Source organism: Akebia trifoliata, chromosome 8 (assembly GCF_017979445.1).
Source record: "Akebia trifoliata isolate Shusen 1 chromosome 8, ASM1797944v1, whole genome shotgun sequence".
Lineage (NCBI taxonomy): Eukaryota > Viridiplantae > Streptophyta > Magnoliopsida > Ranunculales > Lardizabalaceae > Akebia > Akebia trifoliata.
The window spans coordinates 6,113,165-6,257,343 of NC_141382.1; the positions used below are offsets into that span (position 1 = coordinate 6,113,165).

General features: G+C 34.7%; 5 protein-coding genes, 1 long non-coding RNA gene, 1 other non-coding gene and 1 pseudogene across 21 annotated transcripts; 3 read left to right on the forward strand and 5 right to left on the reverse strand.

The window, feature by feature from the left end:
- Positions 1-4,817: 4,817 nt before the first annotated feature.
- On the reverse strand, positions 4,818-15,466 carry LOC147395734 (uncharacterized). Of its 3 annotated transcripts, none has more exons than XM_086450401.1 (7): positions 15,321-15,466; positions 14,990-15,094; positions 14,822-14,865; positions 9,709-10,114; positions 6,827-7,386; positions 6,645-6,711; positions 4,818-5,498 (listed from the first exon to the last, which is right to left on the reverse strand). In XM_086450401.1, exons 4-7 carry the CDS (start codon positions 10,097-10,099, stop codon positions 5,005-5,007), a joined length of 1,512 nt encoding a protein of 503 aa, XP_086306527.1. In that variant the 5' UTR covers positions 10,100-10,114; positions 14,822-14,865; positions 14,990-15,094; positions 15,321-15,466; the 3' UTR covers positions 4,818-5,004. The 3 variants fall into 3 exon arrangements, with proteins under 3 accessions (XP_086306527.1, XP_086306525.1, XP_086306526.1); XM_086450399.1 differs by having other exon boundaries at positions 14,822-14,868; XM_086450400.1 differs by lacking the exon at positions 14,822-14,865.
- Positions 15,467-19,396: 3,930 nt separating this feature from the next.
- On the forward strand, positions 19,397-28,027 carry LOC147395735 (E3 ubiquitin ligase PQT3-like). The gene is made up of 15 exons (XM_086449923.1): positions 19,397-20,578; positions 21,473-21,572; positions 21,975-22,059; positions 22,143-22,318; positions 22,781-22,860; positions 23,130-23,195; positions 23,291-23,447; positions 23,557-23,705; positions 24,217-24,381; positions 24,467-24,766; positions 25,244-25,285; positions 25,563-25,812; positions 26,350-26,469; positions 26,725-26,800; positions 27,211-28,027. The coding sequence occupies exons 1-15, from the start codon at positions 20,413-20,415 to the stop codon at positions 27,778-27,780; spliced, it is 2,502 nt and encodes an 833-aa protein (XP_086306049.1). The 5' UTR covers positions 19,397-20,412; the 3' UTR covers positions 27,781-28,027.
- A 1,711-nt stretch (positions 28,028-29,738) lies between these two features.
- Positions 29,739-33,064, reverse strand: LOC147395736 (late embryogenesis abundant protein 47-like; annotated as a pseudogene).
- Positions 33,065-36,788: 3,724 nt separating this feature from the next.
- LOC147395737 (ARM repeat superfamily protein) lies at positions 36,789-77,555 on the reverse strand. Its single transcript, XM_086450703.1, has 43 exons — positions 77,292-77,555; positions 75,647-75,832; positions 72,626-72,715; positions 71,171-71,244; positions 70,911-71,066; positions 70,348-70,468; positions 70,068-70,123; positions 69,137-69,191; positions 68,484-68,540; positions 68,262-68,363; positions 62,252-62,332; positions 62,111-62,163; positions 60,166-60,235; positions 58,994-59,057; positions 57,083-57,231; positions 56,847-56,974; positions 56,704-56,761; positions 56,393-56,490; positions 53,200-53,287; positions 52,100-52,165; positions 51,956-52,015; positions 50,850-50,936; positions 50,578-50,764; positions 48,580-48,623; positions 48,364-48,495; positions 48,140-48,271; positions 47,989-48,041; positions 47,814-47,862; positions 46,044-46,102; positions 45,106-45,245; positions 44,826-45,004; positions 43,300-43,428; positions 43,137-43,222; positions 42,938-43,053; positions 42,460-42,572; positions 42,248-42,371; positions 40,901-41,022; positions 39,750-40,255; positions 39,337-39,661; positions 38,249-38,388; positions 37,689-37,813; positions 37,383-37,587; positions 36,789-37,145 (listed from the first exon to the last, which is right to left on the reverse strand). Exons 1-43 carry the CDS (start codon positions 77,394-77,396, stop codon positions 37,058-37,060), a joined length of 5,058 nt encoding a protein of 1,685 aa, XP_086306829.1. The 5' UTR covers positions 77,397-77,555; the 3' UTR covers positions 36,789-37,057.
- A 20,060-nt stretch (positions 77,556-97,615) lies between these two features.
- LOC147395738 (transcription repressor OFP16-like) lies at positions 97,616-98,851 on the forward strand. Of its 3 annotated transcripts, none has more exons than XM_086450914.1 (2): positions 97,616-98,296; positions 98,405-98,851. In XM_086450914.1, exons 1-2 carry the CDS (start codon positions 97,657-97,659, stop codon positions 98,419-98,421), a joined length of 657 nt encoding a protein of 218 aa, XP_086307040.1. In that variant the 5' UTR covers positions 97,616-97,656; the 3' UTR covers positions 98,422-98,851. The 3 variants fall into 3 exon arrangements, with proteins under 3 accessions (XP_086307040.1, XP_086307039.1, XP_086307041.1); XM_086450913.1 differs by having other exon boundaries at positions 97,616-98,283; positions 98,355-98,849; XM_086450915.1 differs by having other exon boundaries at positions 97,616-98,283; positions 98,405-98,841.
- Positions 98,852-111,056: 12,205 nt separating this feature from the next.
- LOC147395739 (small nucleolar RNA U3) lies at positions 111,057-111,282 on the reverse strand. The gene has a single exon (XR_015181243.1). It is a non-coding gene; the product is annotated as a small nucleolar RNA U3 (small nucleolar RNA).
- Positions 111,283-115,882: 4,600 nt separating this feature from the next.
- On the reverse strand, positions 115,883-127,332 carry LOC147395740 (myosin-2-like). Of its 11 annotated transcripts, none has more exons than XR_015180532.1 (9): positions 126,670-127,324; positions 126,243-126,544; positions 122,859-123,049; positions 119,867-120,321; positions 118,692-118,793; positions 118,217-118,586; positions 117,855-118,085; positions 117,177-117,325; positions 115,883-116,148 (listed from the first exon to the last, which is right to left on the reverse strand). XR_015180532.1 is itself a non-coding variant. In XM_086450612.1 (8 exons), exons 3-5 carry the CDS (start codon positions 122,928-122,930, stop codon positions 118,440-118,442), a joined length of 321 nt encoding a protein of 106 aa, XP_086306738.1. In that variant the 5' UTR covers positions 122,931-123,049; positions 126,491-126,544; positions 126,670-127,332; the 3' UTR covers positions 115,883-116,148; positions 117,177-117,325; positions 117,855-118,085; positions 118,217-118,439. The 11 variants fall into 11 exon arrangements, 6 of the variants coding, with proteins under 6 accessions (XP_086306738.1, XP_086306737.1, XP_086306739.1 ...); XR_015180531.1 differs by having other exon boundaries at positions 119,867-120,331; XR_015180534.1 differs by lacking the exon at positions 118,692-118,793 and having other exon boundaries at positions 119,867-120,331; positions 126,670-127,326.
- A 1,228-nt stretch (positions 127,333-128,560) lies between these two features.
- On the forward strand, positions 128,561-130,949 carry LOC147395741 (uncharacterized). Its single transcript, XR_015180699.1, has 2 exons — positions 128,561-128,775; positions 130,672-130,949. It is a non-coding gene; the product is annotated as an uncharacterized LOC147395741 (long non-coding RNA).
- The last annotated feature ends 13,230 nt before the right edge of the window (positions 130,950-144,179 follow it).

The following is a 144,179-nucleotide window of genomic DNA, read 5'->3' on the forward strand; positions in this document are numbered from 1 at the left end:
ATCATTTGGGAAATTATTAGATGGTAATTTTTTTTTTCTAGCCTTAGAAAATGAAAGTGGGGTCATGATCTTCTCTATAGAAAATTACTAAAGAAGAGATGCAACATAACTTTTGCATTGTTGGTGATAAAACAATATTCAAGTTTTTAAAGGTATTATAGAAAAGTTTTATGTTACTATAATTAATAATTTTTTATTTAGTTAAATTTTTTTAATATTTGTAAAGGTATAGACAATGATATTAGTATAGATATATGCAAGCATGTAGAGTAGATCCATGGAAATATGGTGAGGTGACTATCAAATGATGATATTTTCCAAGATCAATTAAATTGCAAATTGATAACATGTCTCCTTACCTTACCTTAGTCCAAAGCCCAAAAAATCCCTTATTTTGTTGGGTGAAAAAAAAAAAATCGTTTTTTTTTTACTGTTAGACAAGCAGAATTAGTAACCAGTAATTAGTGGACGAAGGTGGATTTTGAACACCTTAAAAACTTTTTTACAAACAAGGTTGATCATAAGTTTGAATCTGATGGATTGAAGATGAGGATGAATGGATTTAAAAAGTTTACCTAAAAGTTTGAAACACTGCAAAAAGAAAGATTTTTGGGAGAAATTTAGGAGCTTTTGGTTATTGGTTGAAATAGAGGCCATTTAGGTATTTTTGTTAGTATTCCAAAGAAAGCCGAAGTCAAGGGGAGCATAGATGGCAACGAGACAGGTTTGGGCCGAGTTTAGCTAAACCCATCCTCGATCCCGATCATCATCGATTACCCCGAACCCGTCCTGACTCTGACTTAAATCTGATTTTTTTTACCCACCCCTGTTCTTAATGGTCTTTCCAAGCCTCGCCCTGCCCTGCGACCCACTCCTTTATAATGTTAATATGGGTGAAGATTTGAACTTAGAACATGAGAAAACGTTTTTAAATATCTTATATAATATAATATAATATATATATATATATATATATATATATATATATATATATATAGGGCGAGGGATATGAAAACCCTCTCCATCTCGAAACTGGCTCGATTTTTCATTTTTAATATTGAAACCATTTAAAATAGTGAAAACCCGACCATAGCGGAGTGGGGTCGGTAAAATTGTCATCCTTAGGAGAGCGTATCATCAGTTTGAAAAATTAAGGTTTACAAGTAAATGTGGGTCTAAATTTTCTCTCGCAGATTTCAAACCAAAGTATTATTTACACGCTCTTCCCTAGAGTTGAAGCAACTCCATCCCAACCTTCCTCCACGGTCTGGTTGACTTGACTGGTTGACTTGACTCAAAGGGATTTGCCTAGTTGCAAGCCGAGTCTTTGTAAACTCCTCATGTCGGTCAAGTGTCAAGTGATTGAAAACCCAAGAAGCAATGAATTATTTGGGGCCACCTTCTACGGTCCGGTTGACTTGACCCTTGACTCAAATCAATTACATGTGGGACTTTTCGGGATGGGGATACCCACGATAGGAAAAAAAGGGAAGAAAAAACAATTACCATTAAGAAGGAAATTAAATACCTAAATAAACAAATGAAACACTCATTTATCCACTCATCTTCTGCATTATAAATAAACTTCTTGGCTACACTTTTTATTTTATTATTATGTAATTTTTCATGTTCACAAGCTGTCCCACAAAAACTCTTCATCGTTGAGGTTGGCATTGAAAGGATACAAATATAGGACTGTCAATGGATGCTTAACGATTCGAATAAAGTAATATCTGAATCCAAATCTAAATTTTTTATCTAATATCCAAATTCGAATTCGAATTCAAATTTAAATCTGACGGATGTTTTAAAATTTTATTCGAATTCGAAGCCGATTATCCTATCTGATGTCAGATAATATTCGATTAGAATTCAAATATTTGTATATTAAAAGAAAAAAAAATACAATTTTTTCTTATCCAACTAATTTTTCATTATTAAAAAAAAATCTATTATATATTATATTATGTATATAATAAATAAATAAAATAAAATAATATATATTATATTATTTATATAAAAAATAAATCAAATAATATAATATATATTATATATTATTTCGATTCGCATATTATCGGATTCGAATATATTAAACTATCCAAGTTTGAATCCAATATCTGAAATTTTCGAATAATATCCGATTTTTCAATTTCGAATTTTCAACTGGATATTGACACCCCTATACAAATATAGCCAAAAAGGAATTAAAGCTTAAAATAAGGTACTCATCAAAAGAAAATGATTTTTTTTTTTCTAAGGGCATAACACTGTATTCACTTTTCTTTTTTCCTTTTTTAATGGGGGTGCAAATAGATGTTCTCAAAAAAATTGGGGGTGAGTTTGATCAATATTAGAGATTTGCCCCTGCAAATTCAAATTGATGGTATGCCCCTTGACCTTGGTCTTGTTTGAGACTAATGTAAATGACTTAAATATCCTCATCTTCATCCTCTAGTAAAAAATCCCTTAGTTTTCTCTCCAAACTAATCATCTTCAAGTTGTTAACTTCTAGGGTAAACTGCATCTAGTCTATTCAATTTTGTGTTGAATACATTATAATCGATGCCTTGCAGAAAATCTTTGATTTTTCTACTCAAAACCCCATCTAACCCCTATCTCGCTCTTGAGATTTGGAGGAGATAGAATGTTTAGCTTGAAGGCGAGTTCGACCTAAAAGTACATCATCTTCAACTTGTTTAACTCTTGGTAAACTATTTTAGTTGAAGAAGGTGGAACCGTAAGGTAGAAAGAAAAAAAAAAAAAAGAGGGGGGGGGGGGGGTGAAAGTAGGTTGAAGAGGAAGAAGATAAGGGCATTTATGTCATTTACATTAATCTTAAAGAAGAAGACTTAGGTCAAGTGGGCATGCTTCTGGTAAAAAGATCCGGGTTTAATACTTTCCCATTTGTTGAGATTGTCCCCCCCCCCCCCCCCCCCAACACACACACACACACACACACACACACAAAAGTTGATAAATTATAAAAAGATGATTATAAAGAGTTACTATTACCACTACAACTTTTACTAATGCCACACCAAATCCTATAAAGGACTTGCTCAATTGGCGTGGCATTGGTTAAAATTGATGTGGGAATAAAAATTCTCTAATTATATTATCAAGAGCCGTGCTGGAGTGACCTCGAGATTGTACCTCCTGACATGAAAGTGTGTAGGCACCACATATGCTTTTTGACACGAATCTTGATGAAGCATCTATGGTTCTTACACACATTCACGTCAGGATGTGCAATATGAGATACAATCTTAAGGTCACTTTAGCATTATTCTATTATTATTGGACACAAAATATCCACCACTAATAAAATTAATTATTTTTAAAACATGAAATTAAACACTTTTTATTTGCGTTGGAGAAATACGACCTCGTTGTATTTAGAATGTACATGGTAATACACACCCAAAAAAAAATAAAAAATTATCAAAGATATGCCACCAATATATAAAAAATCTAAAACCATGATAGGTTCTCTTTTTTATTTTCTTCAAATAGCAAACAAAAATACAAAAAAGTATCATACCATGTTAAGTATTATACTTCAAAAAAAAAAAAAAAAAAAATTTAAATAACCTTGTTGGTCTCTTTTATATTGTTTTCGAGTGTCCATGGTGAAAAAGAAGTCTGAGAAAGCCTAAATACTATTTTAATGATATTAAACATATTATATTATGTCCAACAACATTGGATGGTACAATTATGCTTTGTAATTGTTTTGTAATTTATATACAATTGTTGCAAAAGGAAGTCTTCTTCTCATCATTAAAAAATGAAGGACTTTCAAGAACTTCTAAGGAATTTGAGAAAGTAAGATAGGCTATGCATAAAAAAAAGGCTTGGAGGGAGTTAGTTTGAAAAGGTAGAATATGTAAATAGTACTTGGACTTTTGGGGTCTACCCACTAAAAGCCTATTTTATTTGTAATAATGTACATTTTAAAAGGGTGTGCTCATGAATCCTGGAGACCCATTCCTCCCACACTTTGAGGCCATTCACGAGCTCTGCTCTACACCACATTCAAAAAAATTATTGATCCAAACCAATCATTTATGGTTAAAAAGGAGCTAAAATAGAAAAAAACAGAAATTATATAATGAAAAAGACCTAATTAGTGATAATTATGATGGTAAATCTTCATCTTCTTTTTTCATAAAGTGTTTAAATCATCACTTTTGAGACAAATCCTCTGATATGGTTCAAATATATATATATATGGGGGCGGTTCAACAGTCCTAAAGTTTGTCAAACATTGTGCCATACATTTTTCAAAACATGGGTTAGAAGCTTTGTAATGAGCTGATTTTTTGTGAGGATGATCTCTATGATGAGGAGATCATCCTCACCAAAAATCAGCCTATTTCAAAACTTCTAACCCCATCAAAAGTGATTTTCAAAAATTGGACGGTCCACGATTCTTCACTTGTAAACTAGGGTTAGAAGTTTCAAAATGAGCTGATTTTTGGTGAGGAGGATCTCTTCACCGTAGAGATCATCCTCACAAAAAATCAGCCTATTCCAAAACTTCTAACCCCATCAAAAGTAATTTACAAAAAATGTTTGGCAAACTTTAGGGCTGCCGAACCACTATATATATATATATATATATATATATATATATATATATATATATATATATATATATATTAAAAAAGCTTGTTTTTCAAAATAATTAGCAAATATTTCAAAGGAACATCACAACCATTCCAAAAAGCCATCGACTTCAAAAAAAAAAAAAAAATTGTCAACAGGTACAAGCAAGTAAAATTTATAGGTCAAGATGTTGGGCCATCTGAATCTCATAAACAATCACCCGAGTTTCTTTATTAACGCCAAGATGGGCTATGCATGTCATGAAATGAAGTTTCTTTATTAATGCCAAGGTGGGGGTGTGCATGTTGTGAAATGCAGAAGAAACTTGAAAACAACAATTAAACATAAGTTGAAGACAAATAAAAATACATTCAATTGGCATGATTCTCAATTTCATTAATCTTCAAATAGCAAACCAAAGTGCTCTTTCAGAATACCTTTAGGAACCCTTCCGAATCCTTTGGCGACTTCCTCCATATCCTTGAGTTTTGAGACTTCCCGCTTTATCTGATTCACTCTGCTCAAGACGTCATTGAGGAGGGCATCAACGTCACAATTTGCATTTGACAATGTACGTCTTGCCAGTTCAGACCTCTCTGTGTCGAGCTGTTGATACAAATCCAGAAGAATTTTCTTTTGAGCGTGAAGGCTTTCCTCTGCAATTCTATATTCGTACTCCTGTGAGTTTCTCAAGTCTTGGAGAACCTCACTGACCTCTTCCTCAAGTTTTACAGATTCCACCCGGTGGTCTGAAGTAATGTATACAGGCTGTTGAGATCTTCGATGTATGTTGAGCTCGTTAGTTGTAGCCAACTCCATATGATCTTGAGTGTGTATAATTTCCCGAGTCCCAGACAAGGTTCCATTATTTCCAAGATGCGAAACATGTTCTGTGTGACAGTGATTCATTCCATATTAAGCGAGGATATGCAAATTGATTTTCTCGGAAAGGGATTACAGTGCTAGTATTATAATCTATTTATTTAAGGGGATGAGTTATGCAACAAAAACATGGATAAAGATGCAAATAAGACTGATACAAAGTGACAAACTAACTTAACCTCACAAGGGCAAATCATGTCAATATGGTCTCTTCCATAACAGATACATTTTTTTTTTTTTTTTGATGAGTATAAGATATCATTTAAAGAGGAAAATGAATACAAAGGAGGCTGAGGAGGCCCCCAAACAAGAAAGAGAACAAACTAGAAAACACAAAAATAGAAAGTTAAAAATCGCATAAATAAACAAAAACCCAAGAACTTGAGCTTCGCCCAAATAAACAAAAACCCAAGAACTTCCAGAAACAGTCTGCTCGTTGCTTTCCTTACCATGGAATATCCTGTTATTCCACTCTTTCCAAAGCCCCCAAGCAATGGCCAAAGGAAGAATGGTCCATAGAAGTCTTTTTCTATGGGAGAAAATATTATACGACCACCCCTCATATAATAGATACATTTTCAGAACACTTTGGTAGTTTGGTAAATGTAATGTACTCAATATTAAGTTGAGAACCATATCGCATACGTTGACTTAAAAAAGGGGCCACCGAAGGAAAAAATGGGATTAATGTTGCCGACCCCACCATCACCATCCAATCTCTACATAATGGTAGGTATTGGCTTCTCGAGAAGATATATGGAGACTTCCTTAGATCTCCACCCAATTCTAGCAATTTCTACATAATTCTAGATTTTCCCATACATTCTAGTTTTCTCTAAAAAATTTAACTCTTCCAGGCCTTTCTAGCTACCCACCCAAGTAATGTAATAACACTTTATCTTTAAAAGCAGAGGTGGGCAACATCACAAGTAGGTGACAGAAATGTGTGTCATAGATACCTCTTTTTTATTTACTTTGTGTGCTAGCTAACGTATCTTCACCTGGAATTATTATTTCCGAGTTTATGCATAAAACTCATTTATTCAATAATGCTAAATAGCTTATGAAATTATCTGTGCTCAACACGCAAAAAATGACCATGCCTCGTAAAACTAGACAAGTGTACAAGTGCATGGGCTCAAAAGCAAACCAACCTGCAGAAACTGCTGAGATGTTGTCTTTGGCACTCCTTCCTTCTCCGAAATAGTGTCCACTTTTAAGCTGATGTAAGTGTCAAATAGTTACTATGCTGGCTGAGATGCCTAAAATGACAACAACAATAATGCATATTTGTTGTGCAATGAAACAATAACTATCATAGAAAGAAAAAAAAAACCTTCGTCAAGGCCAACTCGAGACGACTCCGCAACCTCTTTGCGCTTTCTTGTTGAGAGCCACCCAAAATGAACACCCCCATGTTTAGAATTTTCTGAGCGTCATCCTGAGATTCGAGAGATTCACATGTCTGTAGAAGCTTTGTCACATGTGAAATAAGATTTGTTCTCTTATCACAACGTCTGCAATAATACTCCACATCTAAACCGATGTTTCCTCCAACTGTCCCAGCCATGTACGAACGCAGAGCGCATTCCATGTGAGCAACATGTCCACAAATATAATTCTCGTTCACCCTTGCTTCACATCTAATAAAACTATAGCCCCCATAAGCCCAATCAATAGTCTTGCAACAGAGAATACAACAACAATCACGACAGAAACCAGTTTCACTGCAGCAGATATTGCAATCCATGGCTGGTAGAGAGTAGTTCCTTGCTTGTTGTCGAATATTACACATCTTATTTGCAGCCTTACAACCCAAGTTCCCAAACTTTAACTCACTTCCAGAATGTTCAGCCATCTCTTCCCCTGGATATATGCTAGAGATAGGAGTCACATCTAAATGTCCAATGGTGAAACAAAATTAGTGGGGCAGAAATGAAACCCATTTGATCATCAAACCATAAGAAACCATGTTTAGTGTTCTCATCTCAAATGACACTCGAGAAGCAACCAGAAAATGAAAAATTATAATAAGTAAATGACAAAAGTTCTTATAAAGAGGGAATATAGCTTCTTCAAAAGATAACATTAGGGTTTATTAGCTCAAGAGCAAAGGTGTAGCAGAATAATGTTTTGTTCTTTTCCTTTTTTTTTTTAAAAAAAAAAATAATTAAAAGAGATACATCAACATTACAAAATGTTATGGCACCAAAACTAAGCTCTAGAGTGCTGCAAATATGAAGCGCTGATTGCAAAGAGTCATGAACTTGCCAAAGGAAATATTCATCACTTGAACTTCATACTTAACAGTTATTAAAGAGAACTTCTATTGGCACCTCAAATTTTACTTCCAACATACCAAGCCTATAAATCAAATAATCTGCCTGGGATGCATATAGTTGTTCTTAGCTTTTGAGGACTCCACCCCCATTTCTTCTCTCAACAACAACGACCGTTGAATCTTCACTCTTGGTGGGGTTAATGCTTTGGGTCTCTGGCTAAGCATGGTTTGATTTGTATATTTTATAGAGTTTGAGATCCATTTGATCTCCTGTGTTGGGTCCTTGGGTGTTTTTTTGGAGGTAGGGAGAGGGGGGCGGGGTTGAAGTTGAGCGAGAGGGTTGTTTTTCCAATTGAGGTTTTTCAATTTCATTTCCTTCCTAGTAGAGAAAATAGGGAGATTCAAGGAACACAAGATCCAGTCTCAACTGCTTTATTTGATTCATAAAGACAGAATGAATTGTGGGAAGAGATCAAGCTTTGGTCTTGTAGAAGAGAAAAAGCTTTAGTTGAGGCAGGTTCACAAGAAGACTGGTTTATCAATGAAAATAGTAACAAAATAAATCAGCGAAAAAGAAAGACAAGAGTTGTTTATCTCTTGGATGTTTCATCCATGCTTTACAAGTATAAAAAATTTCAAAACCACCCTTCCAAGGCTTTTTTATTTTTCTGAAAATCAATGATATTACCCTGAGAAGATTGAGAGGGAGATCTAGATATCCAATCTCAAGAAACATTGAACAAAGAGAAAGCTGAGATCCAAAGCTTCATCATTTGATTTGTATATTTTATAGAGTTTGAGTTCCATTTGATCTCCTGTGTTGGGTCCTTGGTATTTTTTTTTTGAGGTGGGGAGAGGGGGGGCGGGGTTGAAGTTGAGCGAGAGGTTGTTTTTCCACTCGAGGTTTTTCAATTTCTTTTCCTTCCTAGTAGAGAAAATAGGGAGATTCAAGGAACACAAGATCCATTCTCAACTGCTTCATTTGATTCATAAAGACAGAATGGATTGTGGGAGGAGATCAAGCTTTGGTCTTTTAAAAGAGAAATAGCTTGAGTTGAGGCTGGTTCCACAAAAAGATTGGTTTATCAATGAAAATAGTAACAAAATAAATCGGCGACAGAGAAAGACAAGAGTTGTTTATGTCTTGGATGCTTTCATCCATGCTTTACAAGAATAAAAAAATTCAAATCCACCCTTCCAAGGCTTTTTTATTCTTTTGAAATCAATGATATTACCCTAAGAAGATTTAGAGGGAGATCTAGATATCCAATCTTAAGAAACATCAAACAAAAGAGAAAGCTGAGATCCAAAACCATCATGGAGATCTTTGACATTGGGAACTCAATCAGGATACCTGACTTAGTTTCCTCAGTGCTTTGAGGATCTAGGTTGACAGAACCAGTACATTTTGCTAATACTCAAGAGTCATCTTGGATCCAAATCTCTTACCTTGTGCTTCTTTCCCACAGCGTCTCCTTCTCTCTTGTCCCCTATGCTCTCACCATGGCCTACCCACCCTTCTCTCTTTATAAGAAACCCTAGAAGAAGATTCTTAGGAAAAAACTCTTAATTGGTGTCTCCTTATTCTTAGTTGGGGTGTAAGACATAATTTCCTTAATTGGTCTGTTATCAGTAAAAGTTGGGGTGACAATAGAACCTCTCTTAATAAATTATTCGATATCAGAGTACTTGTTTTGATGAGCTCAATGCAAGTTATTACACATGATTTTGATTCTTGACTTGCCAAATGCCAAACTACAACACATCCAACACACACCTTGAACCCATGTGCATATATTTGCAAAGCACATACGTGATTTCTAGATGCTCATTGGTGCATGTATCAGTATCCAAAAGAAAGAGCAAATAAGTGTAATTCAAGCTCAAAACAACAAAAGCATAAACCTGATTTAAAAAAAATTGAACCAAAAACGGACCTTTCGCCAATGGTTGATCTTTTGAAGGGATTCTCCAACGGAAAGAAGCAAAGAAGGCATCAATGTCAGCATTAGGGAATTCCTTCCGGATATATTCTTGAACTGCATGCTTGCTTGCCAAACTCTGTTTCCCACTCGAGGACTTCTGAAGCCGACTTGGAAGATACAAGTATCTATCAGCCATGAACCCTGAATGGGTTATCCTCTTTCCTACTTTCCATCCCCAGATATCACCAGGATTAGGCCAATCTTGAGGAGCATATGGCCAACCTTCACCTGATTCACCAGCTGATACCGGCCTGAGGAACGAACTGTTGGTTTTCAAATCATCCATGGATCCACTACTTTCATCAGGGATGTCAGGATCCACAGATTGGCATCTGTTGTCCATTATTGAGCTGGTAACCTGTACCAAATGCAGTTATTTCTATTGGCAATTGAGATAAGTCTGAACTTTCAAAAGAACATGTACATAATCATTCAGAGTTCCATCAGGTATTTCTTATCTGTAAAAACTAAATTTTAGAGCTACAAATAATATTTAATGTTTTTAACTAAATTCTTTACAAAGTCTTTTATTTCCATATAAATTTTCTACAAAGTCTTTTATTCTAAAGGGATTTCCGGCTACTATTGTTTGAGGGGTTAAAGTGCCCTCTAAGTCTTGGTTTTCATTTGGGTGGTTGCTTTGGTTAGATTGCCTACATTGGATCAAATTATCAAGAGGGGATTCTAAGCTCCAAACTTTTGTTTCATTTTCTGGTGGCTCAGCTGGTTTGGGCTCATTTTGTCGGTCTTTTTGGTTTGAGGGGGTTGTTTTCCAACATCAGTGAGGTCTCTTTTTGACTCTAGGTTGGCGCGGGGGTCCTCATTTTTGGCTTCTAAATGCATTCTTTGGAGTTTAATGTCTTTTGCCATATGTTCGGGTGTTTGAGGACAAGGAACTCTCTATTTATCTTTTTTATTTTTTCATTATTTTTTGGTGTAAAAGTCTTAGAGAATTTAGGGGGTTCTTCTTTGAGGAGTTTCTTGTAAGATGGGATAAGATTTGTAACTTGGCAGAGGTGATCTGTCTCTTTTTGTTCTTCTCAGGTTGGCCATCTCAACCTCCCTTCTTAATAAAATTTCCATAAACATACATCTATATAATAAAATATAATGGTGGGTCCAACTCTCTTTGTTTCAAGACTTATACCCCATAAACAAGGTATCTAGAGGACAAGCTTTACCCTTTTTACCTTTTTCTTATCTTCCTATTTCCAAAAATACCCTTAATTTATTCTCTTTCTTCTTCTACCCATTTCCAATATTACCCCTTCAAGTCATTGTCTTTCCTCTTCTCACCCCTTTCTTAATAATACCTCTCAAACTTTATCACTTTTCCTCTTTTACCCCCTTAACCCCAAAGAGGATGCTCGTGCGGTGCAAACCCGTGTGTGTGTGTGTGTGTGTGTGTGTGAATATATATAGGGTCCCGCTCGCCATCAGGCAATTTGCCCCAAGTTTCACCCTAGGCAGCATAATCACCAGATTGAGTGCAATCCAATGAGTAATATCGCGTCCTAGCTCAAAACACGTAATTACTTAAAATGTTATCAAAATTATGTTGAACTCCCTACATATTTGACAAAAACTTGATTGGGTTCTCTCTCAAATCTCTTCTCTAATCCGTCTTTTTCTCTCGGACTCTCTATACAACTCTCTCTTGCATTCTCCCTCTCATTTCTCTCTCTGTTTTGCAACATCTCTCACAACCTCACGTCTTTGCGACCGTAACCACCACGTTGGCCGATGAAGTCCGTCATTAATGGATAGCTTCGAATGCATCAATTATGATGGAGTTGCAACCATATCTCCATTGACATCCACCATTAATGATTTCATCAATCATGATGGAGATGCACTCATTCCTCCGTTAATGGAGAGCTTTGAACTTGCAAACACACACACACACATATGGAGAGAGAGAGAGAGAGAGAGAGAGAGAGAGAGAGAGGGGCTAGAGTCTCATTGAAGAAGAAGAGGGATTAGAGAGAAATGTGGTAGTAGAATCCAATTGGATTTTTTATTTTGGGCAGGGAGGTCTTTGTAATTTTTAAAATTTTTACTCTCACAATCTCACGTGATTTTAATCTGGGATGCGGTATCAATCGTTGGATTGCGCTCAATCCGACGGCTTGGCTTCCTAGGGTGAGACGTTAGACAAATTGCCTGATGTTAAACAAAACCCATATATATAGAGTGAAACGTAGGACAAATTGCCTGATGCTGAACGAAACCCATATATATAAAGAGAGAGAGAGAGTGGGTTGCATGGACCAAAGGATCACCTATCTCTGTGGACTGCACATTCATCCATGTAAAAAAACCCCAAAGCAACATAGGTGCCATATGAATGTAGAACGAAAAAAGATATTTTTCATTCTTGGATTTTAAATTTGGGAGTTCAGTAACCGTCCATTTTCAAAGTCTTTGATCAAGCAAAAGAAAAAAGTTCATTTAAAAGAAAAAAAGTAATTTAGATCATAAACTCTTGAGGAATGTGGTGTCAGTTGGGCCATCATGGACCAAATGAGGACCTCAGTCCAAGTTCTACATGATAGGGGAATGCTAACGTCCACTATTTCATGTGGATGATGGCATCTTCCTCAACTTTAATTTTCAAAAATGCCCTTAAAAGCATTTATTATTTTATCTTTTAACGCAAAAAAAATAGATAATTTGGTTATTATACAATAAATACTTTTTACAAAAATATCATTGTACGTGACAGTAACATTTTTTCGTTTTGTGCTAAAAGGAAAAAAAATAATAAATATTTTTAAAGAGAATTTGTGAAAATCAAATATTGTGAAGCTCATTAATGTCCCCATAAAGTCTTGCATATTCCGAAAATAGAGGACAACCCTACATGCAAGCTACATTAGCAGCAACACCGACTCTACGAGGTCAAAATCGAATCTTTTTGTTGCCGTTCTCAACTTATTCATGAATAATCATCCAAAGACATGAATAGAGAGATTCTAAGTTTTAACTACTTCGCCTACTTATCATTGAGGTTATGTTGGCGTGGTGGAAATGAACGAAAAGCAAAGTGAAAATGCAATTTTTAAATCAATCCTTGTTCTTATTGATTCTGTTGTTCCTTTTCCATTTCATATCATGATGTGTAGATAGTGGCATAGACTTCGACTAAAGGGCATCTTCTTCATTAGAGGAAGATCGAATTCTCTTGTCCAGTAAAGATTTGTTGAAATTGTCAAACCACGTGCCCCTTCTTAATTAATGGGACTAGTTGAGCCCAATGATTGCCTTTTTCAAACGGCAAACCTGACTTTCCTTCCCCTTAACTACAAAATCATAAATGCAAATATCCAACACTTCGTGAGGACATTAGCTAGCTCCACAACCTTTTATTTTTCACAAATTTCCTTTAAAGCATTTATTATTGTCTTTTATCACAAAAAATTATTGTCATGTGTAATGACATTTTTGTAAATATAAAAAAAACTCAAAGACATTTTTACAAAAGTACTTATAGCATAATAATTAAATTACCCTTACTTTTTTGCACTAAATGACAAAATAATAAATGTATTTTAAAGAAATTTTTCAAAAATCAAAGTTGCGGAAGATGCTATCGTTCATATGAAGTAGAGAATATTAACATTCCCCTGCCATAAAGAATCTAAATTAAGATCCTCATTTGAGCCAAATGAGACTGCCATGCTGGCCAAAATGGCACATCACTTCTCAAGAGTTCATGGCATTGATTAGATTTTAAATAATAATAATAATAATAATAAAACCTTTTTTTTACTTGATCAAAGCCTTTAAAAATAGACGAGCACTAAACTCCTAAATTTAAAATCCAAATCCAATGATGAAAAATGTCTTTTTTTATAAGTACTCTGATCTTCAAGGCTATAAAATGCACCTCTTCCTCTTTACTATCAAAATACATCTATTTTTGTTTTTCAACAATCCCCAGCAAACTGCAATAAATATTCCCCCATTTAGAAAGTCACCATTATCATCAAATCCTTGTTCCAACTATTTGGAGTTTGCTATAGTAACACCATTCAATTATTTCCATATGCACATTATGTGTGCTCTTTCAAAACATTTTTTTTCACTACCTCAATGTACATCCCTTTCAACCTTCCCTTCCTCTTTTAGATCCAAAAACTTGCACGCGTGTACTCCTTGTGCGTGGTGGTGTCATTGCTTCTCAATTACTCCAAGATTCCCTTGAGTACTCAATATCTAACTAATATTTTTTTTTGACCTTGCTACTCATCCCTCTTAACATCCTCATCTGAGCAACACAAGTTTTCCGTAAATGCTTATTTAATGCCCAACAATATGCTTATTTAGTGCCCGACAAAATGCCCCGTAATATTTCACGGAAATTATTGCTTTCTTAACAATAGCTTAATTACTAACCACTAATCCCGCTTGTTTATCAAAACCTCTAAAATTCTTTTCTTCTAGACAACAGAAGGGGGTACTTAGGATATTTCCAAGACATCAATACAAACTAACGTTTACCTGCATGTATTCCCTATTAATGCCTCAGTTTACAAAATTTGTATTTGGTCCTATTTATTTTTAAAAAAAAAAAATTGAATTACAATGCATCTCTTTATACTTCCATCTTGCGTTACCCCATTTCTAATATCATTAACTAACAATGCACACAAATCAACTGAAAATGGAGAGAACATGGAGGCTTCTTCAGATGTGCAGATCATAAAACTTTTCTTGTAAATGCACACTGAGCGTCACATCACAACTACCACTGCCACATAGGTGATTCTACACTAAAAAACTAACATGATCGGATCATAATGATCCATTCTACCCTGTTTTTGGATCACTCACTAATTTTTCACCATGCCAAAACAATAAATAAATAATTCAATTAAAATGGTTAAGGTCATCCTCATCTTCCTTCCTCAAACAAACAATACTGCATGCACCTGTTCTATTTCTCTAGCAAACAAGACCCCAAAACTTATTATATTTTTCAAAGATTTAAAAAAAAAAAATCCAGGTAAATTAACAGATCGACCCAATGTAGATAAAACAAAAAAGGGTTACTATCTTAAACCTGGAGTGATCCAACAAACACTGATCCTGATCGAGAATAAGAACCTACTGCGCACGATAGCAAAACCAATGAGCCAAAAATTCTGGTTAAGATGTTGATTTTCTTAAACATATAATCTGGATATTTTTACTTCCAAAATAAAAAAGAAAGTGATCTTCAAAGCTTCACCTGAAACAAAAAAGCTTTTTTGAATCTCGACTTGAGATCACACACAAAGAGAGAGAAAGGTGTCGACTTGCTGAGTTGGTAAAGTTTCCGCCTTTAACTTCTTACCTATAAATTAAAAATAAATAAATAAGAGAGATGATTTAGGGTTTCCTGTGAATCTCTTCAAATAAAAAAGAAAATCCCTACAAATACTTTAAAAATCTCAGTTAGATCATTTTAACTGTGATTGCAAAACGAAAAAAAAAAACATACAAAAGAGGGATTAACTGATCAAAATGAGAATTAAAATATGAGATTTCAGAGGAAAAATTAGAGAGAGAAAACCAAATACCTAAGAGCGAGAAACACAGACACACACTCAGAGTCAGACAGAGACGAAGTTAAAGGCAAAGAGAAGAGAATCAAAGGCCTACAGGCCACAGCACAGCACATATTTAACAGTAGAAAGACAAGTGGGCGTGTGCTCTGTGTTTAGGTTACAAATGGAAAATTAGTATGAGTAATGCTAGAGTGACTAACATGGCCACTGCGTTCGACACTGAGCTGACGTCGTGTTACGTAACTAAGGATAGAGCACTAACACTTTGCACTCGTGTCTCGATAAATAGCATCTATGGTTCTGTGCACACGTTCACGTCAGCGCATTGTCGTAGTGAGTCATTTTAGTCTTTTTCATATAATATACGTTTATCTTGAAGAGAGTCTTTATAGTAGTGCCGGTACTAATGTAATTATTTGATATACTATATTATAAACAAGAACCATGATAATATGACGCCCCCTCTAACAAATGCCCCCATCAAAGAACCGATGATCATTCACCTTGAGATACATAATGAAAATATTTTATAATTATACGTATCCCAATGCAAATGATCTACAATTTTGTGATGGGGTGCAGGTGCGTCTATCAGAAGGGAGTGTTACATTATCACAACTCAACAAACAAACATACCTTCGTCTTGAGTAATCTTGAGTAATGAAATTATTTGATTTCCTATTTTGTATAGTTCTAGGAGTGATTTACATATATGGATTATACAAGAGATGGTCCTCCTAAACAGAAAGTTAAGCTTACTAAGATAATGACACGAGAGGGAGGGGATTGATTTTATTTTAAATGAGGGACATGTGTTACCTCAAGATACGTATCATGCTATCCTAGTTCGATTTATTTCTGTGGCCAATGGCCACGGATATACAAAATTAACTATTTACCTTATACAATAAATAAATTTGTAATTGATCAATGAAGATTAATTATTTTCTACTAAAAAATATTTAACCCTAATTATCTCACAAACCGCCCTCATACCACATATCATTACTTTTCTTTAATCAACTCACCAAAACCCATCATTCTTTTTAAAAGATATCCATTTTCAACAAATCTTACTACATGTCGTCACCTCTCCCATCTTCCCAAAATCAAATTACTTAATCCCATTATTTTATCTATTCTCTCAAAACCACCACCTTATCTCCTTTTAACTTACTTTCACTCAATTAAAGGTATAGGTTACAAGACCTAACTCACATGGGTTCTACCAAATGACAATGACTAAAAGACCCATTCGCCTATTTCCCTCTTTTACCCTCCTAAAATCCAAAAATCGTAAAAACTCATTCCTAACAATACATGGCATTTTGCCTACTTTTTCAAGTTTGACAATTTTGATCATAGAAATCTTACACCAGTTTTATAAAAATCTTTTTATCTCATAAGAAATCACATGCTCTCATGCACCCCTCTCAATCTTAAACTCTACAAAATTTTCTACTTAAAACCCTTAACTCTCTCAGAATTCTTTCATCCTTAGGTTATTTTCAAAAATCCTCAACATTCAATCCATTTCACTCAACACTCAAATTCAATTAATCTTTTGAAGAGCCCAAGAAAGAACAAAAAGAAAATAACTTCAAGGGATGAGGTGGGATAAGAGAGAGTTTAATTTCAAGTATTACATTACCCCTTCCCTTTATATTTCTATCCCTCACTTTAATTTTTCTACTTTATTTTTAAGTACACTTCATTGCAATCATGTAGTGTAAGTATTCTTGAATGACAATAGTGTTAGAGAGTAATCCCTCTATGTGAGGTAATCTTTCCCTCTGAATCTATAATAAATTCTCTCGGGAACATTTACATTTACACACCCACTCACGCGTCCATCCTTAATGAAATGTTATAAAAAGGGTATTCTCTTCATAGAATAATCCTCATGGCTTATTTTCAATATTAAAATCCCTTTTCAAAATGGTACAATATCCACAATGCACACACTCACCTCTCATGCACTTTATTTTTACATTATTCTTATTTTAATTTAAAAATACTAGAAAAATGTTCAAGTTAAAAAACAACCCACTAGGATAAAATAATGAGATACCTAACACATTCCTTACTCTCTAACTGAATTCCCTTACTTAGACTCTAGGTAAACCTTACCCTTTATCATGAGTCACTACGAAATCCAAAAATATAATCTTTTTAAAATTATTTCGGGTAATCATTCACACCTTTTTCTAAAAAAGAATGGTGGTGAAGCCAAACTAAGTAGTAATGCGAAATCCTTAGTAGAACATCACATAATTACATATCTAATGGTAAGTTCATCAATTTTAAAAAGTGACAATCTCATTATTTTTGAAAAATGGCGAGTAAATAAAGCAACAAGCTCATTGCTCTTGAAAAAAGTGGTAAGCTCTTCACAAGAAAAATCTTTCAAAGTACCTGAAGTGCATATTATAATAGTGGAATAGACATCAGATCAGACGTTATGTCAAAAGTTTCAAATCTATGAGTATGTCTTTCTCTGTTTTCTTGAATCGCCACCACAAATCAATGGAATGAATTAAATTTTGCTTCTAACTATTTGAATACGAATATATATATATATTTTTTTCTCTATTTTTCATTTCCATTATAAAGTGCTAGAATGAATGACAACAATTATTTAAAAATGCAGATAAAGTAAAAGAGACGGCAACTGGTACTTCGAATACTTAAAAATATGTCTTAAAGTGAGAAAGTATTTAGATTGAAAAAAATTCCCCACTAGATTGTTGGTTTACCTCCAAAATTAAGGATTAATTAAAAAGGAACTCATATAAATTAATTAAGGGACCGTCTAGTTGCACACCACTAGTAGTTGGTTGTACACAAACCTTGAAAAATATCATCTATTTTAACCTATTAATTGCACATCATCTATAACTTAAGATTTAAGGTTATTCACCTTTTCGTGACTTCATATTCTTTTTTTATGTAAATTCTACACATGCTTATTATACGATAAAGTATTTCTTACAAGAATTATTGAACCAAAAATAATTTAATTTATTTGAGCATGGTTGAAGAAGAGGAAGGAAAAAAAATAAAAAAACAAAGGAGTGCAATATCTTTATTTTAATTTTGAGTACAATCATCCAAATGAAGTGCAGAGGAAAAAATTTAAATGATGGAGTTCAATTGGTAGTGTGGGTGGCATGCAACTAGTCGGTCCTTTAATTAATTTTCCAAAGGAAAAGAGAACAGTTATTGACACCCCAACTTTTACTTACTACACCCCAATTAAAGATAAAGAATATAAGTGAATGGTTGAGTTGAATAATATAATGTCTGGGATTTTTCCCAAAACTTGTGCAACTTATGTCCAAATTCCAGTTTCAATGCCCTGTTCATTTTAATTCCCAAAACATGCATTTCGAGTGATTTATAATCAATGAATTCGATGGTATATCTACAAATTCGTAGATATTAAAAGGAATAATGATTTTCTCTGACGCACCCCTTTGACATATGCCCCCATCACATAACCATAGACCATTGCATTGAGATAAGTAGAACCATACATCTTTTCTTGTGTATCCCGAGGCAAATGATCTATGATGAGAGCGTATGTTAGAGGGGGACTTCAGATTATTACAACTCTATTAAAAGTGACGAACTCACGAGTTAGTAGGTTATAAAAATGACGAATGTAGGTTTTGGGAATTAAAATGATCAAACTCGAAATTTGAACATATTTGGAGCACGAAATGGAGATTTGACCATAATGTTTTGTAATGTTGAGATCATAATTTGGGTCAAACCTTTTTACTGTTTGAAGTGTGTGTTTTAATCTTTAATTGGAGTGTAATAAATAATTTAAAAAATTGGATGGTAATAAGTAAAGATAGTGTGCCAATAGCAGCTCTCAAAAAAAAAAAAAAAACGTAACTAATTCCAAGGTAGCAATCCAATCTTGGTCCTGCGTACTGACAGAAGAAAAAGAAAAACACTGACACGTGATACTCTGTACTGTTGTCACGACAGCAACGTTATTGTAACTAAAGTGGTAACGAATTTTTCCCCCGAAAAGCTGTTTGTATTAGCTCCGCTTTTGGTTTCCAGCTCCTGTAGGGATCTGGAAGCGATTCCAGCCAATATTTTTTCATGAGAAAGCTAAAAAACGAATCTGATTCCTGAATGACGTGTATCACACTGTCACTTCATCCTTCTTCCCGAAATCTTCGTTGCTTTGTGTGTTAAAGTTTCTATTCTGCGATTCCCAAACATCCATTCGGAAAACCTAACCCTAGTTCAAGTTTCATCCAATTCTCTCTAATCGTTCCAGCTCTTGAAAATTTTAAAAAACTCTCAAAATCAAAGATTCGATTCTCACTATTGGTTGTTCTAGTGTAAATTTCGATGCTTTGATCTGTTTGGGAACTGTTTTGATTTGATTTGGGGGATTTTCCGACATCGTAAAAGCAATCAAGGATTGTATTATGCTGCAAATATTCGATCTGTTGTTGTGGATTTTTCTTCTTGATCGGTTCGTGAAGCTATCAAGTGCAGATACTCGATCCACTGTTGAATTGGAATTCGATCATCGAGTTCGTTCGTGAAGCTTTCGTCTCTGAAGAATTTTGAGTTGCAACCGCTTTGAAGATTCGATTTGCTGCGTTTGTGTGGTTTTCTCTGTAAACAAAGAAGAAATTACGATCCGTTGGAAATTTGCGGATTCGCGGCCATTGTTGGAGATCTGGTACTGAGAAGATTCGTTTTTTTTCCTCTTGGGGTGGCATCGTTTGATCTTTCCCTGATTGATTGGAGAAGATTGGGTATCCAAAATTGCTAGAAATCTCTCTAATTTGAAGAGGACCAGATTTTTTTCGGTTATTTTTGGAGGACGGATTATTCTTTATCCAAGGATCACTGAAGGGATCTCTGCGTTCATTTATTGTCGAGTAACTGAAGAAGAGCAGGAAATAGAGGGGATAATCACTTGTACTAAATTATCTATGTTGTTTTTTAGTTAAAATCAGGCCTTTTTTCATTCTTCGGCCTTTGAATTATTTTTTTTTGCTCTTTTTAGGGCGATTTATTTCTTCTAGATCCCACTTTTCACAGTGCAGAGGAAAGAAAAAAAATAATTATGGCTGTGTATTATAAGTTTAAAAGTGCAAAAGATTTTGACACTATTCCAATTGATGGTCATTTCATATCAGTTGCGAATTTGAAAGAAAGAATTTTCGAATCTAAGCATTTGGGAAGGGGTACTGATTTTGATCTCATGGTTGCTAACGCTCAGACTAACGAAGGTTGGTTATTTTTTGTAGATTTGGTTGATTCATCTTGCACATTAGTCAATCCAGTTGTGTTTGGCGGCAACAATTTATTCTTTCTTAGGATTGCATGGGTTATATTTTTATAGGTGGTTTGGGTTCTTTTTCTAATGGCTTTTGGTCATTGAATTTATACAATTTGACGTAATTCCCAGATGGGACAAGGCTTTGGATGACTAATTGATGAAATTTCAAGGTTGAATATTCACTTCTTGAGGAGGGATATTGTTTTTGCGATCGTGCGTAGAATTGAATGGCATAATTAGGGTTTGTTGGTATTTCTAGGTCGATTTAGTGGGTTATATGTTATTAGATTTATAATTCATTTCTTTCTTCCGGGTTGTCGTTTTGGTGGATTTTGGGGATTGTTTTAGTTATTCAATGTTTTGTTGTGTAGGTTAGAGAGATTGAGCCCTAATTTCCACGTTGAAGCATCAATTCTTGTGGGATATTTGACATGGGATCGTGCTTAGGAGTACTACATTGCATGTTTTGGATCTGTTAGATGTATAATCTTATTATTTCTGATCCATTGATTTGGTGGATTTTGAGGATCGACTTAATCGTTTTATGTTTGGTTGCATGGGCTATGGAAATCGAGCCTGAATTTAAATGTCAAATCATCAGTTATTGAGGAGGGATGTTGGTTGTGAAAGCGTGCTTAGAATTAGATTGCATTTTTAGGGTTTGTTGTTATTCTTGGTCGATTTGGTGGGTATTATGGGATTGTATGTTAAACTTCTTTCCTTATTTCTAGGTCGCTGATTTGATGGGATTCAGGGTTTTATTAGTCGTCTGTTTGGTTGCATGGGCTGGATTATTCTCTCAGCAATACTTTATAGACTTTATGTTCTATGCTTTTGATTTCAGAATACCCTGATGAAGCGACGTTGATACCGAAAAACACTTCTGTTTTAGTTCGCCGGGTTCCTGGACGGCCTCGCATGCCCATTGTTTCTGAACGGGAAGAGTACTACCTCACACCTTCAACCTTACCTTTTTGTTGTGCTCTCCCTTCCCCGTCACTAAATAGAGTTTTTAAATTTTTTTTTGGTAAGCTGGACTTGAACCCAAGTCTTCAAAGTTGAATTTCAATATGTCAACCAAATGAGCTATGGGTCCAAGCCCTTGTTAAAATAGTGGTTAAAAGTTGGATTGCTTTGACTACTACAGATTTTGAATAATTTAAATGCCCCCGGTGCCTCATCTCAAATTGTAGCTATTTGCATCTCGTCATTTTGATTTACTAATGGCTGAAGATGTTTAATATCCAACTACTTTAGTTTCACATAGTTTAGATGTCCATGACACAGTGAGAGTAATGCCATTTGAGGTTTTAGTTGAGATGGGCCATGTTTGTGATCTAATGTAGGCCAAAAGTTGAAGACAATAAGGCAGAGGACGTTCAATCTACAAAGGGTAGTTCCCATATGGCAGATTCATCTTCCAAGAAATTCGTAAGCATTAGTTACTATTCTCTCCATGATTTTGAGTGTGAGCCTCTCTTGAAATGACATAATAACTGGTTTGGACCTTGTAGGCTGAGGAGACTGAGTGGGATGAATTTGGAAATGATTTGTATGCTATTCCTGAAGTTGGTCCTGTTCAATTCAGCCATCCAGTGCAGGATACTCCCCCTCCGAATAAAGCTGATGAGGATAGCAAAATTAAAGCTTTAATTGATATGCCTGCCTTTGGTGCCTTGGACTGGCAACAGTGAGATGTCTTCCCAAATCATTTTGCCTTTTATGATTTCAGTTGTAGTGATATTTGCAGTTACAGTTTGGAAATCGGTACTGTGTTTCTGTTGTGAGATGTTTGGTATTCTTGTTGGGCTTGGGCTTCAAGAGGCAAAACAGTATCAAATGAGACCTTTTCCCCATGTGGGAGTTCGATGGCAGTGCCCCTGAGGCAATTTTTTTTGGATGTATATGTATTTTTGGGTTTGGGTTTTGATGGTTTTGCTATGTGATGTTCCTTGTGGCTGAGTGAGTTGTGAGTTTGTAATCTTTATAGCTGATCGTGGATTTTTTCTCCTTCTCCTCCATGGACGTCGGCAATTTGCCGAACCACGCAAATCCTGTGTTCTTTGTGTGTTTGTTTTAATCTTTATTTTTGCTCTTGTTACTCTTTTGCACAACAGTTTCCTATGTTGATCCTTTTCTACTTGACTCACAGGCAACCTCAGGAGGGTTTTGGTTCTGGTAGAGGATTTGGAAGGGGTATGGGTGGAAGAATGATTGGGGGCCGGGGATTTGGTAATTCTTCAATTCTTAATAACTAGTTATGTAATATTGCAATGTTGTGAAGTTTGATGAAAAGTTTCTCATTGTTTCACATGTTTGATCATGTTACTTGTAACTTTGTGCTTTTTGATCCTCATGGCATAAATCCTTTATCTTGTCATTAGAGGGTGGTTGTTTTTATCATTTTTGGGATTTATTGTGTTCACTGTTGGAATATCCCATCTAAAGTTTCTATTGTGTGATTCTATTGAGTCTGAGATCCAAAAGTTGCTTATTTGAAGGGAGAGGTGGAATGGAACGGAAGACACCTCCACCAGGTTACACTTGTCACAGATGCAAGGTGCCTGGTATGTTGACGTTCACGACGGCTCACGCGTTCCTATTTTGTCCCATCTATATTATTAACAAAAAAATTCTCACTGTTTCAACTTCTACCTTTTAGGGCATTTTATTCAGCATTGTCCTACAAATGGTGATCCTAATTACGACATCAAAAGGTTCAAGCCTCCAACGGGTATCCCAAAGTCGATGTTAATGGCAACCCCAGACGGCTCATACGGATTGCCAAGCGGTGCAGTTGCTATTTTGAAGCCGAATGAGTAAGTTTATTTCTTTGACATCTGAATTTGGTTTCTCCCTGCGGTTTTTAGCATTACGGCTCAGGTGTAGGCATGAATATTCACGTAAGACCTTCCAAATCGGATACAGGGCTGCTTTTGAGAAGGAAATTGAAGGGTTACCTTCCACTAGGCCAGTCACCGATCTTCCCCCAGAACTCCATTGTCCATTATGCAAAGAAGTGATGAAAGATGCTGTTCTGACAAGCAAATGTTGTTTTAATAGTTTCTGTGACAAATGTAAGTATTCTTAGGGTTCTTTCTATTTGTATGTATGCAATGTAAAGCTTTCCAAGGTTTTTAAATTTCTTAATCAGTGTTCCTTACTTTTTTATTATCCGCAAATATTATTCCCTTCTCTTCCAATCATTTTTCTTTTAATAAGCCACCTTGATCAATTTTATTTTTTTGTAGTTCACCTATAAAAAAAAGTGTGCTGGCAGTTCTAGCGTTCCAAATTTTAAATATTTGGCACTAATGGTAACAGAACTTATGGATTTAGATTAAAGTGAATGGAGGAACAGAATCTGTTACCAACCCAAAATAGTTTTGAGTTGAAGTAATGCATTCATGACGATTATGGTATTTAACTAATGGGTGTGTAGCTTGCTCTTGATATGTGAAAGATGGTTCCACTTTTTTTTTTTTTTTGTGTGTGTGTTTATTCATTTAAATTCTCGAGGCTTTAGCTTTATGCCTATAGAGTTTAAAAGCTTAGAAACCCTTATTTTATTTACAAAATTTCTATCAGGTATCAGGGACCACATTATCTCAAAGTCAATGTGCATTTGTGGGGCCACAAATATACTTGCAGATGATCTTTTGCCTAATAAGGCACTTAGAGATACCATCAACCGCATTTTGGAATCAAATAACAGTAGTGCAGAAAATGGTGGAAGCACCTTTCAAGTCCAAGGTTTGTGTTTTAGAGACGTGCATCAATTTTGGTTCAACCATCTTTGATCTGTATTTCCATAAACTAAATATATTGCTTTCTTCAGATATGGAGTCTGCCCGTTGTGCACAACCCAAAGTCCCGTCTCCTACACTTTCTGCCACTTCGAAGGGTGGACAAATGGCACCACCTTGTAAGGACGAAACTTTAGACATAAAGGAGGCCGTAAATGAAGGCAGGCTTGTATCTAATCCCCCAGAGTTATTGGAGAAAGTCTGGACTGCAAAAACTGCAGAAAGATCTGAAGCCACACTCGAGTCAATGAGTGTGAAGGAGCCAATGTCTCAAGGCAGTGCTCCACAAGCAGAAGAGGAAGTGCAGGAGAAGTTGCCTCCTGTTGAGCCTGGTGAGTTGCTAATAGTTGTCAGGCCTTTTCTTTGTATTTGGGAAAATTATCAAACAAGGGTCAAATATTTCATTAATTATAAAAAAATACTAACTTTTTAAAATTTACTAAAAAGGAAGACTGTCCAGTGTTTTAGTAACTCGCTGGACATTCCAGCTTTTTTATGTTGTATTTTGCACTAAAACACGGAAAATGTCCCTCTACTGTTAAGGCTTTTAGTGGGCATTTTCGCCATTCAAATTCATAAAATAACTTAACATGTTGGACTGTCCAACTTGTTACTAATACGCTGGACAGTCCAGCAATTTAAAAAAAAATGTTATTTTTTTAATAATTAACCAAGACTTTGACCATTTTTTTGGTAATTTTCCGTATATTATATTCTTACTTGTTTCTAATCTCTTGGTAAATATACTACAGGATGTAATGCAAGGCATTTAGATATACTGACTACAATTTTTTATTTTTTATTTTCAGGAAAGAAAAAGAAAAAGATGAAAACCCGCTTACCTGTTAATGGTTAGTTGTCTGCCCTTCATCTCATTGTGTTAGGGTGTGTAAATTGTCTTGATAATTTGTCTCCTAATATATGACGTAAAACTATGAAAGCTTCTTAAAAGAATATTTAAGTAACAATTGCTTTCTAGAACCCCTCTTTTTTATACATATTACCTTAATCTTTGCATCTTCACCATGAATAAGGAGGCAGCCGTTGCTTCCCTCATCTTTTATAATGAAAGCTCCATTCAAGTGGTCATATTTATTGAATTTCTATGTTTGTTTGTATGTGATACAGCTGCAGACCTGCAGTGGAGAACCGCTCAAGATCTTACTTCTGAAAACCATATGATACCTTTTGGTCCTTCAGCCTATAACTCATACTGGGGTGGCATGCCACTTGGCATGGATGGATATATGGCTCCTTATACCAATGCAATGCCTTACATGGGTTATGCCCCAGGCCCCTTTGATGTTCCCTTTGGAGGATACTTACCCCAAGACCCATTTGGGGGACAAGGGTATTTGCCTGTCGTTCCTCCTCAGAGGTATGGTTTGAAGATTATTTTGTGCTTTCTGAAAAAAATATAGAAGCGTTGAACACTTTCTAAATTTTTATTGCTTCATTTGGTTTTTGGAAATCAAGTCTATACTTGGTTTACTCGCAAATAAAATAGAGTCCAACTAGCCTTACTAAGTTAGTAAGGATTTCACCCTTACTAAAACATGATCCGATGCTTCAGAGTTGTAGAAGACAAAATTCTATGTATTTGAATTTTTTGTTTCTTTAAAAAAAAGGTTAATTTTCACCTTTGAATTTTAATTTTAAATTTTGGAGTCATGTGGAAGTTCGGTAGCCATCCATTTTCAAAACCTTGGATCAAGCCCAAAAGAAATTGTTTAAAAAAAAAAAAAATTGAATCTGAGTTTTTCTATGAAATCTAGAGGGCTGTGGTGTTGGAATGCTAATGTGGTAATCCATTTGAGCAAAACGATCCTTAGTAAGGCTTGAATTTTTTTTAAGGAAAATGGTTCTCAATATTTTATTGAATGAGCCTAAGCTGGTGGAGAACCTCAAATTTTAGGGATCTATCAGAGTTTGGTATCGGTTCAAACCCCAAACCCCCGGTTATGAGCAGAGAGGAGTTTGAGGCACGGAAAGCTGATGTGAGAAAAAAGCGTGAAAATGAGCTTCGTAGAGAAAGGTACTTCTGATACTTAATTCTTTGCTCCTAATTACTGTTGTCCTTTGGTTGATAACTTGTAGAAACCATGTAAGCTGTCTCCCTTTAAAAGTATAGTAACAGGACCTTATTGAACTCCACCGATGTTGGATGGTTTATAACGTAAAACATGACAAATGGTGACTGCCTGCTTTGCTTGATTGGTGGAATGGTGAAAAAGCAGCAGAAGGCCTTTCATATTTGAGTCTGAAATTCATTTTTTCTTTCTTGCAACAGGGAATGTTCCAAAGATAGGGAATTTGGTGGGGAAGGGAGTGGCACTGGTGATGTTTCTTCAACAAAATCAAAACATGTATGTCTTTTTTCTGACCTCCCTTCCCTTCTATTTATTCATTGCAGGAGGTATGGATACAGTGTGTTTGGGAAGAAAATACATTTTGTTGCTGGTGTCACGAATTCACCGATGTTTTCAAAACATCTTTAAATTTTTTTGTCTGCAGAGCCCAAGTATTGGGCTTTTCAACACAAATTCGCCATTTAATTTTTTAGAGCCTTCAATTTGCAATCACTAGTACCACGTTTTGTCCTTGGTGTATATACCTAAATCATTTCTAATGACTCCATTTTTGTGTATTGGGGAGTTAATGGCTTGTGCTCAACTTGTCTATGTGAAACTTCCTTTAGTCTCTCGTCATTTTAGTTGATTTTCCGTCATAGTACTCTCGTTTTTAGTGTTGTTTGTTGGTTTTACTTGGAGTGCAGAGGCTGTTTTCCCTACCCACGAGTGGGGATCATCACCACCACCACCACCACCGCCGAGCTGAATACGCATCTAGCCCAGAACGACCCTCACGAGAATTTGACCATGTCCGGCTTGGGAAGAGAAGACTGGACCACCACGATGATCTGGCTGTGGAGACGGCCAAGGCTGCTGCAGACAAGAAGCTGAAGGCCAGCGTGTTCTCTCGCATAAGCTTTCCAGAAGGTGTGGGCAGCAAGAAGAGGAAGAGTTCCTCCGAGACCAATAACTCTAGCAATGGTTACAAGGACTACGACCCACCAGTTTCCTCCACTCAACACAGACCATTGTCCAATGGGTATCGGGATGAAAGGAAGCCACCCATCAAGGGAACAGCTGTGACAGCATCTAGCGGAGGAGCACAGAAGGGCGTCACAGTCCATTATGATTCGAGTGACGATGAACGGCATTTCAAGAGGAGGCCATCGAGGTATGAGCCTCCACCACCACCACCGGTTGAGTGGGATGAGGATACACGGCCTTTGAGAAGCTCAAGGGAACACGAGCAGGAGCGCTCGAGGCAGAGAACATGAGGAGCTATTAACACGAACATGTGTACCTACACGGATAAATCCTAGATGGACAGACCCACCCCATCACTGGATCAAGATGTCTGATAGATGTGTATATGCGTGTGTTCTTTTGCTTTGTATGCATTATATTTAAAAAATGCCCCACCAAAAGTGGCTCAAGTGTGGAGAGAGAGAGAGGTCTTCCATACTTGTGACCTTTGTATATAATTTTCTTATAATCTTTAAATCTAACCTTTGCATATGGATATATCTCTACTAAAGTTCCATTTTTTTTCTACTTCCAAGTGAACTCTACTGCTGTAATTCTGCATTTATTGCTCCGGTTATTCTCCACCTCAAGGAGTGGTTTCAACACCAGAAGTTTGTTCTTGCGATCAATTTTCTTGATACGTGCCAGGTGTTTTTGTTTTTGATTCTGCATTTTTTCTCTTACGGTCCATTTGGTGTTGGAATGGTTGGAATTGTGAAGAGGGTTTTGTAGAAGCAATTTCATTGTCTATATGGTGAATGTGGGTTTGTTGGTGGTAATGTACAAAGTCCGAGACTTCATCGGTAGACCCCTTTATAATTTTCAGTCTTAAACCTTTAAATTAGCAAGTTTTGTTACAAAATTTCCTCATGTTACCAATATGTCAGTAATGATCCCATAATCGTATATCCTAAAACTTATTTAGGCAATGAGATCTTGTCAAGGAGTCGTGTTTCTTATCCACCTACCTGCCTCGTGATATCAAGTAGTTTGGTTTTCCTGATTGAGTCATGTTTTGCCAAAATGAACTTATTTGAGTTCACATAAGCATGTGCATGCATGTCACAGCTATAACTAGGAGTATGAATTGAGCCTGTCGGGTCTGAACACGTTGTGTTCACACGCAGGCACACTTGTGTGTGCGCACATGTTACAACTACAACTAGGGTATCAATTGAGCCTGTTGGCGAGTTAAAAAAAAGAGAGTAGGGGTATCAATTGAACATGTTGGGAGTAAAAGAAAAGGATTACGACCTTGATCTTGAGCTGCAAAGGTAAGCCAAGGCTCAAAATTTGTCAAATATGATATATATTGGATCCCCTATTCTTTTTGTAAAACCCAAACCAAGGTATACAGGGACTACTAATCCTTTTGGCACGTGAAGTCCGCCCCACCCACATGTACCAGATAAATTCTAGGAACCCTTAAGGTCACCCCTTAAGAGGGTTTGGTTTCGAACTCAAGACCTGTGCAGTCCACCCCACCCACATGTACGAAGTAGTTTTTTTGGGGATAAATCCCTGACCATGACTACCCACATGTAGCAGGTAATTTCTAGGACCCCTCAAGGTCATCCCTTAGAGGGGTTAGTTTAAAACTCAAGACCACCACTTCGTGTGGTCTTGGCCATCTTAAAAGAGAGACGTGCACGGGGGGCGGGGGGGTTGAACTCAAGGCGTACGCTTTGTAAGGTGTGGTCTTGACCATCTCATCAACCCTTGAACAATATTAGAAGGGAGGGATTTAAACTCAAAGACCTCCACTTTGTTAGGTGTGGTCTTGGCCATGTCACCAACCCTTAAATGATATCGAAGGATTTGAGCTAATCAACCTCTGGTCTCGCCAACCCTTTAAAGGATATCAAAGGTTCTAGCTGAATTTATAAAAATAAAAAAAATTATTGACATCCCTGGTTGCACCACCAAGTTAGGGTTTTCAATGTGCTCAATTTTGACTCTTGGATTTGATAGTGCAACTAGACCCATTTATTTAGGATCAAGTTTGAACCTACACTTTTAGTATTCTTATAAAATAAACATTTTATATATGAAAATTGTGATTTGATCCGTATAGGCATATTTTCCTATAAGCGATTACCTCTTTAACATATGCTGAGCATAAGAAAAAAAAAAAATGGGACACTAAAAGGATATATTAATTTTTATTCCTCATGTATTATATATCATCGCAAAGTGCCCATATACTATATTATACAAGAGAGAGAGAGAGAGAGAGAGAGAGAGAGAGAGAGAGAGAGAACTTGAAATTTGAACATAAATTAACAAGATGGATTGGAGACGATGTTTCTAAGTTTGAAGGCCCACCACGCAGGTTGATCCTGGCAGCGGCGGCTACAGAATCAGCCACGCCACGCCACGCCACGCCACTTGGATATGTTTTCATTTACGGATTGTTACGGATTTCCGCGCCTATCACTCTTACTACACGTCTTCAGGTGTCGCCAACTTATCAATTGGCATTTTGCACTTGCATTCTGCATTGATCCCACACGACACAATAAACCAGCTACTCATGACCTTACGCCACGTGTCTTTACTTTAATTAGGGTCAAATCCTCCTCAAACAGATTATTGGCCCCAAAATTGGTTTTAAAAGTCGAATGTTCACATTTCGAGTCACTAATTGACTTACCAAAACTTTTAGTATGCTTTAGAAAGTGGGGATCCATAGTTAGGGATGTCCATTCGAGTAAATCCAAATTTTGAGGTTTAGTCTAAGTATGGTTAAAATCAAGGCCAACTTGAAAATCTTGGGTTTGAGTTTAGTTTGTTTCAAGTTCCAAAGGTCAAAATCAAAATCAAAATCAAAATCGAACTAGACCGAATTGAAAGTTTTGGATATTTTTGCGAACAGTCAAAACCTTTGATGTGATAAGTTGAAAGATTCTATACATCTACCGTTTTTCAAAGTATTTCTTTATACAAAGACTATTTTTTCCTTTTTTTGGATGGTAAATATTTCTCAAAACATGAGTGTGAACCAAACTCATGTTGGAATTGAAATTGAGATACTAATGCAAATTCTTCCTTTCTGAATCAAATAGATTCATATCTAAAAGAGGTTATGACAATATATTCTTTCAAAATTGACTATTTGTCCCTTTGTTAGAAGTGTTCCAGAAACTCGCAGACGTATTGAGATTGAATCGACTCGCGAAAGTAGTAACTATTGACACTCAACCACCAAGTCTAACCAACTTGCCATGTGTTAATTTGTGCTAAAACTACTAAAAATAAAAATATTACAATAAATTTTTCGATCCTTATTTTGGGTTTAGTTCGATTTTGGAGGGATAAACCCAAACTCGGACCGATATTTTTCGATTTTAGTTCAATCTAGGTCAGTTCATTTTTTCGATTTGATTTTGGATTTTGGGTAAAATGTACAGTCCTATCCATAACCGTGTCCCGTGTTCCATTCCTAAAGCAATATAGGGTGTCTATGTAACACGTTTTGGTTGGAGATTAAAAACATTGGGCATACCACCAATGGATCTTGAGTCTGATTCTTAAAAATCAAGAATTATTAGTTAGTAGAGATTCACTTAACTCCACAAAAACATAAAACTATAAAAAATCAATTCCTATTGACGAATCAAAATAAGTTAGGTTAACAAATTAATTAGTATCGAGTTCACTGAATTCCCAGATCCATTACTATGAATTATACTAATAATTCTCTTCGATTTTGAAATGTACTAAATACAATTCCCAAATCCATTAATATGAATTGTTCTAACTCGTCGGTTGGCCATTGGAACAGATTCACTTAAAGAATCCAACATCGTAATCAATTCGCTCGTATTTGGTACCCTAACTAGGTGATTATTTCTCAAAATTATTTCAACTGTTTCTAGTTTTAGAAAATTCAAGACTAAGTTTTCAATTGACTCAGACGAGTTATAACATTAGGGAGTATCATACATACCATGAGAACTAGGAGTGCACATGGTTTGGATTTTGACAAAATTGGAACTGAACCAAACATGATCGGTTCTACAAATTTGGAACCGAACCAATCCAAATCAACCTTGGTTCGGATCGATTCTCAGTTCTCATACTTTCAAAATAGAAAAACTAATATTTTTTCTTTCAGAAGAGGAACCCTTTGGATCAGATCATAAATAATGCCTATTTTTAAACTGAAAATGATTTTATGATTAAATTTTGATTGAACTCTGTATAAATTGAAAATTAGAGAAAGCTCAATGAGACTAAAAAAATTATAATTTTAAAATTGGTATTTTTGATGGATTAGTGATAAAACTAGTCCATAAATGGTAGATTAACGAATCCAAGTCTAGGTTTGTATAATATATTTCATCTAACAAACACGGCATAAAGATTCTCGTAAAAAAATAAGGAATCAAACTCTTTGAGAATTTTTTTCCATAAATAGATTGATCCATTTGAAAGTTGAGAGAGAGAGAGAGAAAGAGAGATTTGTGTACATTTTTTATGAGTTTTTGTTAGAAAAAAATAGAGGAGATGAAGTTGAAAACTTTGATAAGTTACCTCTTCGTAACATACTAATAGAGAGAAAGATGGGTTACCTCTTCGTTTTCTGACGAGATGGCAAGGTGAGGGAGACGAATGACGGCTAAGTTTTCTTCAACCTTGAAAAAGAGAGAAATAGAGAATAGAAGAACGAAACTAAGAAAGAATTTTATTTTTAAATGTGTATATATATATATGGGTCAGGATCAAGGGACATATGAAAAAACATATGTTAAAATAATGTAACATTAATAGATTTTCAAAATATAGGTTAGAAGTTTCGGATTGAGCTGATTTTTTATGAGGATGATCTCTATGATGGGAAGATCATCTGAAAAAAAATATCAGTCCAATCTAAAACTTCTAACCCTATTAAAAGTGATTTAGAATGTGGACTGTTGATTTTTTACCAATTTTTGTCAATAATTTGTAAATCACTTTTGATGGATTTAGAAATTTCAGATTGAGCTGATTTTTTGTGAGGATGATCTTCTCATCATAGTGACCATCCTCGCAAAAAATTAGCTCAATCCAAAATCTCTAACCCATATTTTGAAAAATCATTGTTTTTACATATGTCCCTTGAACCGCCCCTATATATATATATATATATATATATATATATATATATATATATATATATATATATATATATACCCTTAATCTGGAACCGAACCAAATCAATCGGATTTTTTTTTATAACAATCTGCACCCGAATCAATCCAATCCAAAAGACTTCGGATTGGATTGGTTCGGTTCTCGGATTTATCCAATCCAATGTGCACCCCTGATGAGAACATCGGAGAAAGTAGTCTTGTCCTCCTCCCGCATCATTCGATCATTGATAGATGTAGCAGACTGAGCATTTGGAAGCACAACGTTAAGAACAGTTGCTCTCACTTCTACGACTTGGATGGTTGCGGCGTCTATCTCATTGACTGGCTCATCACCCACTCCTATAGCCGTGGCTTCAAGTACATCTCCAATGGTAATCAGACGACCACTACCACTCACCATAGGAGGAGTACGATACACCACTGAATCTATGGGATCTGGTACTGGTTAGGCGTATTGTCCAACGACTTGTCAAACATAGTATACACGTTTGATTACACGTCGTCACATCTAGAACATGGACCGTTATAGTTACCATTATTTTTGTTGTAACGATGACAGAATGGAAAACCTAGATCAAGATCATATTAAAATTTTGAGTCGTATTGGGGTGACACAAACAGAGACATAAAGGTGACAAAATGATGGGGTGTCACGCATATTATCGTAAATGCTTTTTTGCGAGATACAAGTGAAAAACATCTACATGTACGTGCCATCACATTCATTTTTATCACTTTTGCATCATTCCAGCATTTTCCTAAAAGTTTTTGGTAAAACATTGTGTTCCAACAAGGAGTTTGAATTCAAGGTCTTTATAGTTAGTATATAAGGGCATTGTTAACGTGTGCCCTTAGAATTTTTTTTATTATTATCAAAATGACCTCATTCCTAATATCAAAGTGTATTTATTGAACTTTGACATGTGCTCTTAGGGCACACGTTAAGAAAACACACTATATGTTGCTCGGTTCTTAATGGTTGAAACTGATGTCATCCCTGTACATTTTGTGATTATTTGAAATAAAGATAGATTCTTTTGGCACACCAGCATTACTTACAACACACAAAGTGTTATTTAGGTATAGATTGGTGTGTTAATAGAATTTCTATAAATTAACCCCTTACAACTACTACCACGCCAAAAAGAGAGACCTCTCCAGCTACAAATTCGGTAACATTTCAGCAAACGTTTGACACAAAGGTGACACAATGATGTGGTGGCGTGCACATAACCGTAGATGCTTTTCTGCGAGATACGAGTAAAAAGCATCTACGGTTATGTGCGCACCACCACATCATTTGTGTCACCTTCATGTCTCTGTTTGTGTCATTCCAGCATTTTCCTTATTGTTTTAGATTTCAAATTTTAAAAAAGGTAGTTCTGCCCACATTGATTATCACATTGACAATCAACAATACAACTTTTTAGATTTCATGAAGATATTCATATTAGAAAAAACAAACTAAAAGAAATAGGTTTTCGACCTTGATCCAAGGTGTTGAAAATGGATGGCCACCAAGTACCCAAATTTAAAAATAAAATTCAATGGTGAAAAATAAATATTTCTTTATTTTTTTAAAGTACATATAATTTTGTCCTCTACAACTCCATTACATTAGATCATGTTTTTGAATGTTACAAGGTGATCAAATCAGAAAATTTGCTTTTTTTTTTTTCACTATGGGCAGGAGAGAGAAAGGTGCGTTGACTAAAAAACAACGTCCATTTAGCATCGCTCTTATTTTAGAAGACACGTGTACAAGAGTGATTTTTTTAGCTCACACACTCTCCAGAGCATGCCATGTCAAGTATGGCAATGGCAATGACAATTTTGTAACTAACAAGGGTAATTTTGTAAATTAGGGATGTCATTCAATACAAGCGGCTTGGTGTGATTGATGGATCCCGAATTTTTATGAGCAATAATTTTTTTTTTCTAGTCATGGTAATCTGACTCTCCCTCTAACATACACCCTAATACTCTTCTGATGTGGAACGTGAATAAAAACATAGATTTTTTTCTCGTGATACACAACTACACATCCTCATAAATATTTGCAGTTGTGTATCCCGATGAAATCTATGGTTCTATGCAACTGCCACATCAAGAGGTAGAAGGGGAATCAGAAAATCATTATTATTAGAATCGTGATAATTTGACTACCCCACATGGCAAACTCAATCGACTACCTTGACGTGACAAGTTTAGGAATCATAGATCTATGCTCCTCGGGATACATGGCTGCACTTTCCCATAAAAAAATGTATCTTGAGGGAACCGTGTATCTTGACGAGCACATATTTATATTTCCCGAACTTGTCACGTCAGGTGGTCGATTGAGTATGTCACATGGGGTAGTTAGATTATCACGATTCTTATTATTATTTTTTTTAAAGAATTGTAAGGGTTTTTATATTTCTCCCTATACAGGTCACGTTGTTCTGGTTCTATGTGCACCTCCACGTCAGCAATTTGCAAAACGATGTCAATTTCATTGTCATTCCAGCATTTTCCAAAAAAGAAGAATAACATAAGAATTGGGATCCATAACGGTGTCTATGGGCTCCTAAACAGGCCGTGCACACAGCCTCTGTGTTTTAAATTAAACCAAAATGTGCCACGTAGACATCGTTTGTTGCTATAGGAATGGAACACCGTATTGGATAGCAACTCTAATATAATCTGACTTAAAAATAAACACTCAGACACTGATATGAAATGTGCAGAGAACCATAGATTTTTTTCCTTAAGATGTGTTATGCTGGAGTAACATTATGGGGGACATTTCTGATGTGGAAGTGTGTAGGAAGAGTGAGATCTCGATGAAAAGCATTTATGGCTCCTACACACTTCCACATCAGAATGTCCCCCACAGTGTTATTCATCATTATCGCCTCAAGATACGTAAGGAAAATCTATGGTTTTATGCACTTTACACATCAATCGAGTGAATTTGAGCGTCTTTTCTCGAATCAGTTAGTTTTATTCATTGAATAATGCTGAAGTGACTTCAAGAGTGTACCTCATATCTCGCTTTCCTGATTTGGAAGTGTTTAGGAATCATAGATGCTTTACATTGAGATACGTGTGAGAAAGCATCTATGATTCCTATACACTTTCACGGTCATTATTCCAGTGGGATTCTCATTCATTTGACAAATATGTTGTGAAAGTAAAAGATTCGAAGCCATTGAATTCCTCCAATAAATATTATTTTTAAATAATTTTTTAATTAATTAAGAGAGCTTCTGTTGCCGTACAAAGTGCTTCTAATTGTTTGGTGATTTACATATGAATTAGCAAAAATTGGTGTGGCAATAGAATCTGTCTTAATTTAATATACAAGATTTATATGATAAATACGATGACATAGTTATTAGATTCCGAAGTACCACTTCACTAGTTTGACAAGAATTACATGATCTTTTTACCTATCATCCATACACCCCTCCTTTAAATATATACAAATCCTCACATAAATGAAGTCAACCTATTATAATCCACCAAGGAAAATATAACTTCCCCCCTCATGGACAAATAAAATTCGATATTGTTTTCTTCATTTTAAGATTTTTTTTTAAATAAGATGAGATCAAATTTTAATCATGTCACGTGACAAGATAAATAGACACAGAAATACATACTTAACTTTGTTATCATGATTTGAACCAATCAGCCCCTCAAGATCTGTACTGGGCCAACCCTAGAATCATGGTAAGCACTTTTGCTCAATTTATATGAGTCGTGATAATATGACTCACCAGGTGGCAATCGACTCTGATGTGAACAAGTTAGGAAACTGTAGATCTGTATGCATCGAGATACACAATTGCACTTCACCATCCTAATGCATACAGATCTACGGTTCCCAAACTTATCCACGTCAGGGAGTAGATTGAATATGCCACTTGGCGAGTCATATTATCAGGACTCTTTATATATCGGAGGTACACCATGACCGAAAGTTTTCATGCTTGGTTGATTGTTTGCCATTCTATTTATTATTATTATTATTATTATTATTACTATTATTATTATTTCTTGTGAATTTTAACATCAATCCATCCTAGACATTTCTAGGTAATAGATCTCATCAACAAAAGAAAATATCCAGACAGACAGACAGCATAAACAGCCCTATACTCAATTGTGTACAACAATTGCCAAACCAAGCCGTTTACAACTACAAACAAAAAAAAAAAAAAAATCTGAAAGAAGAAACATCCCTCATCCACAGAAATTCTTTTTTACCTCTAATGTACAAAATAAATAGATAACAACACAACACACTGAACAAGGCACCGAGGGAACAAAATTTCCTCTAAAAAATCATCCATATTCTCTCTCTCTCTCTCCATATGTCAACTTACTGAGTCATCCTACAATGATATCAATTGGCTAAGCTAACCTTCTGGAGTCCTAATTCTGTAGTGATGAGTCTAAGCAGCACTTGCACAAGCTGCCTTACTCTTGTGTCCCTGTCAATGAAATAGAATAGAACCCAATTTGTAAATAAAACGCTAAAATGAAAGGAAATACATTTTATGGAATCATGGTTTGATGTTTTGTACCATCTCGGAATGTCTCGGCCAAGACAGGAACGAAACATTGAATGTTTTGGGATTGGTATTCGGAATGTCTCAGTTGAGATAGTCTCAATTTTTTATGTAATCAAGTTGTTTAACTCAACTATTTAAAGGGGTTATTTCTCAAACCTTGAAATAACAAGCTCACAGAAGGATGGAAATAGAACTAGTAGATGTGCACGCCTGTCGTGGTTGTCTTTCTTTTCCAGGCCTTCCTTCAAATAGGGATGTAAAGGAAGAACAGATGCCGTTTCAGAATGAATTGTCAGCCGGGCAAGCTCTTCAAGGACATAAACTATTTCTTCTATTCTCACAGTCGGTAACAGAAGTTCACCTGCATCAACAGTCGGATGCTTCAAGAATACCGAAGAGCAACTTGGGAGGGGAAAAGAATTCCATGGAAACACCAGAAATTTAATATGGAGAGCTAGGTACCCAAGTCATTTTCGTCAGTCAGGAATTTGTTTAGTATGTATTCACATCTGCTCATGAGCACCATCATTGAGACTTTGCTTACTTTGGATCTTGTTGAGTTCCAACCATCGACTTCAGAAGTGTAACTGGGGCCCAAGAGAGAGAACAATCAGTAGTTCACATGTAATATACAATTATTAGACAAAACACACGAGTTAAAAATCTATCATCCCTTTTGTTATTTTCGGGGGTTCAATTAGATGTGAATGTCGTCCCACAACTATATTAGTTTGGGTTGTTGCTGCGATTCAAAGACGGTCATCACTCATTAGAAACCTAACCCTATTAACTTAAAACCATTTGGGAAGTGTGAGGGTTTTAGATGAACGACGCTAAATTTCAATAAAGAGAACAAGGATTTCATAGATTTGAATGACAATAACTGTACATTACTGCAGAGGGCCGGGATCCTTCACATTGTCAATCATTATGGACTACCGAAGAACTAATGGGAATTAGTGCTTTCTTACTAAACGCTTGAAAGAAAGGACAGAAACTATACATGCAATAAAAGGACTTACCTGCATAAAGAAAATAACTTCTGCAAGCAAGTCAAGGAGAATCTGCTACAGTGTGAAGGCATGAGTTCCACAGTCTCAACAGGTAAACAGCATGTCCGTGATGCACAGCGGTCCAGTGTGGAAACTAGCCGTTGCAGAATCTACAAAAATTTTAGAATAATAATTGAACAGATAATTGTTGATGCTGAAAATATCAAATACAGGAGAACAATGTAGAAAGCTTAATAGAAAGACTTAGAATGGTAGATGGTAACAAAAATCGATAAATGGAATAGCAACATGTGGTGAGCATACAGGAGTCCCAACAGATATTATATGGGTTACCTAGGATCATAGATCTCTTAGCTCAAACGCAACATGGTTTGATGAACACAACGTACTATGTATTGCATTATTTTTAACAATCAAAACCTTGTAACCATGAAATGACACTTTTTACGATTTTTTTACTTCTGTCAACATGTATCAACCCAGATACGTGTTTAAAAGGCTGGAGTGTTCCATCCTCCATGAACTACTAAGATGTTCTACCCCTCTCTCTCTCTCTCTCTCTCTCTCTCTCCAGTGGGGTGATGTCTCACATTGTTTCAACGTCCGTATAAATTTTGATATATTTATTTCTTTGTATAACATAAATAGTATATTAAAATACATGTTTATGAATGTTCTGCGTTTCAGGTTTCTTGAAGGTGAAGGTGCTAACTTGGATAAGTTGGTAAGGCTTGAGGAGTGTTGATCCCACAATCTAGGTTCAAATCCCGTTGAACCCTTTCACATTTGCTGACCACTAACCCCTTGCTTGCCTAACATATAAAAAGGGTCCCTTGAATGTATACAGATACCTTGTATCTGCATCAGACATGGATGCAATTGTCCATGTAATTGTTATGTGATAGATCAAAATAGTCTGACAAAAGTCTAGGAAAAAAGAGGTTTATAGATTGCTAGCCTGTGATCATATCTAATCAATTTATTTTGAGAGAGTTCTTGTTGGTGAGGCCCATTAATTAGCGGTATACTGACACCCTGCATGTGCACCATGGGTCCTGCCATACTGTTTAGATCATTAATTACTGTCTCATACTTACATCTTCAGGAGCATCAATTTGTGTCTTGAGAATTTTGTCACCCAGAACATCTAAAATAGTCATCTCAAGCACCTCATCAGACTCGAGTGTTGCAGATGAGAGAGGTTTTGAAGGAAGAGCACGCCCACAAGAACCCACAAGGAATATCTCATAAATATCTGCAACTTCTTTCCAGAAACGTGTTCTGACAGCTCTACTTATATTTTGATCTGGCCCACAATCCACATTTATTCTGCTGACGTAGTCAACGATTATATTGTTGAAGTCTTCAACAGCCAATCTCCATAGTGCGCCGTCTGGATTGTCTCTTCTCGTTGTCATACACCTTTACAAAAAGACACACAAAAATGTCAATTCAAGAATAGTCTTTCGAAGTTCTACAAAACAAGTTCAGAGTTGACAGCACCCCATACCTTCCAAGACCTCGAATAATCTCAGGAAATATATTGTACTTTTCAACCAACGGAGCTGATTGGAAAAGGTCAACCAGCACCGGAACAAGCTTTTCTCCAAACAGATGGCTTGAGATGCCTGCATCTGTATGCTTAGCTATTGCTGAGCCAGAGTTTGGAAAATGAGATTCTATTTCGTTTGGGGAAATAGCAGCGGCACCATTAGAAGAATTGTACTTTGTCATCTTCTGAGTTTCAGTGGGTGTCATTTTTGAATCTTTAAACTTGTGTTTGTAGGCAGGAGAACCAACATCTTGATGAGGTGAAAGTATTACACTTTCTGTATTACGATCTGTACTACTGACTTGTTTGGTTTCATCTTCCTTGTCTTGTAAAGGAACTTCAGATCCAGGAAGATATTGCAACAACTCCCGGAGAAGATGGGACCACATTGAAGATAGGTGCTCAGTTGGACACAACTGTGGTAGAATCTCCAGCATAGTACGCTGCACTGGTGGAATGTGTTCCTACAGAAAATTAACTGAAACCCCTTTAGGAAGATAAGCCTATTTGTAAAGATAGACCAAATAGCCATGAAATCATACACAAATTAAACACCACTTTACCTCTATTTATATATATGTAGGTAAGGTTCGCCAGCCAACAAAAAAAACCCACGCTTTTTGTCCTATATTGGTTAGAAGTTTCGGAATGGGCTGATTTTTGGTGAGGATGATCTCCTCCCAATAGAGATCATCCTCACCAAAAATCAGCCCATTCTGAAACTTCTAACCCATATAGGACAAAAAGCATGGGTTTTATTGTGGTCTGTTGATCCTGCCCCTATATATATTTGATATTTAGGTTGCGATGATAATATCAAAAACCTTTACCAACTTAGCAAGCTGGCACCTTTTAAATGTTTAATGTTTTGAACCCAGATCAGTACTATCAACTCTAGAAAACAATCAGCGTTACTAGTTGATAAAACAATTTGCTTTATACAGCCTTCCTTCTGATTAAACCATTAGATTAATATTAAAGCATAACTTCTAGGTGTGAAATGTAAACAAGATGAGATATTGGAGCAGCAGCAATGCATAATAAGACTACTAACACGATACAAGGGAAAGGAAAAAAGGGAAAATAAATTAAGAAAAGGATCGACATACAACATCAGCTTCCATGTGATCATGAGTACTCTTAGGTTGCCTCACTGCCAAATGTATGATCTCAAGTAGCTGCCTGTACATTCCATTGTCAAACATATTTTGTGCTTGCACGTATAGTTCTCCTGCCAAAAAAATTCATTAGGAATGAACATACCAATGCATGCACAGGTAATAGTTCCCCACTCAATTAAAGAACCAAAATCCCATATTCCACTGTATTGGACTACAAGTACATCTCCTTGGTCAAAGCATGACTTAATTGGCCATATGAAACAACCAAATGTTGAATGTTCCCTTGGTTGAGTAGAGAGACTAGCCCAAGCCAATTATTTGTGTTTTACATAAATGCCATTGAAAAACAATCCTATTTTGCCTTTTAGTGGGAAAGGGCAATGGTGCTATTGTCATTGTGTAATAGAAAAGACTAAAAAATTATTTATGAAAAAGCCGTTTTACAATGACAATAACATCCCTTGCTTTTTGCCACTAAAAGAAAAAATAATATTGTTTTTTAAGGGCATACATGGAAAATATTATGGTTTTCAAAAATAGCAATTGAACAATGACAATAACACCCTTGCTTTTGCCACTAAAAGACAATAATTTTTTTTAAGGGCATATATGAAAAACAAAATGGTTTTGGAGGTCCCCAACATCAATGCTTGGTTTAGACGTTAGCATCCCCTTCCCCCACCCAATATGTACTTGCACTTGTAGGGCCCACATGAACATTATGTTGAATGATCCAACTATACAATGGACCACTCTCACTAAGATCAACATCATTACCGAAAATCAGTACATTCCAACTTCGCCTAGTCACACTAAAAGTTTGACCTGAATTAACGATTTAATTTAATAGAACAGATTTTTCACTTTCAGGTCAACTTTTCACGAGGGTAGGAATGTCACAATGAAATTAATATTTTTTGAGGATGGTACCCACAGTATGGAAAATCATTGCATGGATATATTGTTTAACATGATTTTCATGTGGGCCTTCCAAGCGGAAATACAAATAGAGTAAGTACCGACTAAGCTCGATATATTCCAAGCCCAGATTTGGAATGTTTGGTTGGCAGCTGGTGTAAAATGTCCGCTGAATCTTTCAAATGAACACTGATATATTGTGGGCCCTAAGATAGAATGGAATGCTAGAAAGTATGTGTGGCTTTCTCCAAATAGTTGGGTCATGGCTTAGACGATGAAACAACAAAGCCTAATCAAACTATTTGGAGCTCGTTAATGAACCAGTTCTGCCATTCCCTCCATCTAGGATGATGATGATGAGACGATTATATGCCTCTCTGGATATAAGATACAAGTCAATGTGCAATGATGCATTACCGAGACCATGTAAAATTTCCTGCTTCACCTTGCTGGCAGCAATTCCGCTAACGCTCAGTGACCTTTGAAGAACAAGCTCATAAACATCAAGCACTGATTTGAGGTAAGGCATTGGCAAGTTTCCCTGATCCATACAATAACTTTAGTTGAAAAATACAAGCACATTTGACTTTGCAAGCATCAGTGGATCTGGAGGCAAATTCAGTGGTTACCTTAGGAGAATGAGAAAGAACAGTTGTCTGTAAACAATTTATTGCAGCGAGTGCAACCTCTTTACTACCATTTAAAATGCTATTTCTAACAAAAAGAAGCAACGACTCCCATCCTGTAGAATGAAAATTCTAGTGATATTATTGGGAATTCAGAGCAGCATGAAAACAACATAAATACAAAAGAGGCCCGTGTTAAAGGCACCCCGATTCTTAGTAAGGGCACCCTTTTAACTTATTTGCATGATTTGAGCACCCCGCTTTTTTCTTCTCTTTTTTATGTCGACATTGAGCAAGCAATGTTGGCATGAACATCTCAACATAGGCCAAAAAATCTTCTGGAGGCATGTCGACATAGGTGGGGTGCTCTAATCATTGTAAACCTTAAGTTTTCAATAGTTAGTGGGTGCCCTTATTAATATGGTGGGTGCTGTTAAACGCAGCCTACAAAAGAATGAATGAAGCTAAAAAATGGACCTACCTGTCCAGAAATTGCTTAAACTTCTAAGTAAAGGAAAAAATGAACGCAGAAGGCGTGTAATTCCCCCTAAGACCAGTACAAGTGTCTCATCCCACTGCTTTTGGGCTGTGTTACGACTATAATTCAAGAAATGCTAATATAAGCGACTTATCAGGATAAACACAAAACTACAAAATTGAGGAATTTGTACATCATCTACCTATGATGTATGAGCATGTGAACCGCTTTTCCCCCTCGCATTCCGAGTTCTTTACCATGCCATTCATCAGTAGAGGAATGTGCTGCCTGTAAAAATGATTAACAAACTTATCAAGAAAGTCAGCAGAAGGCTCATAGGACATTCTACAGACATTTATACTTACCATGTGTGAAACACCATCTAATGTGGGGAAAACATAATTCCAAAGGCAATCCTCCCACATGCTTCGTGAAAGTTTCTGGCCATGACTTCCCAGAGTTTGGAAAAGTGTCCTAATTGCCGAGTTTCTTACCTGAAATGTAATATTGATTCAACAGGACAATTCTTTATGTCGGAAATTGGGTAGAAAGAGATCTATTACCCAATAGTTGTAAGAACCAAAATCCCATACAATTGTAAGTAGGGAGGGATAGGAATTTTAAAACAAAAAAGATGAATCAACATCCTTTAACTTATAATGATGTATCACACCCTCCCTTCATAAAAGAACATCAAGGCACACCAGCACTCAGAGAGGATATTAGAGGAAAATATTTTTTGTTTTCATTTTATATGTTAAAATGACTAAGAGTAGATTGAAAATAAAAATAGAAATGTTAACTGCTTCACCCTTTAACAAAACCAGATCCATCTCACTGATGTGAATGATATAAATAAGAGAGTGGGTTACTTTAGCTTGAACATGAGGTACAATTAGTGTTTTCCATTTCACCACCTTCCAGTACTTATAAATTAAAATGAAGTTCGACATCAAATTTTACTACACAAAACAACAAGGAGGAATTGCGTGCTATACAATTGTGGAGGAGGTCGCGAACTAAATTAAAGGAAAGACATAATATCCCATAAGCACTCCTCAACTTTACCCACCCAACAATTATTTCATATGTCACATCCTTACCAATTTTCCCAACTCTAGGGATAACTAAAACTAAAAAATGGAAGATGTCTCTTCAAGGTATTTTTGTTTGTCAATCTCAAATAGTTACTTATCTTTAAGGATCTATTGTTTGTCATCATTGCCAAGATTTAAAATCACATTTCGAGGCAATCCTTCAGTTAGGAGAAAAACTGAAATGGACTCGATCAAAACATTTCGAGACAATCTGAACATTCAATGTCTTAGGGTCAATGTTTCATAATTGTCTCGGCCAAAACTGGAATATCACACTGAAACATTCCGAAATGGTACATGGTTCATTGGTTTGAATACGAATTCACAACTTGCCACTCTAGAAAAAATCTGATTTGTAACAGTAGGCAGAGATAATTTGTTTCTTGGTTCACTATTTCGTTGGCTGAAACCCAATCACAATCCAGCGAACTGGAATTTTTGGGTTCACAAATTGGTTAGTATGGATTCACTGTATTCCACAAATACAGTACGAATCGTACCGCAAACTGGTTAGGTTCGTACCGGTTTATATTGGTAAGTATGTTCTGATATTAAACTTGCAGTGATCAAGACATCCCTTGGCAATAACATAAAAATTTAGCCATAAGCTACAGACACTACCATGCTATTTGGCTCAGATACCTTGAATAGATTGAAGAAATTCAGTATGAAGATGTTCCTTCCATTTATGGATCAACATGCATACTTATGCAATATGTATTGATACATACGATATTGACCATTTGTCAGAGAAGACATGAACAAATATCAGGTATCAGAAGATGGCATCATACCTCTGGTCTCGGATCCGCTCCAAGTTTTTGAAGTAAAGAGAAAACTGAAAACAACAATTTCTCATAATCAATCGTTTTCACCAATGGAACACTATCATGAACTTTTTGGTCAGTTTGGATTGTCTCTTGCATCTTTTCACCTTTCTGCTTCAGAATAGATTGTACATCAGGTGTCACTCCTGTGTTCATGATTATGTAATTCTATTAACTAACTTACCCATACAAGTATAAACTAAGAAATACTTCATAAAAATAGAAGTCATACAACAGCCATAAGAACCTGTTTCCTTTCCCTCTGAAAGCCCATAACTGAGGCCCTTGGCAATAAAATCAGTTGCAGTCCAAAGGAGACCTATTGCTGTCAAGCTTATATTTAACTCTGTTTTCTGTGAACTGTATGCTCCTGTAACCTCTATACATCTGCAAGTTTTGGTTGAAAATGGTCTGAATATAGCTAATAGTCATTATGCATTAATAGCCATTTTTCTAGCAAAACAGCATTCTTTAAATTACATATTTTCATCTTATACTTAAAAAAGAAAACTCGAAGGTGAATACAGGTGGACCAGTAACCAGATATTATAGAAAAGAATGAGAAAGTTAAACAAGAGATGAAAGATCACTAACTTGAAGCGAATGTGAAGTAGATTTAATTTTCTCACCATATGGCACATTTTCTACGAGATAAAATGAACCAGTAAACTAAAGTATTGTATATCATACTCAGGCAAAAATGTTAGTTATAGACCCTAGTTGATAAGTAGTGAAACACATAATACACTGGTCCAATTCAAAGATTTAAAATAGTTCATTATTGGACCTAGCCGAATAATTGCATTATCCACATTCTCAAATTGTTGAAAAATGGTATCTTTTATGATATAAAAAGTTACAAATATTAGCTTTCCTCATTTTTTGGTTCTTTGTTTTATTTTTTAATTTTTGCCTATTATCCAACAGAACTTTGAATGAAAATCCTGAAATACTAGCTGAAACTTTACCCATCCCAAATTTTTTCACATCTGTACTAATCAATTACGGTCTAAATTAATAAAATAAGGAGCCTGGAAGTAATAAAGTATTAGGTCTAGATAAAAAAACAGCTAGGGTAATAATCCAAAGAGAAGAAATGAGAGTCATTCAGGGGAAAAAAAAAAAAAGAGCTGCAAAGCCTGAAGTATAAGTTGATCAAAAAATAACAAGAATAAGTCATCATACATATTAAGGCACTGTGCAGGTACAGTTGAGAGCCCATCATTCATGATAACACGTACGCTCTGCAAAAATGAAATAAAATCATTAATCCGAATCCCAAAAGAAGAAATTGAAAGTGCAGGATTGACTCTGAGGCATCTAGCATTTAATATTCCACTGGCACTACGAGACCAAGTTCATAGTTTTTTTTTGACAAAAAATAAAAAGATAGAGTGAACAATTTGGTTCTTATTGTAAAGGCTCTATAGCTAAACCCATTGACGGGGAGGTGAAATTTCAGCTTCAGAATCTCAGTTAGCTGAATCTCCTGATCCACGTATTTCTTAGAAGATATTTCGTATATGAGAAACGTCCACCATTTGCTACTCCTTTGTAATTTTTCCTCGGTTGCATGGCGTGTACTAAAACTCTAAAAGAGATGATTGATCTCTTATCTGATTGGTTTTGTTAAGCCTTCACTCCAAGAAGCCCCATTATGTGGATACTATTCCCCATTGAGACCTGTTGGGTCATCTGAAAGGAAAGTAGTCGTCGTACTTTTGAAGATAAGGTGTAGGTCATGGGCCTAACTTCCATTGAGATCAAAGTTTTAGTTATTATGATCTTCATCTTTCAGAGTTCAAAAGGCCTCCTTCATGAATTTGTATTTAGGTGAGAGGAGATTGTTTAGGAAGATGCCTATAATTTGTACAACAGTGATAGTTTGTCAGTAAGGTTTCCCCCCCTACATGAATGTTTGGCTCACAAATTGGTGCCTCAAAAATCAGCTCGTGATTTCATAACAATCGTAGGCTAGACTGAATGCTTTTCACTATAGGCCTGTTAGTGAAGCGCATTATGAAGAAACACTTATGACAACAATGATTTTAATGGGCGTTCACCATATGGTGGATGGCAGTCATGGAGTTGGGGAGCTCCAAAAAGTATGTCAGTGGCAAGATTTAACTTCCCAAAAAGCGGTATACAATGGGTGACTAACATTCAAGTTAAATATATATAGTTTGTATAGTTGCAACTGGTTAAGCATACAATGGGAAAGTGAATGTATCGTACTTCGCAGTTCAACTTTGTTTAGCGCCATATCTTCCATACAGGCATCTGTCTTGATAGAGTACACATTTCAGCCTGTCTCACACCCTCATATAGGCCATCAACTTGAACGAAAGTGCTTCTCACTGGTGCCATCACAGTCTTTGTTGTACATGCCCAAACCATCTCAATCAATTTTCAATTTTTTTTTTCTACCATTGGGGGTATTCCTAGTACATTTTTTCAGCTTTTAGAAGCATAACATCTCTCAATTGGACTCCAAAATCTAGGGTAGAATTTCTGACAACAGGGGCTGTAGCAGTTGTTTGAACAGTCCCAATGAATTTTAGGGAATATTTTGTAATTTTTATAGAGATATTCTATTGCCACGCCAGTTATCACTTGGAGCACCCCAAATATATGATATTATTGAAGAATTAACACACGTCTTTGGGTGCTCTAAGTAAAAGTTGATGTGGCAATAGAAGCTCTCTCTTTATATTATAGTGAAACTTCAGTTCAGTTAGTAAAATATCACATTTAGTTCAAACTTGAAATAGATAAGAATGTCAAGTGTATTCTTCAAATTTTTATGATGTTTCTATAAAAAGAACAATCCACAATATAAAAGAACTGATTTTAAATGACAAGAAACACACTGATTCCAAAACTAAATTCCAATGGATATTAACAAAATAAGCAAAATACTATTACATTCTATTGAAGGCAGACTAATCTTTTTACCTGGAACCCCAACGAGATAAGATCCTTCTCTGCAGCATCGGCAACAGACCTGAAAAACAAAAAGAGAGGAGAAAAAAAACACGTTAGAGGTGACCCAGTGAATAAAGCCCATCCAGAAAGCAATAGGAGTAAACAACACAAAAGAAACAAACAAATAAGGAAGGACAAAACAAACCTCAACATTTCAAGAATATCCAGCCAGCTATAACACAACTTCTCCCCATGTCTCTGAGAGGAAATTTTAAGGAGAAAAAAGAGAACAGATAAGACTAAAATTTACTATAAATTAAAGATAAGTTAAACATACTTTGTCCTTAATTAGTTACCTCTAAAACATGAAGCAGAATTTTCAATGATCCAGCTCGAACATCAAAGTTTTGAGTAGAAACGTAGAGGACCCTTAATGGCGATATGACAGCACATTCAAACGGTCTTGATTCTATATCTGTGGTTTCCATCTGAAGCAGGAAAAAGTCAATGCTGACCAGTATCACAACCCTAGCTTCAATAGAATATGGGACTTGTGACCAAAAAAGATAATAGTTCTCACTTCCTGATATGCAAGCTGGTTGCCAGATAGAGTAACACCCTCAAATTGGTCAGAACCTAAGACAGCACAAATTGATTGATCTAAGGCCTCAAGTGCCATATTTCGTAAATGTTGGCTTGAATTATCTGCAAGCTGCAAAATGTTCTTGCACATGTTAAAAAGGATGTAATTGTGAAAGTTAGAATTTAACCAAATGAAAATCATATGTATTATCACCTCAAGAAGATGCCCAACAACTTGATCCCACAATGGCTCCACTCCTGATAATATAGTAAATAAATTCAGCACAAAGTGGATGATGGAATCAAAGTCCAATCTGGAACAGTATTCACGTATCCTGGTTTCATGAAATTTGAAAGATACAATATGTAAATCATGATTGAAAATATTCTAATTCTGAGCCAGGAAAGTATATCTGCAACACTATATAGCCCAAGAATCAGAATAAAAGAGGATGATGAAGCACTATTGAAAGGACTTCAACATGCTTATGAAGAAATCTATCAACAATTATCTCACTATGATTATTAAACAAGAATCTTTTTCTGTTTTACAGAAGGAACAAGGATGATAAGCTCCATTATTCCCACTTTGCCCTACCAAAACGAAGGAACTTGCAGATTGAATGATTGAAAATGGGCAAGGTAGACTAAAAGGACTTACATTGAGTTATTGATAACAGATTCATGAGGATACTTGCATGAAAGGAGATAATGTTTTAGACAGAATTGAATGACATAATGGATGCATTCAGCTGACCCCAGATATAAGAGCTACAATACACAACCATATAAGATAAAGATATGAATGTCCACGGCCTTTTGTTACATACTGACACAGCTACGTAATCATGTTATCCAAGCACATAAAGGTCAGAAGCAAAATGCTCTTTTAGCTACATAGATTTACCACTTCCCCTATAAACCGACACTTGATCATCTAATACCTGGCTCATAAAATTCCACCTCTTTTTTCTAAAACTTCCATGTCATTCAGTTGTTTGCCCTTTTAGGAGCTTTTGCATCTATAATTTGTTCATTTTGACATACTGTGTATTTTATGGGCTAATACTATTATGTTCATAGATATTAATTTATTTTTAATTAACAAACTAGCAATACTTTAGAGTATAAATGATTATTTTATTTGTTACCCGAAATGTATGTAGGAATAAATATTTGAAGAAAAAATAAGGTCTGGATGGGATTTACAGGTTTGAGAGATTCTATATTCCGAAAATTCCAAAAAATTTGACACATTTTGGGGAAAAAAATGCAATTTACATCAGAAAAATTAAAATTCTGGTTGAAATACACTCTTCATCAAAAAAATTGTGAAATTGATAGTGATTTTGATAGAAATATGCAGGAAAGAAATGTAGGTGGCCTTGAAACTGGTACTTAGGGAAAAGGAAGTGTCTCACAAAATTTTCAGAAAATTATATAAACTTAATACCTTGGTTACTATTAGTCATAGACTTATAGTTACTTTAATGATTAGCAGCAATATTTAACATTTTCACAAAAATTACTTATAGTTTCCTAATGACAACTCATACTCAGTTTATTCCTAAACTCTAAATGCCTAATACAGATAATATGAAAAGATATTTCACCAAAACAAGCTACAATATGCTCCTAAAGTTATATCTCACCCAGGGCCACATTTAATCTCCTTCCAAGTCATCAAACAAACTATCGCTACCATGTTGCCCTGAGTAAAACAAAATCCAACCAAATAGATCCTTGACACAGAGAAGAAATGAAGGAAACCATGCAAATATGTAAAGATAAAAGGGATTATGTCCTCTGATTTCTTGAGAGAACCACAAAAACAAATGGAGAAACAGCATGCAGTAGACAGTTTTAACAAGAAGATATTTAACAAGCCCAGCACTCAATTTTTTTTAACTGTTTCTTCTTCTTTAGTGGGTGGGTGGATTGGGAAGGGGAGTGAAGAATACAGAACAATGCAAGCATCACACTTACAAGATTGCTTTTTAGATGCAGAGAAAATATCCAGAACTACCACACTTAAGCTAACAAGATTGCTTTTACAAGAAGTGCAAATATCAAGAACTATTGTTCGTATTAAACCACTTGTAAGAAAAATAAGCATCAGTATACCACCTTACAGACAAGAATGCAATCATGATACCAGAAAAAATTATATGTGCTTCACAAACATATGAAAAGTCAAAATTTGAGTACGTACTGTGCAGATTATTTACAAGTATTGATATCATTCTTTCCACTGAAAAACCAATGCTTCCAATGTGCTGACTGGAAGTCTGTCCAAAACCACTTGAATTGCCAGGCATGCATTGATTTGATAACTGACGTAGAGCAGAAAGAAGTGATCTAACTGAAGATATGTTCATCAGCGCGGAGCTCTCAAACAGCTTCTCAAACAAAGAAAAATAATGTGTTAGAACATGTTCCTAAAGACATCTGTACACCAGGAAGTCTGCAAGTTTCTTCACTCACCTGAGAATTCAATGAAGAGAGGATGTGGAAATCACTATATTGGCCAGACGATTCTCTTGTGAGCTTTGGAACAGCAGTAGAGACCTCCTATAGACATATAAATGTAGACATAAGCATTGTGATAAAACTAATCACTATGCAAATTGGATCAACACTTCTATGATTAAGAGCACAATTATGCATACATAACATTATAATGGGATCTTCCTGAAGCTCATATGAGTAATCAACTAAACCTTAACTAAGATTCTCATAATTCATACATAATAAACGACCATGACAAGAACGACCATGACAAGACACTCATAATTCATCAAATTAATAAACAACCAAATGGAGTGTGAGAAAGGAATATCAATAGCATTCCACTACACGTTGGTGTGGGTATTTGAGAACCTGCCAGCTGGACACAACAAACTTATACATGGATTGAGATCATGTCACTTTAACTACATATCCCTTAATATGTAAAGAGATGCTTAAATGAATTGAGCTATTAAATACCGCCTCCATGGATACATTATACTTTTATTTTTTATAATTATATATTTTTTTAGGTTTTAAATATGCATAATAATTACTAAAACATCAATTGTATGTGTGTGCCTACATGCTTAGAACACATCAAAATAACATGATATATAGGTATAGGTATCTAGTTAGTGATAATTTACTTATCCTAATGAAGGAATATTAATTATTATTTATAATTTTTTTCTTTTTATAATGACTTCTGAAAAATAAGAAACTAAATATTCTTTGAAATGAACATTGATTTCCACAGAAATACATACAAAAAGAATTTGTTGGTGGAATTTCGTATTAAGCAAATGGAAAGGTATTGGTATTTTTTTGTTGTTGGAAATATGTCAAAATCTAATGCCATGCTTCAACCAAAAGGAATTGGTCTCTTAGGCATCATGGGAAGATCCCATTAACCTCCTCATAATACCACTAAAGCGCCATAATGCAACCATAATTTTAAAATGGAAAGAGTAATAATACAAATCAATTTTTCTACTAGGAAATACATTTTTCCCCACAGAATTTGAGTATCTCATAACAGATAAGCACTACATAAAAATATTTGTGTTTTCCATTAGAACCTGTGTAGTAGCATGTGGTGAATGGATTGCTCGATCAAGAGATGCTAGTGTTTCCAACACCTAAAAATAATCACAGAAACAATTAATACACGGAAACACTGTCTGCTTCATAATAAATATGGGGAAAACACCACATCTGTGTACCAAAATCCATGATGGGCCCAACACATTATGTAATCGATGAGCTATGTTGAAGAGGGTCCTCAAGGCCTGTATTATAAAAAACAATTCAAATCAGTAATAAATATGAAACTTATCAGAACCACAGTGATATGAGATGGGTAGCTATATGTACTAAAAGAGTAACAAAATAGGCTCTTCGAGAATCTATGGAAAAAAGGCATACACATGGAAACTTGGTAGTGGAATGACAAGGTCCAGAAAGTCATAAGGAAAAAAAAAAATTATAGGCCTTACAAGTCTTGGAAAATAAAAACAAAAACAGAATAAAAAACATAGAAAGATGCAAAATGCTAAAAAAAGAGTAAAAAGTGGCGGGGGGAGGAGTGAAGCTAAGCATAAGGCATATGATGATCAAGTTAATAAGTTGGGTCTTCCATAAGGCATATGAGAGAGAGAGAAAGTGAAACATAAGGCATATGATGATCAATATAATAAGTTGGGTCTTGCAGAGGGAGAAGACTTAAATCATGTTAGATGCATTAAGGGTGAAGTTGAAAGAGTCTTGGTAAAAGAAGAAAAATTTAGGGAAAAGTGGACAGGTTATTTCTAGAAATTATTAGATAAAGACCACACAGGAGGCTTAAGCGTGGGAGACCCATGGAGATCAAAGAGCATACGTACTATCTTAGAATTGGTGTATTGGAAATGAAAACATATCAAGTGAAGGTGAAGGCACATAATGCTTTATGATGGAATTCCAATAGAAGTATAGAATTGCATAGTCATGCGCGACAAAGACCAATAACATTATCTGTTAAAAGGAATGTGCAAGTTGAAAGTTCTAAAAGTGAAGTAGGCAAACAAAAGGAGACATGGATCAATGTTGTGAGTAAATGTGAACACACATGAATTAACATGAGACATTGCTTTAGACAGCATTGGATGGAGGAACATGATTTAGTCAGCTGACACAAATCTTTTGTGATGAGGCTTCAATGATGAATTAGATTCAATGACATAGTGGGCGACTACTAGTTTAGGGATAAAACTGGTTAATGTACAATAATTAGAAGAAAATATTCGGAAAATATATATCATGAATGTAGAGTCGAACTCAATACCTGTACATTCTTTGGGGTAAGGATGACGCTATCACGCTGATCAACTAAAGGTTCAACACGCTTTGATCCAGGAGATTGTAAAGCAGTGCTGAAAATTCAGATAATAAGCTAATAACTCACTGATCAACTATTTAAAATCTTGAGTAAAAAGAAAGCCACTATAATAATGTAGCATAAAAAAAGACTAAGCTAGAAAGATGAAGTACCATAAGAAACAAATGATAAAGTATTAAAGGTAAAAGACATACCCTGGACCTAATAATTAAGTATATAAAGGAATACATTGTGATGATCATAATGTCATCATCGGAGTTATCTCAACTATTTGGGGTAAGATCTAATAATTTCTCTCCTCTGGATCCAGCTTTCATCTAAGTTCACCTCAAGCATTACAGATTGTGGATATCACCAATACTATTTCTAACGGAAAGTTCAACTATGGGGAATGCTAATGTCCAAGACTTCAGTGGTACATTAGCAACCTCTACGACTATCTTTTTTCCATAAATAATCCTATTGATATTGTCTAAGAGCAGAAGCAAGGATTTTGTTGTCCTTGATCAATGGCAGTTTAGTAAATAATTTTTTAAGAGTTTGTGATATTTGTTAAAATTTCATTGCATAATGACAACAAAATCCTAGCCTTTTGGCACTAAAAGACAATAGGAATGCTTTATAGGGATATTACGAAAGAACGATGGTGGAGGTGCTAATGTCCCATCGAAGTCTTGGACATTGGCATATCCCTTAATTACTTATCCTCAAACTTAAATAAAGCTTTGTGTAAGCATAACTTCCAATAGATGTGTTAGTGCTCTAAAACAATACAGAATATTTGGAATCATAGATTTCCATCAGAGGACTCTCTCACGGAAGAACTTAAATTTGATGGATGACTGAGGCACATGTTTGCAAGATGTGAGAAGTTGTCAATAAATCATTGATGGTCTCGTACATTTGGCCTACATTACCCAGATCCTCAATCAACAACTGTAACTGTGTCCAACATATCACACTTCAGGGCAAGATGCAGTACTCATGCTTTGCCCCTGCCATATCAGGGTAAAATAGCATGTGGCAATCATTCATGCAGTAATGCTTAGGCAGCATATATTGTTAAGCAATCATCAGTAGAAACAACTTCACTGGATTTTATGACTTCACAAAAGAAAGTGGGGCCAAAGACATTATTAGCAAATAATGAAGATCATCAATAAAAGCCAACATCAAGCAGCTATTTTGTTCATTGATGAGTATCCACATTGCAACTCCTATGGGATCTTATTCAGAAAGCAACAATGTACTCAACATTGATTGTGATTAACCCCTTGCTCAATGGCAATTTTGGACCGATAAGCGGTTAATGCCCTAGGTTGTGAGTTCGATACTCAGTATAAGCATTAATTCCTCAGAGGCCACCCACGGGGGCGCACCCTCACTTACCTGGTGCGTGTGATGTGCGGGAGTTGCACGTGCCCCGAGACTAGTCCTTGGACAAGACCATGGTCTATGGACTGGGCAAAGCCCAGATACGGGCCCGGTTCATTGTCTACAGGGATACCCGGTTATAAAAAATAAAAATAAAAACATTGTTTGTGATTAAGGCATTAAATTTTGATTTCATTGTCTACTTCGTTCAGCATGAAATTTGATCAGTGTGGAAATAAATACAATTTCCATGAGAATCATGGCAATGTTGTGGAATAATTGAGAAGCTTTTCATCGAAACTGCAAGCAATGGTAGAACAGACATGAAAACACACTCATAAGTCATCAAACAACAATAAACCATAAGGAGTGGAAATGGAGATCAATAGGAGCAGCAACCTATAGCACTTCACCCCCTACATGTAAACGGAAATAATAATTTCACATTTACTATATAGACCTTCACATTCAAAAAATTCCTATGATCAAACTATTAAGGGTGTGTTCGATTGAATGGATTTTCATTTTCCATGGAAAATGAAATCTACCTATGGAGAGAAAACCAGAAAAAAATATAAAAGGGGGAGAGAGAGAGAGAGAGAGGGGGGGGGGGGGGTCGCCGGCGGCGATGGTGGCAGCTGTGGTGGAGATGGTGATGGTGGCGGTGTGGGAAGAAGAAGGGGAAAGAGATCAGGGTTTAAAATTTGGGGGTGGAAATCCATTTTCCACAGAAAAATCCAATCAAACACGTGGAAAATACCATTTTCCAGGCACAATCAAACACACCCTCAGTGCTTTATTAACACGTTATTATATATATATATATATATTTTAGGTATCTATGAATAGATTATTCATAAATCCAAATAATTGGAACATGGCGACTGTATGAAGATTATTTTGTGAAGGTGCTATGCTTAGAATAAATCAAAAGAAGATTATAGATAGATATCCAACTAATAATAAATCATTTCTACCAATAAATGAATAGTATTTGTAATTTACAAGACTTCTCTACTAATATATTTTCGTCGAATTTCACTGTTCATCAAAATATTTCTACTAAAACCTTGCATTTTTACCTAAACCTAGATTATTTTAGACAAAATTTACTGCTCACCGAAATATTTCTTGAAATGAATAGTGATTTCCCCCGAAATGCATACAAAATGAAAGAGTTGATTAAATTTTGTGTCCAGACTTGTGGAAATGAAAATATTTTGGTGCATTTCATGGAAATATGTCAGCATTTATTACCATGATTGTGACCATATTACAAATAATATTTGATACTCAACACCCCAGGGTTGTCTACCCATGGGATTCTGGTAACTGTCGACTAGATAAGAAACCAGTCAGTCAGAACAGTAAATTCAAAATGTGTAAGTTGACTTCATAATGCAGCTCACTTTAAAGTCAGTGATTGTTCATAACACAAACTGGTTTTAAAAGTCAACTTGATCTACTAACTACTCTCCACTAACCTGCCTGCCTCTAGAAAACGGCTATGATGATGATGAATGAAATATGCCTAGATCTGAATAATCCTCGATGACAGCTAGATGGATGCAGCTTTTAAAGAAACAAGGTAAGGAACTAGAAATCATTGTAAGTAGAGAACAAACTCAATTTGGACAAATATGGGGAGCCAGCAAACTGGGCCTAAATCTGTGAGAACACCAATAGTAGAAAATCTGTGTAACTTATATACATTAATTCACTCACAGAAACTAACAATTAATCTCATAAACAGTTGATCAAGTACCTCCTTTTTTCAGCTTCATTTGGCATAGCAATTGTAAATTTGCAGAGGGATGCAAGAAAAGAGTTCAAAGGTTCCACGGCACGAAGAACACCACATGCCTGCGAAATAATCACATAAATCATCATCTATCACAAGAAAAATAACAAAGCTAATGATTTGAATGTCATAAGAGCTTAAACTGGATATAATCACAATAAAGATAGACCACAAGCATTACTTCCAACAGGACTACTTTGTGAGAAACTGATATAATAACATAAAAGGTGAACCATATCTATTAGCTGTACCAAACTATGCTAAATTATGATTACCTGGGTGAATGCCTGATATCCTTTCAATATCTCCAATACGATAGCCTCCCCTTGTGACCTTCCATAATAGAAAGTTTTAGTACAAATTAAATTATATAATTCTATCTCACCATATGGGAGACTATCTGCCTAGCTCAACATACCTAGTCAAAATCAGGGACAAAGCTTCGAGGATGGTCAACCACATTGAATCAACCATAGATATGCAGAGAACCACAGTCTGCCCAGTAAACTTTGCGGGTGGGTCAATATCACATCTAGGGGATTCCAGCTGTGTACACCAGCAGAAAATAAATTTAAAAAAAGAATAAGAAAATTATAGTGCCGTGTGTTATCTTATGTCAAACTCAATAAAAAAATGGAAATAACTGATTCTTACCTCACCAATATCCAAAGCTTCATCTGTCAAAGTGGCCACAGTAAATATAACCCCCAACAGACCTTCAACTGCTAATGTTATGGCATGAGCTTCACTAGCAACCATGACTGCAGCATTGGAGGCATCATTTTCCAGGCTCCACTCAATTCCTGTAGAAATAAGTAGTAATGGTATTAAAAGTGCTGACAACGCATGAACCGTTGGCTTGGGATTTTTCTAGACAAGCCAAACTAAGCATGAACAGAAGATCCTTGGAACATTTCACCTGTTAAAGAAATTCACAGAGATCTCGAAGTGTAGAACCCCCTAGAGTCTCCATCTTAACAGTACACCCTAGGTCCCTATATTATCTAAATAAAGAAGACCGCCTATACAATAAAGCTTTAATGCTAAGTAACTGAATGCATGTCATCCTCATGCCTGTCAAACACATTACAATTTCTTTCTTTCCAAGTGCTTCGACAAACAACAAAAGGAAGCATCCTCCAAAGCAACGCTCTTGGTGGACATTAGACCAATAATTTGCTTGATCAATGATTAGTAGCTACTAGATTTGAGCTTTTTCATGGGGTATTTTGTAGCCATTGGATCCGAGAATTCTTTTGGATGCTAGGATCTAATGTTTTCAGATAATCAATCAAGTTGATATCACATGTTTAATTCCATAAATAGGTGGACCAAAGGCTCACGTGGTCCGTAGGACTAAAAAGTGCCCCAAAAAGCACTTTTTTAGGGGAGGGGTGTAATAAAACTTATGTTTTATGTGTAAGTGGGGGCATCCAATGATTATGATTTTGGTGCCTAGGTCCACCTTGATGATACCTGAATCTTTTGTAACATTCAGTGGAGTGGGGACCATTTGAAAGTATCTAAGATCAAAACAATGTTTGCAATCTATTAACAAATTTTCCATCCAAAATTGCCTGATATGCTTCAAAAGCAATGTTTCAAGTTTTCCAAGGTTCCTCATAAAATATTTTAGAATACCTCAACTTTTCCAATGTTTTGGTTCGCCTCAATTTTTCTATCGAGTGAAACAATGATATCTAAATGTTATTTTAAACCTTGATGATAACTGTCCAAATATTATAAGGATCTTCCCTGAAACTCCAAAACCATTTTTTGCAAACAAAGCCAAGCTCATAATCTTGAAATTTTTAATTCCTAGGAATTTAGCCTACATATGGTTTCTTAATTCCCAAATCTTGATGTAGTGTGTCTTTTACACTACATTGCAAGTCCCAAGCTCGGAGGATATGTCAAGTTTGCAGGCATTGTAAAAAAAACTTCACCATCTCTTAACATGAATCCTGATCAGGGAATTGGGCAATTATCATGAGCAAATTTTGGAACTCTACAATGAGTGTCATACACAGTTGGGAGGAACTGATTTTTTGCATGTACTCTCAATCTAAATTTTGTTGTTTCCTCTTTGTATCTTAAAGGGAAATCACCTTGTTGAGTGCTGTTTGCACTTTCAAATATTTCTTCAGTTATCAAAAAAATGTTTCCAATTGGTTCGGTTGAAGCATGCCCATCTAAAACGGTCCACAGGCCGGGCTCTATTTCATCCCTAACTCAAAGGCCTACCCGATACCCTTAACCAATTAGGGCATAGCCAAAACTTGACTATTTTGTGTCTACTTACCCTTACAGGCACAAGTGAGAGAGCAAAAACTCTTGTAAGAGAGAGCACCAAAAGACAGGTATCGTACGTTGGACAAAATTCACCTTGATTTGTTTTCTTTGGTGAAAGTTTCTCTCGTTACCAATAAAATAGTCAAAAAACAAGATTTTCATTCAGAAAAACATATGAAATCAAGACAGTTTTGAGTTTTAAATTTTAACTTAAAGGTAAAGGTATGAATGCATATTATGTCAACATAAAAAACTTAAATTGACATTAAGTACCTTTAGCTTTGCTGCTAAACATTCCGGCAACGGCTGCAAGACTCTCCTCACTTGTATCTGGAACCTAGAACATGAACTGGGCATCGTCAAAGAAGTGAGAAAGCATTGATCTTGTCCTCCAAAAAAATCTCAACTTTAATCTTCACATTTTTCCGAATTGGCAAAAATGGTTATCATGCAGAATGATGAGATGGAAAGCTCTTCCATTTTGTCAAATAAAAAAATACTAGGAGGTATATCCAAATAAGGCGTCTGATTTGTGCTTGTACAAATAGTCACAGAACACAAGGATCAGTAGCGTTTGCATTCTAGAACAGAGATACCACCTTCAAATATTAAGGCTTTGATCAATTTATCATGTACCAAGCCTTTATCATTCTTTATGTCAATGATATGGATACTTTAGGCATGGATTTTCCACGATCTTCATTCTTAGCTCTTTTATTCTTTGATCGGTTTTGATTTGTGAGCTAAGTCATATTATGGCGAAGATGATCCTATGATCACACACCGAGACAATCAAAGGAATGACAGCTAGACGCTATATATCAGAACAAAACCGAAACGACACAAGATACATGCTACCCATATAGGGCAATGAAAGGCCGCTGTAGTTTATCAAGTTCAATAGCAATATAAGATTATGACTCTATGATCACATGACAAAGCTCAAGAGTTCAAAATGTGATACATATAAGCAAAAGAGGGAAAAAGTATCAGCAAGCTTACTAATGTAGCAACGGTGATTAGCAACAATCTTTTTTGTGGGCAAGTGAGTAGGAGCAGTGGTAGCAAAAGAGATTTTCCAAGAGGTCATTAGAAATTTAGAATTACAAAACAAATGCCTATTGGAAACAAAACAAACATCCAAATCCGTCAAGCATAAAGCAAAGCTAAGGTTTTCTGTTTCCAGTCTTCATAACTTTGGCTTGTAGCTGGACAAGTCATTATCCTCTCAGGTGATACTATCAGATATGCAAAAGTCTGTGACGCTTTTAGATTTCAATACTCGAAGCCAAGGCCAAAATCAAGGGATTTGACTGAGTTGTTGTCCAGCTTACAATTTTTTCCTACTTAGAGACAGTAGAGGGATATTAATTGCTCTATGAACTATACTGCCCATTGATGTGGAGAGAGGGGTTAAATGACTATAGAAGTATAACATTTTTCACCTGTATACTGGAAACAACTCGGGCAAGAGCTTTAACCATGCCCTCCACAACGTTTGTGCTCTTGGGGTGCCTACAAGAAAAATAAGTAGAACAATGGGTGAGTAACTAGACTTTGAATAATAAAACTTCAAGACTTAATTGAGAATTAAAAATCAAAATGATCTGGCAATTCCATTAAGAGCAATTATCTCATAATTAAAGATGCTAAGCATTGAATTATTCAGTAATATACTGGAACAATTATCTAAAGTAACATCGGTAGGAAAAAGTTGTACCAATGAACTAAATATCTTATAGAAGAATAACAACCTTCTATAAATAAAATTTCATTAGAAAAGAGGTTGAGTTAATCAACCAAATACAGATCACTAGAAAACCCCAGCCCCATGTAAACTATTCTATAGAAATGTTATATACCCAATCAAGCTACCCAAAATATCGTATAGAGAGAAAAAATATGGACTCCTTAAAGAGTTTAGACCAATAAAAGAGAAAACTCAAAACTGATACAATAATGTCCCTACTTATTCAAATCTCCCTCTCTACTACCCATATTTATTTAAAATTACCTCATTTGGATATAGATATTACAAAGGATTCAATAGGACTCTTTTGGGAGGGCAACAACATGAAGAAAGACCATCTAGTGAACAGGAAGCAGATGTGCACTCTCAATGATGAGAATGTCAAACATTGTGAACATCAAGGAAGAAAGTAAGGGTTACTGTATATATGGATTTAGAAACTTTCAAAAAGAATTGCCTTTGGTTTTCTATTATTCAAAGTAGTTATGGTACAAATTCTAATGGGTGGCATTGCAAATTCAATTCCAGAAAATAGTCACAGTAAAAGCACTAATGATCAGTATGACGTTGACTCCTGGGATAGAATAAGGTTTCAAGATATATTTGGTGAGGGATAGGCCCCTGTGTATGGATTTTCCTTTTCTCTATAGACTTAGTGATGTCTTAAAGGATCTTATATCAAACATAGCCATTTTGAAGGTTCTGGTCTAGAATTAAATGCATTAGTAAAAAATTTAGTAACAACGTCAACAGGTGATTAAGGAAAAGACGACTAGGATGGTCCGGTCAAGTACTATGAAGGCCGACTACAGTCCCCAACAGACAGAATGTGCATGTTGAAGGTTCTGAAATAGAGTGAGGAAGCCCAAAAGGAATGTGGACTGAGGTCATAAGAGCATGTATGAACACATTTGAACTAACAGAAGACATGGCTTTAGACATAATAGAATGGAGGAACAAGATTCATTAAGTTGGACCCAAATTTTTGGGATAAATGAAGATGATGAAGAGTTGAGGAGCTGGATCTTATCTTGGAATCTTTAGAGAAAATTCACTTATCCTCTAACATTACGTGAGAGATTGATCTCAAGTCTAATATGTCCTCAAAATCCTCCTTATGAGTGATCATTAAAACTGATACTCTGTACTTCCACATAAGAAACATTTAAATCTGGTCTCTTTCCCAAGGAAAAATTGTTTGTTTGGACGACAAGTTGCATGCTATTAACATGAACTAGAGCCAATTATACCTGATTGACATTTTCATGCTACTAGGCAAAGAAAAGCACTATCACAAGTTAAAAAGCCAGATAATTCCAGATAAGAGTAAGAAGATGAAACTAAGCCACAAGTATTAATTCTTGTCAATGGCAGCAACCACTTTAAGGTAAGGTCCAAATTAGATAAGAAACTTGAAATCAGTGCATGGTTCCTGGCAACAACATTAACTTGGAAACATCAAGCACATTATATAATCAGTGACTCGGCATCAACCAGTTGGTAGAGGTTCAAAATCAGACTAAACTTGGAAAACATGTAATTATTTATTAAGCTGGACTTGGATCCATGACTTTAAAAATTCTTTCCAATATGTCAACCATGACAATACCAGATAAATGAATCAGAACTTCGTATCTTACATGTCAAAATTCTGAAAAAGGAGGCGCAATGTCCGTACCTCCACACAAAAGCCCTGCCAGAAAGTATAACTTCTAGTTATCTAAATAATCAACATATAATAATCAAGAAAATAATAATGTTAGCTAAGTTGCTGCTGTTACCCTCAAGACTTCAAGAACAAGAATGCGATGCCATAGTGGTAAATCGAGAGAAGTAACCTTTACTAACATACTGAGGAAAACCTGTAGTACACAAAAGACTCATTGAAAGCCCCAATAGATGTTGATGCGAATAAATAATAAGCTACTTTATGATTAAAAAAATGAACAAATTCCAATCAAAGCAGATTTGGTTCTACTCCTACTCTGCACAAGATTAAAGATACACTAAAAGAGACTTTTTCATAAAGGAAAGAATAAAACTGAGTGTCCTGTACAAGAATAGCAATGTATAACATCCGGATAGCTATGGGCCAGTGCCATAATTTTATCAAGAGTCAAAAATAGAAAAATGTTATGCCATAGTACATGATTCGCTACATTAACATTGATGCATAAACACAAAATATTTAAGTAGGTAACTGATTATTGAGAAAATGACGCATTATTTTCTCAGTCAAGGATACAAAATAAGCATATACCATGATTACCCAAGTTTCAAGGGTTTGTTCTAAGCTTATGAAGAGAGTCCATTTTTCTTTGTATTTTTAATTTTAATAATTTAATAAGGATTTGGCGGATAATGATCAACTAGATACAATATCAGGCATCCCAACACAATTTTTTTATGGGCAAGATAATATATATATATTGATAAGTGATAAGATAATATTATATAAACAAAGAAGTTAAAGAAAACCAAATATACAAAGCAAAGTAAAAGAACATGTGCAACAGAATCTCATGGAACAAACAATATGATGTGAGTAATTGAGGATGTTTTCAATAAGAGTTAGAGCAACATTAGGGTGTTGCTCTGGGAGATAGTCGGCATGAGGTTCTAGAAGCCTTAGAGCATACGTTATGGTGTAGTAAAGGGAGCTTCCCATTTTCCCATATTGAAATGCCACTTGGAGCTAGCTACTGGTCCAAGGAAATTTGGGACCATGTACTTGAAAGAATTGGGTGGAAACTTACTTCTTGGAGATCATATTACCTTTTCAAATGAGGTAAGGAGGTATTTATCAATAGTACATTGTCTAGCATTCCAATCTATCTCATGTCCTTATTCCCCATTCCTATCTTCCCTATCACCATGACAAAAGGAAATTGAGAAGTTGATCATGGATTTATTAAGGAAAGATACAGAAGACGAGTATAAGTAATATTTCATGGATTGGAAGAAAGGGTGTACATAAAAGGGTAGAAAATTAATGATTATGAATAAAGCTTTCTTGGGGAAATGTATTTGGAGGTTCAGGGAGAAACACTCTAAGCTGTGGAGACGAGTTAATCTAGCTAAGTACTAGTGTAGAAACCTTGGCTGAGATTGAGAAGAAGTGCATTCTATGTAAGTGTGTAGTGCTAGAAGAGGAATTCAAAATGGTTGTCAGGAATTCGCCAAAGGTATTATGTTCAAGGTAGCTCTATATTTTTTATTTGGAGGGACATATGGTGTAAAGAGAAATATTTGAAAGATGAATTCCCAACCCTTATTGCATCATCCACTAAAAAATCTTCAAGTTTAGTACTTTTTATAGGTGTCTAAAATCAATTTCTCATGGAACTTGGGATTTAGGAGAAATGTCAACATTTGGAAGATTATCCCAGTAGCCAATTTGCTTAATTGTCATCTTTCCACTTTGATTGACGACAAACGATTATGGACGAGGGATCGTGATGGCTCGTTCTCAATTAGATCATTTTATAAAGTTTTGGACATTGATCTAGTCACTCCTTTATTAGCAAAATTCATGTTTCATTCATTTGGGGATCAAAATCCAATAAAAAATAGTTTCTTTTTTTACTTGGACACTCATGTTAGTGTTAACAGTAGTTAGTTTAGTTTAGTTATTTTACTCTATGTCTATTTTAGACTTTTCATGTTTGTGTCATTTTCTATCTTTTCCAATTTATTTGAGTAAGTATATAAACAATACACAAGGAGAAATAATCAATCTGATTTTTTCCAAAATTTCTTCTTTTCTCTTTCTCTCTATCTTCTCTAAAACCCTATATCAGTTTCTACATGGTATCAAAGCATTGGTGACGACCAAGAAGATCGAAGAAAGCCCCGAACACTCCCCCTAGGTATTGTTGCAACCCACAACAGACACCACAGATGCTGCCGCAAGCCACAGCAGCAACCACAGGTGCTGCTGCAGGTCCCCATAGCCACCTATGTGCTGCCGTAGGTCCCCACAACCACCCTAGGGGCTGCCGTAGGTTCTTAGGGTTACCTTAGGTGTTGTTGCAGGTTTCCTAGGGTTACCTCCAGCCATCTAGGTCCCTTCTTTCATCCCGAATGTGACAATAGGGCCCCTCTTAGGTTCTAAGTAGTTTGGTAGTATTTTCGAGTAATTTTTTAGTGTGAACTGGATTCTCTGAAGTTATGTCAGAAGTAACTTCAAGACAGACTACCAATAATTGGTTTAGATCCTCGCAAGTCAAAGATGAAAATCCAAACTTCCAGATCACCACAATCAAACTCGATGGTACGAATTACCTGGAGTGGGCTCAATCTGCGAAGCTAGCCATCCCTAGAAGACGGAAGGCAGGCTATTTGAATGTGAAGGAGAAACAACATAATATCTCAGATCCTAAGTATGACTAATGGTACACTAAGAATGCCTTGGTTATGTCATAGTTGTTGCACTCAATGCAACCCCATATTAGTCGAGGATAACTCTTCTTGAAGATCGCACAACAGATTTGGGATTCGGTGACTCAAACTTACTCTCAGGCTTAAAATAGTGCGAGAATCTATCAGTTGGAACAAAATATATCGCATATCAAACAGGGGTAGAAGACATTGTTAGGCTACTTTTTTGGATTGCGTAGCATGTGGGAAGAGCTTGATCACTACTTACCCTTCAATTGGGAAAAATCTAAAGATTTCTTAGTTTAACAAACATGTTGAGACTCGTCACACCTTCCAATTCCTCGTAGGTCTGAATCCCGAGTTTGAGATGGTTAGAGTTCAGATTCTTAACATGGATCCCCAACCTCCTTTGAACACCGTGTACTCAAAGTGATGAGAGTTAACATGTGGCTATGAGACATCTAGATATTTCTGTGAGTGATAGATCAGTCATGGCAGCTAGTAGCTAGGGAGACGGACATGCTTCAAGAGTGAAGAAGTTTGATAAACCCACCCGGACACCCAATAGCAGAGAGAGGCCGAAGTGTGACCATTGTGGAAAATTTGGACATACGAGTGAAGTGCTGGGGCTTAATAGGTCACCCTGAGTCATTTCAGCCTAAGGACTGATCTTCTTTTGCTTATCACGCTTTTAATGTCGACATGCCAGATGATACTCTGAATTCTGAGAATTCTTCTCCAATAGTACATGGACCATTCTCTGTGGAAGATATTACTCATTTGATGGGCTTTATTGGATGGTTCTACTGCCACCTCTTCCTTCGCACGCACGAGTACTCCTGCCACTACTCACCATGTTTCCTCATCTAACTCCAACTCCTGGATTCTTGATTCAGGAGCCTCAGATAACATGACAGGTATGTCGTCTTTTTTTCAGTCCTATAGCCCATGTTCAGGCAAGAATAAGGTCCGCCTAACTGATGGTTCATTATCATCCATAGTCGTTAAAAGAACCATCACAGTCCCTGACAACTTTTCTTGGACCAATGTTTTACATGTTCCTAATGTCACTACTAATCTTGTGTCTGTTAGTAGGATTACAAAAATCTGAATTGCAATGTTACATTTTTTTCCCATTGTGTCTTTTAAGATTTGGCAACGAAAAGGGTGATTGGCAGTAGTCGTGAACCAGATGGCCTGTACATTCTCAACATCCCAAAGTCTCAGCACATTCCACATGCTCATGCTTCTCAGAGTAATAGTAATAGGATAGTCAACAAAACTCAAATAATGCAGTGGCATATTCGTTTGAGTCATGTTTCTTTTTAGTATTTACAATGTCTATTTCCTTCTTTGTTTTAATCTATGTCATTGTCAGAATTACTGTGTGAAGTTTGTTAATTGTCAAAACATTGTCGTTCTTCTTATCCATCGAGTTTAAATAAAAGGAGTTCTTTATTTTCTCTTATGCATTCTGATGTTTGAGGTTCGTCCCCCGTTACTTCTTTATTGGGTTTCCACTATTTTGATACATTTATCGATAACTATAGTAGATGTATGTGAGTGTAATTATTGAAAATAAAAAGATGATGTCTATTCCATATTCCAAGAGTTTCATATGATGGTTCTAACGTAATTTGGAATAAAGATCAAAATCCTTTGTTCAGATAAGGGAGGAGAATATTTAAAAAAATTATGTGCTAGTCAAGGTATATAACAACAAATTTCTTGTGCTTCTACACCCGCAACAAAATGGTACAGCCAAAAGGAAAAATCATCATTTTTTTTTTTACTTAGGAAGAGCTTTGTTGATTGGGATGAATGTTGCTAAGCATTTTTGGTTTGAAGCAATTCTTACTGCATGTTACATTATCAATCGTACTCCCTCTAACGTCTTGAACTTCCAACCTTTGTGGTCCATTTCTCCTATCCATTGTTCCCTGTGGTTCCACGAGTCTTTGGATGCGTATGCTTTGCTCATGTTTTTAGTCTTGCTAGCACTAAACTTGACCCTAAGGCATTAAAGTGTGTGTTTCTTGGTTACTATAATTCTCATAAGAGTTATAAATGCTATCATCCACCTACTCGTTGTCGTTTTATTACAATGGGCATCACAATCTTTGAAAATCAGTGTTACTTTGCTCATCTTGATCGACAATCCCTTCAGGAGGAGTGATCTCTACAATCCACTAATGATGAGTCACTTCCGGAGTCCTCTTTCCCAATTTCACCGCCTTTGTCAATTATTCCCAACTCCACTAGAGAAGCTAAACCACCTATGTCAGTGCCTATAATCCTAATATGTTTGAACGCGTTTACACTTGAAAAGGAAAACAAGTCATTGCGAATCCACCATGCCACACTTCTAAGGAGTCAAATCCAGTTTCCACTTCGCACCCTATTTCTCAATTTGTTTCTTATCATGATGTGTCTCTATCATATCGCTCCTTTTTTGCTACTATGTCTACTGTTTCCATCCCATCCAATGTGAAAACTCTCTTTAATTTCAAGTGGAAACATGCTATGGATGAGGAAATGAGAACTTTAGAAAAGAATGATACTTGGGAGTTTGTGTCCTTACCACAAGGGAAGAAGTTAGTTGGGTACAAGTAGGTGTTTACAATGAAGTACAAGTCTAATGGATCGATTGACATGTACAAGGTTAGGTTGGTTGCCAAGGGCTATGCTCAAACTTACAACATTGACTATCAAGAAACTTTTGCCCCAATAATTCTATTCGTGTTCTTTTATCCTTGGCAGCCAACATATGTTTTTTACCATTCAAATATAGGCCATCAAAAGATCACTCATCTTCCCTGAAACTCTTCCACTAATTGTAAGAGTGAGAAGATAACATGATGGTTAAGTGAAGCCTGCTTTAATTTAATTGCAGTTGGATCCCAGGACCAGCCAAAGTTGGCAGCACTTTCAGAATGATCATTGTGAAATCCTCTGTCTTCAAATTTTGTGGTGGGTTGGGAGAAAAAAAAAAGGGGAAGGGGGGGGGGGGGGGGGGGGGATGTGAAGAAGTCAAATATATATGCAGTCCAAATCTTTAAGCACGACAATAAAGTACGTTAGAGGTGGAAGGTGGAAGGGGATTCAATGAATGAAATTAAGTGTGCCCATGCAAGATGGCCAATGGGAAAACCCTTGGGAACTTCATAAAACAATCAATACATTAAGAAGTCAGTTAATCTTCAGAATGTTTTGTTATGGTGAATAATCTTCAAAATGTTTTGTTATGGAGAATAACTAGTAGCAAGCATTGTTGCAAGAAGATTAACTTAGTTAATGGAATTAGTCAAACTAACAAAATGTATTCGAAATTTGAATAAATTTATTCAAATTTCCCAACCATAGCATATCTCAATCAATAGATATAGAAAAAATGACGAGAAAATTACATACTTCGCATTCAGTGATGAGAGATGAACTGTAAAGCCTGATAACATGGGCAACTGCCCGCAAGACCAAGCGACGGAAGGAAGGCTCTCCAGCTTCACCTTCAAGCTGAATTCATATGAAAAGTAGACAATGGCATAAAGGTATATGTGAGTCCTCAAGAAAAAGCATGGATGCTGTGATGGGTCATACTATTTCCACCACTATATTCTCAACTCAAATAATTACCTCCACATTGGTCCGAAGAGAAGTCATGAGAAGTGAACATATTTGATGGCGTAAAACCTGATGAATTTTAGACAAACTTTGTAACTGTAAAGATCTAATGATACACAAAATAATGAACAAGGCCCTCAATGGCCTAAAGCATGAAGCACAAGCCTTTTGGAATGGAGCATACGCTTCACAAGCATGCCTTTTAAGTGAATACCAAAAACAAAAATAAATAATAAGATAGTTCAATAAAAAAAATAACACATTTATGAATAATTACGAAAATGGAAACTACTCCTTTCGTATGGGAGGAAAGAGATGTCTATGTTTTTGTTATTCAAGCCAAAATATATATTTATGTAAGGTTGGGGGGAATTAAAAGACAAAAGAAACAAATTGAATTCTTTAGGGTAGGGAAATCGAAAATTGCCACAACTTGCATATGCATAAGGTGTCATAAAAGGTGTAAAAGGTATAAATGGAATCCCTTCTTAAAGCTTCTAGAAGAAAAGTATGCTTCACTGACTTTTACATTGTCTTAGTAAGCCCCTCAAGGCCTATTGGGAATCCTCGCCCCTTTTCAACCTCAAAGAATAGCCTCAACCATATGCCTTTAAAAATTCTGAACACAAGAAGATCTTATCAAGTGAAGTTATACGATTATTCACCTGTTCATATGAAAACAAGGTCCTAAAGATAGCCACATAACTGGATAGAATGAACCTGCAGGGAAAGCAATCATCAGCAGCAAACTAACTAAATTCATTCAAAAACAACATGTAGATCAGAATTAAGAGACATGAAACACAGAAAAGAAACGTAACTAAATAAGGTAACTCCATCAAGGAAAATTGAAGAGAGTCAATAAATACCTAAAGTATAATAATCATGAATTCTGAACAGGCTAGGATGAATAAAATAGAGACAATCACGAGCAATGGCAATCTCTGAATTTGTTAAACCCAAAGATACTATGGAATGTCATGTGCGAAAGAAAATGGTTCTGAATTAAATCATATGTGCTTTGTAAATGACACAGATATTCTTTTTATATGAAACACTTCTATTGCCAAATTGTACGTTCATGGTTTAACTATCCTTCATATTAATGCAGCAGCTGACTTTGAAGATGCATAATTTTGGTAGAGTTTGTTTTTTGGGGGGAAATTGTATTTCAGAAAGTGAATTGTCCAGACATGAGAAATCCAAATGTTTGTTTTTTAAAAATGGGAGGGAGATGCACAGGAGAGAGAGAGAGAGAGAGAGAGAGAGAGAGAGAGAGAGAAAAGCAAAAAGTCAAGGGCACTTCGGACTTTTCTCCAAGTCAAGGGGTACAAAATATCACACATTTGGGAGGGGGTATCCATATTTTTAATCATTTCCCGGGGTAGGCCTAAAATACCTATAAATTTCAAGCAATGTTCAAACGTCATGTCATCATCAAATCCCCAGCCCCAAAATTTGGCTCTCCAAATATTAGAATTTCAAACAGCAATCGATTTCCAGACATAATAAACAAAAACATTCAATTGACCAGCAAAGTGAGGTTGAAACCATATACTGCATATAAAAGTAACCTAAGGGAAGCAGGTTCCTCACTCGAGTATATCCAAGGAAAATGTCCGTTGGAGGGAACTGACCCGTAACCATATTGCCTGGCAGGATACAAAATAAACACATTACTTGTGAATAAGAAAATTTGTAAAAAGAGTAAGATTAACATCGATTATATCAGACATGAATCTGATCAACTTGACATACGGAAGCGTAAAAAAAAATTGCACTGATTCTTTAGAGTCAGGGAGAATTTAGGACACATGAACAATGATATAGAGGATCTGGTTAGCAGACAAGCTACTAGTTTAAAATCAGTACATACAGATCCACCTGCAGCTAGAGCTGTCAGGTCTTCAAGCAAACGCAGTCCAAGTTTTCCTGTGCTAGTCATACTCTCACGCATTATTGGTGGCCCTCCAGATACAAATTCACTCTTCAATGACCTGTCAATACTCGCATCAGCTCAAGCAACTTAAGGGAAACAGATTGAAACTGTAATTTTTCACATTGCCAGATCTGTGGTATTACAACTCACAGACTTTACCAACTGACCAAGACACCAAGTCAGCACCCTCTAAATGTTTATATATACAATCATGTAACACCAGATACAAGCAAGGTTTAAAATCTCATCTCGAGAAAATGTTTTGGTCGGGAGAAAAACCTACACAATCTTGACCGAAACATTCAATGTTTCGGGGTCAATACCTTGTTTCGTCTTGGCCAAAACCAGATTGCCTTGGAAGAAACATTCCAAAACAGTATGAAACCTTAAACCATGGATACAAGCAATATGTGTACAAGAGTTTCTTTTTTTTTCTAGGCAATATGCCGACTAGAGTTGAATTCTACAGAAGGAAATAACATCTATGAAAAATTACATACTCCGAGCGGTTGATGCTGCGACCAACATCACCAGACACAGAACTGGATCGAGAGGCATGACTTCCAGAACCCATCTTACCAGCAGGAAGTGATTCCGCACAGATAACATGATCAAAAATCAAGGCAACCGCTTGCCTGAAGGTAGCTGCAGCAGTACTGTATGAAAGATTCACACAGTGAACAGATAGTGAAGTTTTTTAAGGAGAAGAAAAATTGTTCATTATATCAAAATATTTAGAGAAGTTAACGATTTAACTTACTTGCGCACACTATCAGATGATCGGTTATTTTCAAGAAGTCGGAGACAGATACCAAGTGCTTGAGCCATATCATGCTGAGAATTAAAAAGCAGGTCACATTCAGACCCAGAACCAAGAAAATTGATAAAATACGGTGCATCCACTTCGAAATTCACCAGAATATAGCTATGCATCTACATAGCTAGTTAGCCCTCTACTTACAAACCTATTTGTCTATCAATTTAGTTCCGCAACGAATAAACCAATTAACATGGACATTGCGACCTTCTCTGTTAATCAAATTCACTTCAACACGAAAGGTGCTGCAGAAATAAAAGGTAAGACTTGCAGTTCCCTAATTCTCATTATTTTACTTTAAAAAGAAATCTCATTTTTAAAAAAAAAATTACATGAAATCTTTTCCCGTGATGTGCCAGCATCTTTTAAAGAATATGATAGGGAAGCTGTAAGCACTCAGCACCTTGGCCTGATCAAAATCAATACCATCAAGAGTGGGTCCACAAGCATGCTCCTCAAAATAAAGGTTCCTATAAAAATTAACAACTTTCCCTGATATTGGCATCCTTCATCATGTTTGCCACCAACAATGATGTTGGAGACATGGTTCACTTGTCAGCTAACATTTGCGATGTGTGAAAGACACTACTATCAATATCTCCCTCCCTGAGCCATTTCACACTGGATTTCTGCTTCCAGTTGACCCCTTCTTTCTTAGTTGGGGATGCAGATGTATTTTTGATAAGTAGAGATATTTCATTAAAGGAAAAAAGGGAGGTTGAGATGACCAACCCAAAAATAATAAAAAAACAAGAAGGACAACCGCCCAACCAGAAACTCCTAACACGACACTAGCTTGCCTCAAGATCACACACCCTATCCCATCTTACAAGAAAACCTTCAAAGAAAATACCACTAAATTCCTTGAAGAGTTTACACCCAAAATAAAATAACCACTTCCCAAAAAGAATTAGCATTAAACAAACTTATACTTCGTAAGAGGAGAATTCTCCACCATGGGGTTTAAAATTTCCCACAAGCAGCGTGTCTATCAACACACCCACAACAAGCCTTTTAGCATGGAAGAAGTGAACACTTAGCTCCTATTATAAACAATCACCTTTAGATTCTCGAAATCACAATGATAGATGAACCACAAGGGAATAATTTCATCAGCTTCTACACCTTTTTTCCCAAACCACGAGGAGAGAATTTGTGAAAAAACTATGACAGTTCACTGTAAAAAGATATCTTCCAATTGTAGCCATATTAATTTTAAAGCTATATATTTTATTGGTTAACCAAGGTCATTGTTTAAGAGGCATATGTAGCACTAAACTAGCAACCAAATTAGACTTCAGAAAATCAGTAAAAAGAGGTCAGGGGACCATCTTTAAAGAATATAATTTGAAAAGGAAAGCATGAATGAAGTTGAGAAGAGTGTAACTACACAATCACCTCATTGTCAGGATGTAGACGTGACTGGAATATAATGAGTATAGTCTGTAAGGTCTTAAGTTGAACACTCTCATCTGCCATTTCAGCATGCTGAATAAAAACAAAGAAGTGGTGTCAGATTTGAATTGACATAGTCATCATTAAGCAAACAACAACATGAGAAGTGAAATAATGCAAAGACTACTGGTAAGGGAGCAAATACCTTATTTGAGAAGCCAAGAGTAAGGATCAAGCACTAAAATAAAATTAATCATGTGCCCATTAACATATGCCCAGTGATTGATTTTCTTATATTTTGGATAAGTTACATTAATAGAAAGAAAAATTAAAATCACAAGATAGGATAGAAATGAGCAAGACAATCAATCCCATCATTCTCCTTGTGAATTAGTGCGATAGATGAACAACATCTTCTAATCTGAACACAATCTTCAAATCAAGGGCTCCTACACCCCAGAATCACCGAAGATTGATCGAACATCAAAGATGCAAACAGTCATCTCTTCGATGGATTCACACACAATTGTCGTCGTCGTCATCAAAGCCTTATCACAAAATTTTGGTGTTGGTTGAATGAATTTTTCTTCTTCCATTCAATTTTGTCTAAATCCATATCTTTTTTCTTTGTTTCAGCCTTAGATGCCATATCTTATGTTAATTCAAGTATGTTCATATTTTCTCTAACTACTCCTACACAATTCTTTAAAAAAAAAAAACAGTCAATTACTTTCCTTCCACACAACCCAACACATGGCAAACGAAGGCAATCTCTAGAACACATGTCCCATTTAGGTAAAGGCTGCAATGCCCGACCTTTTAGTAGCTCCCCTAAACTTCTTGGAGAAGTAAAAAAAATATATCAAAAACCAGAAGGATTCCACCCAAATATGCCTAAAAAACCATTGGTAAATGAACAAATTATCTATATACCTCCCACTTGCTCTAACCACAAGGCAGTCTTCCCCTGGTTGGTCAAACCATCCATCGCAAAGATCTTACCAAGAGCTAGTGGCTAGATAAAGAATGTTATCTAGGAGGGAATGAGCACACCCCACACTAAGAATAGAATCAGGAAATGAGCACAGAAAGAGTTTGTGGAGGAAATCTTGGCTATTTTTAGCATGTGGAGAATCTCGTTGATATTGATATACTCAAATAAGCATGAAATGTATGCTTCAAAATGAATCATCAAATTAACTTAATAAGTTTGTGACTCCAAAATATCAAACTGTCCACATTTAAAAAGGATAACAAATTAACTAGTAGAAAATATTACAAAATCATCACAGAAAACCCCCCCCCCCCCCCCCCCCAATTTGCATTTCTCAATTATTATGTGATGATTTCTTAACTATTGCATTATTTATTTTTGAGAAAAAGATTTGGCTCATCATTGCCCATTTTTAATTCCATGGCTTCTCTGAATTTGAAAGTTATCACTTAGTAGCTTTCCATGTCAAGGCTCAGTTTAATCAAGTCCATGGCATCTACTAATACATGTTGTTCATAGTGTTATAATGGTCACTGAAGATCATGTGAAAAACATATGACTGCCAGAACCAGCTGAGAGCTCTAATGACTTCAAAGACCTGGGGAAGTTGAAGTATTTTCTATGTAGCGGTTTAGCAAGGCATATTTCTCTCGCAGCACAAATATGTTCAAGATCTACCACCCGAACTATTGGGAAGCAAACTATGTGCCTTCCCATTGAACAAAACCATAAGTAATGGTTAGAGCACTAATGATCTAGATCTTGTTATCACTAATTCATGCGATGAACAATGAAATAATTTTACAGGATTTTGTCAATAAATTCTCTTGCCATACTCCTCTTCCACCCAAGAATTCTCAAGAGTACTCAAAGCCTCATCATCTCATCCATTTGTCAATCCTTAATGTTCTGCCTCAACCTCACATTCTATGAGCGAATACCCCCCCCCCCCCTATCAGACAGAGGACAGATAGAAGAGATGAACTTGCATCATCAACTGATCAACAAACAAATGAAGCTTTTATAGCACCTTCTCTTATGAGTATCCCCAATTGTTAATTCAAATTGAAAGGAAGTTGATCATGAACATGTTTGTCCATATCTCATTCTGAGCTTGAATTGTTTCTTTGTTCACAACAATTCTTCAATTCAAAAGCTACCATCAGACTTGATATTGCAAATCAATATGCAAGATATTCAGTTAAATTCTCTAGTTGGATTCATATTGAAAGATTTAGTGGAGTCTTACCCACAAGATGCAAGGGTTTATTTTACACTATAACTCATATGGTCATGCAATTTTTTTTTTTTTTTGAAAGCATTCAGTTGCTCTATAATGGAATCAAACTTGGTCACAAGTATTTGGATCATTGAAGACTTGCACAATACTAATTGAGCTTAATGAGGACCCAGACCTAAGTTACTTTTTTTGTCTCTGAACCCAGACACTTCGATGTGGATGCCTAACAATTGTCTGTCAGATTAAAATTTTTGAAACAGATGATTAAAAGATAAGCCATACCCACATTGCACAAAGGCTTCAATATAATGTAGATCAACACTGAAAGAGATAACGGAAACTTGAAAAGATTCCAGAGAAACTGAGGCTCTTGTTCCACAATGAATGGAGAAAAAATCAAACTAATAACAAGTCTCTATGACAGATGGTGGGAAAAATTTGAAGCGAGTATCAAAGGTGAGAGTGTCACTGTGTCACCATGTTTATATATTAAAAAAAAAAAGAATTAGACAAATCCAATAGTGGGCATTTTGAAGCTTAAATGTACTTGAAAAAATCCCACTCTGTACCACCTAAATGCAATTATTTTCTAAAAATTATTTCTATGCAGTACTTTAAGATAGTTACTTATCATTGCCTAATCCAAAATTAAAGAAAAGCAGAGTTGCCTCCTTGAGAACGTGCATAAATATATGCATAACATGGAGGCGGGTTTGAAACCCAGTTGGTAGGATCAACACTCACAGGAAAAACTTGGAAGTAAAAGATAAAAGCACTACAAAGAACTTACATCTTTGAGAGTTGAAAGTATCTCCTTCACAGCTGATGGCACAACAGCATCATGAGATATGAGCTTTTGCAGACAAGAAAGTCCAATGACACTCAGCTTCACAGTTTTAACCTCACAAGCCATTAGAAAGATGCGTAGTATATCCTCATTATGAGCAATTTCACTGGGACTTGACAATGAACGAAGCTGTATGATCGAAACCCAAGTCAACACAAATTTCAAAGTCAATACTCAGTCCATCTCAACCGCATATAATATTGGCAGACCTCAAAGATTTAAAATTTACAGCCATGGTTTTTCAAACTTTTTTTGCAATTAAAAGATTTCATAAAAATTATAAATAAATAAAAAATGATTGAAGCACTTACTTTGTAATCTTAGCTTACACGCAATCACCATTTTTCGTAGGAAACTAAAATTTTTTTACGTTTTTTTAAACACTCGTATCTCATTGTCCGTTCAACTGGTGGATTTGTAGCATATACCCACTCGTCCGTACAGATGTTAGCTACGTCACCATGTTCTTGGACGTGTCTTGCCTCGAAAAAGGTATATCTCTACGAAAATCACGTTTTTCGGAAAGGATCCCGGTCTTCAAGATAAAATCTGGGAACATAGTGACGTAGCTAACATCCATACGAACGAGTGGGTATATGTTACAAATCCACCAGTTGAACGGACAATGAGATACGAGTGTTTAAAAAAACGTAAAAAATTCTGAGTTTCCGACGAAAAATGGTGCTCGGGCAATGTCTCTCGTTGTTTGCCATTTTCAGGAAGGAAGACGAGTCTGGACTAAAAATCTTTCTCCTTGGGATACCTCCACGAAAATCACGTTTTTCGAAAAGGATCCCGGTCTGCAGGATAAAATCCAGGAACATAGTGACGTAGCTAACATCCGTACGGATGAGTGGATATATGCTACGAATCCACCAATTGAACGGACAATGAGATACGAGCGTTTAAAAAAACGTAAAAAAAATTTAAGTTTCCGACAAAAAATTGTGCTCGGGCGATGTCTCTCGCTATTTGCCGTTTTCGGGAAGGAAGACGAGTCCGGATCGAAAATCTTTCTCCTCGGGAAACGTAGGTATTTTCAATACGGACAATTGGGCGTAGATTACATTAAAAACCGTATCCAACAATCAATTTCTTGATAATAAAAAATCAATATTTACATTAAATTTTACATTTTAAGCTCCCAATTTATGATCACTCGAGTAATTGAATTATCAACCCTTATTTGAACTCAAATCTATCAAAAAAATTTACAATTAAAAGATTTCATAAAAAAAAGCGATTGAATCACTTACTTTATAATCTTAGCTTACACGCATCCAACTATCAATTTCTTGATATTAAAAAAAAAAAAAACAATATTTACAGATTAAGAAAAAAAAACTAACTAAATTTTACATTCTAAGCTCCCAATTTATGATCACTCGAGTAATTCAATTATCAACTCTTATTTGAGCTCAAATATATCAAAATCAAACGGCAATCAAGTTAAATCAAACCAAAAACATATCATCTACCGAATTCTCGAACTAATAATGTTCGTTAGTCGGTGCAAATTCGATTAAGGAAACAGAGAAACAAACAACAGATCCGATCAAATTAAAATATCATTACATCCGATACTAACCTTCAGAATTGCGTGCTCGGATCCATCTTTGATTGCTGGATATCTTCGGCGAGCTTCAGAAGACAGAGCGCGTAAATCTGATTCGAGAACCGACATGAAAGCCATTTCTGAAACTCTGGTTTCGATACGTTAGTAAAAAATAATTAGGGTTTCGGCATAGGTGATAGAAGGAGAAAAATGGAGGAAATTGGCATTTGAGATCAAGAAGCTCGGAAGATAAAGACTGCGCGACTGGTGAAGCGTTCTCTTTTATTGGAGAGGAAGATTGTCAGATTTATTTTGTTCTTCGTGTTTCACACGTGCAAATGGCACGGAAACGGATTAGGGACATGGTTATAAAACCCGGTTCAATTCAGCCGTTGGCCAGCTAACCGGCTCAGCCCCCGCAAATAATTTGAAGTTTTCAACCATTTCCAATTAAGATAGATATTGGTGGGTAGGGGTCGATGGGTATCCATTTACCCGGAACCGAATTGGAACCAAAATCGAAACCCTGATTCCAGTTCCCTTTTTATTGTTTCGATTATATACGAAACCACTTTCGAAAGAAATGACGTAAAAAAGGAGTGCCATTCCGATCCCTAGCTGCCGGTGAAGCGGAACCTTCCTCTCCTGCATCTATCTCTCCTGTGCCTTCAGCCAATGGTTATCCTGGCAATCCATCAAATGGAGCAAATGAACGCTTTCCTCTCTTGGTCTCGTTTCTCCGAGTTAAACTGCTTCCAGCAAGCTCAATTACCATAGGAATCAGAATCATTAGGTTCTATTTGATGGGTACTAGTGAGTACCGGGAACTGATTTATTTTGTCATTTATTTTTATATTATACATAATTGAAGGTTATCCTGTATTTTAAAATTAACACATGTGATATAAAGTTCTTCAAATTTCATATAAACTAAATATTTAAGCTTAAAATTGGTCATTTCTTTTTAAATTTTCTATTTGTAAATGAGATAAATTTTAATTTTTGAAAATAAAAGCCATTAAATCTTCTTTTTAGTGGAACAAATTATTATTAAGTTGATACCTTACAAATAATATATTCATTTTTAGAAGGAATTTTTTTAATAATGATTTTGAAATATTTTTTTTTCATTCAATTCTTGAGCATCGAAATTGACGAGGTACCCGTGATTTTTTACAATTCTGATTCTAGTTCCACTTATTTTAAAATCGGAACCAAAACCGAAACCGATAAAATATAGCGGTTATGGTTATAATATTCATAGGAATCGAACTGGAACCCACCCATTGACACCCCTATTGGTAGTGTTGTCAATTGAACCTGTCGGTCTTCTAGCCCGATCTAGCCCACCTGACAAAACAAGGGTTAGGGCCTTTATATTTAGCTCGCAAAGATAGGGCCGGACTCAATGATTTGTAGCCCGTCAAATCCAGATCAGGCTCAATAAGTAGAAGAATATTTTTTTAATGAAAGAAAATATATCATCTAATTATAATTTAACTTTCATTTATAATTTTTATAGGTTAATAAGACATTACTTTCAAATTCGATCAACTAGTCTTCACACACAAACAAAAAATACATATTTTTCATAAAAATATTAATCATTTTATTGGGCCATCCAGCCCAAGTCAAGCCCGAGCTGGTTAGGGCCAGGCTAAGGCTTAGTCAACTTAGCCCCAATAATACTATAGGGCCCGTCTAAGTAGAATCCACCTCTTCAGGGCCAAATTAGGGCTCAACCAAGCCTAGCCCGAACCCATCCATTGACACCCCTAGATATTGGACCCATGTTTGATAAATAAATAAATAAACAATGTCAAATGATTCTAAACAATTTCAAAAAAAAAAAATAATACATGAATCTATATATATATATATATATTTCTTTTTTATCAAGCTCGAAAATCAATCCAAATCCAATCTTGGCCTGTTAGGGCGGAGTTAGAGCATAGCCAACTTAGGATGAATAGGAGTATAGGGTTGGACGGTTGGTCTAAGGAATGGGCCACTTCTTTACACTTTAGAGTCGGATTTAGAACTGCAACTTGGGTGGTTTGGCCCGAGCTCAACCCAATTGATGTAAGAGCCTGGGCTGAGTTTATGACATTAGTTGAGCGTTAGAATAACTTAACCCGATCTTAATTCAGGTTTAGCTTAGGTTGAGGGTTTGGGCAACCCAGCTCAACTCAAACTCAAAGCTATATAATAAAATATAGATTTAAAAAAAAAAAAAATTTATTTCTTATTTAAGAGGTAAAATTTATTTGTTAATCAAAATAAAATTAGACTTGTGGCTCATCCATGATAATTTATTTGAATTTGCATAAACTAGAAGACATTTAGTAGGTGTTTGGATAGGACTCCTTGGCTACTTCTGAATCTTGCGGGGAGTTAGAAGTCGTTTGGATGCGTTTGGATGAACAACTCCTTCGAAGAGTTACTCCGCGCAAGAGCAAGAAATTACTCTTTGTGAAGAAGTCGAGAAAACCTATTTCTCAAAACTCATCTTGCGGGAGTCAAAATCTAACGGTTCGTTTTACCAAAATACCCTTAACTTTATTAATTTTCTATGAAAATATTCCTAATTCATTTGCCCTTAAATCAAACGAAAGAAACCTTTATTAATATTTAATTTTTTTTTTAAATTTTGAGTATAATGGATTTAAACACATTATATTAATATTTATTATATTATATTATATTAATATTTAATAGTTAAAATATTATATTATATTATATTAATATTTATTATATTATATTATATTAATATTTATAGTTAAAATGTCAAAAACAATATAGTTTGAAGGTATATTATGACACTAAAAGACTGTCTGTCAATTTTTTTTTTAAATTTTGAGTATAATGGATTTAAACACATTATATTAATATTTAATATTTAAAATATTATATTATATTATATTAATATTTATTATATTATATTATATTAATATTTATAGTTAAAATGTCAAAAACAATATAGTTTGAAAGCATATTATGACACTAAAAGACGGTCTGTCAATTTTTTTTTAAAATTTTGAGTATAATGGATTTAAACACATTATATTAATATTTAATATTTAAAATATTATATTATATTATATTAATATTTATAGTTAAAATGTCAAAAACAGTATAGTTTGAAGGCATATTATGACACTAAAAGACAAAATACAGTAACTAGTATAATATAAGGGTATTCTAGTCTTTTTTCTAGAAGTCAGTATGGTTCCCAAACAGATTTCCAGCACAAAAGTACTTCTGCCAGTACTTCACAGAGTTGATTGCCAAATGCCCTTTCTGCACAGAATTACTTTTCCAGCTCCTCCACAGAGTATTTCAGCTCCTGTTCTTTGGAACAGTAGTTCTACTCCTGTTATCCAAACAGGCCCTTAGGGACTAGAGTGAGAAGCGGGTGCGAGAGCGGGAACAGGAGTGTGAAAGAGTCAAGTTGAAAATATCTTAAGGTGTAGATTGCCTCCAAAGCGTTATGTATTGAGTTATATATAATATATTCAAATATTAATTTTAATATTGTATATTCATTTGCTTTAATTAATCCCTCACTACATACTTTCTATTGCAAAAAAAATTACATCTTTTACAATTTAGAAATAATAATTTTCAATAAAATAAACACACTTTACTAATAAATTCTATACATGGCTCCACCATGGTCCATAATTGTTATATTTTCACTCGTCCAACATCCATTGCTTGGTTGTATTTTTTTAATTTATTTTTGTATTATTTATATATCTTAACTATATCACTGTTGTTAAATTAGTTACGACAAAATAATTCATGATCAATATAATTATTATCAATTAAATAATCAATATATATTTTAATGATTGAAACTTCTTCTATTTTGAACGATTCAAATTAATTCTATAATTACATTAATTTTTTAATTTTTTAATCATTATAATATTATTGTCTTTAGTTGTAATACTCAATAAAAATATTTATTTTTAAGAACATACATGAATAATAGTTATTTAAGAAATAAAAGATACTTAATTTGATAAATGAAATGGAGATTCTTTATGTGAGCGGGGTTCAATATTTTGATAGTGAGTTCCTATATTTTGAGAGCAGGGATTGGAGAAGGAATCGTTTTTAAAGATCCTGAGTGAGACTTGATAGCGTGAGTGGCACCCCTAACAAAAGAATTAAATCACTAAAAGTGGACACATGGGTCTGTGGCGATGCTCTATTCAAATTTACTATTGATGAGATTGGGCTTGAAAAAGGTAAAGGAAATACTGGGCTTGGTCTTGGGCTCACTTGTCAATTCATTGGGTTGGGCTTCAGCAAATGTTCACTAAATATGGTAACATTTTTACCCCTCACCCTCAATTTTTTATTTTCTTTTCAACATACAAAATCTCAAGGACAAGATAGGATTTTTAGGGGGGTGGAAGATGATGGGCTTTGATAAGAAACTCAAAAACATCATTTCTATATTTTCCAAAAATTTTTCAAAAGAGGTCCTGCGAGGGCTTCATAATATAGGCCGTACCCATTAATTTTAAAGGCATCTAAATTAACTCCTTGTTTGGCTCTTGACTGGTAGGTAAAGCCCAAACCCGGTTCCAACATGTTTGGTTTGAGTGTTTATTGGGGTAGTTTGGCCCATGTTCAACCCTAATTATGGGCTCATGGCTGATTTGATAACTTTAGTTCTTGATTTTGACTTTGGGTTCTGATAAGAGCCCAATCCAATTTGAAAACTTAACAGATCAGTTTTTATCGACCATGCCTCGATCTGATAATATGTGAGAAAATATGTAAATTATATTTGGATCCCATCTAGATCCAATAAAATTGTTATCACATCAGATTTGGATCCAAATTCTAAGATTTGATAAAATTCCGATCCATCGACAGCACTGTCAGTTATCTTCATATATATATATATATATATATATATATATATATATATATATATATATATATATATATATATATATATATATATATATATATATATTTCATATTATAATGGGAAAGATGGCCAAATCACAAAACCATATATACTTCTACATAAACAATAGATATTTAAAATCTAATAATTTTTACAAAAAAAAAAACGTTTTGAAACCCAATTGAGTCAGCTTAGTTTTATTAACTCAAATCAATATTTTCAAAATATCAAGTTATCTCGGATCTCTGACAAGTCAATATCACAAACGATTCACATTGACTATCTCACCAAGATGAATCGCTCAAGTTATCCCAGTCTCGTGCGAGTTTTTAAGCCATGTTTAGGACTATATTATCATTATATACATATAGCAAAAAACTTGGATTTGGCCAAATTCATCAGCTCAACTGGCTCATATTGATCACTTCGAGCTTAGCTGTTTTGGGACCCAATAGTGTCCAACAAAGACAAATTTATCAGCTCTGGAACGATATTTCATGTCGAAGATACTTTGAATTGGTTCACTAATATCTTTGTGCCTCACTTTCCTACACTTTGTGAAGAAGGTGAAAGAAAGTCAGGTTTTTTATTATTATTATTATTTTTTGACATTATTTTACAATTAGATTAATGCTGGAGTGACCTCATTGGAGGGGCACATGACGACATCTTGAGGTGGTGGTGTGTGTATGCCTGTAGATGTATTTTCTCCCAGATATGAGTAAAACTCATCTATGGACATGGGCACGTCACCACGTAAAGGTATCTCCTACTGAGGTCACTCTAGTAGGACTCTCTTAATCAGTATGGTTCCTTCATGTGGTGCCAAAAACTAGTTTATCACTAAAACTGGCACATGAGGTCCATTCATTAAATCAAAGTTCCACATCACACTAGCTTATGAATCATTGGTTCATCTATATCTCCTATATCTCCTTTGATAATAATGGTGCTATTAAAGATTAATTTTGAGGTAACCCACTAGATTTTGGTAGAAATTAGCCATAGCCCCAGATTTGAAATTAATGAGAAACTGGGATTGTCTTCCCAGAGTTAGATTATTATTATTCTAATTCGATCCCATGCTAATAATCAAAATGAGCGATTGCTAATCAGAACGTCTGAAAGCTTCACAACTTGCTTCAATTTTTTATTCTTGAGTCTCATGAATTTGTCAACTAATCATCTTCAACTTACGTTTTTTTTTTAAAAAATTGATTTTTCTTTTAAAAAATTGATGATCTTCAACCTAATCAAAAACTCTATCTTGTTCTTGAGGTTGAAGATGAAGGTAAAAGAAAATTTAGGACGAGTTTATAGAGGGAAAATCCAAGATTTTTGGGAAGAGATTGAAGCAAGGGTATTTCCATCATTTTTGTTTGTCGATCATGGAAGACCATAGTCAAGGGGAATGCCATTAGTTTGAAACCTGAAGGAGTTTATGTAATTTCCACCAAAAATCATATAGAAAATTATATATTATTAAAGTAATTTTAAAGTAGCTATATGGTCCTTGATGAAAAATTATTATTAGAATCGTGATTTTCTATCGAACCCTCTAACACACGCCCCGCTGACGTGGCATGTGCTAGTATCATAGATTTTCCCCCTCGGGATACACAATCTTATTAACAGCCAGGTATATGAATGTGCTAGCTTACCAAGTTGGTTAAAATCTTTGAGGATTGATGTCGGATTCAAAACCTTCTTTCACCTACTAATTATAATTCTCGTTTTTATAACAAAAAGGACAAGTCAATATAATCGATTTACTATGATCATTTGGCCTCATTGAGATCTACTTTGTGAGTAAAACTAGGAACCTATTTTACTCATTTATTTGTGAAACACATTAGTTAGATGCAAGTACATGGTCTCAATATATTTGATTGTATATTATAATGTCATCCATATGAACTCCTATACGTAGAGTTCATACATATAATATTTAAGTCCACCCAACCATAATGAGTAAAATAGGTTCCATAGTTCTACTCAAAAGTAGATCTCAATGAGGCCAAATGACCATAGTAAATCGATTAAATCTATCAAAATACACTATGGATGATCTTTAAGGCATGAAAAATCGAATAAGGAAACTAGGATTTCAAGATTTGGTGGTCTGAGAGAGGTATTAGTAGAAATTGAGACTACAGTTGTTGTTGTTGTTGTTTTTTTTTTTTTCCACGAAATTAGTGAATTATTATTATCTCATATGTAGAAGTAGCCATCGTTAGATCAACTCCGACGCACTCTCCATCCCCTCTCAACTGCTATTTTAAAGAATTAAATCTAAAAGTGGGTCTCTAAGGCATTATTTGTCTTCATATTTATTTTGGAGAGTGAAATTTTCAATAACTAGTTTAGAGAGAGAATTAGGAATCTACATCCCTCAATTGTTATTTTGAGGAATCATTTTAGATTTTATGGATCTCCAATGCATTATCCATCTCCTTCTCCATTTTAGATTGAATTAAATATATATATATATAAGTTTTGGAATGTGCTGAGACATTTTTCAAAACATGGGTTATAAGTTTTGGAATATGCGGATTTTTTGTGAGGATGATCTCTATGATAAGGAGATCATCCTCACCAAAAATCAGCCTATTCCAAAACCTCTAACCCCATCAAAAGATATTTACAAAAATTGGACGGTCCACGATTCTTTAATTTGTAAACTAGGGTTAGAAATTTCAAAATGAGCTGATTTTTGGAGAGGATGATCTCTTCATTGTAGAAATCATCCCCACAAAAAAATCAGCTCATTCCAAAGCTTCTAACGCATGTTTCGAAAAATATTTGGCAAACTTTAGAGTCGTTGAACCAGTCCCATATATATATATATATATATATATATATATATATATATATATATATTAGATAGTATGGTTGGAGTGCATACCACTTGAATATGTAAAATGACTATTCATAAACACATGTCTATCCATTATGGATAGTCCCTTAGGAGTTGCTCTTATCATCTTTTGTGTAATGATTTTTTGATGCCCCCTTCTGACACACACCCCATCATAAGTAAAATCATAAATTTTTTTCTTATGTATACCGAGGCAAATGATCTATGAATCTGTGATGGGAGCGTATGTCAAAGGGTGGGAGGGGGGCATCAGGTTATTACGACTCTCATCCTATTTATCAGTCTTGGTTGCAAGCGTTATTTCTATTATTATTTTTTACCAATCAATATTGAATTGTAGTACATCTTTCCAACAACCACTATCTGCAATCATCATAAGGGGGAGAAATTATGAGCCAAATGATACTTAATTGAATCACATTGTACACATGTATGTTGCACAGAGACCATAATTACTTTGCCATTGAGTAAAGGTTACAAACAATAAATTCAATAAGGTTATTTATTAACTCTTTTAAGGGAAACAGGTGATTGAACTAAATATTTATCCAATTGGTCAGACCCTGGTTCAATTTGGTTGGATCAATTACATTCATTAAAAAAAAAACTAAAGCAAAACGCGCGCGCGCACACACACACACACACGCACACACGCATTATAGAGTTCGCCCATGCCTATGACACGTAGGGCTTAAAATGGGTAGGATTTGATCCGAAATATGAGTGATCCAAATCCAAATTTAGTGGATTTGGTTCCTTCAAGTATGTATGAATTAAAAAATAGGTCAGATATGAGTTGATGTCTCTTAATCCAAATCAGATTCGGATCGGATACAAATTCATCTTTATATCCGTCTAGATCTGAATAATATATTACTTTGTAAGTTATATTTTTCAGGGTATTTTATTTTCAACCAAACCCCCCCCCCCTCTTTTAAAAAAAAAGAGGTATTGAGTTCAAGTTACATCAATAGTGTTTTTTCTTAAAATAATCTTGAATGGTTCAAAATTATTCGACACGACTCACACAAATCAATTAATTCGCGAATTCAGTTATGGGTTTGGTAAAAACAAAATGGTTTGGAATATGATTGTAACTAGTAGGATTCTTATTTAGATTTGAATAAAAAAATTGAATATGAATATACTCATATCCGGCCTGAACCCGACCGGTTTTAATTCCTAATGAGCATCCTCTTCGGGATTAAGAGGGTAAAAACAAAAAAATAAAATAAAATTAGGGGTATTATTAAATTTTTTCTAGGTTAAAAGATAAAAAGGTGAAAGATAATAAAATGGGTTAAAAAGGAAATATAGTAAAGTTAGAGTGGGTGAAGAGAAAATACAATAAAATAGACCCCACAAAAACTGTTGTTGGATTGGATGTTTATCTTAGTTGGATGGAAATATGAGTGATCCGAATCCAAATTTAGTGGATTTGGTTCCTTCAACTATATATGAATTAATAGGTCGGATATGGGTTGATGTCTCTTAATCCAAATCAAATTTGGGTTGGATACAAATTCATCTTTATATCCGTCTAAATCCGAATGATATATTACTTTGTAAGTTATATTTTTCAGGGTATTTTACTTTCAACCAAGCCCCCCCTTCCCTTTAAAAAAAAAGAGGTCTTGAGTTCAAGTCATATCAATAGTGATTTTTCTCAAAATAATCTTGAATGGTTCAAAATTATCCGACATGACTCACCCAAATCAATTAATTCCCGGATTCAATTATGGGTTTGGTAAAAACAAAATGGTTTGGAATATGATTGTAACTGGTAGGATTCTTATTTAGATTTGAATAAAAAAATTGAATATGAATATACTCATATCTGGCCCAAACCCAACCCGTTTTAAGTCCTAATGAGCATCCTCTTTGGGATTAAGAGGGTAAAAACAAAAAAATAAAATAAAATAAGGGGTATTATTACATTTTTTCTAGGTTAAAAGATAAAAAGGTGAAAAAATAATAAAATGGGTTAAAAATGAAATATAGTAAAGTTAGAGTGGGTGAAGAGAAAATACAATAAAATAGACCCCACAAAAATTGTTGTTGGATTGGATGTTTATCTTAGTTGGATGGAATCCCTTCCCCCGCCCCCCCCCCCCCCCCCCCCACTTGCGATTTATTATATAGATATCATTGTGATTGAGACTTAAATTGTCAAGATATACAATTCAAATCGTTATCTCAATAATTTAAATTATTGATCTCAATAATTGAATTGTTGATCTTGACAATTCATATTCAATGTCAAGATCGACAATTTGTAATCATTAATTTCGACAGTTGTAAAATGTCGATCTCAACTATTAGAGCAAAAGTTGATCTCAATGATTTGAATTGTCCATATCTACAATTTGAATCATCAATTTCAACTATTGAAAAGATGTGAATGGGGCATACAAAAAGACATCCTTTTGTTAGAGTTCGTTATGTAATTTTCCCTAAATATTTATGCAACAAAAGAGTATTGAAAGTCATATGTGGGTCTAAGTTTGGTACTTGGTTAGACAAGGAAGAAAATATTGCCAGACCCTTTAGAATCCAGTTTAATTTGTTGCATACATGATTTCAAAACTTGTCTGAGACCAAGATGTATCGCTTGAGTCATCTTGGTATCATGCATGGACGAGACGAACAAGTCAATGTGTCGGATGAGATTTAAAACCCCACGTTCATTTTTCTCGTTGTTGAATAAGACGTCTCAAACTTATTGGAAAACTCGGTTGAGACAACTCAGTCTTATTCACAAACGAGACGAGACGTCAAAACGAGTTTTAAAACCATGCTTGCAAATGGGATGCCTTTACAATTAAGGATAAATTCATGGAAGCCACATTGCAAAGACTTTAGGTCCGTTTAACAAATTTTATTCCTTCATTCCATTTGATTTAGAGTCTGCCCCTTCAAGGTTTATATCAACTTTCACTATCTCGATCGACATTCTTTTAAAATGGGGTTTTAAGGCAAATAATTATGTATTTTTCCTAAAATTCGAAACCCCATCCAAAATCATATTTGCGAGTTAAGTTCATTCGTTAGTTAATCTAATTTTCAAGTTGAGGATTTGACTTCTGATAACGTTCTAATGTGATAACTTATCGGATTGGTTCTGGATCAACCATGTCCATAATCAACAAGGTCTCAATCGATAAAATGTGATTATTGGATCGGATTTAAATCATCAATTCTACATCTGATCTAGTCCTTATCGGATTGGTCCTCATAGATGCATTGATAGCCCAACTGCAAACTATCCATCGTAGTGTGGACTAACAGATGGCGAAAAAAAAAAAAATGGATGGAAAAATAGGCCTAATTAATGCAACTTTATTGATTGTAAGTGAAGTTAAGTATGGATAATAGAAAGAACAATTAAATATTGGACCCATGAGACCATTGCTTGTGAATGCAATCATCAATTTTCTATCGGCAATCAATATGTCACCCACATTTTGATATGAGATAGCTAATCAGATCATTTTTGATTGGTGATTCTATTTAAAACTGTATTTATTTTTAGATCTTGAATTGGATTTTTTTTTATCAATTATACAGTGGGTTGTATAGCACAGGTGGCCCCACCAAAATTTCACAATAGAGACTGGTATTTGATTGATCGTGTGTATTTGGACCTTGGGGCATAGCGAAACTATATGAAACACGGCAGCACCATATCAGTAGATTCTAGAAAACGAATTTTTGAGTAGAAATAGAAAGACGTAAAAGCAAAATAAAGAGTAGAGAGGAGGTTAATGTATTTGATACTTAAAATGGAGTGATAAAGACTAGCTATCAGTCAAGAGGAAATTATAAATATATATATATATATATAGGGAGCGGTTCAGCGGCCCTAAAGTTTGCCAAACATTTTTCAAAACATCGGTTAGAAGTTTTGGAATGGGCTGATTTTTTGTGAGGATGATCTCTACAGTGAAAAGTTCGTCCTCACCAAAAATCAGCTTATTCCAAAACTTCTAACCCTATCAAAAGTGATTTACAAAAATTGGACGATCCACGATTCTTCAATTTGTAAATTAGGGTTAGAAATTTCAAAATGAGCTGATTTTTGGAGAGGATGATCTCTTCACTGTAGAGATCATCCTCACAAAAAAACAGCTCCTTCCAAAGCCTCTAACCCATGTTTTGAAAAATGTTTGGTACAATGTTTGGCAAACTTTAGGGCTGCTGAACGGCTCTCTCTCTCTCTCTCTCTCTCTCTCTCTCTCTCTCTCTCTCTCTCTCTATATATATATATATATATATATATATATATGGGAAATGTTTAGCACCAAATATTTTGGCAAACATTTTTCAAAACATGGGTTAGAAGTTTTGGAATGGGCTGATTTTTGGTGAGGATGATCTCTCTAGAGATCATCCTCACCAAAAATCATCATCCTCACCAAAAATCAGCCCATTCCAAAACTTCTAACCCCATCAAAAATGGTTTACAAAAAATGGACGGTCCACAATTTTTCAACTTGTAAACATGGGGCTAGAAGTTTTAGAATGGAGATCATCCTCACCAAAAATCAGCCCATTCCAAAACTTCTACAAGTAGGACAAAAATGGTTGGCTAAAATGTTAGCCAAAATGTTTGGTGCTGAACGGGATATATAGCGGTTCATGGGACATATGTAAAAACAATGATTTTTCAAAATATGGGTTAGAGGTTTTGGATTGATCTGATTTTTTGTTAGGATGGTCATTATGATAAGAAGATCATCCTCACAAAAATCAGCTCAATCTGAAACTTCTAAATCCATCAAAAGTGATTTACAAATTATTGGTAAAAATTGGCAAAAAATTGTTGGTCCACATTCTAAATCACTTTTAATGGGGTTAGAAGTTTCAGATTGGACTGATTTTTTTTTTTCGGATGATCTTCCCATCATAGAGATCATCCTCACAAAAAAATCAGCTCAGTTCGAAACTTCTAACCCATATTTTGAAAATTTATTAATGGCACATTGTTTTTTCATATGTCCCTTGATCCTGACCCTACATATATAGGGTGGCGTTCAGAGACCTTAAAGAGAGCCAAACATTTTTCAAAACATGGATTAGAAGTTTCAGAATGGGCTGAATTTTTTTGAGGATAATCTCTATGATGAAGAGATCATCCTCACCTAAAATCAGCCCGTTTTGAAACTTCTAACCCCATCAAAAGTGATTTACAAAAATCGGACAAACCACAATTCTTCAACTTGTAAACTAGGGTTAGAAGTTTCGGAATGAGCTGATTTTTTATGAGGATGATCTCTTCATCACAGAGATTATTCTCACAAAAAATCAGCCTATTCCGAAACTTCTAACCCATGTTTTGAAAAATGTTTGGTTCTCTTTAGGTTCTCCGAACGCTTATATATATATATATATATATATGGGTGGCGTTCAAGGGCCAACTTTTTAGCAAACTTTTTGGCAAAACATTTTTCAAAACATGGGTTAGAGATTTTGGAATAGGCTGATTTTTGGTGAGAATGACCTCTACGGTGAGGAGATCATCATCACCAAAAATCAGCCCATTCCCAAACTTCTAACCCCATCAAAAACAGTTTATAGAAAATGGACGGTCCACGATTTTTCAACTTGTAAACATGGGTTAGAAGTTTTGGAATGGGCTGATTTTTGGTGAGGATGATCTCTTCACCGTAGAGATCATCCTCACCAAAAATCAGCCCATTCCAAAACCTCTAACCCATGTTTTGAAAAATGTTTTGCCAAAAAGTTTGCTAAAAAGTTGGCCCTTGAACGCCACCCTATATATATATATATATATATGGGTCGGGTTCTTGCAACACACATTGCGACACACATATAGACAACGTGTTTGTCTTATATGGGCAAAAATGTTTGGAATGGGCTGATTTTTTGTGAGGATGATCTCTGTGATGAGAGGATCATCCTGGCAAAAAATCATCAAATTCCAAAACTTCTAACCCCATCAAAATTGATTTACAAAAATTGGACGGTCTATAATTTTTCAACAAAAATTGGACGGTCTAGAAGTTTCATAATGAGCTGATTTTTGGCAAGCATGATCTCCTCACCACAGAGATCATCCTCACAAAAAATCAGCTCTTTCCAAACATTTTTGCCCATATAAGACAAAACACGTTGTCTATATGTGTGTTGAAATAGTTGTCGTTTGAACCTGATCCTATATATATATATATATATATATATATATATATATATATATTATTTATTATTTATGAAAATGATTATCTATACATTTTATTTTTTCGAAAATGGTTATGTGATATATGTACGACGTATGGGTTATTTGATGAATTTATATATTTTAAGGTAATGCTACCAACATTACTATTACATAATGAGTCTATAAACTCTGTGATGGTACAAAATCGAGCAAAAAAAGAAGATTACAAAAATTATATAAAAAAAAAAAAAAGAAGAAATCTAAATACATTGTTCACTCCATGTCTAGCTACTACTCCTCGTCACCCAAACCTAAATCCAATCTGGTATCGCGTGGCTTGTTGTGTATAGAAGATCATGAGGTTAGTATAGGCCTGGGTTTCTTGCATTACTACTACTTTGCTAAGACTAGTGTAATTATCAATTACCTTCGATAGAGGTATGTAGGACTCGAGTTTGTTGCAGAGTACTAGGGGTTCAAGGAGTATTTTTAGTACCAAAAAATACATTGTAAACCCTATATATATATATATATATATATATATATATATATATATATATATATATATATATATATATATATATATATATGAGAATGTTAATGTCTAAGACTTCATGGGAACGTTAGCATTTTCCACCACAATTTTCCCTAATAATATTACTATTCATTTTATCTTTTAGTAAAAAAAATAGAGGTATATTGATATTTTACATAATTAATGTTTATTTTTATTTATTATTAAAGTATTTATTGCAAATAAGACATTTAAATCTAAAAATTAAATTCCATTACCATTTATTATATAAAAGATAAATTGTATTATTTTCGTAACTTCATTAATAAGATATTTTCATTGCTGCCTCCTGGACATAGGCAATTTTTAAAAATCACGTAAATCTTTGTGCTTTGTGTGTGATTTTATTCTCTTTATTTCTTGTTAATTTTAACATTGAGAATCCTATGAATTCTATTTTCCTTCAATATTGTGAGATTAAAATAATGACAAAGAGATTGACAAAAAAATAATTTTTTTGAGTTTTCATTGGATTTTTTTTTTTCATTTGCAATTAAATTATGAATTGTGCTGGAGTGACCTCAGTGGGGGACACCTTGACGTGGTGGCGTGCGCATGTCCGTAAATGCATTTTACTCATATCTCGAAAAAACACATTTATAAGTATGAGCGGGACCCCACGTCAAGATGTCCCCCCATTAAGATCACTCTAGCATTAATCTTAAATTATATTATTCATTGAGGACTTTTAATTCTATATCCATAATTGGACAACAAGACCTATATAGCTAATGTGTTTTTCCTAAAATAAGGATCCACACCCATCACAAGTAAGTACAAATAGGCCAACTGATCACAAAATTTTCAGAAAATCTTATACAACTAACATAGAGAAAATTAATCAAAGAAATCAAGTCCAAATTAGTTATGAGACCGTATATGTATTTAGGAGCTTAATGTGAGCTGCAGTAGTGCTGCACCCACACTTTCCAAGATATTTTAACCATCCTCAATGAGAATGGATGTTAGAGTGCTGATTTTCTAGTCTTCACTCAGTAAATACTCGGCTGATGTGGCATAGACATAGAACCATAGATCTTTTTTATCGGGATACACAACTTTACATCTTTCATGGGGATGTGCAGTTGTGTATTCCGAGAAAAAACATTTATGATTTAGCATCCATGTCACGTCGTTCAAGTATTGACCCAGTGAAGATTTCCTAATTAGAAAATCATTATTTTTTATATTACAATGGTCAGATTATATCATAAGATGATTTTGAAAATAAAAATAAAAATAAATGTTTATGGTCAGATTATCTCATGAAATGATTTTAAAAATCACGCGAAACCTGTTGATATTGTTAGAGAACGAGAAGAAACACTATGATCAAATCACTCACACTTCTTCTCCTTTTTCTTATAATTTAAAGATCCGGAGAAAAAAAAACAAAAGAAAAAGAAGAAGATATCGTCTTATTCAAGAGAACAAGATGACTCTCCATGTGCCATATGTAAATTAGATGAGATGGAGACAAAGATATTGAAAATCATGCATCGATCACATATTATCAACTCATTTCACAAGTTGAGATCACATAGTTTTCTCTTAATTATTAAAACTAAAAACAACACTCCATGAAATTTATGTTAAGAGGATTAAGCTATAATTCATTGTAATAAGAGTCGTGATAATCACTTAATAAACTCTCCTAATGTGACAAGTTCGGGAATCGAAGATCTGTACCCCTTGGGATACATGGTTCCCTTAGAATGCACTTTTTTTTTATTAGAGAGTGCAGTTGTGTATCGAGAGACATACAGATCTACGGTTCCAAACTTGTCACGTTTGAGGAGTCGATTGAGTATGCCACATGGGGTAGTCAAATTATCATGATTATTGTAATAAAGTACTATGATTCATCATATTATATTTTTATAGAGATTAAGTAGAATTAGATTTGATTACTTTGAAGATTGGGATTAAATCTGTAAGGGATAGATGTATATTTACCCTCTTGGATGATGATCTTAACAATGACTAATGATAAAATGACGTGCTAAAACACATGCGGTCTGTATGCGGATGACGCAGCAAGGCTACAAAACTGCAGTTTCCTTATATATCCTGAAGAAAAGGATCTATGGTTTTGTGCCCTTGCCAAGTTAGTCGCGTACAGACTCTGTACCTTATAGCGCATACCTTTATCACAACAATTTTTACCAAAAAGATAAAACTTACTTTCGCCAATCTTGAGTTGGAATTCCACATTACGGCCACCGTTAAGGATTTATCCCAGGAAGTACCTAGTGCATGTGGGGGGAGGGGATTGCATGTGCTCTGTGAGGGTTGGTTGGATGTTCTAAGAGGCTTAGATCCAAAAAAAAATAGAGGCATAAGTATTGTACTTAGAATTGTTAAAAGACTAAAATATCCTTATATCGACGAGAATCTAACAATACTCGTAAGGGCATGGTTAGTTCCATATAAAGTTGTAAGTATAATAATTATTACAAGGAACAATCCTTCTTTTGTGATGGTGAAAGATGAATGGAACGTTGGTTTGTTTCCTTTAGGGCTTTAACTCGGGCTCGACTTGATCGAAGGCTAGCCTAGGCCGGGTTATGTAGAACATGAGTTTTGTTTGAGTTAGAATAACTCAACCTGACCTTAATCCAGGTTGAAGGTTGGGGTAACCCAATCCGAACCCAAGGTTATATATTAAGATATAAATATTTTTATCTATTTTTAAAGTGTTTTTTTTTATATTATTATTTGTTTAATATATAAATTTTTTACTTATATTAATTGCATTTCTTGATCAAAGACAAAAAAAAAAAAAAAAAAAAAACAATCGAAGGAAGAAAGATTTGTTTAATAGGCCCAACCCATCCAACCTGTCCAAAACTGCCTAGTTTGGATTAACCTGAGCTCAACCTGATTTTAAAAGTTCAAGTTCAAATTGAATTTGAATTAATTACCTTAGGCTCAATGCTCGGGTTGAAGGATCTACCCTCCAACCCAACCTAGTTGCGGCCCTAATAATTATTACAACTAGCGGTGCCGTTGTGATGGTGAAAGATAATGGAATGTTGGTTGGTGTGTCCTTAATCTAAATTTGTACAAAAATATCAGTATTTATAACTAATTAAACATGATTTTCCATCAGTAGGCAGGTCCAAAATTGTATCAGACTAACGTTGTTAATCACAGTATTGTTGTTTTCCCTTAACTTTTCAAATATTAATTGTGGGCTGGTGAGAAGCTATTAGAGAGAGCTGGTCCACCACATAATTATCTTGAATATTGATGATCATCCGTACCATTAAAAGTGTAGGACCCACCCACTAAGTTTTTATTTTTATGATTTAATTAAAGTGATCAATTACACTTCCAATTATAGGGTGGTGTTTGGTTTGGATTTTTAAGTTCAAATTATTGACTCTGATTTTGGATTTTTAGAATTAGATTGTAAAAATTGATTTTCGGAATCCAAAATATTATTTCGTTACATAGTTGTTTGAAAATGATCTTAGTTAATTTAATTTGCTTAAACCGTGGAATCTCTTCAACCTTTTGAAAAAATCCTTAATTTTTCCTCTCAAAATCTATCTTCTTCCACCTCTCCTAAAATTTTATCTTATTTTTGATGTTTTATTATTGAAAGATATCGAATCTTTATGCTGAAGCAAAGGTAAAAGTTTTTACCTTAAAAGTTGCCTATTATGAAATTTTGGAAAAAAAAAAAAAAAGATTTTTGGCAAAGGTTAGAAGATGCGGACACGTATAATCATTCTATATTAGTCTCACATGAAAGACCAAAGTCAAGGGGTGTATGATTAATTTAAAGACACAGGAGGTATCTTTAGGTTATGACTAAAATTCAAGGATTCTTGAAAATTAGCCTGGTGGTGCCATTATATAACATTTAACATCAGGTTAGGATCCGTATACTCGTGAAGGTGAACTCATATATTCACACATTATCTTGATCATGTATATGTGAGATCCAATGGTTGAGATATATCTTAAAAATCCGTAAACGATGTGATATTATAATAGGATGATGTGTACTTATTGTATCATCTGTTTAGTCTTGTAATCGAGAGAATGGATAGAGAGTATAAAAGGTTGTTTATACAAAAAAAAAAAAAAAAAAACATTTAAATGTACTAATTATTAAGGTTTTATTGATTAAAATGGATTAAATTGAAAACACACAACTCCATAGCACCATAACTAATCTGTTGAAATTACAAAAATATATTTCTGAATCTTCAATATTATAATAAGATAAGTGTCTAATGCAAAGTTATTTTGTTGCAATTAAAACAATACCTTTTTAAAATTTAAACTTTAATATTGTAAAAACATTTCTAAAATGTAAGATTATAAATTATGATATAAGACTAGATTATATATTTATTTAAAATTAATAAATTATAGAAAGGATCAGGACTGTAGACTTATGAAAAATAAACTCATATGTTTACATGCAAATCTAACCGTGTATATGTGAGATCCAACAGTTGGGGTAACAGATGCATCCCAAAAATATATTGCAGGTCTTTAAGATAAATCCCAATCATTGGATTTCACATATGCACGATCGAGATTGTGTGTAAACATATTAGTTTACTTTCATGAGTCTACAAATCCCAACTCATAATCTTGAACACGATTTGTTTTGTATAGAAGAGATTTATCGGACAGACCTATATATTGCATTCTATTTAAAAACTCCCTTACTCTATAAGTTTATTACTTTTTCTAAAAATAGACCAACCTAATTTAGGTAACTAAGATTCGTTGCATCCATATGAATTATCAAATTTGAAATCTAACACCACAATGCCTTCTAGATTTCTTGAAAAATCTTAGATTCAAAAGAAAAAAAATAATCTTTTTTGAGTTTGATCCATGATGTTAAAAATGGAAATGACTACGAAATTCTCAAATTTAAAATTTGAAATCCAATTGTGAAAATTAACTTTTTTTTTTTTTTTTCAAAGTTCTTAAAATTTTGCCCTCTACCATTATCTCACATCAATCATGTTTCTCGATGATAACAATTTATATGGGAAACTTTTCTTATTAACTTAGTAAGGAAAAGTTTTTCTTTCATAACAAAACTTGAAATGGTACCCTCATTTTTCAAAAGTTAAACACCTATAATACATTCAATTAAATACATATATAATTAAAGGTAGAGAGCTATTATTGCCACATTAACTTTTGCTAACGGCACAACTGTGTGCAATTTATTGATGATTTACATAGGAATTAGTGTGGTAATATGAGTTCTCTTAAAAGTATTGAGGGTGTTATCAGTATGAATTATGATAATTCGATTTATCCATATGAAATATTCAATTGACACCCCTGATGTGACATGTTCAAGAATCGTATATCTTTCTTTTTTGGGATATAGAATTGGACTTCCTCGTAAGGGAGAGCAAACATGTATTCCAATGAGGGTAGATCTACGATTTTCGAATATATCATGTTAGGAGCATCGATTAAATATGTCACATAGGTAAATTAGATTATCACGATTCAAAGTATTTACTCATTTAAAATGACGTGGTTCTCACTCAAAATTTGTTGGGTAATAAAGTTAATAAAATAAGGGAGTTTTTTTAATACAAATGCAACTGATTGGTATGTCCGGTAAATCTCTCCTTATACTAAGGCAAGGTATAAAGCTACTTTTGTAATTTTAAATGAACACTTAATTAGTGACATTTGGGTGCCAACAAGTATTCCACGATCCTTGTCTCTCTCTCTCTCTCTCTCTCTCTCTCTCTCTCGAGTCACAAAAGCACTTATAAATACAAGTAACCTTCGCTCCTTAAGTCCTCTCTCTCTCTCTCTCTCTCTCTCAAAGAAGAGAAAATGTCCAAAACTCTTCATTACTGCTTCACAAAGCTCAAACGTCCATCAACCATCCAATCATCTCCAACTCCACTTCTCGAAAAAGATCTCAACCGTTCATCAACCACAACATCATCATCATCATCAACAACAACAACAACATCAACGGTCCTGATAAAAAACTACAACTCTCTCTACGATCTCACACCCGACTCAACCTCCAAATCTCTCAGCCTCACCAGCAATGAAGATCTCTCCTCATCAGATTCCGATTACGAAACCACAACTCCAGATTTCGCCACCATCTTCGCTTCTCAACGCTTCTTCTTCTCCTCTCCTGGTCCCTCCAACTCCATCATCGATCCACCGGAATTTCCACCAGAATCTGACACACTAGTCGACGAATGCGTCCCTATTCATACATACTCACCAGATCCTTACATGGATTTCCGGCGATCTATGCAAGAGATGGTGGAAGCTCGAAAATTGTCAGATGTAAGAGCCGATTGGGATTACTTGCATAAATTGCTCTTATGCTATCTTACGCTGAACCCTAAGTACGCTCACAAGTTCATAATCGGCGCTTTTGCTGATCTCCTCGTCAGTCTCATGACGTCAGAATCTGACGCAGATTGCCGGAAATCTGAGGTATCCGACCACTGTAGGGTTTCACTGCCGCTGTTGTAATTAGTTTATCTCATTTTATTTTATTTTTGTAGGAATTTGTGGTATCTTTTTATCGTTCTTAATCGTCACTGCGCTGTGGCAGTAAACAGAGAAGAATAATGATATCCTAACTAGAAAGTCTTCACTCGATCAATACTCGGACGACGTGGCACGGACATGAAATCATAGATCTCGTTCCTTGGGATACACAACTGCACAATCCACTGCCACATCAGCACAGGTGGGACCAACAATTGTATTTTATTATGTAAATGTTGATCTTGATAAATGGGGAGGTTAGTGAAATATTACCCTTATTAACAATGAGATTTCTCATCATCTCACACAAAATCTCTGGTGTTTTTTATTTTCTACTGAATTTCTCCTTCTTCTCTTTCTCTCAATTGCTTTTTCTCCTTATCCCCATTTGTAGCAATATCGAATGGTCAGATTTAGTTTTAGCATTTATGCTGATCTATGAACATTTAATTTCTCTTTAATTGATTTTTATCGGATCGATTTAAAAAAAAAAAAAAAAAAATCATGGGCTTGGGCCCACTGTTCACTAAGCCCATGTTTGCATGTGTTTGTCAGTGTTGCAGAACTGTGTCTTATACAACTGTTTGAACTCAGTCTTCTACAAAATGACAATAATTGGATTGTAAGGCCAGTGCCCAAACATAAAATAAACTACCGAATCTCAATTTTGTCTGTGATTAGTTTTTATATGATTCGGCTGACGCATCCAAAGAGCAGAAGATTCTGGACAGTGTTAATTGTAAATTGTTTGGGATTGATTTTCTAGTATCAAGATCACAATTTAGCTCTTAGCTTGATTGGTGATCCGATTTGATTTGTATAACAATTTTGGTTCTAAAAGCTTATAGAGGAAGTAAAATTTATTTTGGATCACATTGTAATACTCGAGAACTTCTATTACCACAGGAACTTTTACTCAGAGCAACCAGGGGCGGATTTAGAGTGGGGGCAATGGGGGCACTTGCCCCCATAAGAATTTTCAAATCTTTTGTGGAGTATTGAGCTATTATGACATATAATAGTGGTGGATAAAAAAATCTGCTGCAATTGGCCTCACAATTTGTTTTACACTCTTAGTTGCCCTCACAAAAAAGTTTCAATTCTTACATTGCCCCCACAAAAAAAAAAATTACATTCTTTTTTGCCCTCACAAAAAAATTTTCACACTTATGTTGCCCCCACATGAGTAAAATCCTGACTCCACCCCGAGAGCAACCCAATTTATTTGACACTAATGAAGACTTCACATGCATCTTGGGATGTTCTAAGCAAGAGTTGGTGTGGCAATAGAAGGCTATATAATATTATTATTGAAACCAGCACCAGCACATGCATGTGATGTCAATCATTCCACCAATCAGTTACTTAGGGGTTGTTTGCAAAGTTAGGACCTGATTTTTGGCCCGGTCCAACGTGGATTTGGTTTGGATTCTATCATTAGGACCCATTTAGTACTCGGGTCAAACTAAGCTAGTCCCAATTCACGTTTAGGACTGGTCTCAAGCGTTGGAGCTATATCGAATTCTTTCGAGCCAGATTGGGTACGACCAAGGCAAATTTTTTATGTCATGACTCAGTAGGAAACCACTGTTAGAGGGGTTGGGCTTGGGTTATTTTGAGGCTTGATTAGGATCGGGCAATTTATAGTCCGACCCGACCTGGCCCATTAACAGCCCTACTCCCTGGGCATAGAACAAGGAAAAGTGGAAAACGCATGATAAGGTCATTATGGTTTGGGAAAAAATAATAATGACAAACAGCTCAAAATCACTTTCATGATAGATAGATTTTCATAGATAGAGATCCCCACGTTTGGATGGCATGCTTCTTCAGAGGATGGCAGCATAATCTGTCAAATTTGTTTGTTTGTGGTCAAGAACCACAGCTGTCATATACCACGAAGACCAACCTTTAGCCATAATGTCTTGGGCGCTTCATGGATCAGCCCAAACCCGACCCAGAATAAGTTCTAAACCCAAAACTTATCAACTAGGATGTCAAGGGGTACCCATTTAACTGGAATCAAGCCGGAATCAGAACAGTTATATAGATCCATTTTTATTGTAATCGATTATAATTGGATCTATTGGAACCGAGCTGGTTGAGAACCAGAACCAAGAATTGAGCTCGTTTGAAGAGAAAATTTTTGACGATTTCAATTTGACAAATTTTAATGATTCTTATCCCTTTAGGAGTCGAACGAGACTGGCTCATTAAAGCCATTAATAACATTACTACATGTCATTAATTACAAAACCACCAGTCATAATGCCTTGGTTTACAGTGTTAAGCCGATCTATTGTTTGATAAGATATTCTAAACATTTTTACCATATTTAACTTGAGCAAAAGAAAGAATGAGAGAGGTTTATCATAATAGTTGTTATTGTGTATTTTGATTACTTTTGTAAAATTTATTTAGTAATTTGATTAAATACCTATTGGGTATTTCACCAAATACCTTGTATGTCATACCTTTCAAGACCTTGTTTCATAATGACAATGAAGGATAACTCAACTAATGGTAGTAAACGCAAAAAAGATAAACAACCACACAAAAAAGAGAGTAAGAACATAAAATTCACAATGCGGGATTTTACGTGGTTCACCCAAAGGTTACGTCTATGGAGGTATGAGCGTTGGAGTTCGATTTCACTATGAAGAAAACGGGACAAATTGATACAATAAAACACTTCTGTCACTTAGTTTCACATTCTTCTCGATCTCAATCTTCTCAAATCTCTCAACTTCCTCTCTTTTCTCTAGAAAAGACTTAGACTTGAAGTTAAACAAAATTATTTTTTAGAAACACTACATAAGTGGACCACTTACATTAGTTACAAGTCCAACCCAAATTACCTTCGACCAACCCAAAAACACACATATTTGGATCGGGCTTAATTATTTTTTAGCCATACTTCAACAGGATTTGTAATTTGATTTTATGTTCTTGGAACATATAGTTCGTAAACAGTAGTAGAATATAAAAATAGATAAAAATTGAAAGACCGTATTGGTGACCGAGACACGGAGAAGTTGTTGACCTTAAAATCAATTTCGTCCCCTTAAGATTGAATTCCCAATGCAATCCATCTTAGACGTCTGATTTTCAAGAATCAAGTATCTCTGCTAATTGTGTACTCAAAAGTAATAGATCTACGACAAATTTAATCAAAACAATTTCCTTGTACAAGCCAAAAGAACAAATAGAAGAAGACAATAACATGGTTCGAAGAGAACAATATGATTACATAAGAGAGATATATCATAACTCGATTTTTGTGTATATTAACACTAGGGCACAATCCCCTTTATAAGCAATAGACCCAACAAGATAAAGAAGCCTAATGGTCTAAAATAATGATGGAGATAGACTTTTGGGCCTTAATTGGCACATTTATGAACGTTGGAGTACCCCAAAGATCTAAACACATTAAAGTTTGGAAACTGTTATTCTAAGAGATCAAGGCAATCAATGGTTAAGATTGAATAAAAATTCGATGAAACTTTGAATAAGATCCAAACCCACCCAAACCCAAGCACAAAACCAGTCCGACATGCGCATTAAGATATTTTGGCAGATTGAGTGAGACCCACTCTCTTTCTCACTCATATCCAAATAAGAAGGATAGTGGGGTCCTTTATTAGTTGAACACTGTTTTTGTATTTATTTAATGTGGGACTATAATTTTGAAGAGTTGTGTTTACAATACTTACATCCAAGAAAACAAAGAATATCTTTGACTTTCAATTTACACATAAAAGGAAAAAAAAAAAAACTCTTTAGATTTAGGTTTTACCAAATAAAAAAATCTCTACACAACTAATACTGAAGAAGTCTTGAGTTCAATTCTTGTCTTAACAAAACACAAATATTGTGAATCTTAACAATTATTAAGGTTGTTTGTAACATTATTATTTTTATTTAATTTTTTCAAGGACAGTTGAGGTATGACCTTCCACATGTTGGTGAATATTTGAGATTTGTGCTTTGAAATTGACGTTATGCCTCATGACCTCGATCCTCTCTTACGGACTAATGAAGGTTGACCTAAATGACCCCAGCTTTAACCGAAAAATCTGTCTATCAAGCTCTTCAGCTCAATAGTTAATTATTTTTATTTGTTCAACCTTGTGTTCAATCCATTGCTTAACTCCTGATTTATCTACCCAAAATTCCATCATCTTGTACTTTAAAAATTCATCAATCTTTGTCTCGATTGTTGAATCACTAATCATAATGATTTTTTGTAAGACCAATAAGGTTCCATCCATAAGACTAGTGGGCGCAACGAATGCTCTACAATTTAAGAGAATTACATTACATCCTAAAAGAGATGTGGGATATCCTAGGAAATCAAAAAAATAATAAATAATAGTATTATTTTATGTGTAACTTCGAGGTCATGGGTGGATGTCCAATTTACCCATAAATAGAAATAATAACAATATTTTGTGCCTAACTTTTGATCCAAACTTCTATTTGACAATTATTATACATGCATTTTGAACTACTTTTTGCAAAACATCAAATTTCTTGGATTTAAACAAACAAAGCAACAAATTCACTACGTTGCAGTAGTAAACTAGTGAACGTGACGAATATATCATCATATAGGTCTTCTTGAAACATCCAAAATGCATATAATAGTAACGAAATGAACATTTGGATCAAAAGTTATACTTTGATTGACAAGTGGGAGGGGGGACTTGACCGTAGAAAATCATACCTTTCAAACCAAACGCAATACCCATCTTCTAAATCAAGAAAAATGGGCTTGTTGGGAAGATTTAGTGCGGCCTATAGAGCACATGCAATACCCCTTATAATAAGTGGGTTGCTCACGCAGTAGACTCTCTACCTGTACATATATATAGGGTCCCGTTCCCCACCCTAAGCTTTACCCTACACTTTAACAAACGTGTTTTGTCCTACATGGGTTAGAAGTTTTGGAATGGGCTGATTTTTGGTGAGGATGATCTCTATGGTGAGGAGATCATCCTCACAAAAAATCAGCTCATTCCAAAACTTCTAACCCCATAAAAAATGGTTTATAAAAAATGGACGGTCCACGATTTTTCAACTTGTAAACATGAGGCTAAAATTTTTGGAATGGGCTGATTTTTTGTGAGGATGATCTTCTAATCATAGAGATCATCCTCCTGAAAAATCAGCATATTCCAAAACTTCTAACCCATGTAGGACAAAACACGTTTGTTAAAGTGTAGGGTAAAGCTTAAGGTGTTGAACATTTCCCATATATATATATATATATAGGGGATGGTTCAACAGCCCTAAAGTTTGCCAAGTTTGGTGCCAAACATTTTTTTAAATATAGGTTAGAAGCTTTGGAATGAGCTGATTTTTTGTGAGGGTGATGTTTATGATGAGGAGATCATCCTCACCAAAAATCAACCTATTCCAAAACTTCTAACCCCATCAAAAGTGATTTACAAAAATTGGACGATCCACGATTCTTTAACTTGTAAACTAGGGTTAGAAGTTTCAAAATGAACTGATTTTTTGTGAGGATGATCTCTTCACCGTAGAGATCATCCTCACAAAAAATCAGCCTATTCCAAAACTTCTAACCTCATCAAAAGTGATTTATAAAAAATGTTTGGAAACTTGGCAAACTTTAGGGCTGCCGAACCGCTCCCTATATATATATATATATATGGGGACGGTTCAGCAACCCTATAGTTTGCCAAGTTTGGTGCCAAACATTTTTCAAAATATGGGCTAGAAGATTTGAAATGAGCTGATTTTTTGTGAGGATGATCTCTATGATGAGGAGATTATCCTCACCAAAAATCAGCCTATTCCAAAACTTCTAACTCTTCAAAAGTGATTTACAAAAATTGGACGGTCCACGATTCTTCAACTTGTAAACTAGGGTTAGATGTTTCAAAATGAGCAGATTTTTTGTGAGGATGATCTCTTCATCGTAGAGATTATCCTCACAAAAAAATCAGCCTATTCCAAAATTTGTAACTCTATCAAAAGTGATTTACAAAAAATGTTTAGCACCAAACTTAGCAAATTTTACGGCTGTCGAACCGCTCCCTATATATATATATATATATGGTCCCGTTATTTGGCCAACAGTTTGGCAAACATTTTGGCAAGCACTTTTTCAAAACATGGGTTAGAGGTCTTGGAATGGGCTGATTTTTGGTGAGGATGATCTCTACGGTGAGGAGATCATCCTCACCAAAAATCAGCTTATTCCAAAACTTCTAGCCCCAGTTTACAAGTTGAAAAATCATGAACCGTCCATTTTTTGTAAACCATTTTTGATGGGGTTAGAAGTTTTGGAATGGGCTGATTTTTGGTGATGATGATCTCCTCACCGTAGAGATCATCCTCACCAAAAATCAGCCCATTCCAAGACCTCTAACCCATGTTTTGAAAAATGAGTTTGCCAAAATGTTTGCCAAACTGTTGGCCAAATAACGCTACCCATATATATATGGGTCCCTATCCGTGGCCAACAGTTTGGCAAACATTTTGGCAAACACTTTTTCAAAACATGGGTTAGAGGTCTTGGAATGGGCTGATTTTTGGTGAGGATGATCTCTACGGTGAGGAGATCATCTTCACCAAAAATCAGCTCATTCCAAAACTTCTAGCCCCATTTTACAAGTTGAAAAATCGTGAACCGTCCATTTTTTGTAAACCATTTTTGATGAGGTTAGAAGTTTTGGAATGGGCTGATTTTTGGTGATGATGATCTCCTCACCATAGAGATCATCCTCACCAAAAATCAGCCCATTCCAAGACCTCTAACCCATGTTTTGAAAAATGTGTTTGCCAAAATGTTTGCCAAACTGTTGGCCATTGATCGCTACTCTATATATATATATATATATATATATAGAACAGCGTTCCTAAGACTCATATTGGGACTCACATTGCGACACACCGTTTTGTCTTATATGGGCAAAAATATTTAGAATGGGCTGATTTTTTGTGAGGATGATCTCTATAGTGAGGAGATCATCCTTGCCAAAAATCAGCTCATTATGAAACTTCTAGACCGTCCAATTTTTGTTGAAAAATTATAGACCGTCCAATTTTTGTAAATCAATTTTGATGGGGTTAGAAGTTTTGGAATGGGATGATTTTTTGCCAGGATGATCCCCTCATCACAGAGATCATCCTCACAAAAAATCAGCTCATTCCAAATATTTTTGCCCATATAAGACAAAACGGTGTGTCGCAATGTGAGTCTCAATATGAGTCTTAGGAACGTGACCCATATATATATGGGTCCCGTTCGCCACCCTTAGTTTTACCACACACTTTAACAAACACGTTTTGTCTTACATGGGTTAGAAGTTTCGGAATGAGCTGATTTTTTATGAGGATGATCTCTATGGTGAGGAGATCATCCTCACCAAAAATCAGCTCATTCCAAAACTTCTAACCCCATCAAAATTGATTTACAAAAAATGGACGGTCCACGATTTTTCAACGTGTAAACATGGGGCTAAACATTTCGGAATGGGCTGATTTTTGGGGAGGATGATCTTCTAATCATAGAGATCATCCTCACCAAAAATCAGCTCATTCCAAAACTTCTAACCCATATAGGACAAAAAACGTTTGTTAAAGTGTGTGGTAAAACTTAGGGTGCTGAACATTTCCCTATATATATATATGGGAAATGTTCAGCACCCTAAGTTTTACCACACATTTTAACAAACGTTTTTTGTCCTACATGGGTTAGAAGTTTTGGAATGAGCTGATTTTTGGTGAGGATGATCTCTATGATTAGAAGATCATCCTCCTCAAAAATCAGCCCATTCCGAAATGTTTAGCCCCATGTTTACACGTTGAAAAATCGTGGACCGTCCATTTTTTGTAAATCAATTTTGATGGGGTTAGAAGTTTTGGAATGAGCTGATTTTTGGTGAGGATGATCTACTCACCATAGAGATCATCCTCACCAAAAATCAGCCTATTCCAAAACCTCTAACCCATGTTTTGAAAAATGTTTTGCCAAAATGTTTGTTGCTGAACGGGACCCATATATATATATATATATATATATATATATATATAGAGAGAGAGAGAGAGAGAGAGAGAGAGAGAGAGAGATTTGTGAAAGTAATAGCCTTACCTTCCCCACGACTTACAACCTTTATGCTACTACTACTATGACGTGAACGGTTCAAATCGGTTTGATCTTTCCTAATCTTCCTGGCCGGAACTTGTATGCAACACTTGTACGGAGGTGCACGCATAAAGGTTTTGAACCCTTTTCTTATCTGAATCTTAATGACAAGACCCTACCAATCATTCGATTCCTTTATCGAGCTCTACCCTACCTGTATTTCCTTTTGAAAGGGGCCAAAGAAATGTCTCCACCTACTGTCAACAGTCTTTCTTCATAATTCTACTTAACGGCCTCCCCTCTTATTTGTTTTAGCAACTCATTCGTCAATCTCCTTGTGAAGAGCTCCCCAACGACGGTAGAGGAACCGTCCCGCCTGGGAAAAAAATGCAACAAACTCATCATTTTTTTTTTTTTTTGGGTGGGGGTGGGGGTGGGGGCGGGGAGTAGCAAATTTGCCTCTTGTTATCGAAGAAAGCAACACATTTGTTTTTTCAATCGTCAAAATCCAAACTAGTCTTAATCAACATGTACTTTTTTATTTGAGCATCTATTTAGCTATGATCATATATACAGTTGGGATGTTTTGTGAGAATACACACAATGACGAATTTGCTAAATTTAAATAAATAAAGCAACAAATTCGTCAATTTTGAAAACGCACACAAAGATCCAAAGTTATGCTTATATCTAAAAAATGATGGGGTATGCCATTCATCATTCATGATTTATTGCCACAAATCACTTAAATGTATCGCACAATGACCATTGAAAAATTCAAGTAAGGTAATTAAAAGAAATCAAAATAATAGATTTTTTTATATAAATTATATATATTTTTCTTGGTGAGTGGACATTTTTACTAAATAGAGTATTAATGTATCACCTACAAATTAGGTAACTTTTAGAAAGAAAACCTTATTTTAGTGTTTTTTTTCCCCCTATATTAATATAAGATATGAACATTTTTCTCAAATTTAGAAATTGATTTCTAATGACTCGCATAATTGTTTTAGAAAATCACTTCCCTTACTAACTTAGTAAGATTTTAACTCTTGCTAAGGATCCTTGTGCTCAAATGGATAAGCACATTGAAAAAGAAGAAAAAAATAAAAAAGAAACAATTTTTAAGGAATTTGATCCAACGGTCTTTCTTTGTAATTCCACTTAACAGCCTCCCCTCCTGTTTATTTTAGCAACTTATTCGTCAATCTCCTTAAGTAAAACACCTTAATGGGCACCCATAGTGGATCAAGTTTTTAAATTTATTGTTGGACATATAATCAAGATGGATCAGATTTGGATCCAAATTGGTATTAATCCAATAAGGTCTGTATTGTTCTGGATCCAATCTAAAGCATCATTATAATTCGATTTGATTTAAGAAATGCAAAATGTAAATTTACATTATTTGTATTTCAACACATTATTGGTTAAGATCACTATCGGATTGGAAGGATTCGAAATTGGTCCTGCAAGTTATCAGACTGGGTACATCTTGGAACCCAACTCCTTGAAATGGGTCTAAGTCCATCATGGGCCTATAGTTAACTCTTATTGTGGTTGGGACTTTGAACCATTACATTAATATGGAGTTGGGGAAATAAATTTTCAGGGAAGTGGAGTTTAGATGCATTCCTACAGTAAATAAATTGAAGCTTAGATTTGGAGATTGAAAAGTATTATAAAAAGGAACCCAAGGTTCCTTCAAATAATCTCTCTTCCCATAAGTTCCTAATTGAGAGAGAGTGACTGGTAGTAAGCTTTGTATCGGGTTATTGTTTGTATTCCTTCAATGTCACACTACATATTCTCACCTATGGATGCAACCTTATTGAGCTACCTCAAAGGAAAGATAAACAAAGAAATACTTGAATCAAACCCCATTAACGATTGCGAGGTCTACAACTTTGACCCATGGAATTTCTCAGGTATACATATATTCTTTTAATTATCTTCTTGGGAAACTGATGTTAGAGGCATATCTTGAAAAATATGAACCAAAAGTTCTCTTGATGTCACGTGCGGCCCGCCAAAGAAATATATATATATAGGGAAAAAAGTTCGAAATGAGCTGATTTTTTGTGAGGATGATCTCTACGTTGAGGGGATCATCTTTGCAAAAAAAAAATCAGCTCATTTCAAAACTTCTAATCCCATTAAAAGTGATTTACAAAAAATGGACTGTCCAAAATTCTTTAACTTGTAAATATAGGGTTAGAAGTTTCAGAATGAGCTGATTTTTGACAAGGCTGATATATATATATATATATTGAATCATGAATCGGTATGAAATGAATTGTTTTGTTATTTAGTTTTCACCAGGTTTGGAGAAAATAGGAAACTCAGATGCCTCTTTTTGCTCAATATATATATATATATTGAATCATGAATCGGTATGAAATGAATTGTTTTGTTATTTAGTTTTCACTAGGTTTGGAGAAAATAGGAAACTCAGATGCTTCTTATTGCTCAATATTTGTAAATATGTTTGTACAAGATTCGGTATATTCCACAAATTAACCTAACATGAATAGCACCAAGAGACATTTCTACATGTGCGAGAGTGAGACATTTCTAACGTGTGGGTCCTGTGCTTTTAATATAAAAGTTTGATACAATCCCTCGACGAACATGATGTTGCATATAACTATGAGTTATAAATGAAGTTGATTGTGGGCCTCTCACCAGGAATGTTGACTGGAGGACAATTACACATGGAACCATTTGCACTAAATAAAATATGGAAAAGAAAAGAAATAAAGAAAATGGCAAATCTCAAATTGTGAGGATTACGGGTTTGACCCATTGTTGTATATAACAATAAGTTATATTTGTACATTATATTATTGTTTAATCTATAATCTATTGATCAAAGGTGGAAGATCATACACGAACTAAAGTTAGAAAATAGAGAGATGTGACCCAACCTTGTCATGAAATTATACGAGGGAAGACAATTATCATTGAGATTTGAGTATATGGGATAATCAAATAAACATGATTCGATGGAGTACAGTGATACAATTAGACAACAAAGTGCAACTACGGAGGTTAAAAATAAATAAATATGAGCATGCTTTCAATTGTTTGAGGAGGAGGGGAATTGCCTCTGACAATTGGGACGTAGTCGATGTATACTCTCTATTTTATTTTTGATGGTGTGACATTAAATCATGACTATTGGATATTTGATTAAATCTCAAGGCATGAATGCTTTGATTTTAAACCTAATAATATAAATATATAAATAGATCAATCAAAATGCCTAAAAGAAAATTAGAAAGATTTTATTGCCGCATCAACTTTAGCTAACGCCATCCCAATTCGTATGTAAGATGGAGTTAGATTGAGAATTTTTATTTGTTGATGTCTCGTTCATAATCTAATGATTTGGCTTTAAAAGCTTAGGGATACAGTCAATGATTTTAATAATGAAACTTGTGAAAAATTCAATGTATTCCCATAATTTTCTTGACCTGTACATACATCAAAGATTATTCATCCTTTTGGTATTTGGGAAAAAAATTATACCATGTGGCAATATACGGCAAAACCAATACGTAGTTTACTGCTTACCAACCCGAGCCGACTCAACTCGACAGGCTTGGCTAAGAGCCATGCAACTGGGTGACACCGTGAGATCCCTGTCACTGATCTGGGAAAGCGCCACTTGAGAGGGGTACGTGGCGCCATCATATGTGGTGACAGGTCATGTGAATCCAGAAAGCGAGGAAAAAACCCCTCTCGATTTGAATTAAACGTTTTTTTTTTTTTAAAGCTTAAGACAGATTGATTGATCTCCCAGAACAGAGACACGTTGCTTCTCTTAAACAAAGGACGGCACCCAATCTCATTGACTTCGTTTTCTTGTACTATTTATAGGAGCCTTGATACTGAAGATTCATTCATTTTTATTCCCTTTAAGTCTGCATTTGAGAGAGAGAGAGAGAGAGAGAGAGAGAATGACGCCCTACAGATTCTCACCAACCAATATTGAGTTATTGGAGCTTCTCAACAGAAAGGTAAATGGGGAAAGACTTGAGTCATACCCCATTAAAGAGTGTCAGGTCTACGATGTTTTACCATGGCTGCTCTCGGGTACATGTATTTTTATTTTATTATTATTTTTCTTTTTGAATGGGCTGATTTGTATAATGGAAGAAAATCTAAGAGGTCATAACTTTATAAGATAGTAGAATTATTCTTGTTTCTAGTGGACTGAGGGTATACTTTAAGAGGGTGCAACTTAATTCGGTTGAAATCGAAAATCGAACCAAACTGTCTAATTTGAATTGATTTAATTCGATTTAAAACCGAAATAATATTTATTTAAAATAAAATTTATATTTATATTTATATTTCATTTTTACAAAACCTTTCTCGCCTGTCGCATCTCTCTATCGTCTGTCGCCTCTCTTTCTCGCCTGTCGCCTCTCGTGTCTGCACCTCCTGCCAGCGGCTACCATCTCGCGTCTGTCCCTCTCTCTCTCGCCTGTCGCCTCTATCGTGTCTGCACCTGCTGCCATCAGCTACCAGCGGCTACCACCGGATGATCTCTCTCTCCTGCGACTTGCTGCCATGGACAGCCATCGAAGATCTCTCTCTCTCTCTCTCTCTCTCTCCCTCCCTCTCTCTCTGCGAGCTGAGAACGATCCTCTACAAACATGGTCCAAGATTTGAATCAGTGGACCATTTAGCCGTTAATCACACTCTGATCGCACGATCATGACACATCCACCAGACTTAGATTCCTGTCTCCTTAGAACTCCAGGATACAGAGGTACGAGCCTATAGAACAGATCCTGTTCAAGTAAGGTCTTTGAAGCGTAGAAACTATCGAATGATTGTCTGAAGCAGTGATATCTCCTCGAGATTTCCAACTTCAGAAATCCAAATAATCCCAGAATGGATTCAGAAGAAATCTGGGTTCTTCTTGTTGTCTCTAGTTTATTCTTTTAAGGACCCAAGAAATCTCTGTCTCTCTCTCTCTGCGGCTGTAACGGTGGTTGCGGCTGCGAGTTACTACCAAACCCTAAATCTCTTAGCAGAAATGAGGGAACTCTTCCCAACCCATGGAACCGAACCGAACCGAACCAAACCGCAATAAGGTCGGTTTGGGTTGGTTCGGTTCTAGATCAATTTAGTTGGGTTCTGATTCTCATATGTTAGAACCGATTTTGATCGGTTCGGTTATAATTTTGTTCTAACCCGAACCAAGTTGCACCCCTACTTTAACCCCGATCCTATCACCTTTCAATTAAATAATGAAATCTATAATGACTTACTTTTATGTTGAACCTGTGGGAGACGAAAAAAGAGAAGAATATTACTTTGCTCATAGAGAAAGGCTTACGCCAGGTTCTCCTTATCCCAGACGAAGTATAATAGGAAAAATAGGTTTTTGGAGAATTAATGGTGGAAATAAGAAAATTTTGAATGGAAAAAACAGGTGTATTGGATTCAAGCAAGGACTAGTATTCATGAGAGACAAGGACAATAAAACTCCGTGGATAATGCACGAATACACTTTATACCACAACAATAAGGTTGTTTTAATTTTTTTTATAATTTAAATTAAAATAGCGGTCATTAATTTACTCCAGTTAAACCAAAGAGGTTTAAAAGTAAATTTAACATTTTTTCTATACAAGTTAGAGTCATTTTTATCAACAACTTATCTACAAATTAAGTTTGATATATAGATTGACTATTCTATAAATATTTTCAAAACATATTTTGATGCATAATTTTAGAAAGCCTCATTTACAATATTGTCCATTGACATTTGTGAAATTCCTGTTCTAGCATACTATTCATTTTAATTCAAAATAAATATTTTTACCTAGTATGTAGACCTATTCATAGTAATTTCAAACTACATTCCCTATTTGGTAAAAGCGATTATGAAACCATGTAGACCTATTCATAATAAATTGACCCCAAAAAGGGTATCCACTCAAATTATTAGATAGACGAAGAATTACACCGTTTCTTCTAAATTTTTGTTTTGTTTTGTTTTGTTTTATGTCTGGTATTTAGGAGATATTTGAAGAACTGGTGTTGTGTAGAATTACAAATAATGGGCGAGCAAAGAGGTCTGAAGACGCAAACAACAAATCTGATTCGATTCTGGAACTAGATGAAGCTTTTGACTATATCGGGAATTGCAAATTTGATGTATTGGATTGAATCCTACACACGGGAAGACATCCCTAATTTACAAAATTCCCCTCATTAGGTTTAACGTGGCAATTGACCTTCATGTACTGTCAGGTGAAAAAAGTTAAAAGGTGGTTACATTTGAAAATATTAATATAATGAAGTGTTCTTAGCAAGTAAAGTCTTTTACAATGTTTAGGAGTAATGTACTTTTTGAAATATTAATGGATTTTATTTTGAAGACAAAATTTTTCTTACTTTGCCAAATCATGAACCGGGTCGAAGCGAACTGACTTGCACTTTGGTCTGCAATGGGTTTGTTATTTGCCCCAATTTTGTTCAATGGGTTTACTATATCTCACATACCCAGCTAAATGAACCTTAATGCTTTAAACACTTTGTAGAAAAAGATAAGGACGAAAAATAACATAAAGGAGTAATTTAATTTTGGCTTCGATTTCTTAATCACCTAAGTGAATTATAAACCAATCAATTATTCATATCATATGTTCCTACTTGATGGGACAAAAACTATCTTTTGTTTTAAATATTTATGAGTCAAAAAGATCGTCATTAATAACATTTAATGTTGATGATTAGATAATTACTAGTCAATTAAATTCGAATAAAGATTTGATTTAATCAAAAAATCTAGAATTGAGATTCTCACTATTAGATTTTTTATAAAAATAATGAATTTATCAATTATTGTTGTTAATTAAGTTCAACATCTTAATTTACTATAGGAAATTCCAAGCATCTGATGTAATCGTATTACACATCAAATCAAAGAATTTTATAAGTAAATTACTTTGATCGAAAAATTTAATCAATAATAAAATAATAAATTGCATATAAGATGGAGTTGGAGTTTGAAATTTGGGTTTGTTGGGAGATGTTTTTCAAGTGCAAATCTTTAATTTGGAGTGAAAAAAAAATAGTGATTTATGATCAACCAAGCTTATTGGACATAGGATAGAGTTGGAGTTTGAAGTATGGGTTTGTGGGGAGTTGCTTTTCAAGTGCAAAACTTGGATTTGGAGACTTAAAAAGTAATAGTTTAGACCAAACAAACTTATTTGGAGACTCCCGTTTTAGGCTTTTAACACTCTATTCATTATAATTGAATTTTTTTTTTTTTTTACCAACTAGGAAAAAAACTAAGTTAAATTTAAAAATATCCTTCCCAAAAATGTAATGTAATAGTAAAATATTAAAAGGGTATTTTAATAATTTTGAAAAGTCTTTTCTTTTTGATAAATTTTTTTGAAAATGACACTTTGCCTGCTCTATAGATATATTCATAATAGATTGACCCCCAAAGTTGCATATCAAAATTATTAGAAATGTAATGATTTTTATTTTTATTTTTAATTTTTATTATTGGTAATTTCTCTTTAAATTTGATATCCATGTATCTTTTGGTTTTGACTTTCCTTTATGTTTGGTATTTTAGAAGCAATTCCAAGAATGGGTGTTGTGTAGAATTAGAACGAGTGGGCATTCAAAATGTTCTGAAGAGAATGAAGTGGTCAATCATTTGGAAGAAAGAGATGGAAAATGATAGAGGCAATTCGACGAAGCAAACAAATTTAAGCAACCTAAAGGACAACAACAACATCATACTGATGATCAAGGATACATCCAATCAAGCCTGACCTCTGGGTTATTTTGACGATGAAGAAGAACGTTTGAATCCGGAACTCATATCAATCTTGCAAAACAGTAATTATTATAACTTTTCGGAGTAGGCAAATCTATTACCCTAGACCAACTTATTGGGTCCTTTCTAAATTTCTGGTCCAAGATATATTTGTTTTATATTTGTTTGCATGTTATTTTGGTTTTGGTCAACATTTCTCACTTTGTAATTAATCAATTTTGGATTCAGTAATCATTAGGTAGGGTTTAATTTGGGTAAATATATTCTAGATAATTTCGTAAAAAATTTGGGAAAATTTTTAAAAATATACAAATGATGTTTTTAAAATTTTTATCAAAATCCATCATCTTCAACCTCCTTAAAAAAATCGTAAAGAAAATAAAATTTTTAAGTGTGGGGTATAAAAATGTAATCATATTTGATTATTCATAATTATTAATTGGGACTATAAATCTCTCTCCAGTTGTGTTGATGAATGGATCATAACCAAAATCTGATCCATTTGCAATCCAATAACTTGAGTCCATGACTCTAGTCAAGGATTTGGATTCCAATAAGGATCCAAACCAACTAGAATCCGCTAGGGACCCTATCCAATATGAGTTCTGATTAGAGCCTTGAAGTAAGCCAAGGGGACTGACTCTATTGAATTTTAAGTTGACTCTGTATGTATACCGGTAGGTGTGTAATTTGGTTTGGTTTAAACCAATAACTGAACAAAACCGATAGCTTTGGGGTGCTTTGATTTGGTTTGGAACAAGTTGCGGTTCAGTTCGGGGTTGCAAAGATGGAGAACTAATCAATTTGGTTTGATTCTCGTATCAAGCTAGTATATAACCGAACCAAACCGAGAACCGAATCCTCATGCAATAAATAAATATATATCTATATAATAATTATTATGAATTATTTTAGGAGTTGGGACATAGATTAATGATCTTTTATGGATAAGCTAATGACTTTTTATGGATAGATTAGTAATTTATTGTATGAAATTTTATGTTTATTATATGTTTGTTTCGTTCATGAAAAAATGTGTCTTACAATTTATAGAATATTGCAACCCACGTACCAAAAATCATAGTGTTTGATAACTTGTATCCATTAGATCTAAGCTTTTGAAAAGAAAAATTAAATCCGACGATTAGAAATCATTCTTACAATACTATATAACCAATGGATGCACATCCCCAATCAAACTAATCTTTTGTGTGTAGATTCACCAAGGGATGGACCACAAATCTAGAAGGTCAGTGGGTCGCCAAAAATGCCGCGTGGTATAAGGGTGCCACTATGTGAAAAAAGCCCATATTTGACGGTCTCAATCCATCAAATTTTGAGAAATTTGACAGACCACCCATCAAATATGCCTGTCAAATATTTTTTTGTAGAATTTTTTTTTTTACGGCCCTGAGCTATCAAATATTGGAGAATAAGCTTTAAAAAAAAAAAAAAAATCATAGAATATGACCGTCGAATATGAAGATTTAACAAACAATAGGTTGGTTCTCTAATTCACCAATCACAATAAATGAAATGGTAATAAACAAAATCATAAATATAAAAATTAAAATAAAAATCATAAAACAAATTCCAAATTAAACTAAACTAAACAACTCAAAATTCATATTATATATTGAAATTCTATTTCTAAACAAGCTCTAATTGAAGTAATTGGGCACTTACAAATGAAATTACATTACATAATTGCTTAGAAATAAAATACAATTAGAAGCAAATGGTCGTGATGCCTTTGACCTCTTCTAGCTCTCTTAGCTCTATCGTGTCTTCTTATTTTTTTCAAGGTTTGGATTATCCCTACATTGCCACTGTTCTCAAAGAAATCCTAATAGCGCTCTCGTACCTACACGGAAAAGGTTTGATACATCAAGATATCAACTCAAAATAATAGAAGAACATAACTAGACTTTATTCACAAATGTTAAAAAACAAGAAATACTATATGATGGCACAATACTATTAAGATCTTCAAGAATTATATATTTATGAATATTAATAACAAATCGAAAAATAAGTCAATAGAAAACCAATTCCAGGCTAACTTAGTTATAATCGAGCAGTCCTCCACTAATGAAAAAAGGCTATAAGCAACCATAACCAACCAGCATAAGAACTAGTTATCTTGATATGCCATAACCAATGTTAATTGTTCAATACTTAGAAAATACAAGAATCAGATGCCAATAGTAATTAGTTTAAAACTTAATTACTGAAAGTGCTAGAACACGGTTCTACGTTGAGAGTGGCCTAAAGTGCTACAATCGATCTATGTTGGGAGTGAGGGTCATCAAAAAATAGAAATTGAATTATTTTAATTATTCATTTATGGGTAAGATGGTCAAACCAACATGTCTAAGCCAATTCAAACCAAGCACCAAAAGTTGTAAATAGAGTAGGCAACAAACTCTTTTTACGGGTGGGAAAAAGTAACTCGACATCATAAGAAAACAAACACAGTCAAGAAGTGTCAAGGGCAGCAGTGTGTATGGTCCGATAGAGCTACTACCTAATGCATGGATGAATATGTGATCCAAAGAATTAAACTGAATAATCGTCAATTCTCATAATCGACATGTATTCATAAACAACAAAACTAGGCGACTTTGTACATCAGATAAGCAAAGATGTGAGTGAGTGAGAAATACAAAAGTGATGTACAACTCCATGACTCCAAATTATCTTACGTGAAAAACTCATTCTCTCTACGGACCCATGGATTAGGCTCCCACAGGCAATGTGGGACTATTGTTCTAACATGTACAATGTGTAAGGAGGATATTATACTCCATGGTCCGTATAGTATAATTACACTAGGCATTATATGAGGTAATTAATAAATTGGAAACTATTGAAAAGGAGAAGGAACTTTACTAGACAGGAGTGCGTTGCATTTCTTTAGATTTGGAGTTTTGGACGACATAATGGTCGGAGTTAGCAAGGTATTTGTAGGTGGGAGTGAAATATATCCTCCTTTCTTCCCAACCTTCAAATACGCGACCCGCTCTCCTCTCTATTCGGAGCTGCCAATTAATTTAACATTGTAGTTAAACCCTTCAACAAACTGATTAAAAGCATATGGAACTTATAGAAAAGCAAAAGAAAAGAGAATAATAACAGGTACCATGAGATTTCCCTAACCTCAAACGAGGTTTGAGGCTCCCCATTAAACATAAGATTGAGATGATAGGAAAAATAAAGATTTCCTAGAGACAAGTACTAGTTCACTAAAAATCCTCAAGACTTTTGTTAATTTATTCGTAGACCTTAATTTAATTATATATTTTTGGGATACTCATATCTAATGTCTATATATCATTAATTAAGCAACAAAAATTAGTTTAGAATTACTTACAAGAAATGAATAGTTTAGAAGTGTTCTAATCACTACTGGGTCAAAAGAATGTCCAATAGGGCATTTCAAGGAATATCACATTAAAATTCTCCTAGTAATGAAAGCAGCAAATTTGGGCCTTCAAATTCATTGTGTGAAATATTATAATTTTGTTATCTACTATATCAAATGGTGGTTGCTCAAGAGAGATCTCTTACCTGGTCTTTCTTTAGAAGCTCTTGCCAATCGTGCTTCTTCAGAAGCTCGTGTGTGTCTCCACAACGGGATGAAAGCCGATAATTTAAAACTCACGAATTGACTAGAGTTGTCATTCCTGGACGTTTTCACATTCCCAAATGCTTCCAGTATACAATTTGTCTGAAGGATTTTGCACTCTATCCCACTGCCACCCCCAACTTACCTAATTATGATGGATTGGTTTGTTTTATCTGCAGAATCCACAAAATAGGGAAAGAAAAAAAGCATAAAAACTTCAGAAACAAGTCAAGTACTCCTTAATAAACAATAGGTAATCCACCAAAGAATCAAATTATCTCCAAATATGTATGGTTATGTTCACCTCTCATTATCTCACTGAAGGCAGTGTCTACTATAGCGAAAACGTGAGGATGGTCTGTAACTTTCTGTCTATAAGCTATGAGGAACTCGTTTCCGTAAATTGGGACATCTTTAAAGGGATTGATTGCAACCAGAACAGGCCCAGCTTTAAGTCTATAGAAATATAAACAAGAATCAGTAATAGGAGTAAGGTAGTGGAAAAGAATTTTGATTGTAGATCAGACTTACATAAATCCTATCATGACAATATTTGTATTGAAGTTGTGAAGAACGGATGGCTCATTCAAGTAACTTAGCTGTATAAGATCATCAACGCCTTCAAGTATACATGGGTTTCCGGGCAAGAGATTCCTTGTAGGCACTGATACAACCTGAAGAAATAACATAACACAAGTGAATTTAATCTCCACTAGCTTAAGTTCTTGAGATTGGATAAGTGTAACTCAGACAATATAAAAAGAAAAAAGTAAACCCACACTGCCATCTAAAAACAAAACTAGAGCGTCCTCCTCAGAAGTTGGTTGAATCTTTCCAAACTCCCACTGACCATTTGAGAGTTGACACCAAACCCGAAGTTCCTGAAATAGAGCACTCTTGAGTTTATGTATGCATACCAAATGGGCCACCTTAAGGATTCTTCCAAGCAAAAGTATAATCTGCCCAAGCAAGTGACCAGCATGGTGTCCAAACTCGTTTGAGACTGAGTTTTATTACTATACCTAATATGAAAGTACTATTCTTTGTTGCCTATAATTAATATGCCATCTTTAACACTCCACTTAGATCATACAATTGAAATTTAAAAACTGAAGGGATGGAAAAGCTTCTTTTTGCCTTTTTTACTCACTTTTTTATAAGAATAAATGAGAAAAAACAGATAGAGATGAACAGCATATGCTGCACATCAATGGAAATAAGTAGGACTTTTCTAGCCTCAACCCACTGTTTAAGTTTGATTTTAGTACCATACAAACTAGTTTTAAAACTCAGAAATTCAACTCAGTAAGTTGAAAACTCAGAATTGGTACAGACAAGTCCAACAAAATAGTTGTAAACTACGGTATATAAGGCTGGACAACTAGACACTCAAGATAACAATTCACTCACAGACCCAGAAGAGTACAAAATATCATATGTGCACCATCTGGGAAACAATACGATCTCGAAATTTAGAACTACCATATTTTTCCTTCTTGAAGGTCTTCCATGATAAACAGGACTCCACTCTTGAAAACAGATCTTTGATCATCATCATTACCATTACATCTTTATTCTAGCCAAAACGGAAATAGAAGTTAGACAAGAAGGTTTGTAAAACGTTGTAATTACAGAATTTAGCATTTTACAGCATGTTATGGCATACCAAGCGGGCGACCTAGAGGGGATTGATTTGTGTCATTACAACAGATAAAATAGCTCCTTTTTTTCCATTAAAGAGTTACACTTGCGGCAAATAATAAAAGGCAATCACGATAATTTTTTATTTTTTATTTAAATTAAAATGAAAGGATAGAAGATCAACTACTATACCTTACTGGAAATAAGAAAAATATACCCACCTCTGCATCTAATAACGTAGAGTAGACGTAATTCTATAAGTAGGAGTACATTTAATCAAATATCATGTGGAAAAGGAACCAATTACTATTACCTCTTGATGTGCATCTGTTAGTCGCAAGCTTTCATTGGATCTTGTAGTCAATGCTAATCTCGGGGATGTAGGATATGATGCTCCAGGTCATTTCCTACCTCCTTTCCGCAACGCTCTCCCAAAATAGAGTACCAACTAATTGACAATCTTTGAAGCTAGGTGAGATGTTGCAGCTCCTTAGGCATGCCCAACAAGGAATTAGATGAATAGATTGACAAACTTTAGAGTACTGTAAGATGTGTCAAGCCTTCCGGGAATGATGAATGCGGTGATCCAGCAATAATCAGAGAATTGAGATGGTTGCTGTTGTTAACTTGGTTGGTGGGCAATGACCTTGAAAGAAGACCTACATCCCCTCCTAAACACAACTCTTCAAGGAGTGGAGGAAGGCATGGTGTCCAAGTCAATTTTGGGCAATAACCAATCTCTAAATTCCTTAGTGTCGCAGGGAATATCTGTAAATACCTTGGATGGAAATCTATTTCAAGGACTTGGTTTCCCCATAAACTATGAACAACTGATATAGTATAGAAGATTAAAACTAGAGTAAATTTATATAGCATTAAACAGAGTTTCAAAGTATTTAAATTTACTAGAAAAGGAGCATAATGTACCATCTTCGGAAAATAGTTGGCATTGTCATCGTAATTAGACTTGATAAATGGTGGCAAAAGCGGCGATAGAACCATAAGATCTAAATCTCTATTTTCTTCCAATCTCATGTCGTAATTATTTCATGTGTCCAATGAGCAGTTGACACAAGAGCAGACACCCCTTTTAAACTAATTGGTACTAGCGACGTGGATGAACAAAATCATAATTAACAAAAATATAAACAGGACAAATGAAATCAACCAACTTATTCCACATCAGAACCCAAAATAAGACACACATAAGAATTCTCTAGTAAGGACTTTGTCCTTGAAAGTTCCCTGGAGGATCATAGCTGCATATGACAAAGGTACCCCCAGTGTTGCATGTAACCTTAGCACACCCGAGACATACTGAGTCGCCCCACACCACCTGAGTGTAGTGCAGGCAATCTCCTCCGTTACACGTGTTCGAGTTGTGGTCGTAGTATTGTTTCTCCCCTACCCACATATTCACAGAATCTGTGCCGGAGAGGTCACCACTACCCCAGGCAAGATTCTCACCATAGGGTCCCTTGGAGTGATCTAAATTGCAATCTACCACCCTCTAGTTAGCATAGTCTTGAGCATAAGATTCGACCTTGGTGTCCCATGTCATTGGACCAACCCCAACTTTGGAATGAGCCGTGTTGTGGGTATTAATGTATTCTTGTGGGGAGTTTTGTCCTCGGGAGACTTGCATTAGAGCTAAGCCCATCAGACACACTAGTAGTGCTAATTCAAGCCTACAATACCCTATCTTTCCCTCTATACTTTACTAGTTAATTTTTGGTCTCCTTGATGAAAAATGAGACATATGGGGTGAGGTATTTATAGTGAAAATAGTGGAGAAAATGGAGAGAAAGCAAGACATTGGAGCAAAAATAAAGAGATGGAGTCAACATATGGCTCAAATCTCATCAGACACACACTAATATTTTAAGTTTTATAAGTTAATTTGGAGGAAAAAGGAAAAAAGATTAAAAGGAGATTGGAAAATGAAACTTTTATAAGGTATCTTTGCATGACTAAAGTCACCACCTTACATTCTTTATCTATGGTGAGATTATCTATAAAGTTAGCTCTTTATAGATAAAAAGACCACTCAATTTGAACCATGACAACCATCTCCTTACATTTGAGGTGCGGGACCGACAAAGAAATTTCTAGCACATATACGTAAGTGTGTGTTTGTGATGAACCAAAAGTAATCCGTATTTGGAATTTATATTTATATGTCTTCATCATGGAGATCATCAACAATAAAACTCAGCTAAATCTAAAAATTCTATCCTATAAAAAATAGTTTACAAGTTATGAAGTTCGGACTGTCCCTTTAAATGTTATTTGAGACCACTTTTCAGGCAATTTGTGATTTTTGATGAACTTTGAAACTCAACAAAGAAAGTAGGCCTGTCAAGAACTCAACATTATTCATCAAATAAAAATTAGCTGATTACGTTAGTAAAGGTATGCAATGAGGTGATCCCTTATGGCCTATAGTCACCTTCGTCGTCAATTGAAGGAACTGATCTCTTTACCGCCCATGTTTGTTTTGGGGTCTTTACGTTACCCTAGCAACATTGATGGTCTTTTATTGAAGAAATACCAAACATATACAATTAGGATCACATTGACATACTACAATGCATAAAGCTAAAATGGAACTGATCTTTTAACGAATTCGAGTTTGTTTATAAGGATATCCGTGTTGGCATTCAATTGGAATTCATGACCTCATAGAAAGTGATGGTAACAATTATAATCAACATTGAACGAAGTTGAAAAAAAAATAGCCAAGATAAATAACAGTATGATGCACCAAACAGAAAGTGATGGTAACAACCATAATTTATGAACATGTTCAGCCCAAGGATTATTTGGAGCTTATGCAAAGCATCTATGGGCTATCCCTATATTTGTAATACTTGTACAAAAACAGTATGATTCACCAAACAGCTTCATCATATAATTCAACAATGAGATGAAATAAGAAATTTATTTTCATTTTTGATATGCAAGCATAGCCATTAAAAGGTCTATTGAACAGATCTTGTTTGTCCATTCAATTCAACCTAGAATCATGTTTTTAGTTAAATTCAAGTGTCTCCAAAAAGTTTGCATATCAGCAACTCTCCAACAAAAAACTACTGATTTAAAAGTTAGCTCCTTCTTCATTTTGGCTAGGGCAAGCAAGAATCTGGATATTGAAACATTTATTTTTTTAATTTTGAGAAGTAACAAAATTTCTTTAAAGCTAACTGATAATAAAGAAAAAAAGAAGAGAAATAAGTGCAAATAAAAGAAACAACCATGGCCTAAATACATAAAAACATAAAAAGAAAAATGCTCTTGAATTTTACCACGTGGATGTTTGTTTTTAGTTCTTTTGCAGCGTCTCTAGTTTCAAGTAGTAACCGATCAGTTGCATTCATAATTTGCCTTATTCCAAACCATATTTTGATGCGTCCATGTGCCGTATCATGATGCTTGTCGTAAAGTTTCTTTTGCGACTGTGCCCTTATCTTTGGTTTTCTCTACAGTCCTTTTTCAACTGTAACACGTAACAATCTCAGAACTCTCATTATCAACAACTACAACAAACAAAACAAAATCCACATACTTCAGAACTCAAAAAAATTTCACTAAGCCTTAAACACATAGACAATATCAAAAGCCAGAAATTCTGCATTAACATTCAGATCACCTTATAATCCAAATATGTACAATAATCTACCACTACAACACCTTTTGTGGATCTCTGATCTAACAAACAACTAATGAGAATATTAGCAACTAATGAAAAATTTATCTATACTTTGAGGGTTTGAAAATCAAACAAAGTTCAACTGATCATCAAAAATTATTTATATTATTATTACTCAAATAAGAACATAAATACATGAACCCTACGTTTCATAATCCAGATTTCAGCAGTAATTAAACTTCCAGATCTGGAAATATCTTGCAGAAAAACCCGAAACAAGTGAAGTAAAATTACATCAATTAGTAGTTTCTTCAAGACAAAATCAAAATTCTAAATCTTTTTGAAACAACCGATTGTCTCAATTGCGGATCTCTAGCACAAAAATTAATCCAAACTAGAATTCATGAACCCTAGGATTTGAATTCGAAATCAGAAAGACAAAGCCACTAAATCAGATCTCTAAAATGAGTAAAAAAACGAATGAAACTGAAATTTTTTTGAAATTACCAGAATTAATAGAAGATTTAGGTATTAGAGGTGTGGAAGGCTGGGATCCAATTCTAAGTGTTTTTGAAGGAATTACCGACATATCATTTTAACCCTAGATCTCATCTTCACTCCATCATTTTAGTATTGAGAGATCGAGAGATCAAATACAAAGAGAGATCGATCGGATATAGAGAGAGATGTGATCGAGAGAGAGTGAGAGTAACTGAAAAAATTGTAGATCAGACTTAAAGAGAGAGTGAAGCAAAGAGAAAATGTAGATGAGAGAGAGAAAAAGAGGGAAAAAATTTGCCCTGATTTCTCTAAATTTTGTGGGCGCATGGCTGTGAAATTCGAACTTTTAAAATTCATCGGGCCAAGCCCAGCAATTTTTTTTAAATTTTTTACGATTTTCACGTAGTGTGCAAACTAACCTTGGCTAGGAATGGGACGCGGTTCTGGATCCCTACTCTAAATCTAAATCTAAGTCATTGCTCTTGACCCATAATTTTAGAACGGGACACTGTTCTTGACCCGTAATTTAATATGGAGTTATAAATTTGGGGTCTAAGATGGAGTTATGTTAGAAATATGGGTTTGGTGGAGCATTGTAGTGGGTCCATTGGGTTACTACGTAAGCCAGCCATTTCTAACTTGTTACATGTGGGTCCCATGCATTCGATATACACCCTTTAAAAGCAAAATGTGGAAAATAACTACGAGTCATAAATGAAGTTGATTGATTGCTTGCGTCACAAGGAATCTTGAAGGGGGGATGATGACAACTCTAGAGTTTTAAAATATCTTAAAAGAGATCTTTGGCACTATGTGAAAAAAGCTCGTATTTGACGGTCTTAGCCCGTCAAATTTTTCAAAATTTGACGGACCCTCCTGCCAAATATGCCCATCAAATATTCTCTTGTAGAAATTTTTTTGTTTTTGACAGCCTTGGACTATCAAATTATTGGATAATGAGCTTCAAAAAATAAAAAAAACAAAAAAAATCCATAGAGTATGATCGTCGAATTTGGAGGTTTAACAAACAATAGCATGACCCTCTAATTCACCAATCACAATGAACGAAATAATAATAAAAAAATCAGAAAAACAAAAAACAAAAGAAAAATCATAAAACAAGAATATGATGGGCATCCATATTGACTGAAGAACAAAGAAGAGAAAATTAAATCAATATTCATCAATTAATATTTTGAAATTGAAATAGACCCAACTTCACATTAAATCGAAGAAAAAAGAAGAGAAAACTAAATAACAAAATCTGAAAAATCTGAGTAAGAGGAGAAAATAGATTCGGTGGCCCAATTGATTTCCTCTATAATTTGTGTCTTCTGACCTACCAATTACTCATCACGGTCACATTTTTGAAGATCAAGTACAATTATATCAATTATCATGGAAATCTATTTCAAGGACTTGGTTTCCCTATAAACTATGAACAACTGATATAGTATAGAAGATTAAAACTAAAGTAAATTTATATAGACAAACATGAACAAAACACTAAAATTCATGAACCACTATCGTTTTAAATATGGGTCTTGGCATGTGTTTGATTCATGGGAACAAAAAGCTGTCTGAGACAAACATGAACAAACTAACCCTTAAACAAAACACTAAAATTCCTACCACATATATACAATTTCGTACAATTGGACAGATAATATCAAGTAAACCTAATACTGAAGATAACAGTAAGAAATATATTTACAATCTCTTCAAACATTAAATGACTCAAGAGTAGTCTACACCTTGATGACAAGAAACTAATTGTTTTAAACAATCTCTGAAGCTACAAAAGCGACAATAATAAATCAATATCGATTTATGAGAAATAATATGACTCCATTAAGTGTTATTTATTTATTTAATTGTTTTTGCATGGACTGAACGCACTAATCACAACATGTTACCAAAAGATCAGTGGATCTAGGCCCTTAAAAAATCATGATAAGTTATTGGTGAATGATGTAAAAAATTCAGAATATCAAATGCATCATCATACTCATATCACCAGCACTATCGTAATCGCTACATGATGCATGTTTGAGAGTAAAGGAAGTGTATTAGCTATTAGACTCTTAACATTATATCATACTTTATAATGTAACAAAATGACTATACAACATTTTTAATATGATACAAATAACTCTTATGCATCTGTCAATAATGATTATTTTTTCTTAAAGACTTCCCAAATGAGAATCAAGCAAAATAGAAAGAAACAACGTAATCTATTCATCAGTGCAAGTGAAAAACACATAATTACTTGTTTTATCATCCAAACATATAAGAATTTAAGATTGAAAACCAGAGAATCCTCCAAGAGCTGAATGTGATTAGTCCATGACGACTAATTCAGAAATATAAATTAAGCAGATTGACTTGTGTGAGATCTATAGATTAATATGATCCGTCCATAGATTAATGTAACTAAGCCGTGAAATAAAAATCAGGATCGTTAAAAATACAAATATGAACCAATTAAAATAATTTGAAAACAAAAGTGTTAAGTATCCTAACTAAGAAATTATACCTAAAATGAGACAATTTCCTAGTGCTTAGTAAGGCGTCTCCTGATGGTTCTGGATTTCTTAAGTCAAAGGTCAAGTGGCAAGTACTTCTTCTTGCTGTAAACTTCGCTCAAAATCTTCTTTTTTTGCTTTTGTGAAATTACTAGTAAAATTTGAGTGATCACTAATCTACGAAGAGAATCAACAACAAAAATAATTATAAATCAGAAATTGAGTTTTTGACCTAGATTACTTATGAGATGGCCCTCACAATTCAATGAGATGCTGCAGACTTGTCTGAACAGATCATGAACCTTGATCCTCTCTGCTCAGATTTATAAAAAAAAAAATCAAACTCGAATCCAAGTAAATGGATGATTAACAGAGACATACTTCATGAAAGAACTTCTAAAGAAAAGAAAGATCAGATTGAGATCCAGTTGTTCTTACCCATTGATGCAGCTCTGTAACCTTAATTCGGTTGTTCAAACTCGAATCCGATATAGATTAAAGGGTTTTGGGTCATGTTCGAGAGAGATAAAGATAAGAAAAATATGAGAGTGATAGAGAGAGGAGTTATCAGACAAAACTAGAGATCGAACGAGAGATCGCGATAGAGAATCCTACGTTTAGGAGGTTAGGGTTTAATCTCATATCGATCGAGAGAGTAAATCGTTCCCCTCTTCTTGGCTCTCGCACAAGAATAAGTTTGGTTTTATTTATTTTTTTCTCTTATATTAAAATAAAAAATAAAAAACAAAATAAAAAAATTAAGCCCAATTCGTCGGACTCAAGCCCACGAATTGAACTGTAAAATATTTGACGGCTTCAATACCATTAATCTTGCTATCGTATTTGGATTTTTTGAACGTAGTGGGAGGTGCATGCATAAAGGTTTTGAACCTTTTTCTTAGGTGAATCCTAATGACAAGACCCTACCAATCATTCGATTCCTCTGTCTAGTACTACCCTACCCACATTTCCTTTGAAAGGCGCAAAGAAATGTCTCCACCTACTCTCAACAGTCTTTCTTCAAAATTCTACTTAACGGCCTCCCCTCCTATTTGTTTTAACAACTCATTCGTCAATCTCCTTGCGAAGAGCTCCCTAACGATGGTAGAGGAACCGTCCCACCTGGGAAAAAAAAGGCAACAAACTCATCATTTTTTTTTTTTTTTGGGTGGGGGTGAGGGTGGGGAGCAGCAAATTTGCCTCTTGTTATCGAAGAAAGCAACACATTTGTTTTTTCAATCGTCAAAATCCAAATTAGTCTTAATCAACATGTACTTTTCTATTTGTGCATCTACTTAGTTATGATCATATATACACTTGGGATGTTTTGTGAGAATGCACACAATGACGAATTTGCTAAATTTAAATAAATAAAGCAACAAATTCGTCAATTTTGAAAACGCACACTAAGATCCAAAGTTATATGCTTATTTCTAAAAAATTATGGGTATACCATTCATCATTCATGATTTATTGTCACAAATCACTTAAATGTATCACACAATGACCATTGAAAAATTCAAGTAAGGTAATTAAAAGAAATCAAAATAAAAGATTTTTTTTATAAATTATATTTTTTTTTCTTGGTGAGTGGACATTTTTACTAAATAGAGTGTTAATGTATCACCTACAAATTAGGTAACTTTTAGAAAGAAAACCTTATTTTAGTGTCCACTTTTTTTTTTTTTCCCTATATTAAGATAAGATATGAAATTTTTTCTCAAATTTAGAAATTGATTTCTAATGAGTCGCGTAATTGTTTTAGAAAATCACTTCCCTTACTAACTTAGTAATAAGATTTTAACTCTTGCTAAGGGTCCTTGTGCTCAAATGGATAAGCACATTGAAAAAGAAGGAAAAAAAAAACATTTTTTAAGGAATTTAATTCAAGGTTTTGAATATGGACATATACCCAACTCCACGGAATTCTGAAATTTAAAATTAAAATTCAAAGATTAAAACTAATTTTCTTATTTTTTCAAAGTTGATAGAATTTTGTCCTCTAGGATCACCTTGTCGTTTGGATCACGTTATTTATTTATTTATTTATTTTTATGACAGATGGTAAGTTTAACAAGCTTTAGTAAGAATTGAAATCTTACTAATTAGTAAGGCTAGTCAGACTCATAGTTGTATCGAAAACCTCACAACAAACCCAGATATGATCCACTGGTTTTAAACCAATTGGTCAGTTGACCATTGACCGTCAAACATCACCCACACCACAAAATAATTTCATAATTTTCTCAAATAGAAATAACTACTTCTTACCAACTAAAATCTCTCTCACTATATCTACTAAACAAGTCCCATATATTTTCCTAGAGAGAGAGAGAGAGAGAGAGAGAGAGAGAGAGAGAGAAATGGGGTTTAAATCTGTGAAAGCGATTCTAATGTGCATAGTCCTACTAACATGCGTATGCCTTCATGAAGCAAATGAGTTGGACAGCTATAACAAGTGCGAAGCAGATTGTCCTAAAAACGGTTTCAAAAGTTATTTATGCGTGGCTAAGTGTATAATTACCTGCCCCCCCATTAATTCAGGTAAGACCAATCAACTCTACCAGTTTCATAAATTAATGAAAAATCAAGGGTTTTTAGGTCATTTTTCATTATGTATATCAGAGATGACTTATGTCAAGAGACATGTCAACCATTATCGAAAGATAAAGAACACAACCAATAAAAAAGTATCTCTTAAATTTCTAATTCTATTCCAATGGTAAAAAATTTAATTTTAAAATTATAATTATAAAAAAAAAAATATCTTTTTTAAATTTAAAATTCAATTTCAATGGTAATAAATTATCTTTTTAATTTTTTTTTTAAATTCTTAAAATATCTATATTCCAATAAAAAAAAATCTTATAATTTATCCCTTTGCCATTGAATCATATTTTTAAAGTTGAGTAATTACATTTTGTTTTGGGAAGGAACCCGAAATCTTAATTAATATCTTGGTTTGTGTCCAACCAATTTGGACCGACCGGGTCATTCATATGGGTCAATGATCGGCCCTATTTTTAAAACATTGTTTATTATCTTTATTATTTACTAGGAGAGCAACTTGGCCCCGTTCAAACTGAGAATCGAACCAAACTGATAGCTTTGGGTTGGTTTGGAGCAAGTTGCGGTTTCGTTCTAGTTCTGGTTCAAGACTTGTATATAATCGAACCAAACCTAGAATTCGACCCATTTTAAGTCCCAGGAGTTTGCTAGGACTTAAAATGGGACGAATTTTATCCAAAATCTAAGTGCACTGAATCTGAATTTAACGGATTTTAATCCCATCAAGGATATCCAAATTAAAATATGGTTCGGATATGAATTGATGTCCTTTTATTCGAGTCAGATCTGGGTCAGATATGGATTCATTCCTATATCCGTTGAGATTTGAATGATATGCTACTTTGTAAGTTGTATTTTTATATTTTTCAAACATCAACTAATAATAGTTAGGTGTAATAGTCACGACTTCTTTTTAAAATAAAGAGGTCTTGAGTTCAAGTCACCATTAGACCATGTTTTAGCAATCTTATTTAAAATAACCTTAAATGGTTTGACATTATCCGACCCGACCAACCCGAATCAATTAATTCGATCGGAATGGATCCATATATTGATTTAATAAAAGCAAAATAGTTCAGATATGATTTTAACTATTATGATTCTAGTCGAATCCAAATCCGGATATGGACATACTCATATAAGAGTTAGGGCATAGATTAATGACTTCTTTATAGATAAATTAGTGGTTTTGTTTATGAATAGATTAATGATTTATTATATATATTTTTAAATATTAAAAATATGTCATTTCCAACTGAAACCCCAAAGGGTTAGCCTAATGGCAAGTTGAGCCTTGATAAGCTCCTTAACAAAGAGTAGGTCTAGTGTTCGTAAGGCTTTTTGAGGGAGCAATGCCTGTGACCACAGGTTTAGTCTCACCCGAAAGGTGGCATGATATGAAAAAAAATAAAAAATAAAAAATCTTATCTTAAAAGGAAAATATTACAAAATTTTATATTTTAAAATATGAATCAATTGTTGAAATGCCAGCTCTCTAAAATAGAGGATGGTTAGATCATTGTGATCAACAATTCCAATCCTAGAGTGCTTGGTCCACCCTATAAATCAGATATTAGTCTGATTGGTGATTTTATTCTGTACATTCGAACCCTAGTTTCATTGAAGCCTTGGAATATTCACTCAAGGAATCTAATTTAGTTTTGTGTAAATTTTTTTTTTAATAAGAAAAATCAAATATTAACTCTTAGAGCATAGATCAACAAATTAAGACATCTCAAGGTAGCTCACCAATCAATCAAAATCAAATGGTCCAAATCCAAGCATTAGTGGGCCACACAGCATCATTTAACATCTCCATGATGAAATATTTGTTTCTTTTTTTTTTTTTTTTTTTGTTGTTGTTGTTTGCAGACGTCCAAAGCGACAACAAGGATGGCTTAGTTAACCATAAGAACACCAAGGAGTAGACTCCACACGAAGCATTGAGGGAGATATGGGCGAAGAGAGACAAACCCTTACATAATCTTCTTAGCTTTTAATGGGTGAATGGATGCAATGTCCACACTTTTTGTTCTTATGATGCCAAATAAGTGAACACATAAAATGTAACTAATCTTAATGTTTATTACAATTTTGAAATAAATATGTGATAAACAATAGATAATAAATAATAATTTATATTCTCTCAATCTCCTGTTGCAAGTTCAAGTACCATTGATCCAAATGCCTCGAGATACGTGATTGCACTTCCCCATAACAAATGTATCATGAGAGAACTGTGCATCCAGAGGCATAAATATCTATGGTTCCCAAACATGTCCACGTCATGGAGTCATTTTATTATGCCACCTGGCAATTCATATTACCAGGACTCTACAGAGAAAATTTTAATTTTGATAAGAATAATGATTTTCTTATTAGAAAGTCATCACTTGGTCAATATTGGATTGTGTGCCGTAGTTCGGACATGGAATCATAGATCTTTTTTCTTGGGATACACAATTGCACATCTTTTATGAGATGTATAGTTGTGCATCCCGAGAAAAGAGATTTATGATTTTGTGTTTGTGCCACGCCAATCAAGTATTGATTAAGTGAAGACTTTCTAGCTAGAATATCAAACTCTTTTGACAGAGATTAATGATAAAATGACGCAATAACGTGGTTAACAAATACATTGCTACGAGGCAAGCATGAAATTGATGATCTTTTCCTTGTGTATCCCAAAGAAAAAGATCTACGGTTCTGTGTTTTACCACGCAGTCGCATATAAATTGTGTATGTTTTATACATCTATCACGACTCTTTGATTAATGAAAAAATAAATCACAAAAACATATGTGATTGATGTGGCAAGTGCATGAAATCATAGATCTTTCTCCTCCTGTATCTTACAGAAAAAAGATCTATGTTTCTGTGCACTTGTCAGGTCAACCGCATATGGACCTAGTACATTTTTTAAGTCAGATTATCACGTCAGCACAGTGTTGGGCGTAGTGTCAAAGTAAGCCAGTTCAGCATTTTCCTTTGGGTACGTGGGGTCTTTATTTCAGAGAGATTCTATTACTACACCAACTTTTACTTAAGACACACCAATTCTTTAGAAATTTAAGCATTTCTCTTTTTTTTTGGCTTGTAAAAGTTGTGGCGGTAACAGAAGCTCTCTTATTTTATATTTCTTTTTTATTTTCTCCTTTTTAAATTACAATTGGGTAAAGAGCTAGATATCTAACTACTAATAGAAAATATTATTAGTTGCTTAGCTTCAGGTAAAGTTATGTTAAATAAGACTACAAGATTTTCCTACTAATATTTAAAGAAACTTTATCTTGACTTTGATTTGATGGCTATAGATCCAAGTGTTGTGATTGGTTGATCAGAGCCTATGCAGATGATGCTAGATGAATTGCTACATGGAGGTTTCTTCGGGTAACATATGATGTTAAGTTGCCTTGCAAACTCTATTCCAAAAGACTAATGATAAATTGACTCAAAAAAGCACCTCAAAATTTACTTGTTCAGATGGATGTGTGCATGAAATCATGGATTTTTTTGGTCTTGTGTATCCCGAAAAAAAAAAGATATATGATTATGTGCACATACCACATCAACGAGTGAATTTTAAGTAGTCTATTTTAGTCAATTTATCACAACTCATTACGAATTGAGTAGCGTTGGATTGAACTGTTTTGCTCATTTGGTATATCTATCTTCACATCTATCAACTCGGGTTCCTGTTATTAGAGGGGTATTGTGGAGGTCATATTAGTCACACCATACGATATGTACATGTGTTACAAAATAGAAATAAAAGAGTTTGCTTAGAAAATTTTTTTCGAACCCATAGGTTAAAAAGTAAGTTATCAAAATCTAACATCCTAATTTCCTTTTGAACATGGCCAAAGAAATGTCTCCACCTGTTGAGTAGTTTATTTTAGCCAATTTATCGCAACTCATTACGAATTGAGTAATGTTGGATTGAACCGTTTTGCTCATTTGGAGGGGGGGAGTAAGTGTTTGGCAGAGAGTACTTCATCCAATAATCGATTAATTCTAATTGTTGTCAACTAACAATTTGGCACTCATATCAAATATCATGGCATATCTATCTTCACATCTATCAACTCGGGGTTCCTGTTATTAGCAAGGTATTGTGGAGGTCATTTTAGTCACGCCATACGATAAGTACACACGTTACAAAATAGAAATAAAAAAAGTATGCTTAGAAAGACTTTTTTCGAACCCATAGGTTAAAAAGTAAGTTACCAAAATCTAACATCCTAATTATCATGGGCAGAGCTATAAATATTTACACCCTCCCCCGTCCCCCGTCCCCCGCGCTCCTCTCTTCTCTCCTCATTATGCACAACACAAAGTACAGGTCAACCGAGGATGTCTAGAAAGAAGAGTATGAAGAATATCGAATAAATAAGAATGATCACGACTAGAATGGAAAATCATTCTATAAACACGTAAATCAAGCATGGTCACAAGTCCCAAACTCCCCAACAACTAGACACACAATACACAAACGAAACCCGAGATAACATTTGAGATTGAGCATATCTAAAATAAGTTCAAGAAAGATTTGAATTTGACAGATGGGACACCGTGAGTCAGAGATATTTTACTTCACATTTAATAAACCTGCAACACTTATACATGAAGATGACATCCTATTTAACAAATTTTAATGATTCTTATTCCTTTAGGAGTCGAACCGAGGCTGACCCATTAAACCCATTAATCACATTAGTACATGTTATTAACTATAGTGCCACCAGCCATAATGCCTTGGTTTATCATGGATCAATCCAAACCCAACCCAAAATCAGTAAGATGTAAACCCAAAAACCGATAGGCGTCCCTATTATTTGTGTGGGTCAAGGACAGTGTTAAGCCGATTCATTGTTTGATAAGATATTCTAAACATTTTTACCATATTTAACTTGAACAAAAAAAAAAAAATGAGAGAGGTTTAATCATAATGGTTGTTATTGTGTATTTTGATCATCTTTATGAAAATTACTTAGTAATTTGATGAAACACCTATTGGGTATTTTACCAAACACCTTGTATGTCATACATTTCAAGACCTTGTTTGATAATGGCAATGAAAGATAATTCAACTAATAGTAGCAAATGCAAAAAAGATAAACAACCACAAAAAGAAAAGAGTAAGAACACAAAATCCATAACACGGGATTCTACATGATTCACCCAAAAGTTACGTCTATGAAGGTATTAGCGTTGGAGTTTGATTTCACTATGAAGAAAACATGACAAATCGATACAATAAAACACCTCTATCACTTAGCTTCACCTTCTTCTAGATCTCAATCTTCTCAGACCTCTCAATTACTCTCTCTTCTCTAAAAAAAACTTAGATTTGAAGTTAAACTTACAACAAAAGAAAACAAAACCTTTTTTTATAAACACCACATAAGTGGATCACTTACATTAGTTACAAGTCCAATCCAAATTACCTTCTACCGACCTAAAAACACACATACTTGGATCATGCTTAATTGTTTTTAGCCATACTTCAACAGGATTTGTATTCTGGTTTTATGTTCTTGGAACATATAATTCATAAACAGTTGTAGAATATAAAAACAGGTAAAAATTGAAAGACCTTATCGGTGACTAAGGCACGAAAAAGTCGTTGTCCTTAAAATCAATTTCGTCATCTTAAGATTGAATCGACAGTGCAATCGATCTTAAGCGTCTAGTTTCCAAGAATCAACTATCTCTTTCTTTGCTAATCGTGTACTCAAAAGTAGTAGGTCTACGACAAACTTGATCAAAGCAAGTTCCTTATACAAGCAAGAAGAACAAATAGAAGAAGGCAACAACATAGTTCGAAGAGAACAATATGATTACATAAGAGAGGTATATCATAACTCGATTGTTGTGTATATTAACACTAGGGCACGATTCCCTTTATAAGCAATAAACTCAACGGGATAGAGAAGCCTAATGGTCTAAAGTAATAATGGAGATAAACTTTTGGGCCATAATTGGCCCATTTCTGAATGTTGGAGAACCCTAACGATCTAAACACATTAAAGTGTGGAAATTGTTATTCTAATAGATCAAGGAAATCAACGGTTAAGATTGAATAAGAATTCGATGAAACTTTGAATAAGATCCAAACCCAAACCCAAGCACAAAATCAGTCCGACATGCGTATTAAGATATTTTGGAAGAATAACCTTAATGTGGGCGTGAGACCCGCTCTTTTTCTCACTCATATAGAAATAAGGAGAGTGGTGTCCTTTATTAGTTGAACAGTATTTTTGTATTTATTCGATATGGGACTATAATTTTGAAGAGTGTCTCTACAACACTTACATCCAAGAAAGCAAAGAAAATATTTGACTTTCAATTTACACATAAAAGGAAAATTACTCTTTAGATTTAGGTTTTACCAAATAAAAAAAATCTCCACACAATTAATACTTTAGAAGTCTTGAGTTCAATTGTTGCCCTAACAAAACATAAAAATTATGAATCTCAACAGTTATTAAGGTTGTTTAGGACATTATTCTATTTTATTTTATTTTATTTTTTAAGAACGGTTGAGATATGATGACCGTCCACATGATGGTGAATATTCGAGATTTGTGCTTTGAAACTAACGTTATGCTTCATGACCTCGATCATGTCTTATGGACAAATGAAGGTTGACCTAAAGGCCCCCATCTTTAACCGAAAAATCTGTCAATCAAGCTCTTCGACTCAATATTTAATTATTTTTATTTAATTTGTTCAGCCTTGTGTTCAATCCTTTGCTTAACTCCTGATTTATCTACCCAAAATTCCATCTTCTTATACTTCAAAAATTCATCAATCTTCATCTCGATTGTTCAATCACCAATCATAATGATTTTTTGTAAGACCAATAAGGTTCCATCCATAGGACTAGTGGGTGCAACAAGTGCTCTACAAATCTAAGACAATTACATTACATCCTAAAAGAGATGTGGGATATCCAACGAAATCAAAAAAATAATAAATAATAGTATTATTTTATGTGTAACTTCTAAGTCGAGGGTCCAATTTACCCATAATAAAGATATTTTATATGTAACTTTTGATCCAAATTTCTATTTGACAACTATTGTACATGCATTTTGAACTACTTTTTTGCAATACATCGAATTTGTCGGACTTAAACAAACAAAGAAAAACAACAACTTTTTCTTATTTTTTCTAAGTTATAGAATTTTGCCCTCTAGGACCACCCTATAGCATTGGATCATGTTATTTTTTTTTCTTTTTTTGATGCCACAAGGTAAGCTCAACAAGCTTTAGTAAGAATTATAATCTTACAAATTAGTAAGGTTAGTCAAACTCATTGTTGTATCCAAAACCTCACAACAAACCCAGATATGATCCACTGGTTTTAAACCAATTGGTCAGTTGACCATTGACCGTCAAACATCACCCACACCACAAAATAACTCCATAATTTTCTCAAACCGAATAACTACTTCTTACCAACTAAAATCCCTCTCACTATATATACTATACAAGTCCTCTATATTTTCCTGAGAGAGAGAGAGAGAGAGAGAGAGAGAGAGAGAGAGAGAGATGGGGTTTAAATCTGTGAAAGCGATCCTAATGTGCATAGTCCTACTAACATGCGTACGCCTTCACGAAGCAGATGAGTTGGACTGCCTTCAGAAATGCGAAGCAGACTGTCCAAAAAAACGTTTTCAAAAATATTTTATGCGAGGCTTCGTGTGCAATTACCTGCCCCTCATTTATTTCAGGTAAGACCAATCAACTCTACCAGTTTCATAAATTGATGAAAAATCAAGGGTTTTTAGGTCATTTTTCATTATGTATATCAGAGATGACTTAGGTCATGGGACATGTCAACCATTGTCCAAAGATAAAGAACACAACCAATAAAAAATTATCTCTTAAATTTCTAATTCTATTCCAATGGTAAAAAATTTAATTTTAAAATTATAATTGTAAAAAAAATATATATATCTCTTTTAAATTTAAAATTCAATTTCAATGGTAATAAATTATCTTTTTAATTTTTATTTAAATTCTTAAAATATCTATATCCCAATAAAAAAATCTTAGAATTTTTCACTTTGGCATTGAATCATATTTTTATAGTTGAGTAATTACATTTTGTTTTGGGAAGGAACCCGAAATCTTAATTAATATCTTGTTTTGTGTCCAACCAATTTGGATCGACCGGGTCATTCATAAGTCAATGATTGGCCCTATTTTTAAAACATTGTTTATTATCTTTACTATTTACTAGGAGAGCAACTTGGCCCGGTTCAAGCTGAGAATCGAACCAAACTGATAGCTTTGGGTTGGTTTGGAACAAGTTGCGGTTTGGTTCCTATTTAAGACTTGTGTAGAATCAAACCAAATCGAGAATTGAACCTTATAAAATAAATTTATGAAGTTATATGAATTGTTTTTGAAGTTAGCTAGGACTTAAAATGGGATGAATTTTACTCGAAATTTGAGTGCACTGAATATGAATTTAGCGGATTTTGGTCCCATCAAGTTTATCCAAATTAAAATATGGTTTAGATATGAATTGATGTTCCTTTATTCGAGTCGGATCCGGGTCAGATATGGATTCATTCCTATATCCGTCGAGATTTGAATGATATATTACTTTGCAAGTTATATTTTTATATTTTTCAAATTATCTAACATCAACCAACAATACTTTGACGTAATAGCCATGACTTCTCTTTAAAATGGAGAGGTCTTGAGTTTAAGTCACCATTAGACCATGTTTTAGCAATCTTATTTAAAATAACCTTAAATGGTTTGACATTATCCGACCCGACTGACCCGAATCAATTAATTTGATCGGAATGGATCTGTATACTGATTTAATAAAAGTAAAATGGTTTAGATATGATTTTAACTATTATGATCCTAGTCGGATCTAAATCCGGATATGGATATGGACAAACTCATATACGGACTATATCTGACTCGTTTTAAACCCTAGATTTAGCGCATAGATTAATGACTTCTTTATAGATAAATTAGTATTTTTTTAATGAATATATTAATGATTTATTATATATATTTTTATATATTAAAAATATGTCATTTCCAACTGAAACCCAAAGGGTTGGCCTAATAGCAAACTGAGCCTTGTTAAGCTCCTCAACAAAGAGTAGGTCAAGTGTTCGCAACCTACGAAGCTATGAATTTCTTGGGACCTCCTTCAAAGGTCCTGTTGACCCTTGACTCAACCTATTGCTCGTAAGGCTTTTTGAGGGAGTAGTGCCTGTGACCACATGTTTAGTCTCACACAAAAGGTGGCACGATATGAAAAAAAAATAAAAAAAATCTTATCTTGAAAAGAAAATATTTGAAAATTTTATATTTTAAAATATGATTCAATTGTTGAAATGCCAGCTCTCTAAAATAGAGGATGGTTAGATCATTGTGATCAACAATTCCAATTCCAGAGTGCTTGGTCCAACCTATAAATCAGATATTAGTCTGATTGGTGATTTTATTCCGTACATTCGCACCCTATTTTCATCGAAGCCTTGGAATTCACTCAAGGAATCTAATTTAGTTTTGTGTAAGTTTTTTTTAATAAGAAAAATCAAGTATTAACTCTTAGAGCATAGATCAACAAATTAAGACTTTATGGTGAGTTTGATTAACCCATCTCAAGGTAGCTCACCAATCAATCAAAATTGAATGGTCCAAATCCAAGAATTAGTGGGCCACACAGCATCATTTAACATCTCCATGATGAAATATTTGTTTTTTTTTTTCTGTTGATGTTTGCAGACCCTAGCGACAAGAAGGATGGCTTAGTCAACCATAAGAATACCAAGGAGTAGACTCCACATGAAGCATCGGGGGAGATATGGACGAAGAGAGACAAATCCTTACATAATCTTCTTAGCTTTTAATGGGGTTAATCGATGCAATGTTCACACTTGTTGTTCTTATGATGCCAAATAAGAGAACACATGAAATGTAACTAATTTTAATGTTTATTACAAATTTGAAATAAATATGTGATAAACAATAGATAATAAATAATAATTTATATTCTCTCAATTTCCTAGTACTAGTTCAAGTACCATTGATCCAAATGCCTCGAGATACACGATTGGACTTCCCCATAACAAATGTATCCTGGGCATCTAGAGGCATAAATATCTACGGTTCTTAAACTTGTCCACGTCATGAAGCCATTTTATTATGCCACCTGGCAATTCATATGACCAGGACTCTACTGAGAAAAATTGAATTTTGACAAGAATAATGATTTTCTTTTTAGAAAGTCATAACTCGGTCAATATTCGACTATGTGTCATAGTACGGACATGGAGCCATAGAACTATTTTCTTGGGATATACAACTGCACATCTTTTAATAAGTGTATAGTTATGTATCCCAAAAAAAGAGATCCATGATTCCACGTTTGTGCCATGCCAATCAAATATTGATTGAGTGAAGACTTGCTAGCTAGAATATAAAACTCTTTGGACAAAGACTAATGATAAAATGATGCAACAACGTGATTAACAAATACGTTGCTACGAGATAAGGGCACAAAATTGATAATCTTTTCCTTGTGTATCCCAAAGAAAAAGATCTACGATTCTGTGTTTTGCCATGCAGTTGCGTATAAATTACATATGTTTTGACACATACGTTTATCACGACTCTTTAATTAATGATAAAATAAATTGCAAAAACATATGTGATTGATGTGGTAAGTGCATGAAATCATAGATCTTTCTCCTTTTTTATCTTGCAGAAAAAAGATCTATGTTTCCGTGCACCTGTCAGGTCAACCGCATATGGACCATGTACGTTTTTTAAGTCAAACTATTACGTTAGCACAGTGTTGGGCGTAGTGTCAACGTAAGCCAGTTCAACATTTTCCTTTTGGTTTGGGGGTAATGTTTTCCGGTAAATGGGGTCTTTTCTAAGAGATTCTATTAGTACACCAACTTTTACTTAAGACACACCAATTCTTTAGAAATGTGAACAGTTGTCTTTTTTTGGCTTGTAAAAGTTGTTGTGGTAACAAAAGCTCTCTCATATTATGTTTCTTTTTTATTTTCTCCTTTTTAAATTACAATTGGGTAAAGAGATAGATATCTAACTACTAATAGAAAATATGAATTACCACATGGAGGTTCTTTGGGTAATATATGATGTTAAGTTGCCTTGCAAACACTATTCCAAAAGACTAATGATAAATTGACTCAGTAAAGTAATCAAAATTTACTTGTTCTATTGGATGTGTGCACGGAGTCGTAGATTTTTTTTTTTTTTTTTTTTGTATCCCAAAGAAAAAGATATATGATTCTATGCACATACCACATCAACGAGTAAATTTTGAGTAGTTTATTTTAGTCAATTTATCGCAACTCATTACGGATTGAGTAGCATTATATTAAACCGTTTTGCTCATTTGGGGGGGGGGGGGGGGGGGGGGGGGGGGGGGGGGCGGGGGGACTGTTTGGCAGAGAGTACTTCGTCGAATAATTGATTAATTCTAATTGTTGTCAACTAACAGTTTATACTCATATCAGATATCATGGCATATCTATCTTCACATCTATCGACTTGGGTTCCTGTTATTAGAGGGGTATTGTGAAGGTCATATTAGTCACGCCATACGATATGTACACGTGTTACAAAATAGAAATAAATAAAGCATGCTTAGAAAGACTTTTTTCAAACCCATAAGTTAAAAAGTAAGTTACATTACATCCTAAATAAGGTTCCATCCATAGGACTAGTGGGTGCAACAAGTGCTCCACAATGTAAGACAATTACATTACATCCCAAAAGAGACGTGGGATATCCTACGAATCAAAAAAAATAATAAATAATAGTATTATTCTATGTGTAGCTTCTAAGTCTTGACGGATTTAAACAAAACAAAGCAACAAATTCATCGCAATAGTAAACTAGTGAACGTGACGGATTTATCATTATATAGGTCTTCTTGAAATACCCAAAATACATATAATAGTAATGAAATGAGCTGGATCAAACGTTACACTTTGATTGACAAGTGGGAGGGGGGCCCGACCGTAGAAAACCATGCCTTTCGAACCGAACGCAACGCCCGTCTTCCAAATCAAGAAAAATGGGCTCGTTGGGAAGATTGAGTGCGGCCTGTAGAGCACATGTAACGCCCCTTATAGTAAGCGGGTTGCTCACGCAGCAGATCTCTCTCTCTACCTATACTATAGATAGAGAGAGAGATCTGTGAAAGTAATAGCCTTAGCCGCCCCACGACTTACGGCCTTTACGCTACTACTACTGTGATGTGAGCGGTTCAAATTGGTTTGATCTTTCCCAATCATCCTGGCCGGAACTTGTACGCAGCACTTGTACGGAGGTGCGTGCATAAAAGTTTTGAACCCTTTTCTTATTTGAATCTTAGGGACTCCCTACCAATCATTTGATTCCTTTGTCGAGCTCTACCCTGCCCACATTTCCTTTTGAACGGAGCCAAAGAAATGTCTCCACCTGCTACCAACAATCTTTCTTCATAATTCTACTTAACGGGCTCCCCTCCCGTTTGATTTAGCAACTTATTCGTCAATCTCCTTGCTAAGAGCTCCCCAATGACGATAGAGAAATACTATGTGAAAACTGGAAAATTCGATAGAAAAAATTGACTGGCAAAGGGCCACGAATTTTAGAAACTGAAATTTGACGGTCTAGGACCTTCGAAATTCTTGATGTTCCCAGATTTGATAGATTAGAGCCGTCGAATTTCTCCTATCTTTTATTAATTTGACAGTTTTGACATGTCTAAAATATAAATTCGACAATGAAAATTCGACACCAATTTGACCCCTTGGTTTGTCGAATTATATGAAATTTGATGGCCTAAGGCCGTCAAATTTGAGCTTTTTTCACAAAAAAAAAAAAAACACAACAAACTCATCATTTTTTTAGGGGAAAGTGGCAAATTTTCCTCTTGTTATTAACAAAGCAACACATTTATTTTTTTAATCGTCAAAATTCAAACTGGTCTTAATCAAAACGTACCTTTTTTATTTGAGCATCTATTTAGCTATAATCATATATACATTTTAGATATTTTGTGATAATACACACAGTGACGAATTTGCTAAATTTAAATAAATAAAGCAACAAATTCGTCAATTTTGAAATGCACAATAAGATCCAAAGTTACGCTTATATCTTCAAAATGATGGGTATACATTCATCATTCATGATTTATTGTCACAAATCACTTAAATGTATCACAAAATGACCATTGAAAAATTCAAATAAGGTAATTAAAAGAAATCAAAATAAAAGATTTTTTTAAGAAATTATATATTTTTTTCTTGGTGAGTGGACATTTAGATGGAAAAACTTTACTAAATTAAATAGAGTGTTAATGTATCACCTAAAAATTAGGTAACTTTTAGAAAGAAAACCTTATTTTAGTGTCCACTATTTTTATTCCTATATTAAGATAACATATGAAAATTTTCCTCAAATTTAGAAATTGATTTCTAATGACTCTTACTAAGGGTCCTTGTGCTTAGATGGATAAACAGATTGGCAATCCAACACTACAGCTCCTCTTGATTTCATGGCAAATTATTAAAAAAAAAAAAAAAATACAATTTTTTAAGGATTTGATCCAAGGTTTTGAATATGGACAGATACGTAATTCCACGGAACTCCAAAGTTTAAAATTAAAATTCAAAGGTAAAAAAACAACAATTTTTTCTTATTTTTTCAAAGTTATAGAATTTTGTCCTCTAGGACCACCCGTGGCATTGGATTATGTTTTTTTTTTTTTTTTGATGCCACATGGTAAGCTCAACAAGCTTTAGTAAGAATTGAAATCTTACTAATTAGTAAGGCTAGTCAGACTCATTGTTGTATCCAAAACCTCACAACAAACCCAGATATAATCCACTGGTTTTAAACCAATTGGTCAGTTGACCATTGACCGTCAAACATCACCCACACCACAAAATAATTCCATAATTTTCTCAAATAGCATAACTACTTCTTTCCAACTAAAATCCCCCTCACTATATATACTATACAAGTCCTATATATTTTCCTAAGAGAGAAAGAGAGAGAGAGAGAGAGATGGGGTATAAATCTGTGAAAGCGATTCTAATGTGCATAGTCCTACTAACATACGTACGCCTTCATGAAGCAGATGAGTTGGACTGCAATAAGAATTGCTTAACAGATTGTCCAAAAAACGGTTTCAAAAGTTTTTTATGCGAGGCTAAGTGTACAATGAAGTGCAACCTCCTTACTCCAGATAAGATCAATCAACTCTACCAATTTCATAAATTGATGAAAAATCAAGGGTTTTTAGGTCATTTTTCATTATGTATATCAGAGATGACTTAGGTCAAGGGACATGTCAACCATTGTCGAAAGATAAAGAACACAACCAATAAAAAAGTATCTCTTAAATTTCTAGTTCTATTCCAATGGTTAAAAAAAAAAAAATTTTAATTATAATTGTAAAAAAAATATCTCTTTTAAATTTAAAATTCAATTTCAATGGTAATAAATTATCTTTTTAATTTTTTTTCTTAAATTCTTAACATATCTATATTCCTATAAAAAAATCTTATAATTTATCCCTTTGGCATTGAATCATATTTTTAAAGTTGAGTAACTACATTTTGTTTTGGGAAGGAACCCAAAATCTTAATTAATATCTCATTTTGTGTCTAACCAATTTGGACCGACCTGGTCAGTCATATGCGTCAATGATCGATCCAATTTTTAAAACATTGTTTATTATCTTTACTATTTACTAGGAGAGCAACTTAGCCTGATTCAAATTGAGAATCAAATTAAACCGATAGCTTTGGGTTGGTTTGGAATAAGTTGTGGCTCTTCAAGACTTGTATAGAATCGAACCTTATAAAATAAATTTATTTAGTTATATGAATTATTTTAGAAGTTAGGTAGGGTTTAAAATGGGATGGATTTTATCTAAAATATGAGTGTACTGAATTTGAATTTAGCGGATTTTGGTCCCATCAAGTATATCTAAATTAAAATATGGTTCGGATATGGGTTGATGTCCCTTTATTCGAGTCAGAATTGGGTCGGATATGGATTCATTCCTATATCTGTCGAAATCTGAATGATATATTACTTTGTAAGTGGTATTTTTATATTTTTCAAGTTATCTAACTTCAACCAACAATAGTTGGGTGTAGTAGTCATGACTTTTCTTTAAAATGGAGAGGGTTAGAGTTCAAATCACCATTAAACCATGTTTTAGCAATTTTATTTAAAATAATCTTAAATGATTTGACATTATTCGACCCGACCGACTCGAATCAATTAATTTAATTGGATTGAATTTGTATATTAATTTAATAATAATAAAATGGTTTGGATATGATTTAAACTATTAT

Excerpts from the sequence above, each read along its gene's own strand:
- LOC147395734 (XM_086450400.1), bottom strand. The coding sequence starts at position 10,099 with ATGGACAACAGATGCCAATCTGTGGATCCTGACATCCCTGATGAAAGT. Across the intron at positions 7,387-9,708 it reads AGATCAACCATTGGCGAAAG|ATGTGACTCCTATCTCTAGC; the intron begins GTCCGTTTTTGG and ends TTGGACATTTAG. Across the intron at positions 5,499-6,644 it reads CATCTCAGCAGTTTCTGCAG|AACATGTTTCGCATCTTGGA; the intron begins GTTGGTTTGCTT and ends ACTGTCACACAG.
- LOC147395735 (XM_086449923.1), top strand. The coding sequence starts at position 20,413 with ATGGCTGTGTATTATAAGTTTAAAAGTGCAAAAGATTTTGACACTATT. Across the intron at positions 23,448-23,556 it reads GCTATTTTGAAGCCGAATGA|GGCTGCTTTTGAGAAGGAAA; the intron begins GTAAGTTTATTT and ends AATCGGATACAG. Across the intron at positions 24,767-25,243 it reads GTTGCCTCCTGTTGAGCCTG|GAAAGAAAAAGAAAAAGATG; the intron begins GTGAGTTGCTAA and ends TTTTATTTTCAG.
- LOC147395737 (XM_086450703.1), bottom strand. The coding sequence starts at position 77,396 with ATGGCTTTCATGTCGGTTCTCGAATCAGATTTACGCGCTCTGTCTTCT. Across the intron at positions 70,124-70,347 it reads CTCTAGCTGCAGGTGGATCT|GCAATATGGTTACGGGTCAG; the intron begins GTATGTACTGAT and ends GTATCCTGCCAG. Across the intron at positions 47,863-47,988 it reads GATATTCTTGAAATGTTGAG|GTCTGTTGCCGATGCTGCAG; the intron begins GTTTGTTTTGTC and ends TTTGTTTTTCAG.
- LOC147395738 (XM_086450914.1), top strand. The coding sequence starts at position 97,657 with ATGTCCAAAACTCTTCATTACTGCTTCACAAAGCTCAAACGTCCATCA.
- LOC147395740 (XM_086450612.1), bottom strand. The coding sequence starts at position 122,930 with ATGAATGCAACTGATCGGTTACTACTTGAAACTAGAGACGCTGCAAAA. Across the intron at positions 118,794-122,858 it reads TAAAAACAAACATCCACGTG|GAACTTCGGGTTTGGTGTCA; the intron begins GTAAAATTCAAG and ends GCTCTATTTCAG. Across the intron at positions 118,587-118,691 it reads TTTTGTTTTTAGATGGCAGT|GTTGTATCAGTGCCTACAAG; the intron begins GTGGGTTTACTT and ends TTATTTCTTCAG.